This window comes from Zingiber officinale, chromosome 4B, assembly GCF_018446385.1.
Source record: "Zingiber officinale cultivar Zhangliang chromosome 4B, Zo_v1.1, whole genome shotgun sequence".
Lineage (NCBI taxonomy): Eukaryota > Viridiplantae > Streptophyta > Magnoliopsida > Zingiberales > Zingiberaceae > Zingiber > Zingiber officinale.
This window is the reverse complement of record NC_055993.1, coordinates 130,143,569-130,286,465: the sequence shown is the minus strand read 5'-3', so window position 1 is coordinate 130,286,465 and position 142,897 is coordinate 130,143,569. Positions and strand designations below refer to the sequence as shown.

The 142,897-nt window shown below is 38.3% G+C and overlaps 9 protein-coding genes, 7 non-coding genes and 3 pseudogenes across 24 annotated transcripts; 8 read left to right on the top strand and 11 right to left on the bottom strand.

Annotated features, from left to right (window-relative positions):
* Positions 1-13,941: 13,941 nt before the first annotated feature.
* On the top strand, positions 13,942-15,027 carry LOC121976740 (NDR1/HIN1-like protein 13). Its single transcript, XM_042529046.1, has one exon. It carries the CDS (start codon positions 14,119-14,121, stop codon positions 14,824-14,826), a length of 708 nt encoding a protein of 235 aa, XP_042384980.1. The 5' UTR covers positions 13,942-14,118; the 3' UTR covers positions 14,827-15,027.
* Positions 15,028-15,113: 86 nt separating this feature from the next.
* Positions 15,114-16,509, top strand: LOC121976738 (protein RETICULATA-RELATED 3, chloroplastic-like). Its single transcript, XM_042529044.1, has one exon. The coding sequence runs from the start codon at positions 15,164-15,166 to the stop codon at positions 16,247-16,249; it is 1,086 nt and encodes a 361-aa protein (XP_042384978.1). The 5' UTR covers positions 15,114-15,163; the 3' UTR covers positions 16,250-16,509.
* Positions 16,510-16,705: 196 nt separating this feature from the next.
* On the top strand, positions 16,706-23,101 carry LOC121976739 (ethylene-responsive transcription factor WRI1-like). The gene is made up of 8 exons (XM_042529045.1): positions 16,706-20,821; positions 20,913-21,418; positions 21,493-21,575; positions 21,731-21,739; positions 21,806-21,894; positions 21,975-22,099; positions 22,443-22,519; positions 22,608-23,101. The coding sequence occupies exons 2-8, from the start codon at positions 21,234-21,236 to the stop codon at positions 22,991-22,993; spliced, it is 954 nt and encodes a 317-aa protein (XP_042384979.1). The 5' UTR covers positions 16,706-20,821; positions 20,913-21,233; the 3' UTR covers positions 22,994-23,101.
* Positions 23,102-28,416: 5,315 nt separating this feature from the next.
* On the bottom strand, positions 28,417-43,818 carry LOC121976741 (short-chain dehydrogenase TIC 32 A, chloroplastic-like). Of its 5 annotated transcripts, XM_042529052.1 has the most exons (7): positions 43,616-43,813; positions 43,394-43,538; positions 30,739-30,978; positions 30,576-30,655; positions 30,342-30,495; positions 28,896-28,926; positions 28,419-28,571 (listed from the first exon to the last, which is right to left on the bottom strand). In XM_042529052.1, exons 3-6 carry the CDS (start codon positions 30,762-30,764, stop codon positions 28,899-28,901), a joined length of 288 nt encoding a protein of 95 aa, XP_042384986.1. In that variant the 5' UTR covers positions 30,765-30,978; positions 43,394-43,538; positions 43,616-43,813; the 3' UTR covers positions 28,419-28,571; positions 28,896-28,898. The 5 variants fall into 5 exon arrangements, with proteins under 5 accessions (XP_042384985.1, XP_042384986.1, XP_042384982.1 ...); XM_042529051.1 differs by lacking the exon at positions 28,896-28,926 and having other exon boundaries at positions 28,417-28,571; positions 43,616-43,815; XM_042529048.1 differs by lacking the exons at positions 28,419-28,571; positions 28,896-28,926 and adding an exon at positions 29,569-30,253 and having other exon boundaries at positions 43,616-43,818.
* A 1,011-nt stretch (positions 43,819-44,829) lies between these two features.
* LOC121977969 (ethylene-responsive transcription factor WRI1-like) lies at positions 44,830-46,597 on the top strand. Its single transcript, XM_042530366.1, has 7 exons — positions 44,830-45,022; positions 45,097-45,161; positions 45,336-45,344; positions 45,462-45,550; positions 45,652-45,776; positions 46,137-46,210; positions 46,298-46,597. Exons 1-7 carry the CDS (start codon positions 44,841-44,843, stop codon positions 46,540-46,542), a joined length of 789 nt encoding a protein of 262 aa, XP_042386300.1. The 5' UTR covers positions 44,830-44,840; the 3' UTR covers positions 46,543-46,597.
* Positions 46,598-46,803: 206 nt separating this feature from the next.
* On the bottom strand, positions 46,804-48,205 carry LOC121978687 (annotated as a pseudogene).
* A 9-nt stretch (positions 48,206-48,214) lies between these two features.
* LOC121978686 lies at positions 48,215-48,631 on the top strand. The gene has a single exon (XM_042530994.1). The coding sequence runs from the start codon at positions 48,215-48,217 to the stop codon at positions 48,629-48,631; it is 417 nt and encodes a 138-aa protein (XP_042386928.1).
* Positions 48,517-52,851, top strand: LOC121976736 (E3 ubiquitin-protein ligase RING1-like). 3 transcript variants are annotated; one of them, XM_042529041.1, is made up of 3 exons: positions 48,517-48,656; positions 48,729-48,940; positions 51,354-52,851. In XM_042529041.1, the coding sequence occupies exon 3, from the start codon at positions 51,991-51,993 to the stop codon at positions 52,747-52,749; it is 759 nt and encodes a 252-aa protein (XP_042384975.1). In that variant the 5' UTR covers positions 48,517-48,656; positions 48,729-48,940; positions 51,354-51,990; the 3' UTR covers positions 52,750-52,851. The 3 variants fall into 3 exon arrangements, with proteins under 3 accessions (XP_042384975.1, XP_042384976.1, XP_042384977.1); XM_042529042.1 differs by lacking the exon at positions 48,729-48,940 and having other exon boundaries at positions 48,523-48,656; XM_042529043.1 differs by lacking the exons at positions 48,517-48,656; positions 48,729-48,940 and adding an exon at positions 48,946-50,203.
* A 1,539-nt stretch (positions 52,852-54,390) lies between these two features.
* On the bottom strand, positions 54,391-54,534 carry LOC121978912 (annotated as a pseudogene).
* A 434-nt stretch (positions 54,535-54,968) lies between these two features.
* LOC121979017 lies at positions 54,969-55,111 on the bottom strand (annotated as a pseudogene).
* A 5,578-nt stretch (positions 55,112-60,689) lies between these two features.
* TRNAF-GAA lies at positions 60,690-60,762 on the bottom strand. The gene has a single exon. It is a non-coding gene; the product is annotated as a tRNA-Phe (tRNA).
* Positions 60,763-61,638: 876 nt separating this feature from the next.
* Positions 61,639-61,711, bottom strand: TRNAF-GAA. Its single transcript has one exon. It is a non-coding gene; the product is annotated as a tRNA-Phe (tRNA).
* Positions 61,712-62,584: 873 nt separating this feature from the next.
* On the bottom strand, positions 62,585-62,657 carry TRNAF-GAA. The gene has a single exon. It is a non-coding gene; the product is annotated as a tRNA-Phe (tRNA).
* An 876-nt stretch (positions 62,658-63,533) lies between these two features.
* TRNAF-GAA lies at positions 63,534-63,606 on the bottom strand. The gene has a single exon. It is a non-coding gene; the product is annotated as a tRNA-Phe (tRNA).
* Positions 63,607-84,007: 20,401 nt separating this feature from the next.
* On the bottom strand, positions 84,008-84,080 carry TRNAF-GAA. Its single transcript has one exon. It is a non-coding gene; the product is annotated as a tRNA-Phe (tRNA).
* Positions 84,081-84,957: 877 nt separating this feature from the next.
* Positions 84,958-85,030, bottom strand: TRNAF-GAA. Its single transcript has one exon. It is a non-coding gene; the product is annotated as a tRNA-Phe (tRNA).
* Positions 85,031-101,835: 16,805 nt separating this feature from the next.
* Positions 101,836-101,908, bottom strand: TRNAF-GAA. The gene has a single exon. It is a non-coding gene; the product is annotated as a tRNA-Phe (tRNA).
* Positions 101,909-117,637: 15,729 nt separating this feature from the next.
* Positions 117,638-119,800, top strand: LOC121978685 (pentatricopeptide repeat-containing protein At3g12770-like). The gene has a single exon (XM_042530992.1). The coding sequence runs from the start codon at positions 117,638-117,640 to the stop codon at positions 119,798-119,800; it is 2,163 nt and encodes a 720-aa protein (XP_042386926.1).
* On the top strand, positions 118,819-125,734 carry LOC121976735 (WEB family protein At3g02930, chloroplastic-like). Of its 3 annotated transcripts, XM_042529039.1 has the most exons (5): positions 118,819-119,846; positions 119,933-120,051; positions 122,466-122,590; positions 122,894-123,242; positions 123,313-125,734. In XM_042529039.1, the coding sequence occupies exons 3-5, from the start codon at positions 122,571-122,573 to the stop codon at positions 125,461-125,463; spliced, it is 2,520 nt and encodes an 839-aa protein (XP_042384973.1). In that variant the 5' UTR covers positions 118,819-119,846; positions 119,933-120,051; positions 122,466-122,570; the 3' UTR covers positions 125,464-125,734. The 3 variants fall into 3 exon arrangements, with proteins under 3 accessions (XP_042384973.1, XP_042384974.1, XP_042384972.1); XM_042529040.1 differs by lacking the exons at positions 118,819-119,846; positions 122,466-122,590; XM_042529038.1 differs by lacking the exons at positions 118,819-119,846; positions 119,933-120,051 and having other exon boundaries at positions 122,343-122,590.
* The last annotated feature ends 17,163 nt before the right edge of the window (positions 125,735-142,897 follow it).

Here is a 142,897-nt window from a genome sequence, read left to right as displayed (position 1 = left end):
TAAGACAACTTAGCACTTTCCTATAAGTTCAGTCACACTTGTTAAATAACAAGACATCTTAACTTTTGAATCTTTTACCATAATCAAAACTTAGATTCGATCGTTTGGTGCTCCCTGCACCAACATAAATTATTTCACCTGATAAATTTAGAAAAAATAAGAACAATAAATAACCGAGTAGATTAATAAATTTAAAAAAATATATAATAGTCATTCATTATATAATTTAATATAAATAAATTAATAATTGAATGATAAAATTATATAATAGCCCACATTAATTTTTATTATATAAATAAATAAATTTATATGGAACTACACTAATGTGTCTTGCAATCCCTGTTCGAACGTATATACTCAAACGGCTCCACAAGTATCGGCCGAAGACATGACTAGGTAGGCAAAAAAAAAAACTTGACAAGTTTTTGTTGGTGCAGTTAACATCAATGGTCAAACTCAAGTTTTGATGTAGAACCTAACCCTATGATACAGAAAATCAAAGGCTAAAAAAAGGGGCTCTAGGCGGTCAGAGCTTGTCCAGGTGCTCGGATGTCCAAGCACCCGAAGGTTCTCCAAGCACTCAGACAGATGGATAGGCACTCGAACGATGGGCTACAGTGGCACACTTCAACTAGACCCGACCCCGGGCCGGGTCTGGCCCGGACCCGGCCCGGGCCCGGGTCGGGCCCTTAACCGGGTCAACGGGCCGGTTGCCCGTTGACCCGGTTCGCCGGGTCGAACCGCCGGTTAACCGGCGGTTCAGCCGGCGAACCGCCGGTTAACCGGCGGTTCAGCCGCAAACAAATTTTTTTTTTTTTTTAAACGGCTTGAACCGCCGGTTAACCGGCGGTTCGTAGCCGTTGGGACGCCGGTTCGTAGCCGTTGGGAGGATTTTTTGGGTATTTTTTTTCAACGGTTTGGATCATTTGACCGTTTTTTGATCAATGGCTATGATTTAGTGTCCGTTACTATCAAAACTCTATAAATAGAGAGCTCATTTCATCATTTTTTACACACATCTTCTCTACTCTTAATCTCATTTTCGTATTCTCTAATCTCTACACGCTTTCGTTTTCAATTTTCAATTACAATGGAAGGAGGTCGCGGAGGTGCATCATCTCGAGCTCGGAAGGGAAAACAAATAATGAATCCGCGGGAGGAGGACCCCAACATTCAATCCACCGATGATGAGATCGAGCATCTTCCGAATTCGACACCCGAAACACAAGGAAGTACCGATGCAATTACTTCTAAGGTTCGGGAACTTCCTCCTCTAAAGTCTTCTATTTTTACTAAACATTTTGAGAAGGTCACTCTTCCGTCGGGAGGAATGCGTGCAAAATGTAAGCACTGCAATGCTTCCTACAAATTCCAAGCCGGCGGCGGCTATGGGTCGTTGAAACGACATGTAGAAACGAAGCACCCGACGGAATATGGACTCGACCGTTCTCAAGCACAATTATCAAGATTTTCTTCAACTAGCGGTAGTAGCGATTCCGGTTTATTTTTATATTCGGATAATAAATTAAGAGAATCATTAGCTAAATTTGTTTCCGTAGAACATCTTTCTTTTAGTTTTGGATCTAAATGCACATTTGAAGATTTTTGTAAAGAATCTCTTAATCCATGTGCTAAACATGTTCCTAGGACTACACTTACTCGTACAATTAAAAAATTAGTAAAACAAGGAAAAAAGAATTTAATTGATGAATTTAGTAAATTAGATAATAAAGTTTCTTTATGTTCCGATATTTGGAGTGATCATTGGCAAACACATTCGTATATGGGTGTGACTTGCCATTGGATCGATAACTCTTGAAACCTCCAAAAAAGATTATTAGCTTATAGAGTTTTTGATGAATCACATAATGCTCATAATATCGCACAATTATTATGTTTAATTTTAGAAGAATATGGTTTAACTCATAAAATATTTTCAATATCATTAGATAATGCTAGTTCTAATACCGCTTGTATAGATGATCTAAAATTTGTTTGTCAACCTATTATTGGAGGTTTATTTTTTCATATTCGTTGTGTATGCCATGTTTTAAATTTATGTGTTCAAGATGGTTTAAAAATTTTAGAAAGTTATATTAAACCAATTAGAATTGCAATTTCTTATTTATGGTCTCATCCATCTATAATGAAACAATGGGGTAGGTTTTGTAAAATTAATGGAATGAGACCTAAAAAATTTCCACGTGATGTACCAACACGTTAGAATTCAACATACCAATTATTACAAGATTCATTTCAATATAAAGAATTATTATGTTCATTTTTTGCACAAAATACTAATACTAATACTAATATATATTTATTTTCACAATAATGGAATATTTGTAGTAGTATTTGTGAAATTTTAAAAGTATTTAATGATGCAACCGAACAACTTTCCGGTGTTTATTATCCCACTGCTCAATTAGTTTTAGAAAAATTTTCTAATATAGTATTAGTTTTAAATGAACATATTAATAATGAATCTTTATCTCCTTGCATCTTAGCTATGAAAACTAAATGGGAAAAATATTTTTATTTAATTCCTGAAATTTATTTAATTGCATTTGCTTTAGATCCTAGATTTAAATTAGAAGTTTTACAAGAAATGTTAACTCTATATTATGACGCTTTAATTCCAATTAAAGATTCTTCTTCCCCTGATCGAGTTAATATTATATATAATGTTAGAATTTATTTATATGATATTTATAATCAATATTATGCAAAATATGGAACACAAATTAATATTTCTGAAATTCAACAAACTACTAGTAGTAATTTAAAACTTACAAAAGCACAACTCTTATTAAAAGAACGGACAAAACGTCCACGAGGATCCTCAAGTTCCACACAGGAACTTGAGAATTATTTTACGACTTCTTTTGATTTTAATGAAGCAGATAGCGAAAACTTTGATATCTTAAAGTGGTGGTCACAGAAGGCTCAAAGCTTTCCCGTTCTCTCCGTGATCGCAAAAGAAATTTTAGCTTGTCCAGTGTCAACTGTTGCTGTGGAGCAGACGTTCAGTGCCGGCGGCAACATAATAGATGAACGACGATCAACTTTGTCTCCCGACTCATTGGAAGCCCAAGCATTACTGGACGATTGGACCAGAGCGGAGAAAAGAATCCAAGGAATGCAACTTTCAGATGACGAAGTTGAAGATTTTGATACTGAAGGAACAAATACGACAGGAACAGGAAATGGAAGTGAATGAAAATGTAAAAGGATAAAAATGTAAAAGAACTACGTGGGCTTTGATTCCCCTAAAGGGATACGTAGGCAACTTAAATAAGTGCAAGTCCTTTTTTCAATAAATTTTAATTTCTAATTTTTAATGTTTTGTTTAATTTTTAATTTTTTTTAACATATTAATCTTGAACCGTGGCGAACCGTGACGAACCGTGAACCGAACCGTGAACCGGCTGTTTTGAACCGTGAACCATAACCGTCTTGGGCGGTTAAGGTTAAGGGTCGACCTGCCTGGAACCGTCGAACCGGCGGTTCCGAACCGTCGAACCGTCGGTTCCGAACCGTGGTCAGGTCTAACTTCAACTGGTCAACCCACGTCAACAGTCCAGGCACCTGGAGGTGGATAAAGTTTGTGGGATAAAATTTCAATGAGTTGCAGCCACCCAGCACACTCCAGGCTCCCGAGGGTGATTCCAAGTGCCTAGAGAGGTCCTATATATGACCTTCGAGCAGTAGCTTCAATACTTCAATTACTCCGACTTTTATTCTCATGCGTTGCTCTAAGAAGCTCTCTATGATGTCGAAAAGTTGTTCGAACAACCGATACTAAAGCTTAGATTGTACTTGTTGTCGGGACATTTTAGTTTATTACATTATACTTAAATTCTTGTAATATTTTCGAGCTTATAGTGATTGCTCAACGAAATCACTCAACGAGTGTATGCATCGGAGTAGGAATAGTCGAAGGCTCTGAACCAAGTAAAATTACTTGTGTTAGCGCTTCTTCTTTCATTCATTTATTTTCTACTGCGTATTCTCATGATTTTTGAAAAAGTGATGAACCCCCCCCCCCCCCCCCCCTAGCATCTTTTTGATCCTAAAGTTTCATGTGCCATGGTGGGAAGTTCCTAGCTTGGGAAGTATTGTGGTTTGAGAACATCTCGGTAAGATATGCAGACAATCTTTATAGGTGAGAAAGTTGCTGCTAACTCGCACGGGTAGTCACCCTTTCAGGTCGAGAAGCTTGGTCTGCCCTCATGAGTCAACCAGCACTTGTAAATGATAGATCGAGTAGTGCGATAGGGGGGGGGGGTGAATATCGCGTCTTTTAAAACTTTTCTTATCATTTTTTGACACTCAAAGTTAAGCAGCGGAAATTAGAAAAAGACACAATTCGGTTACTTCGTTCGGAGTCTAGCTTGACTCCTACTCGAAGGCCCGCGGTCCTTGACCGCACCGATGGGCAAAATACTATAATATTTCTTTCCTAAATCCTCGGAAAGAAGTGAATCGTACAATGGAGCAAGATAGTAACACCCTACTATCTTGCTTAAATAAAATTACAATGCAAGCTTAAATTAAAATATACCGACAAATGAATTGCAGATGAAGCTTAGGTCGGCACTCCGGATGATGTTGCTTGATGAGCTGACGAAGATGAGTAGAGTGAGCAGCTTGCAGAGTAGCACAAGAATTGATCAGAAAGTTCTCTATCGCCTATGACTTCGAGCCTCAATTTATAGGCCTTGGGCGTTCGGTCGACCGAACCCGCTCCCTCCTTCCTTCTTGGCCGAAGTCTGAAGCTGGCTCGGAAATCTGCATTAACGGTTCGGTCGACCGAATCATCTTTTCGGTCGACTGAACAAGCCTTTTCCTTGTTCGTCGAAATCTGCCAGAGATCTTCTTTTAATGTTGTTTAATGCTGATTGGATCAGTCGACCGATCCCTGATTCGGTCGACCGATCATGCTTCGATCGGACTGTGCTTTGCTTTGGTCTGAACTGATCTCTGGTCTGAGTCAAGCTGGTTCGGTCGACCGATCCTCCTGTTCGATCGACCGATCAAGCCAAATCTACAAAACAGAGTTAAATAATATTCCTACAAAACAAAGGTTAGCACAGTAATATAATGCATGAGTAATATAGACAGTAGAACTGTCTTGATCTCAACTTGGAAACCTTCCTGATTTCTTCAGTTGGATCAGCGACCTAAGGTTGTTCCCTTTAGGAACACGGCCTCACTATCGCTCCTCCAGTTGCATACCTCAACTTACCTGCCAAACATTGGTCCTCCAGACCTGTTTGAACTTTTGCCTGCTCAGTGTCTGATCGCCCGATCCACTAAGACTTTTCCTGCAATACTACATTAGCCAACAGCAATAATAGTAATACAGAATACAATGATAAACCCAAACCTAGATTTACCGAGATCTGCTGGTCCGGTGGACCGCGCGCGGAGTTCACTCCTCCAAGACTTCTCGTTACCTAAGGTTACCACCCCCTAGGATTTTCTCCACTTGGCTTCACTCACCAAGACTCAGTATTCGACTACCCAGGGATCAAGTCCTCCAGACCTATTCACCTGGCTTCCACGATATACTGATATTTTCCTTACCTAGCCTACAACTAGGACTCAGTATTCGGCTACCCAGGGATCAAGTCCTCCAGACCTATCCACCTGGCTTCCACGATATACCGAGATTTCTCTCATTGCCTAACCTCCAACTAAGACTTCCCTAGATTAAGCTCCATATTTAAACATACTTAAACATATTTGTCTGACATTAAAACCTTGGAGGTCGATTGCACCAACAGTAAATACTCACACGAGTTCCTTCTAATAAAACCTATCAAGTCTCTCTTTTCATAACTAACTAACTATGCAAGGGCTTCCCTTCTCGGGACTGTCTAAGCCATGAGAACACCCTCACTCGAGGATATCTCTTTAGATTTCTGACCCCTCCACTTAATTATCTTATGTTTTCTTGCAAATTATTCTCTAATCCTAAGTTTAATATGAGGCAATGTCTTGAGCGTGGACTCAACGGGAACTGACATAAGCTGGTGTTGTCTTCAGCAAGGGAAGGAAAGTCAATGTTAGGCTTGTACTTGTGCATGTCCTTTGAATGGGACAATACCTCTTACAGAACAGTAGCAGTCTTATATCCCCACACTTTGATTATTCCCTTTGTTTTTTTTTTAAAGAGGTGTGAGTATGGTCTTAGCAAGTTAGCAAAATTATTGCCCAAAATTCCTTATTCACTATGCCTCATGGAGATTTGCATATCTTATAGCCAAACTATTTCTAGTATCATTCCTATGATCGCTTACCTAGATTTATTATGATCAAGAACCAACACTCGCTCTCCCTTTCTATGTTAAGGGGTTAGCTCATTTATTCTAGCTCCGATTCCACGGACATTTAGGAGTTATGAGATCGAGCTTTCTATTGTCTCTCCAACTCCACGGGTACTAGGGAGTTGTGAGATCAAACTTATTATTCCCTCCTAGTCAAACATAGTCGCAAATTGAGCTATTATCTCATGACTCATACATAGTTACAGATCAAGTTATTCTCTCCTGATACGAATATAGTTCCCTTGGTCTCTGATGAAGACGTCCATCAGCAATTACCTTCTACAAGGTTCAAATTCACTCGATCTCAGATCGAGGAGTCTAACAACAATTGCCCTCTTCAAGGTTCAAATTCACTCGGTCTCAGATTAAGGCGTACATCGGTAATTTTTCTTTTCAAGGCCTAAATTTACTCGGTCTCGAACTAAGGTAGGACATCAGCAATTATTCTTTCCATGGTCTAAATTCACTCAATCTCGGATTGTGGTGCTCATTAGCAATTGTCATTTTTAGGCCTAAATTCACTCGGTATTGAATCGAAGCGTTCATCAATAATTGCTCTTCTCATGGTTTAAATTCACTCCATCGTGAACCACAATGCCCATCAAGAATTGTCCTTTTGAGCACCCAAATTCACTCATTCTTGGACCAATGCATTCATTAGCAATGCCCTTCTCTGGGTCCAAATTTATTAGGTCTCAGACCGAGGAGTCCATAAGCAATTTTATTTTTCAGGGCCCAAATTCATTCGATCTCGGACCGAAGCATCCATCAACAATTTCCCTTTTCAAGGTTCAAATTTACTTGGCCTTGGACCAATGCATCCATCTGCATATCTCACGTGCTATTCTGACTCCTTAGGTTCTTAGGAGTCATAAGATTGAGCCTAATATTTTCTCCCGACTAGGATATAATCGTGGATCAAAATATTCTCTCTATGACTCTATGGGTAATCGGGAGTCGTAAGATCGATCTTATTATCCTTTCTCAACTCGAACATAGTTGAAAATCAAGCTCTACTTCTAGATGAGGTTTTGAAGTCATTTGTATTAGTTTGCATCAGAAAACCTATTATTTTCAAGTCATAATTTGCACTACAATGACCCAACTAATATGAATTTATATCTGCTACTGTAGCTCCTTTATATTTTTAAATATTTTTTAATTAAATTTCTATTTTCTTTTCCTTTTACACCATATTAAAGTTTATTTATAGCTACTGAGTAAATCATGCGGCAGGTATATGTGATCGACAAAGAAAATATAAAATTTTGAAGCAAAAAATGTTCATCCTGTCCGAAAGTCGATGAGATGGAATACTAGGGATGTGGCGCTTCTACTGACCGCCTTTAGACTGTGCTCAAACCTGTAACACAAATTACGTCGAGCCAGGGAATGGGTCCCCGGTGTTGGTCTTCCGACGCTCAAGTCAGTCACTAGTGATGAAGTATAAGGCGGAGCAACAAAAAGACTGTAGGCCGAGTAGGTGACCGTTCGACACCAACTCCCAAAAGGATGTCGATGGATATCAGATGGAGTGTACTACTAGGCCGAGCGAGTGGCCGTTCGACCAGAATTTCACCATTTTGGTGCCCCGTCCGGTCGGCCAGAACCTCACTACTCCTGCACGTGTGTCCGCATGACCAAAGTTCCACTTTGCCACTGCCGAGTCCTGCTGCCAAGCTGAGCGAGGTAGCCACTCGGTCGAAGTTAAACTCTGCCCATATCAAACTCTACTGTCTGGCCGAGTGGGGTAACCGTCCGAGCGACATCTCCTGGGTCGGTCGGTGCGGAAAGTTGTGATACTTCTGGTAAGACAAGCAGGTGGCCACCGTCCAAGCGACATCTTCTTGGAGGGTCGACCAAAAATATCCGGTCAGGAGTATCTTTTGAGCTAACATACAACCGCCCAGATGGCTTCCATAGGAGCCTTGATGCACCTCCCGTAGAATGTACTAGACATCTTTTAATCCGACGCACTTGAGTACAGACCTGGAGAAGTCTCTCTTATAAAGCTGGTCCACAGTCAAGGTGAACCATCTGACCCTCTTCTTTAGCAAGCGAGCTTCTTCCATATCGGCAAGTGCGGCTCCCGACCGCAAGAACTCTATCAGGGTCACTCTCTAGTCATTAGGGAAGGTTATTCCTTCCATTTGGTCGATATGCTCCACGAGCGAGACTTGTTCGATCGGCTGCCCTATGACGATCGACGATAACGAACTGACTAATTTTTCCAACTCGTCCGTCGCCTGGTTCTCCGATCGGGGGAATTTTTATATGATGACCTCTTGAAAGTTGGTCTTCAGCTTCTCGAAGGCCTCCGCATAGAGCCTGAATCGGGCATTACTTATCTCAAACGCCCCGAATAGCTATTGGGCGGGCAACTGAGAGTCCGAGTGGATGAGGACTTTAGCGGCTCCAACATGCCAAGCTGCCTGAAGGCCATCTATCAATGCTTCATATTCGGCTTCATTATTGGTGTCTCTGTAGTCCAGACGAACAAAAAGCTGCATCTAGTCTTCCCGTGGTGAGATGAGCAATATGTCGATTCCGCTGCCTTACTGAGTGGACGACCCGTCAGCATATATCTTTCATGTTGCCTCCAGCTCGACATTCTAGACCTCTATGACGAAATTCACCAAGGTCTGAGCCTTGATTATCGTCCGGGGTTGATATTGAATGTCAAATTCACTTAGCTCGGTCGTTCATTTAATTAGCCTTCTTGATGCTTCGAGGTTGAGAGAGACTCGTCCCAGGGCGCTGTTAGTTAGCACAATGATTGTGTGCACTAGGAAGTATGGACAAAGCCTCCGAGCAGCGAGAATCAAAGCATAAGCTAATTTTTCAAGACCAGTGTAGCGAGATTTTACATCCTTCAATATATGGCTCAAAAAGTACACATGCTGCTGCTCTTGACAGTTCTGCCTGACTAGAGCCGATCCAACGACATGTTTGTTGGATGATAGATAAATCCAAAGTGGCTCACCAACAATTGGCTTGGCCAATACAGGCAAGGAGTTCAGATATTCCTTGAGCTCCACCAATGCTCGATTGCACTCGGCATCCCACTGAAATTTTGTAGCTCGGCGAAGTACCTTGAAGAACGACAGGCTCCGATCGGATGACTTGGATATGAATCTGGATAGCGCCGTGATCCGACCGGTCAGCCATTGAGGTTCCTTCAAGTTCCGAGGTGGTGACATATCTTGCAAAACTTTGACCTTGCTTAGATTAGCTTCAATGCCCCACTCGATGACAATGTAACCCAGGAAGTGGCCACTCTTCGCGTCGAACAGACACTTACTTGGGTTCAACGTTATTCCATAGGTCCTTAGCGTTCAGTAGGTCTCGTTGATATCTGTGTATAGGTCAGCAGCTCGGAGAAATTTAATTAATATGTCATCAACGTATACCTCCATATTATGGTTGATCTGCTGTCGGAACACTATGTTCATCAGCTTCTAGTAAGTGGCACTGGCGTTCTTGAGTCCGAACGGCATAACGTTGTAGCAGTATGTTCCGTCGGCTATAATGAAGCTAACATTCTCCTGGTCTTCGCGGGCGAGCGACACTTGGTGATACCCTTGGTATGCGTCAGCATGCAGACCAGCTCGCAGCCCGCTGTTGAGTCCACCATCTGGTCTATCTTGGGCAATGGATAGAAGTCCTTCGGGCACGCCTTGCTCAAATCACATAAATCGATACAGACCCACCATTTATTGCCCGACTTGGAGACTAACACGGCATTGGCTAGCTAGCTCGGGAATTGAACCTCCCTAATATAGCCGGGCTCTAACAACTTCTCTATCTCCACCCGGATGATTAAATTCTACTCTGCGTTAAAGTCCCTCTTTCTTTACTTCACTAGCCGAGCGTCCAGTAGGACATGAAGCTCATGCTGAGCCACGCTCGGGGAGATACCGGGAAGCTCGTGTGTCGACCAGGAGAACACATCGTGATTTTGTCTAAGGCAGGTGATTAGCTCTGCCTTCTTCTCCACCTCCAGTAAGGTTGTTCCTTCCGCTCGACTGGGGTGGATTTGAACCTCCTTCTTTTCTTCGTACACCAGTGTAGGAGGCTTTTCAGTGACTGTGTTCACCTCCAAGAGTGGATTCTTCCGAGCACTTCTCGCTTTGGACTTGACCATCTCGACGTAGTATCGCAAAGCGGCTAGCTGATCGCCTTTAACCTCGCCCACCCGGTCGTCCACCGGGAACTTAATCTTTTGGCAGTAGGTAGATACAACCACCCGGAACTCGTTGAGGGTCGGTCGGACCAAAATGACGTTGTAGGCTGAATGGTGCGGCCACCACGATGAAATTCACGGTTCTTGTTCTCCTCAGCGGCTCTTCCCGAAGTGAGATGGCTAGTCGGGCATGTCCAAGCGACAACACTTCATTGCCCGTGAAGTCGTACAACGAGGTCATCATGGGCAACAACTCATTTCAATCAATTTGTAATTGATCGAACAATTTCTTGAAGACGATGTTCATCGAACTCCCTGTATCAACAAAAGTTCTATGAATAGTATAATTAATGATTACCACCCAGATGATCAAAGCGTCGTCGTGAGAGATCTCCACTCCCTCCAAGTCGTTGGGGCCAAAGCTAATCTCGGGCCCTTCGACCTTCTCCCTGTTGCATCCCATTGCATGGATCTCCAATTGTTGAGCGTACGACTTCGTGGCTCTGTTGGAGTCGTCACCGGTCGGCCCCCCGACGATCATGCCTATTTCTCCTCAGGATGCGTTGCTTCTATTTTCTTCTTCCCGAGCGGAGGGTCTATTTCACTCGGCCGAGACTCGAGAGGGATCATTGTTATCCCTTCATTGGTGTTGATGGTGCCGCTTGGGTGCCATTCTTTCGTCCTCTCGCCGTCCAGTACATTGATGCCTTTGTCGCCGAACGAGAGAAGGAGATCGGCGGCGATATCTTCTTGGAGCCGGTCGACTGACGATTGTTGTTAGACCGCGACAATTACGCATGTTGTGGGTCGCCGACTGGTGGAAGAAACAAAACATCGGAGTCCACACCTTTCTTTTTGCCACCTTCTACCTACTGGAAGCCACATGTTGCATGGCATGTGTCTTAGTCTCCTGGTGCGACCACGCTCCTTCGACCCTCGGCCCTTTGGGCAGCTTATTGATGCTTGATGGTTGGCGCTCGGCCAGCGCCGGGGGTTCGGTCGACGCCTCTTTCTTCTGACCGTTTGGGCTCCTTCTACATTTATATACTCGTTGGCCTTCTTGAGTATGTGGTCGAAGTCCTTGGGCGGCTTTCTGATGAACGATCGGAAGAAATCTCCCTCGACAAGCTCCTGAGTGAAGGCGTTCATCATCGTCTCGGATGAGACCGAGGGGATGTCCATGGTTACTTGATTGAAACGTTGTATATACGTTCGGAGCGCTTCCTTGGGCCCTTGCTTTAGGGAAAAGAGGCTGACGCTCGTCTTTTGATAGCGTTGGCTGCTGGCGAAATGATGCTGGAACGCGGCTTGGAAGTCTTTGAAGTTTCGTATTGAGCTATCCGACAATCTTCGGAGCTAGCATTGCGCCGATCCGGATAGGGTAGTGAGGAAGACTCGACACTTTACCCTATCTGTATATTGGTGCAGCGTGGCTTCGTTATCAAACCTATCCAGATGATCATCTGGATCGGTCGATCCGTTGTATTTCCCGATCGCCAGCGGGGTGTAGTGTCTGGGTAGAGGGTCTTGTAAGATATCCTCGGAGAACTATTGATTGATCTATTTGGGCGACGTGTTGCTTCAGGGTGCCTTGCCTTTTCGTGCATCCCGAACGGGAGCATCATCCGAAGATGATCCCCGCTCTTGACTCACCTGGGCTATTTCCGAGGGGGTTTGGAACAAGGCGCGATGAAAGGGGATCGACGCTGGCGGCGCTTCCCCCTGTGTGCTAGTCGGCCTTCTATTTTGCCCCCATATGGAGATTTTATCTGCTCGGTCTTCCTGCTCTGCTCTTATACCGGCCGCCGATGTTGCAGGCTGCGCCGCTTGCCGATCGGCTAACGCCTGTTGTTGCTGCATCATCTTTTCCGCTCAAGCTTGAACGAGCATGTTGAGCTCTTCCTGGGTGAGCGTTACGGTGGTGAGTCATCCAGCGTCCTCTATCTTCTCGGCTCAGATGCAGGCTATGTTCTCACAGACGTTGCTAAATATGATCCTGTCTGAAAGTTGATGAGATGGAATGCTAGGGATATGTCACTTCTGCTGACCGCCTGTAGACTCCGCTGGAACCTACAACACAAACTACATCAGTGCCGAGTCAGGAAATGGGTCCCCGGTGTTGGCCCTCCGACGCTCAAGTTAGTCACCGGTGATGAAGTATAAGGCGGAGCAACAAGAAGACTGTAGCGCAAACAGTGAATATTGCATACCTCCGTCGATGCTTTGACTCCCCTTATATAGAGCTCCTGTAGCGCGCGTGCATGCTCTCCGATACGAGCACGCTTCCCAAAGTTTTCCCTGAAAAGACTTGTCAGTAAAGTGTCCTTGACACAGTACCTTAATAAGCCGAGCATATCTCTGAAGTGATAGTGGAAGCTTCTGTCGTACGATCTTCTGGCTGTCCATGCCCGGTGTCGGTAGCACCAACTCCCAAAAGGATGTCGATGGATATCAGAGGGAGTGTACTGCTAGGCCGAGTTGGTGGGCAGTCAGCCGAAATTTTGCCGTTCTAGTGCCCTGTTTGGTCGGCCATAACCTCGCTACTCCTGTGCGTGTGTCCGCTCGGCCGAAGTTCCAATTTACCACTGCCGAGTCCTACTGCCAGGCCGAGCGGGGTAGCCGCTCGACCGAAGTTGAACTCTGCCCATATCAAACTCTGCTGTCTGGCCGAGCGGGGTAGTCGCTTGGACCGACTTCTACATCTCATCTCCTCCTCCATTCGGCGCACAATAATCTATTGAGTGTCGTTCGTTTGACTCCTCCTCGTATCGAAGGCGTCAGATCGAGCTTTCTCCTCCGGTCGGAGCATGCTTCGTCCGATCGGTCGATGCTATCTGCATATTGACCGCCTTGACTTTAACCTTCATTATGATAACTATCTTTTACAGGGTGAGACTCCTCATCACCACATCAGTCACCATCATTTAGGTTAATTAAGCTTAAATTTAAATATCTGGATTAAAAAATTGAGAAAAATTGATTCCCACCCTCTTCCATCTTTCTTTGAAAAAATGATAAATTAATTAACATCGAATCTTGACGATTGATTTAGTCTTACAAAAATTTCTCATAAATCAAAAACGATCGTAATAGACGGTAAGTCTAACATCAATCATGTCCCATTAAAAAAAAAAAAATCTTACACGAAAGGCAGACGCTGAGAGCTGATAATGTCCTAAAAAACCAATTAGCAAGGTGCGCAGAAAATCGTCTATCTGAAATTGTACCGACCAACTGACAGGAATTAAAAAAATTAAGCTTCTCCTGCAAACTAGAATGAATAGGAAAATAACAGCAACTGCAAACCATCAAGATATTAGTTGAGAATCGAGGTTGTTGATTTCGTTGAAAACCATCAACTTTGAGTTGAATATTTAATTTGTATTTTTCTTATATATTATTTCAAGAAAGAACAAGTAGGGAAAAAAAAGTTGTAAAAATGTCAATCGGATCAAACGTCTGCAATGGCGGCCAAGTTTAAGCAGATTGCGCTAACGGGAACCTGCTTCGGATTAAGGGCCGCAATCAGATATATCTTTACGCCGTCGCAGTGAGATCGAGAGCTTTCCGTTGTGCCTCTGTTTTACTCTGGAGCGGCGATCGATGGCCGAGCGAGTGCACCCGGCTCGGATGCCGGAGAAGGGCATACGTCTGGAGAGTCCTCGCCTCTCAGCTTCCTCCGCAGAAGCCGTCCTCCCCGTCCGCAACCCCTCGCCTCCGGTGCCAGCAACCCAGCTTTGTAGCTCCCGCCGCCGCTGTTTGCTCTGCCTCGGCGCGTTCATCCTCTTCCTCGCAGCCACGGCAGGCATCCTGTTCCTCGCCGTACGCCCCCGCGTCCCACGCTACTCCATCGATGGCGTATCGATATCCTCCTTCGTCCTCACTGGTTTCACACTCTCCCCTGTTTTCTCCGTCACCGTCGTCGCCGACAACCGGCGCAACAAGAGGGTCGGCATCTACTACCGCGACGCCAGCGATATAACGGCGGTCTACGACGGCGTGTTGCTGTGCGAGGGGAGGTGGCCAGAGTTCTACCACCCGCCGCGGAACGAGACGAGGTTCACGACGGAGCTGACGGGGTCAGCGATCCGACTGACGGCGGCGATGCAGGAGGCCCTGACGGCGGCGCAGACGCGGAGGAAGGTACCAATGGAGGTGAACGTGGGGGTGCCGGTGAGGATCAAGTTGGGCGCCGTCACGAGCTGGACGTTCAAGGTGAGAGTGAGGTGCGAGGTGACGGTGGACGGCCTGACGGAGAACACCGTCGTCGTCGACCGGCGTTGCCATGCCAAGGTCAAAATTTTTGGTTGACCTATGCTTCTGTTGCCGCTACCGCTCTATTCTTCCTAATTTTCTTCTTTAATAAAAAAATATTATTTTAGGTATTAAAAAAACAAATGCAAGGTGTGTCCTTTGACAGATATGCCCTTGTAATAATAATAATAATAATAATAATAATAATAATAATCAAATTCCATTTTCTTTCTTTGCTTCACACTTTATAAGCTGTGTACTTTGACAGATTTGCCCTTAAAACAATAATATGTTTATTAATATTTTTTTTTTCGTTCTTTCTCTTTCTTTCAGGCTTTATAAACGCACCTCTCTCTTTGTTTCGCACACATCTACAGCAAGAATCCGATCTGCCATGGCGGCCCAGCTTCGGTGGTCCGCTCTCAATCAACGCGTCGACGACCACTCCGGCGTTCACCGTCTTCCTTCCCTCCCCTCCCTTCCTCGTCGCATCTGTGCCACCACCTACCTTTCTCCTTCCTTATGCTCCCTCCGCTTCACTTCCTCAAGCCCTAACCTTCCCCGTGCTCTCTCCTCTTCCGATCTCCCCTTCTCTGGAGGAGGTTCTGGAGGAACCACCGGCGGAGGCGGTGGTGGCGGATCGGGCCCGGAAGGAACTCCCGGCGACCATTACGATGAGCAGCGCTCTGGCTCTTCTAGCTTGCTCGGCCTCTTCCTCGAAGGTTGGCGGGCTAGGGTTTCGGTGGATCCCCAGTTTCCCTTCAAGGTCCTTATGGAGGAGCTGGTCGGTGTGAGCGCATGCGTCCTCGGCGACATGTCTTCACGCCCCAACTTCGGCCTCAACGAGCTCGACTTCGTCTTCTCCACCCTTGTTGTGGGGTCCATCCTCAACTTCGTTCTGATGTACCTCCTCGCCCCTGCCTCCGCCTCTCCTGCTGCTTCATCTTCCCTCCCCGGAGTGTTTGCTTCCTGCCCCACTGGCCATATGTTCGAGCCGGGGTCTTACTCGCTGTTATCACGTCTCGGCACTTTGGTTTACAAAGGCGCGACCTTTGCGGCTGTAGGTTTTGCCGCTGGGCTTGTAGGAACAGCGATCTCAAACGGATTGATCGCTTTGCGCAAGAGGATGGATCCAAATTTTGAGGTTCCCAACAAACCCCCGCCTACGCTACTGAACGCTGGCACCTGGGCTTTACACATGGGTTTGAGCAGTAATTTCCGTTACCAAACTCTGAACGGTTTAGAATCTGTAGTGGAAAAAGTATTGCCACCAGTAGGATTTAAGACATCGGTGCTGGTTTTGAGGTGCTTGAATAATGTGTTTGGGGGGATGTCGTTTGTATTGCTTGCGAGGCTGACAGGGTCACAGAAGGTAGAAGCAGAGAAGCAAGAAGACAAGCAAAGGCTGATTGATAACGGTGTCCCTGCAGTTTCTGAGGTTGAAGATGCTGATTTGCAGAGGAGTGAGTCAAGTAAGTGATGGGTATAGTGGTTTTCTGTCAAAGAATGGGGAAATGCGCAATATCTTAAGAAGAAATAGAACAGAACTTCGGATGTATTAGTAGTGAGCTTAGTAGTTTCACTTTGTTAATCCTCAGAGTAGGTGCTACTTCTTTTCTATATTGAATGAATAACTAGGATTATGGGTTTCTCACGTTCTTTCCCTCATAAACTCTTTTAGCTGTTGTTTGCTAATCTTTCAAAAAGAAGCATCTCATGGTCTCATGATATGTACAGAGATGCAAAAAGGCTTCAAAAGTGTAAGATGTTATTGTGTTTTTTTTTCATTCGTTTTCTTCATTCTATTGTGTCATGTTAACCGTGTCATATTTAGGAAGTTGTGTTAATTGTGTTGATTAAGATCATGTAAATAAATATGAACATACTATAAACCTACTTATATTTCAATAGATAATTGCAAATAATGTAAAATTGGTTAAATTTTTAGAAAGATAATTTCTATATGATAAAAATTTGATTCAATGTGATAAAAGATTAATTAATTTATCTATTTGATAAATGGTTGAAGTTATGTTGTGCTTTCATCATATCCATGTTTTGTTATGAAGCTTTCTTCTTTTGACTCTGAATTCCGGTTTCACTCCAAGTTATGTTCATAACATGTCCAACATGGAATAGTTGAATGGATTTGAAATTAGCATGGCATATTATCTAACAGAAGTTTTAGCCCCTAAAATGCAGCTAATATTGGGTACAGTTAGATAGTTAGCAGTTATGCTATTGTTTGTAGTATCAATTATTAAGTTTGATATCTTATATTTAAGTTTCTGATTTTTCTTAAGCCTTTTGGGCTTGTTAAAATTTAGAACATTTTCTTGTGAAACTTCTTGTCTCATTCTCGCTCTCAATCATTGCGTTTAATAAATTTAATTGGTTTTTTGTTCCACCTTATCCTGTAATTAATCAGTTTCATGGAGAATCGAGTATGGAGTTTCTCATTTGTCTCAGTTTAGCTAGTGTGTTATCTAAAATGCATCTATCATTAAGTGTTGTTATTTAGTAGGTAGAGAAGGAAAACTCCATCTAAAATTTTCTTCTAAATATTTGCTCATAAGTCATAACTTAGTATATTTGGTTAATTTTTTTCTTTGCTGAATCAAATCGCTTGTACTTTTAATGGCATGCCACATTTATTCTATAATGATCATTAAATCAAGAGCAAACTGGGTTTTGGTATAATATACAATTATTCATTACCTTGTTTACAGATTTGCAAACATCACTTATGAACAGGTCTATAAATTCATCTTGGTTTCACCTCCTACTCAAGTTCAGCTTTTATTTACAACGATCATAAGAATCTCAAACCACTAAGGCTTATAAATTACTGAGTATAGTGGCATATTGCATCTTAAGATTGGAAAATAGCAGAATAAGAGGAAAGATTAAGCGGGGAGGAAAGCTTTTCCTGGAAAACAATAGATCTGTCCATTGGTTACTTGGGCAGATGGACTTCCAGGAAGATATGATGCCTTCTTGGTAACTTGCAGGAACTGAACATGGTTGTAGTCTCAAACCTAGAAAAACATGCATGAACCTTGCAGCAGGACCATTTGCGACATTTTTCTTTGGGTTACGGGTGAGTACATGACAATGGTTTAACAACGTTGGCATGAAAAACACAAGGAGGATTATCAATCTTGGAGAAGGATTTGGGATCAATAATGAAATCATTTTCCAATGAGACATGTGTATCTCATTTGGGATCTGACGTTCAGAATTATCCATCGGATATCTTCTCTCTCTTGACAATATCTCCCATTTAAAGCCTGATGTTTTTGCCAAGACCCATAATCTTGTTCGAGCTCCATGGTCCAGATGCACCTCCACTCACATTTGAGGTTCAACCAAGGCTCTGCTGCACATGCAGTTCTTTACCTTTCCAAACACCTCAGAATTAGTAGGGCTGTATGCTGATGCTAAAATGTTCAACTTCCCAAACGAGCAAACTTATCTTTAAGATTTTTGTTTTGTGTTACCTCTGATATAGAACTTGTGATTTATGATATTTATTGTCTGGATGAGGGTTTTGATCCCATATGATGACTCACGCTGTCAAACAAACAATATCTTTTGGCCAATAAAGTCTGAGTGAAAGTGAATCTCTTCTGTTGTGAAACCAAGTATCAGGTTGGAATTTGACAAAATCTCGCTACAAGTTGTTACTAACGTGGCATTTTTTTTAACCTTTTCTCTCTATTGAAAAGCTTCGTATCATACATTGTTGGTTTGGTTTCTCTAAGCATGTTCCTGAGTAATTCTGTAGGACTTGCATCTTTTGCGGGGGTGCTATTCTGATTGACTATACATTTTTAATATGCTAGCAACAGTATTCCAAGTAACATCGAATTTTATATTCTTCAAACTTGCACCGAACGGACAGAGGGATGTTTGAGCATCATTCCTGAATTCTCATGTAGGGTAATTATTTCTGTTTATTTTATTAACTTCTACCAGTCACGTTTGAAAATAGAAGATCAATTACTTAAAGCTTGAATTTGATATTAGTTGAGATTATATCTTATTTGGTAGTGTTTTTCTTAGAATTTATGTTTATTAAACAACATTTTAAAGCTCATAGACTGTAGTTTAGGCAGTTAGTGTCAGAAGATCATGCAAATTTGGCAAGTTGTGTTGAATAATTCATATATGTTTCCAAAATGTAGCTTTATGTATCACAAGAATGTATTTATTTATCATTTTGGATACAGAGGACTTTTGTGGTTAAGGTGCAGACTGCAGGATTTCTGTTTCTTCTACAAAAACTAAGCCTAGGGACTCCAACATTATCTCGTTTGGGCAGTAGCGGTCTGAAGGTCGTACCAATTGTGCAAATATTGAATAAGTTTGTATCTGTTTCCAAATTGTGGCTTCATGTGTCATATTTTTGTTTGTACGAAAGCTACTACTTTTGTAACAAAATAAATGTTTATGGCATCTTGGATGTCTTGCAGCCGAGCAAAAATGCAAGCGAATGTAGAATGGTGGCAGGAATATATCTGCGATGACATGCATTTTATGGTATCACTGAGTTTCATCACAATGATTATCTGTTGCCTATCGTTGTTCTCATCGGTTGATTTATTCTTGCACTGGAACCAGTATATATTGAATTCAGTCACCATCACTTGGGCTTTCCAGATTAGCAGTGCCAGATTTTACATATTGGTCATCGTTAAATTTGTTGCTGACCTATCTGAGGAATTTAATGGCTTAAATTCATAGATTGATTGATATTTTTATGGCTATATTTTGTTGATTGCAGATATTAGTTGCTACATTCATGGATTGCCGAAGTCACAGATTTAGGTGAATCTTTCATCTGACTGAATACGTCATGGGCAATTGCATTTTCTGCCAATTTGTGACAACTCTCCTAGAATTGTTCTGACTACAGGAAAATATGAGAGCCCTTCATTTTGGTTAGAAGTTGAGCCATTCAGATTTGACTCTTGCATTACTGCACATTTGTTTTTTTTTTTTTTTTTTGTCATATGATATCTTGCAAGGAAAAGAAAAGGAAAATATGAGTGAGGTTAGATAGGAGGATATTGAAAGGCATGGTACACTCCTAGTCCCACAATTTGGCAACCTACTGTCCAAGCAAACCAAGAAACAAGTTTGGGATGAGAGGAAAAAAAAGGTAGATAGGAAAGGTAAGATGATACCGACTCGTTCAGTGAGTTCAAGCTGCGGTTTTCGGGTTGTTGAATTGGTTGGTTGGTCCGGTTCACAACAACTTTGGTATGCACAATTTTGGGAACAAAAGAATCAGTCTTTAAGCTTGTGACTTGCTAAACATGTTTTTGCGTTCTCTTTATTTATTTATTTTCCTTGAGTTATTGCGATGCGGCTTTGAAACAGTTCAAATTTGCCTTCCTGGAGAATGTCTTTAATGACTTGCTCTTTGGATCTCCAAGCTGATTAACTTGTTTGCATCCACTGATCAACCTCGGTTTTTTTTAACTTTCAAAATGATCTCAATTATAAAAACAGGATTTTTCTTTAATTTGTCTTTTCCTCAGATGGAGTTAAATGAGTACAATGGCATGAGAAAGGTTCCGCCTCTTCAGAGCATCTAAACTGACACAAAGTATGCGCGGTGGAGTCCAAGTTGTATTGGGAGGCATGCCCGCCCTTTGAGCCAAGTGTTTTCTCACCACCTCCATGAGCTCTAACTCAAGCCACTTGGCTCCATCTGACAGCAGCACTCTTTAACCATGGTTAAGAGTTGAACAAATCCATCCATTTATGAGTTGTCACTGTAAATCCATGGTCAAGCTGAAACCACCTCCCCTTCCTCTCCTATATATGCACTCACAAACATCCTCCGTCAATTGTTCCAATCTCCGAATCCAGGAAAGGCTCTCCTCCCACCTCCTCCTCAAACGTGTTTCTAGTGACCAAAGCCGAGAAGCCAAGTCTCTCCAAGAAAGCTTCCAACTCAGAGAAGAAGAAGAAGAATTTGGACCTGTACTGTGTCTCCAAGCTGGTTGGCACACCAGAACTGGGTCTCCAAGCTGATTAACTTGTATGCATCCACTGATCAACCTCGTTTTTACTTCCAAAATGATCTCATTTATAAAAACAGGATTCTATTCATTTATTTGTCTTCTCATCAGATGGAGTTAAATGAGAACAATGGCATGAGAAAGGTTCCACCTCTTCTTCAGAGCAGCTAAATTGACACCTAAATGTGCGCTGTGCAGACGAAGTTCTATTGGGAGGCATGCCAGCTCTCGTCTCTCACCACCTCCATGAACTCTAACTCAAGCCACTTGGTTTACCATGGTTAAGAGTTAAGCAAATCCATCCATTGAGTTGTCACTGTAAACCCATGGTCAAGCTTAAAACAACCCCTTCCTCTCCCTATATTTGCACTCCACACTTGCCTCGTTGATCACTGTAAGCAACCTCCTTCAGTTGTTCCAATCTCCAAACCCATGAAAAGCTCTCCTTCCACCTCCACCTCCACCTCCACCTCCTCCTCCTCCTCCTCCAATGTGTTTCAAGTGACCAAAGTCAGGAAGCCAAGGCTCTCCAAGAAAGCTTCCCACTCAGAGAAGAAGAAGAAGAATTTGGACAACGGCAATGGCAAGAGAAGCTCTTCTTTCAGAGGCGTCACTAGGTAACAATTAAACTTAAAACAAAGAAAAATTTAGTTGTGCATGGTGTTTCGATTTGTGGCTTGTCGATCTATAGGCATAGATGGACTGGGAGGTATGAAGCTCACTTGTGGGACAAGCTTTTCTGGAACCCCCTTCAGAAGAAGAAAGGAAGACAAGGTTAGTAGAAAGGCTTGATTAATGAACATGATCGCTGTCAATTATTTATTTATTCTGCCCTTTGATTTTAATGGCATTTGTTTTCCTTTTTTCTCACTTGGATCTTGTCTCGTGAACTGCACGTGGGTTGGGGGTCTCATGCGGCATCGGTATAGTTTATTTAGGTGAGTCACTGCTTACAAGTGTAATAAAAAAGATCCCTCTTTGAATTGGTGGTGTTCACTGTGAAGGGGCTTATGATGATGAAGAAGCTGCAGCTAGGACGTATGATCTTGCTGCACTCAAATATTGGGGTCCTGAAACAGCTCTGAATTTTCCTGTATGTGCTGATATTTAAATCTGTTTTGTGATAAAATAATAGATAGATAGATAAATAAACAATACATATATTGGATCCAGTTTGATACCTACAGAAAGGACTACGAAGAGATGCAAAGCATGTCGAAGGAGGAGTACTTGGCTTCTCTCAGGCGCAGGAGCAATGGGTTCTCAAGAGGCGTCTCCAAGTACCGTGGGGTGGCCAGGTTAATTAATAAATATGCTCTTTAGGATCATTTTTTTAGCATTATCTTTTGTTAGTGCCTGGACCATTTGGTTTCAAACCTGAATCATTCATTCATTCTTCCCATTTTATATTCATTTTCTGTATCTGGAAGCACGTGTTAATGAGGAGTAATTGATCTTTAGACAAAAAGGCTTTTCTTTTCAAAGTCCAAAATGTTGGAGAGTTGTAACTGCCGTTTAGCTAATTAATGGCTGAAATTTAATGTTTTGGCCGAGTCTGAATACGTTTTGTAGCATGCACACGTTTCCCATTTGAGGCCGGTGCTCTGAAAACAAACTGATGACATAGCTGGAATTTGGCAGGCACCACCACAATGGGAGGTGGGAGGCAAGGATTGGAAGAGTTTTTGGCAACAAGTATCTCTATCTGGGAACCTTCAGTGAGTCCTCATATTCCTTTCTTCTTCTTCTTCTTCTTCTTCTTCTTCTTCTTCTTCTTCTTGTCAGTTTCCTAAAATCTCATTTCAGGCACACAGGAGGAGGCAGCCCAAGCTTACGACCTCGCGGCGATTGAGTACAGAGGCCCCAATGCAGTCACCAACTTCGACATCAGCAACTACATGAACTGCCAGAAGGTACCTGCCACATCCACAAGCACTCCGGAAGCTCCTCCTCCGGAGGTGAACCAAGATTACTACAACTCTGAGGAACTTCAAGCCGAGGGCCAGAGTGTTGTCGAAGAAGAAAACTTGATGCCTTGGAGTCCTTTCATGGATCAATTCTTCGACGGCAGCTTCTTCTCCGGCAGTGGGTTTGAAGACAATCTGGAGGTCCTCTTCGAGAAAGAAGGAAATGCCGCTGCAAAAGATTGCATCTTTGATGAGTCTGCAATGGTGGTCGGAGAAGTTGGGTGAGGGTAAAGAGTGCTTTTGCTATGGCCATTGTGGTGGCGGCAGAGGTGGATTTTTTTTTTTTTTTGTGTGTTTGGTACTGCAAGAAACACTTCTGACCTTTTTTGCTAAGTCTTTTGGATTTGAAACTTTCCACAAAGCATAGTTTGGTTGAGCAAGCAAATAGAATTTCTCTACTTAAAGTTGAACGACTAGATTTATAAAACTAAATTTAATTTGTCCATTTCACATCAATTAAAAAAAAAAAGAAAAAAGGTTGATGAGTTGAATAGGATTCAACAAAAATTGAAATTATGGTATATGTATTCGGATTTTTGAATGCCAACTATAGGGCTGGTTCGTTGGACCAGCTCTCTCTGAGTCCTAGTTCGAATGGATTTGATCCGGTTTATCTGCCATCTACAAATCGGTCTTCCTGGCTCTTCTAATTTCTCCGATTCTCTTCGCAATCTCTTCAATGACACATAATTTATCTATTTCAGTTTTATGAGTTCCTTAAAAGATAAGCACTTTAGTATTGTAATATCATCTTTCATAAAGAGAAAAAGTCCAGTCCAATTCTTTTTTCGACTTTACTATTTATTGGAGATAGTGAGTTGATATACTTGAGTCACTCGAACTCGACATCGCTATATCTTATTGTAACGATTCGGCCCTCGGTTCCTTGAGCGGCTCAACTAGTAGTCTCTTGGTGGTCCCTTGGGCGGCCCCACTAGTGGCACAACTGACGACCCCTTGTGTCGTCGCTCACTTAGTTACCAGGATTCATAAACTCTAGTATTTAATCTGGAGATCTAGAGTTCGAATATTGGGGAAGGCAAAAATCCACTTGCCAGGGGTGGGAAGTCCTAGTGAATAACGACACGGCCGAGGGTCGTCGGTTGACGACATAAGGGATCGTCAAGGGACCGTCAAATGGGCCACCAGTTGGGCCGCCCAAGGGGCCGAGAGCCGGGTCGTTACAATAAAAAGACGTATTTTTATTATAACGACTCGGCCCCTCGGCCCCTTGGGCGGTCACACTAACGGACCAATCTGGCAGCCCCTTGGGCGGCTCAACTGGCGGCCCCTTGACTACCCCTTATGTTGTCGACCGACGACCCTCGGCCGTGTCGTTACTCACTAAGTCATTCCACCCCTAGCCAGTGTATTTTTGTCTTTCCCAGAATTCAAACTCTAGACCTTCAAACTAAGTACTAGAATTTATAAATCCTGATATCCTCGTTATACTTATTGGACTAAACCACCGATTATACATACACATGCTTATTGTCGGACGAAAATTAGTTGGGCTGACATTGATAAATTCTAACATGTGTTCACCTAAAATGATGAGTTTAACCAGATGAACCAGTCATTGATAAACTGGAGGTGATGGTGCTAAGGTTAACTGACAATGTAGATACGGAGGAGGTGGAAGTGTAGTCCACAGCACTTGCACATACCAAAAATAAATAAATAAATTAATTAATATTCTAGTTAATTTTATTGACTATCTCTAGTGATCGATCTGGTCCCATAAAAGTTTTCCATTGGTCATCAGGATAAATCGGGAAGCGCACGCGACGGTCAACCCAGAAACCCAGCATCCTTTGGTTACGCCCCCCATTTGGAAAAAAAATTCCTATAAATACGTCATAGTTAAGGTTCGAGCCGTGAATACTTAGATGATAATCTGAATATCCTACCGCGACATTATACCTCTGAGGACGTCACTTGCACATACAAGAGCAAATGTCAGATGACATTAGAAGTGATTTCTTAGGTCACCAGGTGCAGTGGACAAGAGGAAGTAAAACAAAATAGAGATACATTTGCCCCTCAATGGAACACATGTTTTCAAGTGGAGGAATAGTTGTGGAGATTGTGCTCATTTTCTCTAGGAAATTAGGAATTGTGCTTCCATTCCCTCCGCTAATTTAGTTTAATAGCTATTTAATTACGGTGATCAACATTTTGGTCATTAATGGCCCAAAATGATGATATTGGATGAACAATTACAAAGAGTATTGGCTAGGTCGTGGCGAAATAATTGCAAAGTTGCTGCCAATTGTTAGGATATTTTTGAAGTTAGAGAGGGAGTGAATAGCTTCTTTCACTTCGTCTTGATGATTTGCAGCGGATACTTAAAGCAAAGACTCTACAATGCTAATACCTCTGATATACTTGGTCTCCACCTGTTTAAGGTGACTAATTCAATGATTCACATGGTGCACATTGCTCCACTATGAACACACTCTTTCTCGAAAATAATCCGGAGACAGAAAAATCTCGTACAAGCTCATAACAAGAAAATACAATAAGAAATACAAACTAGGTTACACAAGAAATCGAAAAAGATTTCAACTATGAACCTTGCTTTGCTTGCTCTTTGGTTGCTTTGATTTAACCTCTTGTAGACTCGGAAATACAGCAGCACTTCACTCTGAATCGTCCAAGAACTAGTAACAAAGAAATGTGTGAGCATGTCTTTGAAATATCCACGAAATAGGGTTCTTCGACGCCTCCCAATCAATTCAACTTTTCCCTAATCGATTGTTACGTCATCCGATCGTTGGAACACCTGCAAAATGACCCTTTTTCTGAACCCTAATTGATTGGTGATCCATCTCAATCGATTCAGAAGGCTTTAATAAATTACCCAATCAATTCTACGACCCTCTGTTCTGTTGTGGAAAGACTTTAATTGATTAGCCCAATCGATTAAGACTTCTTAATCAATTCTTTCTTCTTGCGACAAAACACTGCCTAATCGATTGACCCAATCGATTAGCAATGGCTGAATTGATTGGGTCAATCGATTCAACCTTGTTTTCACGAATTTCTTTTAGTGAAACTCCTGGCCCTAATCGATTAGTCCAATCGATTAGGCTCGGCCCAATTGATTGACCAATCGATTTGAGCCATTTTTGTGTTCTCGCAAAAACCTTTTAATCGATTAGCTTAGGGTCAATCGATTGCCCCAATCGATTGTCCAACCCTAACTTTCTCAATCCAAGTCTAGGATTCCCTTGCCCAACATCCGATTAACTATGACTTGTAAGAACTTTCTCACCAAGTGTCCGGTCAACCTTTAACCCACTTGGACTTTCCATCTCATGTCAACTTCCTGTTGGACTTCTGATCACCAAGTGTGGTCCTCTTTGATCCACTTGAATTTTTCTCTTACCTAACTACAACTAGGACTTTTCTCTTATCAACGTGCGGTCCTCCCAGACCCACTTAAACTTTCCTTTACCAATATGCAGTCCTCCTTAACCCACTTGGATTTTCCTTTATCTAATCGTAGTTAGAACTTTACCCTTGCATAACCCTTAAGTTAGGATTTTGTCTTGTCTAACCTCCAATTAGGACTTTACCTTTGTCTAACTCTCGAGTTAAGACTTTGTCTAACCTCCAGTCAGGGCTGCCTAGTTAAGTATTCAGTTTTCTATGACCTACTTGACTTCTCTCTCACATATCGTCAAATATCTGGTCAACCTTGACCTATTTGACTTCTACTCACATATTATCCAAACATAGAAACTCAAGCTCAAATCCACTCGAGTTTAGTCAAACTGGTCAACTTTGACTTAAGAACGATTGTATCAATAATCTCCTAATACCATTAACCACGTGGGTGGTAGTGGTGGTCTTTAAAAGACCTATATGAAAGAATATGTATTCTCCTAACCACATGAATTCTAGGGGAAAAAAAAGAATTCTCAATCGAGAATACAAATAGAGCGTGATCTTATTTCAATAAGAACACAACATATAACATCAAAACATAAACCAAAAGCGACAAGTAACCTGATTGAAGAGTCATTGTCCTTGTGCTAGCATCATTGGCTTGATCCCTGTGGAAGAAAATGTATCGGAACGAAAAGGAAGGTCTTTCAAGGGGTTTAGGGTTAACGACATCCTAATACCTTCGTCAATGGGGAATGAATGGACATGTCAAGATGATGTCCTAAACCCTTGAGGATCAACCCTATATATAGAGAAATTCAATTTATTATTAGCTCATAGATGATAACAGATCAACCTAAGAGTTCTACGAATTAAACGCACATTCAATAACGCAAAACATAATAACCTTAAGTTAGATCACTTTAATGAGTTTAGTTTGTATTTATCTACATAACTTACAATTAAGTCCACCAATTAGGAATAATAACCAATAATCTCCTGCTTGTGTTACATGTGAGTTGTATGTGAAATACAAGTAAAATTTTGGTTGATATCAAGTTTTATAGGTATAGAATACTCTCGTAAACAATCTGATTCATTAACTTAATTGGTATAGCACTAAAGAGATCATAGTTACTATATATGTATTTAACAAGCACAAGCCCCAACAATAATAAAAATATCAATGTCATTAATGACATAACTTATAATGTGGATATGTAGTATGAAAATTACTTGAAATGTGATCAGTACATGTTAATTTCCAATTGGTCCTAAGTAACCTAAAAGAATCTAATCATATTTGACCTAAAAATGTCAAGAACGAATCATGTTTTAAGGACATTTATATTATTATCATAATAGTGACAAATTTAAATGTCACATAAACTAATTGTGATGTAGATTTTAAATTAAGATTATATATTCTAAATAAATATTAGTGATAATTTTTAATATCTTTATAAATTATTATAAATGATATTTAATAGTGTCATTATAGATTAGTTAAGGTATATAAACTCCCAATACAAATATATCTTCAAAAATATCTTGTATGTGACCTCTCTCATGCAATGGGTCGCTATACTAAGGTAAATGTCTTTCATAATTTACCCCCTTCCAAAATATGTAGGGGCACCCTAGAAAGGCCGCTAAGGTGACGATTCACCTTTTGATGCAATGATGCAACATCATCAAAATTCATCCATCATAGAAATAATTTTGAAGATACAATTTAAATCACTAATAGATAATTTTTATTCATCTGGCAACACTACAAGAAAAAAGCTAATAGACAACCCTTTAAAAGCATTGTCTATGTGGCTGAAAAAGCGTTGTTAAAAGCACTGTTGTTAAAAGTCTGCTCAAAGACAATGCTTTAAAAGCGTTGTCGTTTGTAGCAAAGACAACGCTTTTGCAACGCTTTAAAAGCATTGTGTATTTTTTGCAAAAACATCATTATTGCAACGCTTTAAAAGCGTTGCTGTTTTTGGCAAAGACAACACTTGTGCAACGTTTTAAAAGCGTTGTCTTTTTAAAATTAAAAAAAGAAAATCTATTTACAAAGTTATTTTTTATATTTACAAAACTATTAATTTTCTTTTACCATATCTAGATTCAAATTTGACATATAAAATAACATTCATTAGCTCAGCTAATGATTTCAAACTCGTACCAAAACAATAGAATTCAATTACAAAGTATTAGTATTTACAGGAGAATTCAACTATACACAAAGACTAAATAGTTCTGTTTCAAAGTAGATAGTGACATTCGAATTTAAAACAAAAAAACACAAAATAGCTAGCTGGCCTCGAAGACAACGATCTGCATGCTTACTTCTACTAGATATACTGATCAAAAAGGTTTATCGGCTTGAGACTGGGACAAAACACCTACCACTGTGTATCTGTCACAGAAAATAATACCATCAGTATTATGCAAAAGAAATTTTCACTCTTAAAGTTGAAAACAAAAGTCACAGTTCACACTATACAGTAATGAGAAAATTTGGATTGAGAAAGAAGAAAGAAATGGATCTTTGGCAGGTAAATTAGTGCACCTAGTGCCCACAAAGGTACTTCGCTAGTTTTTTGTCGTACTTAACAAATGGAATAACTTATCATAATGAACAAATCTGCAAAAGATAACTAGACAATAGGGTTCATTGTTCGCATGCATGGGATCTTTATGCTTTTCAAGAATAAGAAAGTATTTGGCTAAACAAATATACCTGTTAAATGACCATTCTCAGTGATGATATCCTGATGAATATGCAAAAAAAAGAATTAAAATCATTTTTAATCATTTCCAGCGCATATAAATACAAATACTTCCTATATTAAGTTTTTGATCTAACAAGAAAAAAGGCAACCAAAGCCACACATGATTCTATACAAGAACCTAGAATGATATCTTGGATTGGTTTTATATTTTATTGGCTACATTTCTTTAACAGCCATATTAATGCTATAAATCACATAGATATATTCTTCTCCCATTACTGAAATTCCCTCTCATTGTCAAATGTTTGACAAGATAATAAGTAGTTCTCGTCTATTGAAAAAGCAACAGTAAGATACATCTACAGATTGTATTATTTGTCATTCATTGCATATCATTCTTTGTTTGACAAATCATATAGCATAAAACACATTCCAGTACATTCACCAGCTATGCTCACCAGCCATCCATCAATGCAAATTGTTCTAAACATATGGTAAGGTCTCAAGACTTGACTTTTGAGGTTGGCTTTGCTCATTAGTCAATATATGCATCTTCTCGCACTTTGTTTAAAGCTTTTGAATTCGGTAAAATTTTTTCAATCGTTTCTGTCACATTTTCATAATACTAAGAGTACAATACCAATTTTCCGTCAAATAATGGTTGTTTTTCTTTTTCAAGAGGGCACTACAAACTACTTCAAAGGCTTAATGTTGATACTCTGCTACTTTATTGTTGCTGCAAGCTTCTTTTTTCACACAGACCCCGTCGATAGTGAGTGAAAGGAAACTCTTGGCATACACTTCATGATTCCAATCTTTCTAGTTATATAACATGATTCAATTTTTTGTACGAGTTGAAAATAGTATAACAAAATATTTCAATACCAAAGGAGAATGTTCCAACTAAACCAAGAATAAGACTCTACCCTAGGTGCGAGTATAGAAGTCGATTGATGTATAGGAAAGGAAAAGAAAGTCTCATTGAGTCTAAAATTAAGATCACAGATATTGACATTGAACTTGTATTCTAAGGGTATCAGACTAAAAGTGGCACATAAATGAACAAAGATCGTTTTCATTCTATCTTCCATCCAAATATTCAGATCCTTAAAGAACATATCTAAAAGATAATAAAGAGGTGAAAAAAAATAAGGAAAAAGTATGGATAGAATTATGATATTTCTCCTATAGCTTCCCTTCTTCTTGTTAACAATCAATATTTTTCATGAGGTATGCTCCATTTTTTTCTTTTTTTTGTTGCATCTGGAGTAGACAATGTCGACATACCTTCAAGCGTCGTGCGAGCTCGTTGGAGTGCAAGATATTAGCCAACTTGGATTGCCCATACGCCATCATATCGTTATATCTGAAGAACAGCACCATCAATTATCGTTATCAAGAATATCTTCTTTTTTTTTTTTTTTTGTTGCCAAATTGATGATAGAATAACTTACGCTTTCTTGTCATTGAGTTTGTCGAACTTGATTCCTTCACTATAAGGCCCAACGTGAGCGACTGAGGATAGATTCACGATGCGGCTCTCAATTCCTGTCTTTTCCGCAGTGGTTTTCAGTTTCTCAAGTAGAAGATTTGTCAGCAGGAAGTGACCTGAGATTAGAAGGAACATGTTAAACTCATAATCCTGATGAAGATCTGAATGATAATGCTAAGTAAAAAAATAAAAATACCGAGATGATTCGTCGCAAACTGCATCTCTACTCCATCCTTTGAGAGCTTGAATGGGCAGTACATCACACCAGCGTTGTTTCTGAAAACGAATCGAAGATATAAACTTCAAGCTGAACCATGAGAGCACTCGACCATGAGAAGCTATGATGTTATTTTACTTACATCAAGATGTTGAGAGGGAGATTCATGGCGAGGAATTTCTCGGCGAAGGCTCGGACAGATTTGAGTGAGCAAGCAGCCTGAGCTCAATCTAGATGATGTCAATTCTAGCAGATGGAATGCTGTTCAGGATGTTCTACTTCACGACATTAGCAGCTTCCAAGTTCCTTGCACCGATGATGACATGGGCTCCTCTAAGGGCCAACACCCTTGCCGTCTCTGCTCCGATCCCACTGCTTCCACCTGGTCAGCAAGAACAGATCAAACAATGGTTTAATTTGCGAACAAAGATTATTTTTGTATGACATCAGTACTGAAGAATCAAATTTTTCGGGCTAATGATTAACTATCTTGCTTTAGTTAGAAGACAAATTGTAGCTTGAGCATAAGAGAAAAAATAGGCGAGAATACACATTTCACTCTGGAACTATCAAGTTAATCTAGAAACGATTTAGGGAAGAGGTACTTTGTGGATAAAGATCCGATTTTTAGGGCCAATCTGTTGGTGCAACCTTAGGTCAAGGTTGACCTGGTTGACCTGACTCGAGTTGACCTGACTCGAGTTGTGTTTTGATGTTTGACGATGTTTGACGAGAAGAGAGTTGTATTCTTGATGTTTGACAAGAATAGGTGTTTGGGAGATTGTAGGTGCAACCTTAGGTCAAGGTTGACCTGGTTGACCTGATTCGGGAAAAGTCCAAGCAGGGAGCTTGGCACGCGAAAAGTCCAAGTATGGAGACTTGGCACTGGAAAAGTCCAAGTACGGAGACTTGGCACGGGGAAAAGTCCAAGCAGGTAGCTTGGCACGCGGAAAGTCCAAGTATGGAAACTTGGCACGGGGAAAGTCCTGGTGAGTGAAGCCAGGCAGTTTGGAAGTCCTGGTGAGTGAAGCCAGGCAGATTGGAAATCCTGGTGAGTGAAGCCAGGTGAAAACCCTAGTGAGTGAAGCTAGGTGAAAGTCCTGGTGAGTGAAGCCGGGCAAGGGAAAATCCAGATGGATCAAGGGTGATCGGACATCTGGTGTTGAGAAGGTCAAGTAGGTCAAGGGAGTGACCGGATACTTGACACGAAGAGAAAAGTCCAAGTGGGTCAAAGGGATTCACCGGACACTTGGTGGAGAGTCTTAGCAGGTCAAGGGAGTGACCGGATGCTAAGCATGGTACCAACAGGTCAAGGTTGACCAGATGTTGGTTTGGGAGACTTGGGACTTGGGACTTGGTTTGGGCAAAAACCAAGCTCTGGATCGGTCTGCAGACCGATCCAGTGATACGTTTGTGTATCTGATCGGTCTGGTGACCGATCAGATAACAAACAAAAGGCAAAGCGCATCGGTTCTGTGAGCTTACTGATCGGTCTGGGGACCGATCAGCATGAAGCCTGATCGGTCTCCACGACCGATCCAGCTGTGGCCTGATCGGTCCACAGATCGATCAGGAAACGAACAGAAAGTTGGGCAACTTTCTGTGAATCATTCTGATCGGTCTAGGGACCGATCAGCCCAGGGCCTGATCGGTCTCCAGACCGATTAGAAGGGTCCTGGACCGATCAGGGTGGAGCCTGATCGGTCCACGTTCGACCGTTGAGTCACAACGGGTCGCTCCGTCTTCTCCGCTGGTTTCTGTCTTCGCTGTGCATGTTCGCAGGTTATAAAAGGAGATCAAGGCTTTGGTGCTAACTCTCCCTTTTCCTTCTTCCTGTCCCTAAGTGCTGCTGTGTTTGAGCTTTGTTGAGCTTCTCCAAAGCTTCGCGTGAGCTTCCGGCTGGATCACCTGCTATTGTAGGCGCTTGGAGCTGTTGCTTCTTCCAGTCGACGAGAAGGCAAGATTGTTTTTACACTTGTATTGTCTTCTGCTTTCTTGTATTTCTTGTACATTCATCTTGCTGTTGCAAGAGTATTGTGGCGAGGTTTCTCCACCCATAAGGAGTTATTTTTAGCCGGTTTTCCGGGGACTCATCCACCGACGGATTGACTGGACTCGTCCACCTTACGGACACGCCGAGGAGTAGGAGCCCTAATCTCCGAACCTCGTTACATCGGTTTGTTTGAGGTTTGTCTTCTTTTCCTTCGTTTCTACGTGTTATTTTCCGCTGCGCTAACCTAGTTTGTAGAAACGCGACGATTTGGTGTCGGCTATTCACACCCCCCTCTCTAGCCTCCGTACGAAGGATCCTAACAAGTGGTATCAGAGCAAGGTTGCTCTTCGTCGGATTAACACCCGGAGGAGCACAAGCTAGAGAATGGATCGACTCGGAGAAGACATCACGTTTCCACCCTTCTACGAGTGCTGCGACTTCGCGTATTGGAAGGTAAGAATGAGGTATTTTCTTATGACTAACCTTGAAAATTGAAGTTGTGTTCAATTAGGTTTCAAGCCTCCGATGGACAAGAAAGGAGAAACCCTAGAGAAGAAGGAGTGGACTAAGGAGCAAATCCACCAATCAACCATCAATGATGAGGTAACGAAAATCATTGAATTTTCTTTACCTAATGATATTTTGTGTAAGATAGGAGGATACAATAATTCCAAGGAGTTGTGGAATAACTTGGCCAAACTCCATGAGGAGAGCCCCACTTCAAGCCATGAAGAGGAGTCTAGTGAGCCAAGTAGCTCACATCGTGGAGGTGAGGAATTAGAAGTTGAGGGCTACTCAACATCTAAAGAAGAAGAAGAGGTGAGTTCTTCTTCAAGATCGGAGCACGAAGAAGAAGCTTCTACCTCCGGGAGGGATGAAGAAGAGAGCATACATCCATCCTCAACCCTAGGCAACTCAAACGCTTTAAGTTCAAGTAAATTGCATATAATGTGTTTTGAGTGTAGGGAATATGGACATTACAAGAGTAAATGTCCAAAGAAGACTAAGAAGACTCCACCGGCGCCAAAAATCAAGGAAGTCGGAGTCCCAAAACGCAAGGGCAAGGAGCACGTGGTGTGCTTCCAATGCAAGCAACGGGGACACTATAGGAGTCAATGTCCAAGGGGGAGGCAATCTCACAAGGACAAAAGACCAAGCACGTGTAAAGGGGGAGCGAAGGCAAACCCTAAGGTATCCTCTAAGGTTCATTCTTGCACTTCTAATAAGATACATGCTAGTAATCTTATTGCAATTGTCAAGAATGATAAGCATGATAATCATAGAAATCAACATGTGTGCTTAGGTGCTAAACATCTTAGCTTAGATAAGAACAATACTAGGAAGGTCAACCCTAGGATTAACTCATCTAAGGCTAAGGAGAACCTAGGTAGAAATCCCAAGACAACTAGACATATGCCTAGGAATACCTCAAAGAAGAATGATAAATTAAAGTTTGAGGTATTAGAGAAAGAAAATCAAGTCTTGAGGTCAAGACTTGACTCTCTAGAAAAGGCTCTTAAGGATTTGACTCTAGGGTTTAAGGGTCAAAAACCAATGTCCAAGGACAAGAAAGGTTTGGGTCACAAACCTAAGTCCCAAGTGGTCAAGCCCACTTATCATAATGTTCCATTCGATTATGGAACAAAATCTAGGGCTAGGAAGACCATCACCAAGGTCACAAGGGGAGTCACCCCTAGAGTTGATCTTGATGAGTCCCAAATGACCAAGGCTCCAAAGCCTAGGAGGTTCATTAGGAAGGTTGCTAGGGAAGTCATCCCTAGTGAATACTTAGTGAACCCAATGAGCTCCAATAGGTATTGGGTTCCTAGGAGCGTGATTTCATCACGCTAGATGAGTTAGGGTGTGCCAACCTTACTTGAATAGGGAGTTAACCTAATCATGGCAAAAGGTGGCACTTTAGGAATTTTCAAGGTGCAATCAAGCCTTGAAAATGAAAGTGAATATTATTCCTAAGGTGATTAGAATGTGCCAACCACATTTGAGAAATTTTCTAGAATCAATCTAGTTGGCACATAGTGATTTAAAAGTCTTGAGGATATGATTTTAGGTCTATTACACTTAGGAATATAGAAATTATGGCAAAATGGTCAAAATTATCAAAAATGGCAACTAAGGCTAGAATTAGGTATTTTCTATACCTTTATGTGCTATTTGCCATATATTGTTTGCCATATGCCATGTCATGACATCATATTTATTTTATGATCATTTAAAATGTCATGATAATGCTTAGGTTATTTATATGTCATGTTTTATTTAAGTCTCATACTTTATGCCATGACATCATGACATTGGCACATGTTATTATGTATGATATCATTTTATGTCATGTCATCATCTCTTGCATTAATGATCAATTTAAATTGATTTAAGGATAGAAACACAATTTGATATTGAGATCAAATTGATGTTTAGAAAATGCATGAGAATCTAGCCTAAGATAACCTAAACCCATATCTCACATCAAAATTGACTTGGATGTGTTTGATACACCTTAGATGTGTGTGAGATATTAGGATCATGAGTTAGGATCAAGGTGCATAGTTCTTGTACCTAGATGAGACTAATTCAAGAAGGAGGATCATAGGGAAAGCTTATGTACAAGTCATGTACATTTAGCCCTAAGATTGTGGTCCTAAATTAAAGGGTTAAAAATCATTTCAAAATTGATTTGAAAAACCTTGATGAAGTCATTCTAGTGATAGCATTCATCATTGAACATTGTGATACAAAGTTTACTTAAATTTGAACTATTTCAAAGTCTTTTGAACTTTGTATCAAGATTGAAAAATGAAAGTTATTTTCATAGAAAACTATTTTTCCTTGACAGTATATGGTATGAGGAATGTATCCTCAAAATTTCAAAATTTTTCGAATTTTCTAGAATTTGTTGTGAGTTTCTGAATTTCGGGAGAGAAGAAATCAGAAACCGCCTGATCTGAACTTGGATCGGTCACTGGACCGATCCAGGGAAGGCTGGATCGGTCTGAGGACCGATCCAGAGGGGTCCTGATCGGTCCGGTGACCGATCAGACGTGCTGAATTTGCTGAATTTCGATTGTGGTCTGAAATTTCAACTGTGGGAGTTGAGTTTCGGGTTTCTAAAGGTTTGAAACTCTCCAAGACATTGTTAGTGCAATGGTCAAGGGGGAGTTGACCTTTAGGGGGAGTCTTAACTAATTGTCAAGGGGGAGTTGACTTTTAGGGGGAGTTTTTACTCTTTAAGACTTTTGAAGATTAGTGATATGGGATTCTCACTAAGTTGAGTGTTGAGTTTAGTATCAAGGGGGAAATTAAGGGTTTCAATGAAAGGTATGGGACTTTCATTAGGAAGAAACTCTTGACCTTGATTCCCTCTTTTTGATGTGTGTCAAAAAGGGGGAGAGATGTCCCAAGGGGGAGAGTGTAGGTTTTGGAAGAATGTTCAAGGAAGAACATTAGAAAACCTAAGTTAGGTTATCGGGTTAACCTAACTTGATTTTGGATTTTGTCAAACATCAAAAAGGGGGAGATTGTTGGTGCAACCTTAGGTCAAGGTTGACCTGGTTGACCTGACTCTAGTTGACCTGACTCGAGTTGTGTTTTGATGTTTGACGATGTTTGACGAGAAGAGAGTTGTATTCTTGATGTTTGACAAGAATAGGTGTTTGGGAGATTGTAGGTGCAACCTTAGGTCAAGGTTGACCTGGTTGACCTGATTCGGGAAAAGTCCAAGCAGGGAGCTTGGCACGCGAAAAGTCCAAGTATGGAGACTTGGCACTGGAAAAGTCCAAGTACGGAGACTTGGCACGGGGAAAAGTCCAAGCAGGTAGCTTGGCACGCGGAAAGTCCAAGTATGGAAACTTGGCACGGGGAAAGTCCTGGTGAGTGAAGCCAGGCAGTTTGGAAGTCCTGGTGAGTGAAACCAGGCAGATTGGAAATCCTGGTGAGTGAAGCCAGGTGAAAACCCTAGTGAGTGAAGCTAGGTGAAAGTCCTGGTGAGTGAAGCCGGGCAAGGAAAAATCCAGATGGATCTAGGGGTGAGCAGTCAACCCGCCAAACCGACCAACCCGCTTATACCGACCCGAACCGAACCGAAAAAACAAAATCCGCCGAATATAGGGTCGGATGTAGGGTCATGATATTACATTATCCGATCTAGTAGGGCCGGATAGTATTTTATCCCAATAACCGAACCAACCCGATCCGCGATCACCCCTACTTGTAGCAACTAGTGTCGATAAGTTGTTACACGTTATAGTAGCTACTGCGGATAAGCTGCTACACGTTGTAGTAGCTACTGCCGATAAGTTGTTATACGTTGTAACAACTATTGACGATTAGCTACTACAACGTGTAATGAGTAATGTCTATTATCATTTTAAAATATTTTATTTTTTATTATTTTATATTTATATTTTATATTTCATTGGATATAGGGTCGGATATCCAAATAATTGACAACCCGTCGGATATTTAATACATAATAACCGCCGGATATAGGGTCCGATGTAGGGTCATATATTACATTATCCGATCTAGTAGGGCCGGATAGTTTTTTATCCCAATAACCGAACCAACCCAATCCGCGATCACCCTTAGATGGATCAAGGGTAATCGGACATCTGGTGTTGAGAAGGTCAAGTAGGTCAAGGAAGTGACCGGATACTTGACACGAAGAGAAAAGTCCAAGTGGGTCAAAGGGATTGACCGGACACTTGGTGGAGAGTCTTAGCGGGTCAAGGGAGTGACCGGATGCTAAGCATGATGTACCAACAGGTCAAGGTTGACCGGATGTTGGTTTGGGAGACTTGGGACTTGGTTTGGGCAAAAACCAAGCTCTGGATCGGTCTGCAGACCGATCCAGTGATACGTTTGTGTATCTGATCGGTCTGGTGACCGGTCGAGACCGATCAGAAGGTCGATCAGAAGGAGGCAACAGGCTCGGGAAGGAACAGCTGATCGGTCTGGGGACCGATCAGATAGGCTCTGGACCGATCAAGGTGGGCAACTTTCTGTGAAGCATTCTGATCGGTCTAGGGACCGATCAGAAGGGTCCTGGACCGATCAGGGTGGAGCCTGATCGGTCCACGTTCGACCGTTGAGTCACAACGGGTCGCTCCGTCTTCTCCGCTGGCTTCTGTCTTCGCTGTGCAGGTTCGCAGGTTATAAAAGGAGATCAAGGCTTTGGTGCTAACTCTGCTTTTTCCTTCTTCCTGTCCCTAAGTGCTGTTGTGCTTGAGCTTTGTTGAGCTTCTCCAAAGCTTCGCGTGAGCTTCCGGCTGGATCACCTGCTGTTGTAGGCGCTTGGAGCTGTTGCTTCTTCCAGTCGACGAGAAGGCAAGATTGTTTTTACACTTGTATTGTCTTCTGCTTTCTTGTATTTCTTGTACATTCATCTTGCTGTTGCAAGAGTATTGTGGCGAGGTTTCTCCACCCATAAGGAGTTATTTTTAGCCGGTTTTCCGGGGACTCATCCACCGACGGATTGACTGGACTCGTCCACCTTACGGACACGCCGAGGAGTAGGAGCCCTAATCTCCGAACCTCGTTACATCGATTTGTTTGAGGTTTGTCTTCTTTTCCTTCGTTTCTACGTGTTATTTTCCGCTGCGCTAACCTAGTTTGTAGAAACGCGACGATTTGGTGTCGGCTATTCACACCCCCCTCTCTAGCCTCCGTACGAAGGATCCTAACACAATCAACTTTCTTTTTATTACTTCGAAGATAAATTTTACAATTAGGATGAGGAAAATGGGGGGAAATAAGTCAGAGAAGAAAAGAAACAGCTCTTTGAAGCGAATAGCACACGTCTCAGACTATTAAGTACCAATTTTAAGCTAGAAACGACGGACTATACCGATTTAGAGCAGACTTAACTGTGAAAGTAGACAAAGTGGGAGGAAATGAACAGAAAGGTACCGGTGATGATGACGGTGAGGCGAGAGGCATCGATGCCCTCTGTGACCTGCTCGGCGGTGTTGCCGGATCCAAATCCGCTAGGTCCTTTGATGTCGGTGGCTTCCCTCCAGTACCCCATAGCTTCTCTCTCAACAAAGCAGCAGAAGAGAGAGATGAGAGAGAGGATAAGCGAAATCCGATGAAGGAGGAGGAGGAACGAGGCGATGCTATTTGTAGTGGCCTTTGCCTGGCTTGCTCGGTAATGGAGTTCGTGAAGGGTCGATATCTGGTCCGTGCGATGCTTTCGTGCCAAGCATTCACGATAGTGCCAAAGTTGACCTGACGGGGTAAAGGAAGAACAACGCCTGGGTCAACACGACGACATTGTCTGGGTTTAAGAATGAAAATGGGACGATTAGGGCATTTGCTATTTGACGAAGAGGTGAAGGAATAAGGTGAGGAAATTTTTCCCACGGTCTTGACGGAGAGGAGTTCGGAGGGGAGGTTCTTAGAGAGGGGTTTGTCGGAGAGAAGTTGGACGGAGAGGGCGTGAGAGAAGTTGGATGGAGAAGGCGAGAGATGAGAAGTTGTGAGAGGGGTTCGGGAGGTTTTCGGAAGATAGGTGTGGGTGCGAGTGAAACATAAGGGTTTTTCTACTCCTTGATCCAACGGTTTGTATCATTCTAGATTTAATTTAGACGAGAACTTGACAATAGACAACACTAAAAAAAATGGTAATAGACAACGCTTTTCAATAAGCGTTGTCGTTGACCCACAAAAATCATTAATAGACAACGGTTTTTAAAAATGCGTTGTCTATTAGTAAGAAAATAAAGAAATAGACAACGCTTTTCACTAAAAGCGTTGTAAAAGAAAAACGACAACGCTTTTTAAAAAAAGCGTTGTCTTTTAAGTGTTGTAAAAGCCCAATTTTCTTGTAGTGCAAGTATTTGAGTTAAATTTACAAATGCAATACTAATGATAAAATTTTTACATCCAAAACTAGCTATACACTAATAAAATATACTCAAAACATTAAATTTTAGAACTAACAAAGCCTTATAAAATAAAAACTCAACTAACTTACTATTAATCATATTCAACCATCGTATTGTAAGCAAAATCTAGATACTTGTCACTTACAAATAAAAATATACATTTGTATAAGTAAAATAAGACCATGAAAATATAAAGTTAATGCCAATAATTTAAAACATTGAATATCATACTAAACAGAAACCGATAAAATATTATTTCATATGCATCTAATTGTAGTCTCGTGCAACTACAAATATATTTTATATTTGTTAAAAAATGACAAAAGAATGGGAGTTTCCTAAGCAAAGCCTCATCGGTCATTTTTTTTCCAACTCTCGCTAAGGGCCCTTCCAACATCTATAAATGACATCCCTAGATTATGTTGGATCGAGACGCACAGGGACAGGGGGGTGAATCACGTGTTTTTAAAAAAAAAAAATTTTTGTTTTATAAAATAAGTACGCAACGGAAAAACATGAAAATAAGAGCAAGTAAAAAAGACAGGTTTGGTTTTACTTGATTCGGAGCCTTCGACGACTCCTACTCCAAGACCCAGATCCTACTGACTTATCGACGGGTAATTCACTAATAACCTCTTCTGGAACTGCCGAAAGATGGGATCAAGTACAAAAAGAATAGGAGAAAGTGTAACACACTAGACTTTTCCTTTTGCAATAATTAAGTAAAATATTGAAACTCGTTACCCAATACTTTCGAAAATGATCAGATCGCGTTCGGTGTTAGACGACTTCTCAGTGGCAGTCGGGCGTAGCAGACCCGTAGCAAGAGAGCAGTAGGAAGCCGAAGCAGTCGGAATGCCAAAAGGATGCATAGAAGATCATAATTGAAGTCTGTGTAGTGTGCTGCTTGAACAGGACATATATAGCCTGTGGAAGGTGCCTTCAACCACCATGGAGGCACCTCTAGCAGCAACTTCTATCCCCTTCGCTTCGGAGATAATACCATCTGTATCTTGCTATTTTTATTTTCTGGAAGGCGTCTTCCAAACCTTGGAAGGCACCTTCCGTCGTCTTGAAGGCGCCTCGGGTACTGTTTATCTGAGGCCTTTTGTGCACCCTTTGTCCTACATCAAGTGTTAGTCCAATACAAAAATATTTAACTTGCAAAACAAGGTTAGCACAATAATAATATGATTAATTTATGAGTTAGACCCTGCCCTCTAAATCAGGATCTAGTCATGTCTCAATTTATTGGACCGATGTCTACTGTCCCCTCAACCGTGACGCGTCCTCACTGAGTTACTCTCCTGCAGTGACTTACCTCCACTTACCTGCCAAACATCTGATTCATCAGACCTGTTTAGACTTTCTCTGGCCTTGCTTAGTATCTGACCAAGCTGATCTACTAAGATTTGCCTGCAACATTGAGTTGACACAATAGATATAAAATGGTAAAGAAAAATAGTATTAGCATTATTAATAATTCACTGGTTCGGTTGATCGAAAACTAGTCGATCACATATTACTTAAGATTACCTCCCCATAGGATTGCCCAGCTTCACTCACTAGGACTTCCATTGTCTTGCTTCACTCACCAGGACTTCCATCACCTAGCTTCACTCACTAGGGTCCGATTTTACTCACCAGGACTTTCACTACCTAATTTCGCTCACTAGGGTCTGATGTCACTCATCAGGACTTCCCCTTACCTAACCTCCAATTAAGAATAATCACTTAGTAGACTTCTTACCTGTCTATCCTTCGGTTAGGACTTACCTTACTAGCCATCTAGTTCTGACTAGACTTCTCTCTTCCAAATGATCAACCTTGGGTCAAATTGTGCATCAATAAATTATTCTTTTATAGATTCTGTAAAAAGAGTATAGTTAGAGCAACTACAATGCCATTAACACGTGACGCGTTAATGGCAATATTTTATTATATATATATATATACTTTTTGCAATATGTAGCATTAACGCGTTCAAAGAATTGAACGCATTAATGCTACAGTACTTTGAACGCGTTAATGCTACAGTACATCCACAGTGCTTCTGCAGTAGCTCCACGTAGGCATTAATGCTGAGGCATTAACAGCGTTACGGATGCTCTTAGACATCTAAAGCTTAAGCAAAAACCCTTTCATGATCATTGGAAAATTAACAATATGCAAATGAGTGAGTTATGTGAAAATTACATCATACTTGGTTAAAGAACAAAAATCATATCTTGAAACAAGAACAAAAAAGAATCCACTTCCAGTTTCACGCCAACTTCATGGTCTTTTGTCAAACATTAATGAAAAACAATAGCATCACTACTTTCATAGGGAAAATTACCAGAAAGATCAAATGAAGAAAGAAGAATACAACTTCACCTTTGTTCTATTCATTAGAGCCCTCTCTAAACTTAATGTCCCAATGCCTAAAATTTTATGTGAATACTTGCATTATTTATCAAATCATTGCTTGGCATGTGAAGGAGGGCTAGGAAAAGTTTTTTCCAACAGAAAAATTTAAGTTTGCATGTGAAATCTAAATTTATCAGGAGAAATAAAAGTAAATTGCTTCCAGATATATAAAGAAAATTGATAGCACTCCATGGTTGAACTGATTATCAAACTAAAGGAGCAACCATATAAATAAGTTGGCTGGACAACAATCTGATTTTTTTTTTCAACAAACACCACTAATTCTTGTCTTTCTGATTATAAATTTTGGATATACAAGTGTGATAAAGCATATAGTATATAAGGTCAAAAGATCTCCAAATCAACATATTGATAACGAACGAGCAAGTTGCACAATGCAAGTGCAGATGTCCAAATAATGCCATTAAACAAGAGCAATAAATTAAATTCATTTCTATGGCAAACCAAAATAGAAAACCCCCATACGAGACCTTCATCGTCTTATTTTCTCCATCTCTCAATTAAGTCAATGCAAAACAAAATTGGCATAATTGATTCAATTCTAATTTAGACCAATAAGGATCACAAATGGACAATTATGTTATGCATAAGAAACCAGGATATCTTACTCAATGCTTGTGTCTTCCCACAGCACAAATGGTGATTTAGAAAATATTGGAATATTTCTAGATATTGTACATTCGCTAAAAATAAACTAATGATACACATGTAGGGAACATTACTATTCATAAAAAGGAATTAAAACAATGGTTGAAGTATTATTTAATTATATTCCAGATCAAGTTATCAAAGGGTTTAAGATGTCCATGCACCATTGAGCTTGATGGAATGGTATTAGTTTTACATCATCGTTAGACCTTCCATTAACACCAGAAACACTCTCCAACTCGCCTTAGGCACCATATACTCTATAGAGAACATATTTTTTACGAGAATAAACAATATACTTAATGCTTATTAAAGAAAATCACTAAGATGTGATTGTATAGCTGATGTGAGACACAGAGAAATAGGTGTGATGTGCAAATGTAAAAAAGAAGGATTTTTCATCTGCATTGGTATTTCTTATGCGTGGTATCAAGATAAGATCTCCCCGACATGCCAAGTCAATTTTTAAGCAAAATTCATAGCTGCAATTAAAGATTAGCAATATCCTATCAAAAACAAAAGAAACCAACTACACTAGAAAGAAACTATCAAAATCAGAAACTTAATCAAATCAACAAAAGAAAGAATTATTAAGGGAAAAAAAAAATGAGGCCGACCTTGAAATCATCATCAGTTGGCTTCAGAATTTGATAAAACAAAAGTCTTAATCATGCTCTTAGAGGGTAACGATGGTGGATCAGTGTCCACAGTCCATAATTAGTTCATGGCAAATACATGTTGTTCAAGATTTCCATGGCTTGAAAAGTGCATTTACAAAAGAACTGAAGGTAGTGCAGATCATAAATTGTGAGATGAAGCACAGTTACCTTTGAACAGAGATTTTCTTTTTGCTGCAGAGAGGGAAGGAGAGGAGACGGTGCTGCTCGACGACCTTTGCGAGCACCGCCATCTTCGTTAGCAAGGTCCCCTATTCTTGGATGGAGAGAAGAGCCATTAGTGGTGGCACCGCCCCTGCTTCCAAAATCTTAACTTGATTAGTGAGAGACCGAAAGATTGTAACGACGGCGTTCTTCTTTAAGATCCTTAACTCATCAACTCCGCAAATTCCCGATTTCGGCGCGGTAATTCCCGATTTCGGCGCGGTATTCCTCTATCGACAAGAGGTGGAATACGATGGCTCGCGGCGTTCTGTTGCGCCTCCTCCTTGAAAACTAGTCCGATGACGTGCACAACGAGGCCGAGTCCACCGACCTCGATGATTGTCCTTCGCCGCTTGGGTGCTCCGAGAGATTCGCCGCCACCGTGTTAACGGTTGGGTGAGTAGTAGGTTAAAATCGATTTGAATCGTATCAATTAATCTAAACGAAATGATTTTTTTTAAAACCAATTAAATCGACTAAATAAAAAAAAAATTAATTTGATTTAAAATTAAATTAATTATTTTTTTTAAAAAAAAATATTTTTTAAAATAACATTCAAGTCTTAAGAATAGGAGGTAAAATTTTAATTTGATCCAAACATTTGATTAATTTAATATATTCAATTTAATTGAATAAGAAATTTAAAAATTAAAATCAAACCTATTTAATCAAATTAATCATTCTTTTAAGGAAAGAAAATTGAATTTTCAAATAAATTGAACCAATTTATTTGATTTAATCAAATTTTTACTCACCTTTAGCCGACCTCCATCAAATAAATCCGATTGATCACGTTGAATTTCGAGAGCCTCCTGATATTAAATGAGGCATTGCTTTGTCCCAGCTCGCGGATGAGGAAAGTCACAACCATCTTCAATTCTTCATCGCCACTGCAGAGCTCAACGGCAACGGCGTCACTGTTTTGCTACGAGGAAGTTGAGGCTATGTTTGGTTTAGTTATTTTCTATTTTTATTTTATGAGAAAAGGAAAAAATTATTTGATTGATAATTTTTATATTTATTTTTTAGAAAAAACAAAATATCATCATTTTATGAGAAAATAGAGAAGGACATAAATAGAAAAGACATATTTTTATTTATTTTTTTTACCCAATAGCTGTCTTGCGAGTTTAGGTTAAACAAATTAAATAATTTTGATTAATATGTTTAAAACCATGACGCGTGTCTTGCTGCAGTGACCATCGAGGTCACGAAGCGAAGCCACTTGATTCCTCTCTGCAATTTCTTGATTCCTCTCTTCAATTTGATTGGTCACTGTAAACCCACCGTCAGACTGTAAACCCACGGTCAGACTGATTCCTTTGGCTACTATATAAGCATTTCCGAACTTGGCTCGTCGATCACGAACCAATTTTTCCAAATCTCCAAATCCATGGCAAGCTGTCCTTCCACCACCTCCTCCTCCTCCTCCTCTTCCTCCCCCTCCAATGTGTTTCAAGTGACCAAATCCAGGAGGCCAAGGCTCACCAAGAAAGCTTCCGACTCGGAGGAGGAGAAGAAGAATTTGGACAACGGAAAACGCAAGAGAAGCTCTTCTTTCAGAGGCGTCACCAGGTAACAATTAAACTTAAAACAAAGAAAAATCTAGTTGTTTGTAGTGTTTTGATTTGTAGCTGGTCGATATATAGGCATAGAAGGACTGGGAGGTTTGAAGCTCGCCTATGGGACAAGAACCCCCTTCAGAACAAGAAAGGTAAGACACGGTTACTACAAGGGCAACTCAAGGGATTTACTTAATGAACATGATCGCCGCCGATTAGTTATTTATTCTGCCCTTTAATTTTAATGGCATTTGTTTTCCTCTTTCTCACTTGGATTTTGTCTCGCGAACTGCACGTGTGTTGGGGCTCCTGCGGCATTGGCATAGTTTATTTAGGTAAATCGCTGCTTACAAGAGTCATAACTGCTTTTATTTCCATCCTTGATCATTTATGACCAAAAAAGAAGAAGAATTAAAAAATGCATTTTTGAATTGGTGGTGTTCACTGTGAAGGGGCTTTTGGTGATGAAGAAGCTGCTGCTAGGACGTATGATCTTGCTGCACTCAAATATCGGGGTCCTGAAACAGCTCTGAATTTTCCTGTATGCACTGATATTTAACTCTGTTTTGTGATAAATAATAGCTAGATATCTATAGATAGATAGATAGATAGATAGATAGATAATACATATATTGGATCCAGTTTGATACGTACAGAAAGGACTACGAAGAGATGCAAAGCATGTCGAAGGAGGAATACGTGGCTTCTCTCAGGCGCAGGAGCAATGGGTTTTCAAGAGGCGTTTCAAAGTACCGTGGGGTGGCCAGGTTAATTATCAAATATGTTCCTTAAAAGGATCATATCTTTAGTATTATCTTTTGGTTTCAAATCTGAATCATTCATTCATTCATTCATTCATTCTTCCCATTTTATATTCTTTTTCTGTTTGTATCTGGAAGAACGTGTCAATGAGGAGTAATTGATCTTTAGAACAAAAAGGCTTCTTTTTTTTTTTCCTTTTCAGAATTAAGTCCAAAATGTTGGAGAGTTGTAGCTGCCATTTAGCTAATTAATGGCTGAAATCTAATGTTTTGGCCGAGTCTGAATAAGTTTTGTAGCATGCACACATTTCCCATTTGAGGCCGGTGCTCTGAAAACAAACTGACGACATGGCTGGAATTTGGCAGGCATCACCACAAAGGGAGGTGGGAGGCGAGAATTGGAGTTTTTGGCAACAAGTATCGCTATCTGGGAACCTTCAGTGAGTCCTCATATGTCTTTCTTCTTCTTCCTCTTGTCAGTCAATCGTTCTGAAACACCATCTCAAGCTCCTAAAATTTCATTTCAGGCACACAGGAGGAGGCAGCCCGAGCTTACGACCTCGCGGCGATCCAGTTCAGAGGCCCCAACGCAGTCACCAACTTCGACATCAGCAACTACATGAACTGCCAGAAGGTACCTGCCACAGCCACGAACACTCAGGAAGCTCCTCCTCCGGAGGTGAACCAAGATTACTACGACTCTGAGGAAGCAAACGCCGCTGCAATTTTGATGAGTCTGCGAACTGCGATGGCGGTCGGGAAAATTGGGTGAGGGGAAGAGTGGCGACTTCAAACACCCACTTCCTGATACTTGTGCTTTTTGTGTTTGGTACTGCAAGAACACTTGTCACCTTATTGCTTTGTCTTTTGGATTTGAAACTTTCATAAAGCCTAATTTGGTTGGGCAAGCAAATACTCTTATTGAGCCCCTTTCATTCAAACAGAATTTCTCTATTTATGTTGAACAACTAGATTAATAAAAATATATATAGGTTGATGAGTTGAATAGGATTCAATAGAAATGGGAATTATGGTATATGTATTCGGGTTTTTGAATGCCAACCATACAGGTTGTTCGTTGATCTGGTTCGACCCGCTCTCTCTGGGTCCTAGTACGACCGGGTTCGATCCGGTTTATCTGCCATCTACAAATCGGTCTTCCTCACAACGCAATCTCTCTATCGCATTCCTTTCTTCCAATTTCTCCGATTCTCTTCGGATTCTTCGATTTCTACCTACAGAATGAGCAAAGTTCAAATTTAGTTGAAGATTTATAGATGTTAAATTTAGATTCTCTGATTAATAACAAAGTCGTTGTAGTATAGTGGTGAGTATTCCCGCCTGATATTCGTTCTATGATTATTTTCTTGCGGCACAGTTAGTTCTCTTGGCGTCTGATAAGGAACTCTATACTCTCTTTTAAAGAATATTTTTAGGGTATAATCAATTGAATCACACATTAAATTAATACAAAAATAGCATTGTTAGATTACCATCTTCCAATTCTGCTTTAGGGAAATGCAGAGGAGAATTGGTCAAAAGTTAGTATCATTCCTAGAATTCATTGGAGCACTCGAAGATCGCCGGAGGAAGTTCCGGCGACGGAGCCTCAAAGTTGTGAGCACTGATAGCTTGTTCCATGGACGGCAGTGCTTTTGGATCAGGATGAGAGTACCATAACCCCACAACCATCGAGCATTCCATTTCTCTCCGATCACCCCACAACCATCAGGCATTCCATTTGTCTCCGATCAAATTCACCCTTAGCCTCGCATCCGCCGCCTCAAGACTCATCTCCCTCCTGTAAAGCTAAAGCTTGTATCATTTCTAGAATTCATTTGAGAATCCAAACACAACCTCGACCACCGGGCACCCTGTAGCCGAAGCTAAATACGTCCGATTTTTTACTTGCCTCGCCGGTGAAAATGTACTCCGGCGCCATGTACCCTCTCGTGCCGGCCAACACCGTCGTCGTCTGCGCCACGACATCGTGGTCGAGGAGTCTCGCGAGCCCGAAGTCACCGAGTTTGGTATTGAACGCCGAGTCCAGCATGACGTTGCTCGGCTTGACGTCCCGGTGCACCACGCACTGCTCCCACTCCTCGTGGAGATAAAGCAGAGCCGAGGCCAAGCCCAGCGTCACCCCAACTCGTAGACGAGGAGGAGTTCCTGGCGGTCATGGCACATGGGCACCAACCTACGAGCTGCACCAAGTTGCGGTGGCGCAACCGGCTGATGATCATATACTCCTTCCTCCCCTGTTTTGAGCCCTTGGAGACCCTTTTGATGGCGACTTCAAGCTTGGGCTCTTTCAACACGCCTTTGTAGACCGACCGGAACCCTCCTTCGCCGAGCTTGCCCTCCTCGGAGAAATCCCCGGTGGCACCGGCAAGTTCCGGGTAAGGGAACCTCTTCGGTCCTCTCCCATTTCGAACTCATTATCCATGGCTTCTTCATCCACGACCAAATCGTCTATTCCGTTCGTCCTGCACCTTCGTGTAAGGAACCATAACGATCCCAAAGCAGCCGCCAAGATTAAGACAACTGCCCCGGCGATGGAAACGGCAAGAACAAAAATCTTGAACTTCTTTCTTGGCTGCAGAGTCGAGTGGAACGACCGTGAGAGTATGGTATGTGCTTCGATGTTGCCGCCGGTGGCTGCCGAGAAGCCAATTTCTTCTTTTTCCGGCAGCATCGTCCTCCAGCGATTGGGGATTGATCTGCTAAGTCGATTCGCTTCTGATGGTGATCCGTGGGAGCACGCTTTGGGGATGGCCATCGGCGTCGTATTCGCCAACCAGATGGTGAAGTGGGAGAAGAAGCTGAAGGAGGACCTCGACAAGATCGTCGAGAAGGCCTAGACAGCCAACGAACGCAGATACTTCGGTTTGTTCCTTCTTTCTCTCCCCCTGTCCTCGTTTCAGTGTGTTGACTTTCTTATTTACCGATCTTCACCAGTGTTGACTTGATAGCTGCCATCTACAAATCGGTCTTCCTCGCAACGCAATCCCTCCATCTCATCCCTCTCTTCCAATTTCTCCGATTCTCTTCGGACTCTTCGATTTCTACCTGCAATTTTTCTTCGGTCGATTCCTTTATTCCCCGCAGCGGCCAGCTCGAGATTTCTCGACGGTGGCGTCGCGATCTCATGGTAGAAGAACAACGGTGAGGTAAGAAATTGCGTGTCGCCATAGTTTTCTGCTTATTCTGTGATCTCTCGTCCTATCGATCGTGCATGTTTATCTGTTCGATGTCTAAATTGTTCGTCGAGATTCAACTTCCACTCTTTCCTTACTGTTTGATTTTGGGCTTACCATCAGGAATCTATTGCGCATATGTAACGAATTGAAGCAATAATCTGAAATAAGGCAAATCTTACGTTTTGTTGGACATATTGATTGCTAGGTTTCGCAGTTCTCAAAGTGAGTCCTTATTTTGGCCAACCTATTGTTTCTCAACATATGTGGAGTTTAGGGTTTTTGGTTAGCCATGGATAAGTGCATAGATTAGATTTTAGTGTAAGATTCAAAACTATTATTCATAAATGTGTTAAAGTCATATCTACCTAGTAACTTTCTAAAATAACTGATCCAATGAATTATTTAATAGTCATGCACATAAAAAAACTGAAGCAATCATTCTTACACATTGACATGAAGTAGTTAGTTGATACTTGAAGGTGTTTCATCCTTGCATAAAACAACATTCATTACAATTAACTTTTTTTTTTTTTTTTTGCATATTAACTAGAGCTCTCGAGTTTGTTAATTTATTGTTCTCTTTTGGAATGGAATGGGAATACCCTTTCTCAAAGTACATCAAAATATTAGGATTTGAAGAGTATAATAAGACCTGCATGGACTTTCCCTTTTTATATTGTTCTCATTTTAGCTAAGTTCGATGTTAAAATGTATATCTGTTTCCAAACGATAGGAATTATCTAGCTAAAGTAGATGGGCTAGTAGGCTTCTTATGTTTTCTTTTTCCCTCGTAGCTTCTTACCTGAGATATTTGAATAATCTATTGCTTGGCATGGAAATTGGCTTGGCATGGAAATGAATCTAACACATTCAACCAAACATTATATTAGCTTGCTTATAGTAGAGCTAGTGGAAGCAAACATAACTGTTCAAAAAAAGCTACCTTTGTTTGGCATTCAATTGTCCGTTGAGGATGGGGTTGAAAACATGAAAAAAAAATAGTTAAAGCAACAACCTTCGATGAAGTAGTTCGCCATAAAGATGTCTGTTGGTCAACCTCAATTGCTGAAGGATGAGGAATGGAGACCTCCTATGATTGAAGTCTTTCAACGAAGAAGCAGTAGTCTTTAGCGGTCGGTGTCCTCTGTAGAAGACGCCAATGAAGAAGATGCCAAAGGAGGGATGCCAACAATGAAGTCGTCTACTGTGACGAAGGAAGCAAGGGAAAGGGAGGTGCGAAACACAGAGTTCTTTAACCCTAAATATATTGTATATATCGTAATGTTTTAATCGTGGTAAGTTGAATTAAGCCAATTCTTAGAATTGGGAATCACATAGTTTGAACCGAATTGATCATATTCAAATCTATCGATTATTAATTGATTCTGATTCAACCATGCAGTTCTAATCAAACTGAGTATGAACTATATCAAATATAGTCAAATCATAATTATTTAAAGCGTGAGACGTCCAAAAATGCATAGGTGCTATGGGGTCTAAGATGCACAATGCAAGGTGACACACACGTCTTACCGAAGTAAGGCGCTCTAGTATAAATTTTACAATTCAACAATAATCCATAAAATTCAATAGCAAATAAATACATTATACGCATAATTCAATTTTTTTAAAAAAAAATCAAATATCTAAATCTTCATCATCCTCCTCAATCATATCATTATCATCATCAGCTTTTAGATTTGTATAGCTGAATCTTCATCAATTTCCTCAAGACTGACTTCTTTCTACTCTCACAAGGCACACGCTTAAAGTGCATAGGCAGAAGATGCTCACCTGGCTGCGTCTTGCGCCTGGGCGCAGCTAGGTGAGCGCCTTTAATAACTATGAGTCAAACTATTTGAACTCCTTTGCGATTATGATATCCTACTTGTAACTCTACATTGATAATGACATATTTCATCTTTCTCAACTTTAGCGTATATACTATATATTTGATCAATTATACTTCTTCTTACAAGTAACATCTGTATAGATCTGCCAGAAGTTGAAGAATAATGCTTGTGGAATAGTTGCATCATTCTCTTTAGATATTCCAGATTTCAAAGATTAGTGCTTCTGTAATAGTTGTCTACTATCAATTTCCCAAATACACAACTAAGCCATTTTTACATAGTTGACCTTCATAGCAAGCGCCTTTTTTTTTTTTTCTGAAATGCTTTTACATGTAAATAGTAATAACTGATGTAAGAACATTATTGTAGTGAATTTTAAAAGCAGAAATGCCCCATTTTCTTTACTGCTTATCTGCTTCATCTAGCTTTAAACAATTGATAATGGATTTTTGGAGTTGTTTGAATCGATTGCATTGCAATTTGTATGTTTATTTTTATTTGGAAATGAGAATTTTTTTTTATCAATTCAGGTTCTCAGATGGATGGCGAATCCCAGGACTTCTCCCTTGAATCACCATTGTCTCAAGAACATTCACCACGAAACCAAAGTTTATTTCCTTATCAAGCCCAGCAGGAGTTCGATGCTTGATATGCAGAAGAACTTTTTCTTTGGAGGCAGATGTAAATGATGGTTTTGAAGCAATACATATTTGTAGAGAGTGTAAAATTATGATCCTTGATGATACTCAGACAAATTTGAACATAAGAGATATTCACCGACTAAGGCGGCAAAGCAGAGATAGGTTTAGAAGTCTAGAATCAATGGAGGATTCATTCTCTCGCAGATTTTCACAACTGATTAATTTGGCAACCCATAATGATGATGAAACACAAGTTGGAGGCAGTGGTACTCCTCTTACTTCTCATCGACATGTGAGCTATTATGCAGCTCGAAGCAGGTCCAAGAGACAAATTACATTATTTGATAATGGCAGTGATGTTCTTGAGCAATCAAACTCCATGTTTGGACAATCTGACTCAAACTTTAAGTTTTGGTAGTTATGGTGGAGACTCAGACCTCTATGGATCATCATAGTTTATTTGACAGACTTATTTTTGCAACTTGAGAATGGAAGCTCTGCTTCTGGTGACATAGACATCGACCCAATGCATGCAGGACTGGATCAGTGGAACTCTGATAACCAAGTCGAAGAAGATAGAGATTGGGAAGAGGCTATTTGGGAAGGGAACAGATCGGTTGACATCACAGGAGTTGCTCAAGCACAATATGCTGATGATTTTGCTGACTTCAAAGAGTCAAAGTTTCGAATAACTTACATTGGGAATCCAGAAGACTATGTCGATGCAAGGGGGTTTGATGAACTACTCGAGCAGCTTGCAGAGGCCGATAGCTCAAGAAGAGGTGCAGCTCCTGCAGCTGCATCGATTGTGAGATATCTCCCATCTGTAGTCATTGCAAATGAACATGAGATTTGTGCAGTCTGCAAGGATCCATTGGTTGTTCATACAAAAGCAAAGGAGCTTCCCTGCAACCACCTATACCATCCTTTCTGCATCTTGCCATGGTTAAAGGTGAGGAACTCATGCCCGGTTTGCAGGCATGAGCTTCCAACCGATGATCCAGAGTACGAAGAGGGGACTGAGGAAGCTCATGACTTCAACGATGCAAGGACTGAGCCAGGTAGTGTGGAGGAGCACCGTCAGGTGCCAACTCAATCGAGGGGTGGAGGTAATGGAGTCTGCTGGTTGTTTTTAGCTGCGGTTCCAATTATTTGTATCATCAGAATCACTCTTGCTTCCTTGTTGAAAAAACCTACCGGCGATGTACAAATCCCGAGCAATGTTAGGGAACAGCACCCAATCACTGTGGGCATAAATAGGAGGTGGTGGTGGTCTTTCTTTTAATTCCATTCCTCTCTTTCTCTTGTTCAAGTTTGTGGTCAAGTTTGTGGTCTTTCTTCCCCTTTTATTGTGACATCGATTTAATGATATAAGTTTCAGACTTTATCTTATTAAATCTTGTATATATGAATCCAAGATGAGATCACAGAGCTCGATAACACTTGATGATTTGTTTGTATTTGGCTTATTTTTGTGTGAGATTTGTAACAGATCCCTCAGTCGATCCATCTAATCTAATGGGATAAGGCTAGTTGATGTTGCTGTATTTGTAATAGACCACTCATGGTTCGGGTGTTTGATAGGAAATTCCATTCAGAGTTCTTATATGATTTTTATATTGCCATGATTATTCCTTAACATGGGAGTGAAAATGAAACTTTTTCAGTTCTTTTCTTAATTTTATGAAAATGAAGAAGGGTACTACTGAACTCGAAGAGTGGGAGGTCGAGGAGCTGAAAGTAGAGAACTTGGGAACCCATAATCGAGAATTTGAGGAACCAAATTCAACATAGTTGATGGTGTTAAGTACTGATTTAGGGATAGCAATGAGTCAGGTCTCGACTGAATTTCATATCCTCCATCTCTATATCTATCGGAGATCGGAGATCGGAGATCGGATATACATTTTCATTCATACTCATTAAAATATTATATATCTCTTTCCATCTAATTATCATTACTAGTGATCATACGCATGCGTTGTGTTAATATAATACATGAATACATATAAATTTTATAAAATAAATATTTTCTATCAAGTAATTAAACAACATTATTCAATGATAATATGATTTATTCTAAATTCTCTTAATATTAGATATTGAATTGATAAGAACAAATACTATACTTAATCTTAGCAAAAAGATAAGAGTGTCACTCGAGAACAACTACTATACTTAATTTTAGCAAAAAGACAAAAGTGAAACTCGAGAATCCCAGCAGCAAGCTATTATAACAAACTCCCTCTTATAAAAAATCAATTTAATATCATACTTGATCATAGCCAAAAAGTCAAGAAAAGTATGTTTTCTAATGTCGTCGACCCAAGGTATTTATAGAAGTTTCTTCATTCGTAATATTATCAATTCTAAGATGTGAGACTGAAGACAACCCAAGTTAAGTTAATTAGTTAAAATGAAAAGTTAATTAAAAGAAAAAAAACCAAAATAAAGAAAAAAGGGGAGAAATAAATATATATATAATGTAATTATTTACTTTTATCTAGAATTTATTATCTATAATTTGTCATTTCCCGTTATAGGAATTCAGCAACAAATAAGGAATTAATCCAACAAAAATCTTTATTTGATTTATTTTAGTTTTTATTCATTTTATCACCATTCTAATCATATTTATATTAGCTGAGTTTCGAACTCTAGATTCCTAATTGATTAATGTGAAATTTTTTAATAATACATCGCAGCTGAGTCCCGAACTCTAGATCCAAAAAATTCTCAATAATACACCGCAGCTGAGTCTCAAACTCTAGATCCCTGATTGATGGGTCTATGAAAATTACTAATAAACCTTGAAAATATTTTCGGTGTGAAAAGAAAAAAAGATATTAACGTAATTTAATTTTGAGCTTCACTAAATTAATTGAAAGTTAATTAATAAAGAGTCCGAATTCTTAATAAAGTTGGATAAGGGTGCGTCATACCCATGTAATAGTGCAATGCAAAGGTGACGCTCGAGAATTCCAACAGCAAGTTACTGTAACGAACTCCCTCTTATAAAAAATTAATTTAATATCATACTTGATCTTAGCAAAAAAGCTGAGAAAAGTATATTTTCTAACGTCTCTGGCCCAAGGTATTTATAGAAGGTTCTCCGCTCACAGTGTTGCCAATGATAAGATATGATACTAAAGAGAACCAGAGAAAATTATTGATGAGAAAAATTCTCAATAATATATCGTAATTGAGTTTTGAACTCTAGATTCTAAATTGATTAATGAAAAAAATTCTTAATAATACGTCACAGCTGAGTCTTGAACTCTAGATCACCAATTGATTAATGAGAAAAATTTTCAATAATTCACCCAACTAAGTCTCAGACTTTAGATCCTTGATTGATGCATGCATCTGTGGAAATTTCTAATAAACCTTAAAATTATTTTCGATGTGAAAAGAAAAAAGAACATTAACGTAATTTAATTTTGGGCTTCACCAAATTAATTGAGAGTCAGTTAGTAAAGGATTCAGATTCTTAATAAAATTAGGCAAGAGTGCATCATACACATGCAATAGTGCAATACAAGGTGACGTTAGAGAATTCCAACAGCAATCTACTATAACAAACACCCCCTTATAAAAAATTAATTTAATATCATACTTGTTCTTAGCCAAAAAGTCGAGAAAAGTATACTTTCTAACGTCGTCGACATAAAGTATTTATAGAAGTTTCTCAGCTTGTAGTGTTGACAATCCTAAGTTGTGAGATTAAAAAGAACTATAAAAAATTACTGATGAGAAAAATTCTTAATAATACGTCACAGTTGAGTTTTAAACTCTAGATTCATAATTGATTAATAAAAAAAATTCTCAATAATATGTCACAGCTGAGTCTCGAATTCTAAATCCCTGATTGTGTGTCTATGAAAATTACTAATAAACCTTGAAAGTATTTTCGGTGTGAAAATAAAAAAGAACATTAACGTAATTTAATTTTAGGCTAAAGCAGAGTCATTAGTATAAAGTAGGGGGCTCACTAGAGCAGCGAAAAAGGAAAAAAAAGCACCGCCAAAGGCTTCTCGTTCTTCAGCTCTATCGTCGTCAAATCGTCACCCAAAAATGAAAAAAAAAAAAAAAGAGAGAGAGAAATGGATTAAACACACAACCTTCAGATTTTCAGTCTGACGCTCTCCCAACTGAGCTATCCCAGCTGTTGACTTTATAGTAGGAATTCTATTTTAAATACTTTTATAACAGCTTCCAGTAAATGACTTTTCTTTTAGAAGATTGTATGTATAATTACGAAACATATTCACATATAAATGGGATTGGAATGCTTTGTGGACAAATCTGGACTAACAGTTCTGCTTAAAGGATTTGATATTTAGTTATGTTGAGTGCTATGTAGTGTGGATAGTCTAAAATTTTATATTTTTGAAGTATCGGATACGGATACTATATGGATAGGGATATAATACGTAAATACGCATATCAGATATGGCCAATCATGGACATTTTTGAGGTATGTCTTGGACACAGCAAGGATACGACTAGGATACATTTTTCCAAATGTGTTTGGGGAAATTGCAAGTATTTAAAATTTATAGGGGTTAATTGAAACAACATAAAAATTTCTAGGACTAATTAAAAAATATTAATAAAAATAAATTGGGTTGTGGACTTTTAAACCTTAATATTTTTCTACCCGCATCTCATCCTACTCGTCTCTCATCGCTTCTTTGGCATCGTGGTTGGTGGAATTCTCCCTAGTTCAAAGTTGGTCAGTTTGACTCAAACTTGAGTTTTGATATTTGACAATATATGGAGATTGTAGGTATTGTCCATTTGGGAGATTGTTGGAACAATTCTCCACTGGTCAAAAGTTAACCAGTTTGACACGGAAAAGTAGTTAATAGGTCAAGGCTAATTAGATACTTGACTGGAAAAGTTTTAACTAAAGACTAAGCAAGGTAAAAACCAAAACCAACTAGATGGTTGGCAGAAGAAGAAAAATCATGTGAATCATAAAGAAACGGACACTTAGTATGGAAAGTCCTAGTGAGTGAAGTCAGGCGGATGGAAAGTCCCAGTGAGTGAAGTCAGACAAATGGAAAGTTCTGGTGAGTAAAGTCAGATAATTGGAAAGTCCTAGTGAGTGAAGCTAGGTAGAAGAAAATCTTAGTTAGTGAAGTCAAGCAGTTAGAAACTCCTCGTAAGTGAAGCTAGGCAGAAGGAAACCTTGGTGAGTGAAGCTAGGTGGAAAAAGTTCAAGTGGGTCATGAAGGACTAGACATTTGACATGAGGAGGAAAATCAATGTGGGTCAAAAGTTGATCGGACACCTAGTGTCTTGAACTCTAAATCCCTGATTGTGCATCTGTGGAAATTACTAATAAACTTTGATAGTATTTTCGGTGTGAAAGTAAAAATATATTAATGTAATTTAATTTTAGGCTAAAGCAAAGTCCTTAAAATAAAATAGGGGGCTCATTAGATCAGCGAAAAAGGGGGAAAAAAACACCGTCAAGGGCTTCTCGTTCTTCAGCTTTATCATCGTCAGATCGTCGCACGAAAATCAAAAAAAAAAAAGAAGAGATATGTGATGAGTGTCGATCAAACACACGACCTTCAAATATTCAGTCTGACGCTCTCCCAACTGAGTTATCCCCGCTAATGATTTTATAGTAGGAATTCTATTTTAAATACTTTTATTACAGTTTCTTGTAAATAACTTTTTTTTAGAAGATTGTATGTATAATTACGAAACATATTCACATATAAATGAGATTGGAATGCTTTGTGGACAAATCTGGACTACTAGTTCTGCTTAAAGGATTTGATATTAAGTTATGTTGAGTGATATGTAGCGTGGATAGTCTGAAATTTATTATTTTTGATGTATCGGATAGGGATACTATACGGATATGGATATAATACGCAAATACGTATATCAGATACGGACAAAAATGTATCATGGACTTTTTTTTTTAGATTTGACCATATGGATATGTTTTGGACACAACAAGGGTACGATTAGGATATGTTTTTCTGAATGCGTTTGGGGAAAATTGCAAGTATTTAAAATTCATAGGGGTTAATTAAGAAAACTTAAAAAATTTTAGGACTAATTAAAAAATATTAATAAAAATGAATTGGGTTGTGGGCTTTTAAACCTTAAACTTAAATCTTTTTCTACTTGCATCTCATCCTACTCGTCTCTCATCGCTTCTTTGGCATCGTGGTTGGTGCAATTCTCCCTGGTTCAAAGTTGGCCAGTTTGACTCAAACTTGAGTTTTAATGTTTGACAATATATGGAGATTGTAGGTATAATTATCCATTTGGGAGATTGTTCGAACAATTCTCCACTGGTCAAAGGCTAACCAGTTTGATACGGGAGAGTAGTTAAATATGTCAAGGTAAACTAGATACTTGATTGGAAAAGTTTTAACTAAAGGTTAAGAAAGGGAAAGACCAAAACCAACTGGATGGTTGGTAGAAGAAAAAAAAACCAAGTGGGTCATACAGAAACGATCACTTGGTGTGTAAAGTCCTAGTCAGTGAAGCCAGGCGAATGGAAAGTCCTAGTGAGTGAAGTCAAGTAAATGAAAAGTTTTGTTGAGTGAATCTAGCTAGTTGGAAAGTCCAAGTGAGTGAAGCTAGGTAAAAGGAAATAATGGTGAGTGAAGTCAGGCAGTTAGAAAGTCCTAATGAGTGAAGCTAGGAAGAAGGAAACCCTGGTGAGTGAAGTTAGAAGGAAAAAAGTTCAAGTGGATAATGGAGGACCGGACATTTGGCATGAGGAGGAAAATCTAGGTGTGTCAAAGTTGATCGGACAACTGGTGTCTCGAACTCTAAATTCCTGATTGTGTGTCTGTGAAAATTACTAATAAACTTTGAAAGTATTTTCGATGTGAAAATAAAAAAATATTAACATAATTTAATTTTAGGCTAAAGCAAAGTCATTAGTATAAAGTAGGGGGCTCACCAGAGCAGCGAAAAAGGAAAAAAAAAAAAAAAGCTCCGTCAAGGACTTCTCGTTCTTCAGCTCTATCGTCGTCAAATCGTCGTTCGAAAATGAAAAAAAAAAAGAGATTGTAGGTATAATTGTCCATTTAAGAGATTGTTGGAACAATTCTCCACTAGTCAAAGGCTAGCCAGTTTGATACGGGAGAGTAGTTAAATATGTCAAGGCTAACTAGATACTTGATTAGGAAAGTTTTAACTAAATGTTAAGAAAGAGAAAGACCAAAACCAACTGGATGATTGGTAGAATAAGAAAAATCAAGTGGGTCATAGAGAAATGGTCACTTGGTGTGAAAAGTCCTAGTGAGTGAAGTCAAACAAATGGAAAGTTCTAATGAGTGATGTCGGGCAGTTGGAAAGTTCTAGTGAGTGAAGCTAGGTAGAAGGAAATCCTAGTGTGTAAAATCAGGTAGTTAAAAAATCATCGTGAGTGAAGCTAGGCAGAAGAAAACCCTGATGAGTGAAGCTAGGTGAAAAAAATTTCAAGTGGGTCATGAAGGAGTGGACATTTGGCATGAAGAGGAAAATCTAAGTGGGTCAAAAGATGATCGAACACCTGGTGTATTTTCGGACTCTAAATACCTAATTGTGCATATGTGGAAATTACTAATAAACTTTGAAAGTATTTTCGGTGTAAAAATTAAAAAAATATTAATGTAATTTAATTTATGCTAAAGCAGAGTCATTAGTATAATGTAGAGGGCTCACCAGAGCAGCAAAAAAGGAAAGAAAAAAACACCGTCAAGGACTTCTCGTTCTTCAGCTCTATCGTCGTCAGACCATCACCAAAATATGGAAAAACAATAGATATGCCAAATGGAAAGTTCTAGTGAGTCATGTCGGACAGTTAGAAAGTCCTAGTGAGTAAAGCTAGGTAGAAGGAAATCCTGGTGTGTGAAATTAGGTAGTTAGAAAGTCCTCGTGAATGAAGTTAGGCAGAAGAAAACTCTGATAAGTGAAGCAAGGTGGAAAAAATTTCAAGTGAGTCATGAAGGACCGGGCATTTGGCATGAGGAAAAAAATCTAAGTGGGTCAAAGGATGATCGAACACCTGGTGTATCGAACTCTAAATGCCTGATTGTGCGTCTGTGGAAATTACTAATAAACTTTGAAAGTATTTTCGGTGTAAAAATAAAAATAATATAAATGTAATTTAATTTATGCTAAAGCAAAGTCATTAGTATAAAGTAGAGGGCTCACCAGAGCAGAGAAAAAGGAAAAAAAAACACCATCAAGGGCTTCTCATTCTTCAGCTCTATCGTCGTCAGATCATCCACAAAAAATGGAAAAAAATATATATATATATATGCGGTGAGTGTAGATCAAACACACGACCTTCAGATCTTCAATCTAACGCTCTCCCATCTGAGCTATCCCGTCTAATGACTTTATAGTAGGAATTTTATTTTAAATACTCTTATAACAGTTTCCAGTGAATGACTTTTATTTTAGAAAATTGAATGTATAATTACAAAAATTATTCACATATAAATGGGGTTGGAATGCTTTTTGGACAAAGCTAGACTACCTGATTGTGCGTCCGTGGAAAATACTAATAAACTTTGAAAGTATTTTCAGTGAAAAAATTAAAAAAATATTAATGTAATTTAATTTACACTAAAGCAGAGTCATTAGTATAATGTAGATGGCTCACCAGAGCAGCAAAAAAGGAAAAAAAAAGCACCATCAAGGACTTCTCGTTCTTCAGCTCTATCGTCGTCAGATCATCGCCAAAATATGGAAAAAAACTAGATATGCCAAATGGAAAGTTCTAGTGAGTCATGTCGGATAGTTAGAAAGTCCTAGTGAGTAAAGTTAGGTAGAAGAAAATCCTGGTGTGTGAAATTAGGTAGTTAGAAAGTCCTCGTGAGTGAAGTTAGCCAGAAGAAAACCCTGATAAGTGAAGCTAGGTGGAAAAAATTTCAAGTGAGTCATGAAGGACCGGGCATTTGGCATGAGGAGAAAAATCTAAGTGGGTCAAAAGATGATTGAACACCTGGTGTATCGAACTCTAAATGCCTGATTGTGCGTCTGTGGAAATTACTAATAAACTTTGAAAGTATTTTCGGTGTAAAAATAAAAATAATATAAATGTAATTTAATTTATGCTAAAGCAGAGTCGTTAATATAAAGTAGAGGGCTCACAGAGCAGAGAAAAAGGAAAAAAAACACGATCAAGGGCTTCTCATTCTTCAGCTCTATCGTCGTCAGATCATCCCCAAAAAATGGAAAAAAAAAAAAAAAATATGCGATGAGTGTGGATCGAACACACGACCTTCAGATCTTCAGTCTGACGCTCTCCCAACTGAGCTATCCCCGCTAATGACTTTATAGTAGGAATTTTATTTTAAATACTCTTATAACAGTTTCCAGTAAATGACTTTTATTTTAGAAGATTGTATGTATAATTACGAAACATATTCACATATAAATGGGGTTGGAATGTTTTTTGGACAAAGCTAGACTACCTGATTGTGCGTCTGTGGAAATTACTAATAAATTTTGAAAGTATTTTCGGTGTAAAAATTAGAAAAAAATATTAATGTAATTTAATTTACGCTAAAGCAGAGTCATTAGTATAATGTAGAGGGCTCACCAGAGCAGCAAAAAAGGAAAAAAAAAATAAAGCACCTTCAAGGACTTCTCGTTCTTCAGCTCTATCGTCGTCAGATCATTGCCAAAATATGGAGAAAAAAAAATAGATATGCCAAATGGAAAGTTCAAGTGAGTCATGTCGGACAGTTAGAAAGTCCTAGTGAGTAAAGCTAGGTAGAAGGAAATCCTGGTGTGTGAAATTAGGTAGTTAGAAAGTCCTCGTGAGTGAAGTTAGGCAGAAGAAAACCCTAATAAGTGAAGCTAGGTGGAAAAAATTTCAAGTGAGTCATGAAGGACTGGGCATTTGGCATGAGGAGAAAAATCTAAGTGGGTCAAAGGATGATCGAACACCTGGTGTATCGAACTCTAAATGCCTGATTGTGCGTCTGTGGAAATTACTAATAAACTTTGAAAATATTTTCGGTGTAAAAATAAAAATAATATTAATGTAATTTAATTTATGCTAAAGCAGAGTCATTAGTATAAAGTAGAGGGCTCACCAGAGCAGAGAAAAAGGAAAAAAAACACCATCAAGGGTTCCTCATTCTTCAGCTCTATCGTCGTCATATCACCCCCAAAAAATGGGGGGAAAAAAAAGATATGCGGTGAGTGTGGATCGATCACACGACCTTCAGATCTTCAGTCTGACGCTCTCCCAACTGAGCTATCCCCGCTAATGACTTTATAGTAGGAATTTTATTTTAAATACTCTTATAACAGTTTCCAGTGAATGACTTTTATTTTAGAAGATTGTATGTATAATTATGAAACATATTCACATATAAATGGGGTTGGAATGCTTTTTGGATAAAGCTAGACTACCTGATTGTGCGTCTGTGGAAAATACTAATAAACTTTGAAAGTATTTTCGGTGAAAAAATTAAAAAAATATTAATGTAATTTAATTTACACTAAAGCAGAGTCATTAGTATAATGTAGAGGGCTCACCAGAGCAGCAAAAAAGGAAAAAAAAAAAAAGCACCATCAAGGACTTCTCGTTCTTCAGCTCTATCGTCGTCAGATCATCGCCAAAATATGAAAAAAAACTAGATATGCCAAATGGAAAGTTCTAGTGAGTCATGTCGGACAGTTAGAAAGTCCTAGTGAGTAAAGTTAGGTAGAAGAAAATCCTGGTGTGTGAAATTAGGTAGTTAGAAAGTCCTCGTGAGTGAAGTTAGGCAGAAGAAAACCCTGATAAGTGAAGCTAGGTGGAAAAAATTTCAAGTGAGTCATGAAGGACCGGGCATTTGGCATGAGGAGAAAAATCTATGTGGGTCAAAGGATGATCAAACACCTGGTGTATCGAACTCTAAATGCCTGATTGTGCGTCTGTGGAAATTACTAATAAACTTTGAAAGTATTTTCGGTGTAAAAATAAAAATAATATAAATGTAATTTAATTTATGCTAAAGCAGAGTCATTAGTATAAAGTAAAGGGCTCACCAGAGCAGAGAAAAAGGAAAAAAAAACACCATCAAGGGCTTCTCATTCTTCATCTCTATCGTCGTCAGATCATCCCCAAAAAATGGGGGAAAAAAAAAAAGATATGCGGTGAGTGTGGATCGAACACACGACCTTCAGATCTTCAGTCTGACGCTCTCCCAACTGAGCTATCCCCGCTAATAACTTTATAGTAGGAATTTTATTTTAAATACTCTTATAACAGTTTCCAGTAAATGACTTTTATTTTAGAAGATTGTATGTATAATTACGAAACATATTCACATATAAATGGCGTTGGAATGCTTTTTGGACAAAGCTAGACTACCTGATTGTGCGTCTGTGGAAATTACTAATAAATTTTGAAAGTATTTTCGGTGTAAAAATTAAAAAAAAAATATTAATGTAATTTAATTTATGCTAAAGCAGAGTCATTAGTATAATGTAGAGGGCTCACCAGAGCAGCAAAAAAGGAAAAAAATAAAGCACCTTCAAGGACTTCTCGTTCTTCAACTCTATCGTCGTCAGATCATTGCCAAAATATGGAAGAAAAAAAATAGATATGCCAAATGGAAAGTTCTAGTGAGTCATGTCGGACAGTTAGAAAGTCCTAGTGAGTAAAGCTAGGTAGAAGGAAATCCTGGTGTGTGAAATTAGGTAGTTAGAAAGTCCTCGTGAGTGAAGTTAGGTAGAAGAAAACTCTAATAAGTGAAGCTAGGTGGAAAAAATTTCAAGTGAGTCATGAAGGACCGGGCATTTGGCATGGGGAGAAAAATCTATGTGGGTCAAAGGATAATCGAACACCTGGTGTATCGAACTCTAAATGCCTGATTGTGCGTTTGTGGAAATTACTAATAAACTTTGAAAATATTTTCGGTGTAAAAATAAAAATAATATAAATGTGATTTAATTTATGCTAAAGCAGAGTCATTAGTATAAAGTAGAGGGCTCACCAGAGCAGAGAAAAAGGAAAAAAAAAAACACCTTCAAGGGTTCCTCATTCTTCAGCTCTATCGTCGTCATATCACCCCCAAAAAATGGGAAAAAAAAAAGATATGCGATGAGTGTGGATCGAACACACGACCTTCAGATCTTCAGTCTGACGCTCTCCCAACTGAGCTATCCCCGCTAATGACTTTATAGTTGGAATTTTATTTTAAATACTCTTATAACAGTTTCCAGTGAATGGCTTTTATTTTAGAAGATTGTATGTATAATTACGAAACATATTCACATATAAATGGGGTTGGAATGCTTTTTGGACAAAGCTAGACTACCTGATTGTGCGTCTGTTAAAATTACTAATAAACTTTGAAAGTATTTTTTGTTGGTGCGGTTAGCACTAACGATTTAACCCAGGTTTTGATGAATGACAAATAGGTTAAGTTAGTTTTGTTGTTGTCTGACACTTTGATCGAGTGTGCAGGAGAAGTCCAGACAGGTCGACGGGCTGACCGGATGTCTGGCACGAAGTCCAGCTAGGTCGACGGGCTGACCGGATAGCTGGCGAGAAGTCCAAGCGGGTGGACGGGTTGACCGGACGCTTGGCGAGAAGTCCAGCTAGGTCGACGGGCTGACCGGATAGCTGGCGAGAAGTCCAAGCGGGTCGACGGGCTGACCGGACGCTTGGCGAGAAGTCCAAACGGGTCGACGGGCTAACCGGACGTCTGGCAGGTAAGTGAGGTAAGTCACTGGAGGGGAGTGACTGTGAGGACGCATTCCCGGGAAGGGAACATTAAGCGTCGATCTGGCTTAGATCCATTTCGGATGTCTAAGTCGAGATCGTGACTAGATTCCGGTCTCGGAAAGACGGAATCTAAGTCATACTCTTTTTTCCATCTGTTGAACTTTAACTGTGCTAACAATCTGTTTTACAGGATGTATATTTACCTCGAACTAACTTTGTTTTCCAGGAAAAAGGAGTTTTTCTGGAACAAGGTGGTCCGGGCGCCCGGAGGGGATCCGGGCGCCCGGAAGGCGAATTCTATCCAGCCAAGTCGTCGCCACCTGGAGCATCTTGGTTTGAGCAGTTACGTCACATTCCAGGCGCCCGGAACAGCATATAAAAGAAGCACCAGGCAGGAGCTTCAGAATCAATCAAGCTGAGAACTCTTTTACTACTGGTCTTGCTGCTCGACTTTCAGTGCGACGCCAACAAAGCTCCGACACTACGCTCCGTTCTTTTCCCTTTTTGTCGGTATTTGTTTTCAGTTTTCATTAGCATTCCCTGTACGGTTCTTTTGTAATCATCATTCTGAATTGCTAGTGATTGCCCAACGAAAGTGGTCAAGGACCACGGGCCTTTGAGTAGGAGTCGTCACAGGCTCCGAACGAAGTAAAACCATTGTGTCTATTTTACTTTTCCGCTGCGTTTAAACTCTTGTTTTTCGAATCGATATTCACCCCCCCCTCTATCGAATCTAATGGTCCTACAAGTGGTATCAGAGCAGGTACCGCTCTGATTTGGTGCAACCACCAATCAGACAGGGGGTGAATTTTTTTTTTTTTTTGTTCGATAATTAATTTTAAAACTGGTGTTTCGTTAACTTAATATCTCTCTAATCAATTTAAATTAGTGCAACACGAATCTATTTTTTTTCTATTTTTCTCTTCCCACACTACTAATCCAAGACCAAGTCTTTGGATATTTTTTGGTTATTTACCTGTGCACAGAATGTCCCAACAAGAAGGATTCAGCACAGTACGACCTCCACTCTTCAACGGGGATGACTTTCCATACTGGAAGAAGCGCATGGAGGTCTACCTCAAAACAGAGTTCGACCAGTGGATGAGCATTACGAGACCCTACAAAATTCCAGTGGACAACTCCGGGAATCTAGTGGATCCTGAAGACTGGACAGCAGATCTGAAGAAAAAAGCATCAACAGAAAATAAAGCGATCAACACTCTACAGTGCGGATTGACAAGAGAAGAACTGAACAGAGTCGGTCCACACAAAAACGCTAAAGAGCTATGGGACAAGTTGATCGAACTGCACGAGGGAACGTGCGACGCTAAGGTAACAAAACGAGACCTGCTTTTAAATAAAATTTTTAATATAAAAATGCAGGAAGGAGAAACAGTGAATCAACTCCACGCGAGGATCAAGGACATCCTCAACGGGCTTCATGCGATAGGCCACCAGATGGAGAACAGAGACTTAATAAGGTACGCATTAAACGCCTTTCCACGTAATAGTTTGTGGGCATCAATAGTGGATGCCTACAAAATTTCTAAGAATCTTTCTGAATTAAAATTAGACGAGCTTTTCTGTGAATTAGAATTACACGAACAAACTAATGCTGGAGCCGAGAAAGGTATAGCTCTATTTGCAGGTTCCTCCAAAGAAAAGAAAAGCAAGCCTGAATTTGAAGAAGAATCTGACCAAGACTCTGAAGAAGAAGAACACCTGGTGAACTTGGTAAGAAAAATGTTCACCAGAAGAAAGAGGAGCTTCAGCAAAAAGGACCTTCAAAAGATCAGCTCTCCCTCAGAACAAAAGAACGTGACCTGCTACGGCTGCAATAAAAAGGGACACTACAAGAACGAATGCCCAAGACTGAAGTTCGACAAATCAAAGCCAACCAAAAAGAAGGCACTCAAAGCAAAGTGGGACGACTCCTCAGACGAATCAGAGGAAGAAGAGCAGAAACATCAGAGCCACCTCGCACTGATGGCCCGCGAAGCTGAAACAGAAAATGAATCGGAAGATGAAGACGGGTCTGAACCCGAAACAAGCCACGAGTCCGTACTCGTTTCCGAAGGCCCGAATGAGGTATACTTTAATTTAAACAAAATTTTTTTTTAGAATTATTTCCTGTTTAAATAGTAAATTAACTAACTTAGAAAATGAAAACAAATCACTTCTTGAGGAAAATCAAAACCTCAAGGAACAATTAAAAAATTCGAATCCAACTCAAGATCTAACACTTGAGGAGGAGAATTTATCATTAAAAAATGAAATAAACAATTTAAAGGAGATGTTAGAAAAATTCACAACAAGATCAAAAAATTTAGACTTAATCTTAAATAATCAAAAAGCATGTTATAATAAAACCGGACTAGGATATAAGTCGAATTCAAATAAAACCTTCAAATCATTAATAACCCAATACAAGTCAACCAATCTAGCTTGGGTTCCGAAAGCGTGTCTAACCACGCAAGTAGGACTTAATCAATATTATATACCTAAAGAAAAAATACATTATATAAAAGTGAATAAACCAAACCAAAATCCAAAATACAAACCTAAATCAAATTCAAAATCTAAACAGTTTAAAAATCAACAAAATTATCACCAAGTTAACTATAACTATAAAAAGAATCGACACAAGCCTAAAACCAAAAACTAAATTAATGGCCAATAATTCAGGGGGAGACTCCAGAATAGCTGACACCTCCAAAACTAACCTACCCAACAGGGTAACCCAAAACAAACTAACCCGGCAGGGTAATTAGGATTAGTTAAAAAGAGACCAAGTTTAACTTGACTCATGGTACTGGTGAAGTTTTTGGATGATAGTACGTTAGGGAAGCTTGGGCATCGCATGTCTAGAAAGATATGGCTTCGATCTGGTGCATTTGGCCAAGTGGAACTGACCGAAGCTACCCTTAAACGAATCCTAACCAGTTAGACCAAGATTTAGTACTAAGTTCCGTGGATAGGACTATTCGGAAAACCTCGAAAGGTTGGTTACTTCTAATGATGTCCATGTGACTCACCAAGCTTAGAAGTTTATCCGAAAAATGTCTATTTGTGGAAACCAAAGCTAAGTCTGAATCTAACACAAGTCAAACCAAAATTCTTTAATCAAACCAATTTCATCTCACAAAATCATAGGATTCCCTGATTGATAATATAGATCGGGTGAGATGAACAAGGCTTAAATTTTAAAGTTAAAAATTAATTTCAAATTTTAATTTTAAACTTAAAAAAAAAATCAATTTCAAATTTTAATTTTAAACTTAAAAATTAATTTCAAATTTTAATTTTAAACTTAAAAATTAATTTCAAATTTTTAACTTAAAAATTAATTTCAAAATTTTAATTTTAAACTTAAAAATTAATTTCAAATTTTAATTTTAAAATTAATTTCAAAATTTTAATTTTAAACTTAAAAATTAATTTCAAAATTTTAATTTTAAACTTAAAAATTAATTTCAAATTTTAATTTTAACTTAAAAATTAATTTCAAATTTTAATTTTAACTTAAAAATTAATTTCAAAATGTTAATTTTAAACTTAAAAATTAATTTCAAATTTTAATTTTAAACTTAAAAATTAATTTCAAATTTTAATTTTAAACTTAAAAATTAATTTCAAAATTTTAATTTTAACTTAAAAATTAATTTCAATTTTTAATTTTAAACTTAATTAATTTCAAAATTTTAATTTTAAACTTAAAAATTAATTTCAAATTTTAATTTTAAACTTAAAAATTAATTTCAAAATTTTAACTTTAATTTAATTTCAAAATTTTAATTTTAAACTTAAAAGAAAAAAAAATTAATTTCAAAATTTTAATTTTAAACTTAATTTCAAAAATTTTAATTTTAAACTCAATTAATTTCAAAATCTTAATTTTAAACTTAAATTAATGCATGCTCAAAAGACTAACTTTAAATCCTACTTACTGTAGGAAACCAAGTGAATCTTGGACAGTGGTTGCTCCAAACATATGACTGGAGATCACACCAAGTTCACTCAACTCACTTACAAAAGCCTAGGAACAGTTGCCTTTGGAAACAACGGCAAACTCTAGGTAATTGGTATAGGTAATATTGAATTAAAATTAGACTTTATAATTACAAATGTCTTACTTGTTGAAAACTTTAAATATAATTTTTTAAGTATAAGTCAATTGTGTGATACTAGGTATAAGGTCAAATTTCTATCTACAGAATGCTCAATCAAACATCTAGATAATCCTACCATAAGCCTAAAAGGTTTTAGAAAAGACAACATCTATGTCATCAACTTAACCATTTCTTCCATTAGGTGTTATTTAACACAAAAAGAAGAAACTTGGTTATGGCATAGGAGAATGTCTCACACCAACTTTAGAAATATAAGTAAACTAAATGGACTTGTAAAAGGCTTACCGAAGTTACCTAACTTAGATTCAACCATATGTAATGCTTGTCAACAAGGCAAACAAACTAAATCAACCCACAAACAAACAAATCAACCACAAACTAACTCAATCTTAGAACTTCTACATTTAGACATTTTTGACTCCCATGGAGTCAAATCCATAAATGGAAACTTATATTGTTTAGTAATTATAGACGATTATTCTAGGTTTACTTGGGTAAAATTCTTAAAACATAAAGATGAAACTTTTGAAATTTTTACAAATTTTTGCAAACAGATTGAAAACGAAAAAGATATTAAAATTAAAAGAATTAGGAGTGACAATGGGGGAGAATTTAAAAATCACAACTTTAACAGTTTTTGTCTAGAAAACGATTACCATCATGAGTTCTCATGCCCTAAAACCCCCCAACAAAATGGAATTGTAGAAAGAAAAAATAGAACCTTACTTGAAGCTTCTAGAACAATGTTAAATGAGTATAACCTACCTAAATACTTTTGGGCAGAAACCGTTAGTACAGCCTGCTATGTACAGAACAGAACAACAATAAATAAAACTCATAACAAAACTTTCTTCGAAATATTTTATAATAAACAACCAAACATAAAATATTTTAAGGTATTTGGGTGCCCAGTTTTTATCTTAAATACAAGAGAACACTTAGGAAAATTCACCTCTAAAATTGAAAATGGAATTTTTGTAGGATATTCCCTAAATAGTAGAGGCTACAGAATTTATAATAAGGTTACCTTAAAAATTGAAGAAACTACTAATGTAAAATTTAAAGAAACTAAACAAGACATAGAACCTACACAACCACCTGAGTTTGTTCCAGATACCAACCAAACTCTAAGTCATGAAGAAGAGGAACAACATCAAGAGAATCAACCTCCTAAAACAATAAGGGTAAACCCTGTTAGAGTGTATACTAAAAGCCTAGCTTTTGGTATAAATATTTATCTAGAAATAAGAATCACATTGGTCAAATGTCTACATTTATGATAAATGTAGTTGTTCAATTAATTTATATTGTAGATAACATGGTGTGTGGTGTCACACACAGAGGATCATGTTATCAGTACCTTATAAATTATAAACAGTAGCTCACGACCATAATGGAAAGGAACAAACCATTGGAAGGTCGTAGTGTAATTAGGTATTAGTTTATCTTAACTATATAATTACACTAGTACACTTAGAGTGTATTGAGTATGACCATTAGAGGTCGTTTCTTTTATACTGACTTTATAAAGAAACAAAGACCTCAGTTATTATGGAAGTGTGTGCTCTTAATCCTAATATAATAACAAGCACATATATTTGATATTTATTTCTTTAATTTATCAATGGGTAAGATTTAGTTCGATGAATCAATAAGCCCGATAAGTTGGGAAATGATATCACTTATAGTGTGTGTTGTTGATTATAGAAGGAAACTGTGTCCTAGTAATCTAGGTTGAGAATGTCCCAAGAGGAGCTCATAAGGATTGTCATGTTAAACCCTGCAGGTGGACTTAGTCCGACATGACGATGAAGTTGAGTGGTACTACTCTTGGAGCTAGATATTAATTAAGTGAGTTGTCAGTAACTTACTTAATTAGTGGACATTTGTTATCTTAAACACAGGGAGACTAACATACTCATAATAAGAAGGAGCCCAAAATGTAATTTGGGATTGGTGCGGTAGTTCAATAATAGTTCTCTAGTGGAATGAATTATTATTGATAAAATTAAGTTGTGTGTTCGGGGCGAACACGGGATGCTTAATTTTATCGGGAGACCAAAACCAATTCCTCCTCTCGGTCCCTATCGTAGCCTCTAGTATATAGAGATTTATACCCACCGCATACCCACCTTCTTACCCATCCAATGGGGCCGGACAAGCTAGCTTGGAACCCAAGCTAGGGCCGGCCAAGACCAAGTGGATGAGCCATGAAGGTGGCCGGCCAAAAGCTTGGGTCCCAAGCTTAGGTGGCCGGCCACTAGAATATTAAAAAGGATTTTTAATAATAAAATTATTTCTTATGTGGATATCATGATTTTAAAAGAGAGTTAAAAAATTAAAATTTCCTTTTATAACTTTCTACAAAAGATTAAGAGAAGAGATTAATCTCTTTCCTTATTTGTAGTTTAAAAGGATGGTTTTAATTTTTGGTAAAAACTTTCCTTATTTGTAAATCATCTACATGATTAAAAGAGAGTTTAAAATTTGAAAATCTTTCCTTATTTGTTGATTAAAGGAGGATTTTAAATTTTAAGAAAACTTTCCTTTTTAAACATGTTCATGATTTAAAAGAGAGTTTAAAATTAAATATTCTCTTTTATAAGTTTCTACAAAAGATTAAGAAAAGATTTGATATCTTTCCTTATTTGTAGATTGAAAGAGATTTTAATTTTATTTTTATCCACATGTTTAAAAGAAAGATTTTAATTTATTAAATTTCCTTTTTATAAACCAATCATGAAGGGATAAAATTATTGGAGAAATTTTTATAAATTTCCGGAAACAAATTAGGAAGTTTTAATTCTTGTTTAATTAAAACTCTCCTTGATTTGAGGAAGTAAGTGGCCGGCCATGTTTTAGTGAGAAGAAAAATTATTTTAATTAAAATAAATTTTTCCTTTTCATGGCAAAAGAATTAAGGAAGTTTTTATTAAAATTTCCTTATTTGCCAAGACCAAGGATTATAAAAGAGGAGGTAGAGGAGCCTTCATGTGTGAACAACCTCTATTATTTTCTCCCTCTTTTCTTCCTTGGTGTGGCCGGCCTCCTTCTTTTCTCTTCTCTCCATCTTGTGGCCGGACCTCTCTTCCTCCTTGAAGATCAAGTGGTGGCCGGATTTTAGCTTGGAGAAGAAGGAGAGAAAGCTTACATCTCTTGGAGCTTGATTGGTGGAAAAAGATCTTCATCTCTTGGAAGCATAGTGCTTGGCCGAAACTTGAAGAAAGGAGAAGAAGGTGCTTTGGTGGTTTCTCATCTCGGAAGATCGTTGCCCACACAACGTCCGAGGTTAGAAGAGGAATACGGTAGAAGATCAAGAGGTCTTTCTAAAAGGTATAACTAGTAATTTTACTTTCCGCATCATACTAGTTATTTTTGGAAATAATACCAAATACAAGAGGCATGCGATTCTAGTATTTCGAATATGTTTTTCGATGTTGTGTTCTTTTGTTTTTTTTTCCTTGTGATTTGATTGTTCTTTTCGGTTAACCTAAAGTTATTTTAGGAAATTAAATATTAGCTTTCCATAAAAGGTTTTGTCTAGTCGGTGGTGGTTGCTCCCATATCCAAGAAGGCCATGTGCCTCGCCACGTCAGTACTGGGAACCAATTATGGAAATTAATATTTAATGGAATTAATAACTTAAGGTGATTTGGGTCGAACGTGTTAAGTTCCGCAGGAGACCCAAGTCAAAACCTAAAAGAACGAATAGATTAAGTTTTGGATCAAACGTGTTAAGTTCCGCAGGCGATCCAAAATTTAATTTAAAAGAACACATGGTAGCTAGGAAAAGGTTCAGACCTTTGTACAAAATTTTTGTACAGTAGAACCTCTAGGCTTTCCGAGTAGCAACCAACAATTGGTATCAGAGCTAGGGTTTTGCCTCTGTGTATTTGGTATTAGTTTAATTATGCACATGTCATACATAATTTAGGCAGGTTAATAGTAGGATGTGCTAACTTTGTGGATTCAGGATCCAACTATTATGGCTTATAGTTATTATGTGTGTGATTGGACCCTTGGACATGTCAAGGGCATTTTATTGTGTGTGCATGATTGTATTATAAAATACAGCAGGAGCTGTATTTAGTTTTATTAGGATTTTATTTTTGATCTAGATACATGTACATTCCTTTTATGGAATATAGGATCAAAATGTAAAATTCTATTTATGTCGCGGATCGAATCTTGCAAAGCGTGGAACCTTCTAAGGACCAGAGGCGCAGCGGAACTAGGAGCAAGATGGATGCGACAGCTAGACCCGGTGGCGGTGGCCAAATATGGCAGCAGCTTGGGATGACAACACACGGAGGACAACTAGAGATAAAAGCCATAATAGTTGAAAATTAGATTTTCTATTTATTGCTTTTATATTGTGCTGTGTGTGCATGTTAGTATACATGACTAGTAGGCTAGCATAGTTAAAATTCCTCGTTTATAAATAACTAAGTGGGAGAGGGATTTTAAATAAATCCCATGGTCTCCATTACTGGTTTGTAAGTGATGCAAACAAGCTTGCGTTGGCTCGAGTGCCTTCCTCCATAACGGATGAGCTTGTTTGTGGATCACTAGAAGACTTCCATTTTGGATGACTATAGGAAGTTAATTAAGAGCGTGTGATCTTCCCCAACGGAAGGGCATAATCTTATTAATGGACTTAGTGTCAAGTAATGGTATACACTTAGACACATCTAATAGTATCCTCCCATCGGAGTCATCGCTATTATTTGTGTGACCAAATGAAACCAACTATTAATTTGTCATAAAACTAGGTTGACAAGATAATAAAATTAAAGGGTTAAAACCCTCTTACAAATGATTGATTTTGTATACGTCCACACTAACGTGGCATACAAAATTAACGGTGTTTGAGATAATTTTATTTGTCATAAAGATACGTTGACAAGATAGTTAATGGGTAAAACCCTCCTTTTACAAATGTTGAATTTGTATACGTCCACACTAACGTGGCATGCAAAATTCACGGTGTTTGAGGTGTTGGTGAATTTAAATAATATTGTTTGAGGAATCAATATTTTATTTTAAATTCAAAAAGTTTTGACCAAATATTTGATCAAAGACAGATCAACTATTAATTTTATTCGTCATAAAGTAAAGTTGACAAGATAATAAAATTAATGGATAAAATCTCCTCTTTGATTTTGTATACGTCCACACTATCGTGGCATACAAAATTCATGGGGATTTTAAAGAATTGATCTTGACCAAATATTTTTGTGATTCTTAGGATTTAAAATGTTTGTCAATCCCCTAGTTGTTATACTATAGAGAAGACTTAGTAGTCCCAATTGTAATGATTGGAAATAGGACTTGGACATTAAGGTAGACTGTCTTCTTAGAACTAAGAACAATATAGGTGTATTTAATTCATTAGTTGAAACATGTTTAGTGGTGTTATCTACCAGAACCTGGAGTGTAGATACAGATGCCATCAATCATGTCCGTAATTCATTGCAGGGTTCCAGGAAATTCGGCAACTAAATGAAAATTAAAACACCGTCCACATGGGCACTACTGTAAAAATGGTAGCTGTTGCAGTGGGAGATGTTTATCCTTTGATAAGAATAAAATATGGATTTTAAGTAATTGTCTTTACGTACCAAGTTTAGAAAGAACCTGATTTCAGTTTCTAAACTATTATAGATATTGTGTCTATTTTGATAACAAAGTTGTTATTAAGAAAAATAGGGAAGTTATCTATTCTGGTATGATGGTTGACAATTTATAATCCAATAACTCCCACGATGCAACAAATGGAAATTAGTAACACATCTTCTAATTTTAAGAGAAATCAACCTTCATAAATGAACCAATTATATCTTTGGCTTCTAAAAGCTAGGTTATACTTGAGTAGGATTCATTGGTAGCTGATGAACTTTTGGGTTCATTAGTAGTGGAAATCTTTCCAACCTGCGAGTCTTACTTGGAAGGAAAATAACCAAAAAGCTTTTAAGTCCAAGGGGTATGGAGTCAAAGATATGTTGAAATCGGTTCATTCTGATTTGTGTGATCCTATGACTATCCAAACAAGAGGTAGTATTGAATATTTCGTCTATTTTATAGACAACTATTCAAGATACAAATAAATTTACTTAATGTACCGCAAGACTAAGTACTTTGATTAGTTCAAAGAGTACAAGGCTGATGCGGAGAAATGTTAAAGTAAATGTCACTATGGTAAGATCGTAGTGGCAAGTACCTCTTGGGAGAATTTAGGAGTCACTTATCAAAAGTAGGGATTCAATCCCAACTAACTGCACCTGGTACACCCCAATAGAATGGTGTAGTAGAAAGAAGGTAAAGGACTCTTATGAAATAATTAGATAGATGATGAGTTATTCAGAAAATTACCAAATTTGTTTTAAGGATAAACTCTGAAAACGAAAGTGAACATAGTACCTTCCAAGTTAGAACTCTCTGCTCATATAGAATTGCTGAATAGGTGAAAACCTATTTCGAAGCATATTCGGATTCGGGTAGTCCAGCACATATGCAGAAGAGAGACAATGATAAGTTGGACAGGAATTCACTCGTTTGTGGGTTATCCTAGTGAAATGAAAGTAGGTTTATAGTCTTAAAAATCAGAAGGTCATTGTTAGCATCAATGACCGATTTTTAGAAAAGGACTATGTAATAAACCATGTGCCCATAAGAAAATTTGTTCTTAAGGAAATAATAAAAGACATGTCTAATCTAGTACCAACTGTACAAGATGAGATACCACAAGGAAACTGCAACACGTATCACAAATGATAGACAATTATAGAAAGTGCCTTGTTGTAGTGGGAGGGTTGTTAGGCAACCTAAATAGGTTCATGTTTTGGGAGAGTTTTTGGACTCGATCCCTGGAGGACATGAACTTAATCTCCGGTCATATAATGAAGCACTCCAAGATAAAGATGCAGCATCTTGGCAAAGAGTAATGAATAACAGAATTAGAATATATGTATTCTAATAAAATCTGGAAGCTTGTAGAATCACCAAATGGTGTAAAAGCCGTTGGGTGTAAAAAGGTCTATAATAGGGAAAGAGGGATAGACAGGAATGTAGTAACTTTCAAAGCAAGGCTTGATGAAAAAGGAAACTTTTTCACTGGTGGCCATACTTAAGTCTATCCGGATTCTTTTATCTATTTGGCAAGTGGATGTCAAGACAGCATTCCTTAATGGAAGTCTTGAAGAAAGCATCCATATAAATCAACCAGAAGGGTTCATTGCAAAGGGCTAAGAGCATCTTGTGTCCAAGCTCAATCAGTCTATGGACTGAGGCAAAGCTTCAAGGTCTTAGAACATCCGGTTTATCAAATTCTATGGATTTAGTAACCGGATAAGTCTTGTGTACACAAAAGGTGTGATAGAAGCGTGGTGGTATTTCTTGTACTATACGTAGATAACATTTTTGGTAGTTGGAAACAATATCAAAATGTTGTCAGAAGTAAGGGTATGGTTGTCCAAATAATTCGATATAAAGGACTTGGGAGAATGTATATATTCTTGAGATCAAAGTAATAAGTGATCGCAAGAAAAGAATATCTTACTTATCCCAAACTTAATATATCAGAAAAATCCTTGCTCGTTTTAAGCATGCAAAACTCCAAGGAAGGTTTCTTAAACTTTTCAGGATGGAGTAACTTTATCTAAAGATATGTCTCTGTAGACATCAAAGGAGATAAAAGAAATAAAGACAGTTCTTTATGCTTCGGCTATCGGATTGCCAAGGGCATAGTTAGCAGATATCAAAATAACCCTGGACAAGGACAGTGGATTGCAGTAAAGCATATATTGAAGTACCTTAGAGGTACTAGAGAATATATGCTAGTTTACAAGGCAGTTAATTTGGTTCTTGTGGGTTGCATGGATTTTGACTTCCAATCGGATAGGGACAATAATAAGTCAACCTCGGGGTTTTTGTGTTTACTTTAGGAGGGAAAGTCATAACTATGGAAGAGTGATAAACATAGGTGTTTTTCTGGACTCCACCATAGAAGCTTAGTATATGGCAAGCCTCTGAGGTAGCCATTAAAAGCTGTATGACTCAATAACCTCAAGATAGACTTAGATATGATTTATGGTTTGTCCAAAGATTATTACAATTTATTGTAATAATGTTGGTGCAGTAGCAAACTCGAAGAAACCATAAGTCTATAAGGCAAGTAAACACAATAGAGCGCAAGTACCACCCAATACGAGAAATCGTATAAACGAGGAAAAGTTGTTGCCGCCTAGATTGCATCAGGTGATGACCTATTGATCCTTCCACTGAGGTCCTTAAGGCAAGAGCTTTTGATGGGCATGTTGAAGGATTAGGAATCAGATGTATGGCAGCAGATATAGCAGCTTAGTCTTTTAGTATAGGTGGGAGATTGTTAGAGTGTATACTAAAAGCCTAGCTTTTGGTATAAATATTTATCTAGAAATAAGAATCACATTGGTCAAATGTCTACATTTATGATAAATGTAGTTGTTCAATTAATTTATATTGTAGATAACATGGTGTGTGGTGTCACACACAGAGGATCATGTTATCAGTACCTTATAAATTATAAACAGTAGCTCACGACCATAATGGAAAGGAACAAACCATTGGAAGGTCGTAGTGTAATTAGGTATTAGTTTATCTTAACTATATAATTACACTAGTACACTTAGAGTGTATTGAGTAGGACCATTAGAGGTCGTTTCTTTTATACTGACTTTATAAAGAAACAAAGACCTCAGTTATTATGGAAGTGTGTGCTCTTAATCCTAATATAATAACAAGCACATATATTTGATATTTATTTCTTTAATTTATCAATGGGTGAGATTTAGTTCGATGAATCAATAAGCCCGATAAGTTGGGAAATGATATCACTTATAGTGTGTGTTGTTGATTATAGAAGGAAACTGTGTCCTAGTGATCTAGGTTGAGAATGTCCCCAAGAGGAGCTCATAAGGATTGTCATGTTAAACCCTGCAGGTGGACTTAGTCCGACATGACGATGAAGTTGAGTGGTACTACTCTTGGAGCTAGATATTAATTAAGTGAGTTGTCAGTAACTTACTTAATTAGTGGACATTTGTTATCTTAAACACAGGGAGACTAACATACTCATAATAAGAAGGAGCTCAAAATGTAATTTGGGATTGGTGCGGTAGTTCAATAATAGTTCTCTAGTGGAATGAATTATTATTGATAAAATTAAGTTGTGTGTTCGGGGCGAACACGGGATGCTTAATTTTATCGGGAGACCAAAACCAATTCCTCCTCTCGGTCCCTATCGTAGCCTCTAGTATATAGAGATTTATACCCACCGTGATACCCACCTTCTTACCCATCCAATGGGGCCAAGCTAGCTTGGAACCCAAGCTAGGGCCAAGACCAAGTGGATGAGCCATGAAGGTGGCGGCCAAAAGCTTGGGTCCCAAGCTTGGGTGGCGACCACTAGAATATTAAAAGGATTTTAATAATAAAATTATTTCTTATGTGGATATCATGATTTTAAAGAGAGTTAAAAATTAAAATTTCCTTTTATAACTTTCTACAAAAGATTAAGAGAAGAGATTAATCTCTTTCCTTATTTGTAGTTTAAAAGGATGGTTTTAATTTTGGTAAAAACTTTCCTTATTTGTAAATCATCTACATGATTAAAAGAGAGTTTAAAATTTGAAAATCTTTCCTTATTTGTTGATTAAAGGAGGATTTTAAATTTTAAGAAAACTTTCCTTTTTAAACATGTTCATGATTTAAAAGAGAGTTTAAAAATTAAATATTCTCTTTTATAAGTTTCTACAAAAGATTAAGAAAAGATTTGATATCTTTCCTTATTTGTAGATTGAAAGAGATTTTAATTTTTAGAGATAACTTTCTTTTTATCCACATGTTTAAAAGAAAGATTTTAATTTATTAAATTTCCTTTTTATAAACCAATCATGAAGGGATAAAATTATTGGAGAAATTTTTATAAATTTCTGGAAACAAATTAGGAAGTTTTAATTCTTTTTTAATTAAAACTCTCCTTGATTTGAGGAAATAAGTGGCCGGCCATGTTTTAGTGAGAAGAAAAATTATTTTAATTAAAATAAATTTTTCCTTTTCATGGCAAAAGAATTAAGGAAGTTTTTATTAAAATTTCCTTATTTGCCAAGACCAAGGATTATAAAAGAGGAGGTAGAGGAGCCTTCATGTGTGAACAACCTCTATTATTTTCTCCCTCTTTTCTTCCTTGGTGTGGCCGGCCTCCTTCTTTTCTCTTCTCTCCATCTTGTGGCCGAACCTCTCTTCCTCCTTGGAGATCAAGTGGTGGCCGGATTTTAGCTTGGAGAAGAAGGAGAGAAAGCTTACATCCCTTGGAGCTTGGTTGGTGGAAAAAGATCTTCATCTTTTGGAAGCATAGTGCTTGGCCGAAACTTGAAGAAAGGAGAAGAAGGTGCTTTGGTGGTTTCTCATCTCGGAAGATCGTTGCCCACACAACGTCCGAGGTTAGAAGAGGAATACGGTAGAAGATCAAGAGGTCTTTCTAAAAGGTATAACTAGTATTTTACTTTTCCGCATCATACTAGTTATTTTTGGAAATAATACCAAATACAAGAGGCATGCGATTCTAGTATTTCAAATATGTTTTCGAGGTTGTGTTCTTTTGTTTTCTTTTTCCTTGTGATTTGATTGTTCTTTTCGGTTAACCTAAAGTTATTTTAGGAAATTAAATATTAGCTTTCCATAAAAGGTTTTGTCTAGTCGGTGGTGGTTGCTCCCATATCCAAGAAGGCCATGTGCCTCGCCACGTCAGTACTGGGAACCAATTATGGAAATTAATATTTAATGGAATTAATAACTTAAGGTGATTTGGGTCGAACGTGTTAAGTTCCGCAGGAAACCCAAGTCAAAACCTAAAAGAATGAATAGATTAAGTTTTGGATCAAACGTGTTAAGTTCCGCAGGCGATCCAAAATTTAATTTAAAAGAACACATGGTAGCTAGGAAAAGGTTCAGACCTTTGTACAAAATTTTTGTACAGTGGAACCTCTAGGCTTTCCGAGTAGCAACCAACAAACCCAAATCATCCAACTGATCAAATAATTGGTGACCCAGACTTAAGAGTTCAAACCAGATCATCTTTTAGAAACCTAAGTCAAATTTCATTAATTTCAAAAATTGAACCCAAAACTGTGGATGAATCCCTACTAGACCCAGATTGGATTATAGCTATGCAAGAAGAACTAGCCCAATTTGAGCGTAATGAGGTCTGGGACCTAGTCCCACCACCTAAGAATAAGAAAATAATAGAAACAAAATGGGTATTCAGAAACAAACTAAGTGAAACTGGGGAAATTACTAGAAATAAAGCTGGGCTGGTTGCCAAAGGATTTAGTCAAGTTGAAGGACTTGACTATGATGAAACATATGCCCCAGTAGCCAGATTAGAATCCATTAGAATGTTACTAAGTTATGCAGCCCATAAGGGATTCAAACTATACCAAATGGATGTTAAGTCTGCCTTTCTTAATGGACTAATCAAAGAAGAAGTTTATGTAGGTCAGCCTCCTGGTTTTGAAAGTCTAGAACACCCTGATTATGTTTTTAAATTAAAGAAAGCACTATATGGACTTAAACAAGCACCCAGGGCATGGTAAGAGAGGCTAACATCTTACCTAACATCTAAAGGATTCAAACAAGGTCAAATTGACCCAACCTTGTTTGTTAAATCATTAAATACAGACATATTTATTGCACAAATATACGTAGATGATATAATATTTGGCTCATCAAATTCAGAATTTTAGAAGAATTTATTAATCTAATGGAAAAAGAATTTGAAATGAGCTTAGTGGGAAAATTAACCTATTTCTTAGGATTACAAATCAAACAGACAAATGAAGGAAATTATATTTATCAACATAAATACACTAAAGAATTACTTAAAAAATTTGGAATGGAAAATACAAAAGAAATAAAAACACCGATGGCAGTAAACACAATCTTAGACAGTGACCCAAATGGAAAACCAGTTGATTTAAAACATTATAGAAGTGCAATAGGTAGCCTACTGTACTTAACTGCAAGCCGACCTGATATTTTATTTGTAGTTAGTATGTGTGCTAGATACCAAACTTGTGCTAAGGAATCCCATTTGACACAAGTTAAAAGAATTTTTAGATATCTTAAGGGAACAACAAATGTAGGAATCTGGTATCCTAGGACAAATAATTTTGAACTAATAGGGTATTCTGATTCAGATTATGCTGGATGCAAATTAGACCGCAAAAGCACAAGTGGTGGATGCCAATTATTAGGTTCATCACTTGTTAGCTGGTTTAGTAGAAAGCAACATTGTGTTGCTCTGTCTACAACTGAGTCAGAATACATAGCTATAGGCGAATGTGTTGCACAATTATTATGGATGATGCATACTCTAAAAGATTTCAACTTAAATATCACAAATGTAAAAGTATTAATTGACAATATAAGTTCAATTAACTTAACCAAGAATCCTGTGCATCATTCAAGAACCAAACATATTGAAATTAGGCACCACTTCATCAGGGATCATGTTACTAAAGGTGATATTGAACTCAAGTACATTGAGTCCAAATCAAATTTAGCTGACATTTTTACAAAACCACTCCCTGAAAGTGAATTTAGCAACTTACGACGAAAATTAGGGATGTGCTCAATAGACTAGGATCTTTCAAAAATACTTTCAAAAATGGTTTTATCAAATTATAAGTCAAATTTATTTGTTTTCAAAACTTTCCATTTTTAGATTTTCAAACACAGTTTTGGCCTTAGACTAGTTTTGAATCCTTAGAAAGCATGTACCCATAGGACTAGTTTTTGAGCATCTCACCAACACCTTAGGTTTACCTTGCTTGTGTTTGACAAACATAGAAAGGGGTGAGATGCATAGGCCAACTGTCTGGACTTAAGATGCTTATTTCAGTGCATCAGCATAAGTCTGGATGTTAAATACAATTCAGATATTAATCAGATTAAAGTTCATCAGTCAAGTCAAACACTTACTGGTTATAATTAACTTAATCTGACTAACCAAGTGAAAGTTACTATCTTCTGATAGTTAGTTAGTACCTAATTGGTTAGACAGCTGGTTAAAGATAAGTGTCAAGTTCAGGGGGAGAAATTAATGTGTGTTTGAAAAATATTTTTTTTATATCTATGTTAAAACTAACTTATTTTTAAAACACCAGTTTTCAAAAAGTTAAATTTAACTAAGTTTAATCCCACCTAATTTTTAAACCTGATTTTAAAAGTTGAATATTGCAAATTTAAACTTATTCAGTTTTGTAACATATGCTTGAAAATTCAACTTTCCAAACTTAGCTTTTATCAAATTAGCCTTAAAAATTTATTTTGGCAAAAAATTTACTTCTTGAAAAATTATTCTTACTTGCTTAATTTTTGCTTTGTTTTGAAAAATCGAAGTTGAAAATTTACCTTTTTGAAAAGTAAATGTTACTTAAACATGAAAAGTAAATTTGAAAAACCTGTTTTGAAAATTTTTACACGCTTGAAAAGTTACACTTGATTAACTTTAAATTTATACTTTTCAAAATTCAACTCGTATTTTTTTCAAAATTCAACTTGTCTCCCCCAAGTCAACTTGACTATTTTTTTTTAACTTGGTGTTAAAAATTGTACTTTTATCTTTCAATTTTTGAACCAAACTTAGATATGTTTCAAAATTTGACTACCTTTTACAGTAACTCTTCACTATGATTGTTTACCCTTGCGTATTTTTGATGAATGCCAAAGGGGGAGGGTTAGGTGGTTAAGTTAGCTAAACCAATTTGAAAATACAAACTAAACCACATAAATACATGTTGTTTCTTGCATATGTTTTCACTAACTTAATCAGGTTGTCATTCCATCAAAAAGGGGGAGATTGTTGGTGCGGTTAGCACTAACGATTTAACCCAGGTTTTGATGAATGACAAATAGGTTAAGTTAGTTTTGTTGTTGTCTGACACTTTGATCGAGTGTGCAGGAGAAGTCCAGTTAGGTCGACGTCTGGCACGAAGTCCAGCTAGGTCGACGGGCTGACCGGATAGCTGGCGAGAAGTCCAAGCGGGTCGACGGGCTGACCGGACGCTTGGCGAGAAGTCCAGCTTGGTCGACGGGCTGACCGGATAGTTGGCGAGAAGTCCAAGCGGGTCGACGGGCTGACCGGACGCTTGGCGAGAAGTCCAGACGGGTCGACGGGCTAACCGGACGTCTGGCAGGTAAGTGAGGTAAGTCACTAGAGGGGAGTGACTGTGAGGACGCGTTCCCGGGAAGGGGGCATTAGGCGTCGATCCGGCTTAGATCCATTTCGGATGTCTAAGTCGAGATCGTGACTAGATTCCGGTCTCGGAAAGACGGAATCTAAGTCATACTCTTTTTTCCATCTGTTGAACTTTAACTGTGCTAACAATCTGTTTTACAGGATGTATATTTGCCTCGGACTAACTTTGTTTTGCAGGAAAAAGGAGTTTTTCTGGAACAAGGTGGTCCGGGCGCCCGGAGGGGATCCGGGCGCCCGGAAGGGATCCGGGCGCCCGGAAGGCGAATTCTATCCAGCCAAGTCGTCGCCACGTGGAGCATCTTGGTTTGAGCAGTTTCGTCACATTCCAGGCGCCCGGAAGGAATCCAGGCGCCCGGAACAGCATATAAAAGAAGCACCAGGCAGGAGCTTCAGAATCAATCAAGCTGAGAACTCTTCTACTGCTGGTCTTGCTGCTCGACGTTCAGTGCGACGCCAACAAAGCTCCGACACTACGCTCCGTTCTTTTCCCTTTTTGTCGGTATTTGTTTTCAGTTTTCATTAGCATTCCCTGTACAGTTCTTTTGTAATCATCATTCCGAATTGCTAGTGATTGCCCAACGAAAGTGGTCAAGGACCACGGGCCTTCGAGTAGGAGTCGTCACAGGCTCCGAACGAAGTAAAACCATTGTGTCGATTTTACTTTTCCGCTGCGTTTAAACTCTTGTTTTTCGAATCGATATTCACCCCCCCTCTATCGAATCTAACGGTCCTACATTTTTGGTGTAAAAATTAAAAAATATTAATGTAATTTAATTTACGCTAAAGCAGAGTCATTAGTATAATGTAGAGGGCTCACCAGAGCAGAAGAAAAGGTTAAAAAAAAAAGCACCGTCAAGGACTTCTCATTCTTCAGCTCTATCGTCGTCAAATCATCGCCAAAATATGGAAAAAAAAATAGATATGCCAAATGGGAAGTTCTAGTGAGTCATGTCAGACAGTTAGAAAGTCCTAGTGAGTAAAGCTAGGTAGAAGGAAATCCTGGTGTGTGAAATTAGGTAGTTAGAAAGTCCTCGTGAGTGAAGTTAGGCAGAAGAAGACCCTGATAAGTGAAGTTAGGTGGAAAAAATTTCAAGTGAGTCATGAAGGACCGGGCATTTGGCATGAGGAGAAAAATCTATGTGGGTCAAAGGATGATCGAACACCTGGTGTATCGAACTCTAAATGCCTGATTGTGCATCTGTGGAAATTACTAATAAATTTTGAAAGTATTTTCGGTGTAAAAATAAAAATAATATAAATGTAATTTAATTTATGCTAAAGCAGAGTCATTAGTATAAAGTAAAGGGCTCACCAGAGTAGAGAAAAAGGAAAAAAAACACGATCAAGGGCTTCTCATTCTTCAGCTCTATCGTCGTCAGATCATCCCCAAAAAATGGGGTAAAAAAAAAAGATATGCGGTGAGTGTGGATCGAACACACGACCTTCAGATCTTCAGTCTGACGCTCTCCCAACTGAGCTATCCCCGCTAATGACTTTATAGTAGGAATTTTATTTTAAATACTCTTATAACAGTTTCCAGTAAATGACTTTTATTTTAGAAGATTGTATGTATAATTACGAAACGGATTCACATATAAATGGGGTTGGAATGCTTTTTGGACAAAGCTAGACTACCTGATTGTGCGTCTGTGGAAATTACTAATAAATTTTGAAAGTATTTTCGGTGTAAAAATTTAAAAAAATATTAATGTAATTTAATTTACGCTAAAGCAGAGTCATTAGTATAATGTAGAGGGCTCACTAGAGCTGCAAAAAAGGAAAAAAAGAAAAAAAGCACTTTCAAGGACTTCTCGTTCTTCAGCTCTATAGTCGTCAGATCATCACCAAAATATGGAAAAAAAATAGATATGCCAAATGGAAAGTTCTAGTGAGTTATGTCGGACAGTTAGAAAGTCCTAGTGAGTAAAGCTAGGTAGAAGAAAATCCTGGTGTGTGAAATTAGATAGTTAGAAAGTCCTCGTGAGTGAAGTTAGGCAGAAGAAAACCCTGATAAGTGAAGCTAGGTGGAAAAAATTTCAAGTGAGTCATGTAGGACCGGGCATTTGGCATGAGGAGAAAAATCTAAGTGGGTCAAAGGATGATCGAACACCTGGTGTATCGAACTCTAAATGCCTGATTGTGCATTTGTGGAAATTACAAATAAACTTTGAAAGTATTTTCGGTGTAAAAATAAAAATAATATAAATGTAATTTAATTTATGCTAAAGCAGAGCCATTAGTATAAAGTAGAGGGCTTACAGAGCAGAGAAAAAGGAAAAAAAAACACGATCAAGGGCTTCTCATTCTTCAGCTCTATCGTCGTCAGATTATCCCCAAAAAATGGAAAAAAGAAAAAAAAAGATATGCGGTGAGTGTGGATCGAACACACGACCTTCAGATCTTCAGTCTGACGCTCTCCCAACTGAGCTATCCCCGCTAACGACTTTATAGTAGGAATTTTATTTTAAATACTCGTATAACAATTTCTAGTGAATGGCTCTTATTTTAGAAGATTGTATATATAATTACGAAACATATTCACATATAAATGGGGTTGGAATGCTTTTTGGACAAAGCTAGACTACCAGTTCTACTTAAAGGATTTGATATTAAGTTATGTTAAGTGCTATGTAGCTTGGATAGTCTAAAAAAATTTTATTTTGGAAGTATCAGATACGGATACTATACGGATATGGATATAATACGCAAATATGCATATCTAATATGGCCAAAAAAGTGTCATGGACTTTTTTGAGGTTTGACCATGTGGATATGTTTAGCATGAGAAGGAAAATCTAGGTCGGTCAGAGGTTGATCGGACACCTGGTGTCTCGAACTCCAAATCCCTGATCGTGCATCTATGGAAATTACTAATAAACCTTGAAAGTATTTTCGGTGTGAAAATAAAAAAAATATTAATGTAATTTAATTTTAGGCTAAAGCAGAGTCATTAGTATAAAGTAGGGGGCTTACCATAGCTACAAAAAAGAAAAAAAAAAAACACCATCAAGGGCTTCTCATTCTTCAACTCTATCGTTGTCAGATCATCGCCCGAAAATTTTAAAAAAAAAAAGAGATGCAATGAGCGTGGATCGAACACATGACCTTCAGATCTTCAGTCTAACACTCTCCCGACTAAGCTATCCCCACTAATGACTTTATAGTATAAATTCATTTTAAATACTTTTATAATAGTTTCGAGTAAATGACTTTTCGTTTAGAAGATTATATGTATAATTACGAAACATATTCTCATATAAATGGGTTTGGAATGCTTTGTGGACAAAGCTGGACTACCAGTTCTGCTTAAAGGATTTGATGTTTAGTTATGTTGAGTGCTAGTAGCGTGGATAGTCTAAAATTTTTATTTTTGAAGTATCGATACGGATACTATATGGATATCGATATAATACGTAAATACACGTGTCAGATACGGCCAAAAATGTATCATGGACTTTTTTGAGGTTTGACCATGTGGATATGTTTTGGACACGGCAAGGATACGACCAAGATACATTTTTCCAAATGCGTTTGGTGAAAATTGCAAGTATTTAAAATTTATAGGGGTTAATTGAAAAAACTTGAAATTTTCTATGACTTATTAAAAAATATTAATAAAAATGAATTAGGATGTGGGCTTTTAAACCTTAATCTTTTTCTACTCGCATCTCATCCTACTCGTCTCTCATCGCTTCTTTAGCATCATGGTTGGTGCAATTGTCCATGGTTCAAAGTTGGCCAGTTTGGCTCAAACTTGAATTTTGATATTTGGCAATATATGGAGATTGTATGTATAATTGTCCATTTGGAAGATTATTGGAACAATTCTCCACTGGTCAACGATTAACCAGTTGGATACGGGAGAGTAGTTAAATAGGTCAAGGATGATTAAATACTTGACTGGCAAAGTTTTAACTAAAGGTTATGTAAGGGCATGACTAAAACTAACGGGATAGTTCGCAAAGAAGAAAAACCAAGTGGGTCATAGGGGAACGGGCACTTGGTGTGAAAAGTCCTAGTGAATGAAGTCGGGCGGATGAAAAGTTCTAGTGAGTGAACTCAAGCAAATGGAAAGTTCTGGTGAGTGAAGCCAGACAATTAGAAAGTCCTAGTAAGTGAAGCTAGGTATAAGGAAATCCTGGTAAGTGAAGTCAGACAGTTAAAAAGTCCTCGTGAGTAAAGCTAGGCAGAAGGAAACCCTGGTGAGTGAACTAGTGGAAAAAATTCAAGTGGGTCATGAAGGACCAGATATTTGGCATGAGAAGGAAAATTTAGGTGGGTCAAAGGTTGATCAGACACCTGGTGTCTCAAACTCTAAATCCCTGATTGTGCGTCTGTGAAAATTACTAATAAACTTTGAAAGTATTTTTGATGTGAAAAAAAAAAACATTAACGTAATTTAATTTTAAGCTAAAGCAGAGTCATTAGTATAAAGTAGGGGGCTCACCAGAGCAGCGAAAAAGGAAAAAAAAAAAAAAAAAACACCGTCAAGGGATTCTCGTTCTTCAGCTCTATCATCATTAAATCGTCACCTGAAAATGAAAAAAAAAAAAGATATGCGGTGAGTGGGGATCAAACACACTACCTTCAGATCTTCAGTCTGACACTCTCCCAACTGAGCTATCCCCGCTAATGACTTTATAGTAGGAATTCATTTTAAATACTTTTAAAACAGTTTCCAGTAAATGACTTTTCATTTAGAAGATTGTATGTGTAATTACGAAACATATTCTCATATAAATGGGTTTGGAATGCTTCGTGGACAAAGCTGGACTACCAGTTCTTCTTAAAGGATTTGATATTTAGTTATGTTGAGTGCTATGTAGCGTGGATAGTCTAAAATTTTTTATTTTTGAAGTATTGATATGAATTCTATATGGATATGGATATAATACGCAAATACACATGTCAAATACAACCAAAAATGTATCATGGACTTTTTTTATGTTTGACCATGTGGATATGTTTTGGACACGGCAAGGATATGACCAGGATATGTTTTTCCAAATGCGTTTGGTGAAAATTGCAAGTATTTAAAATTTATAGGGGTTAATTGAAAAAAGATAAAAATTTCTAGGACTAATTAAAAAATATTAATAAAAATAAATTGGGTTGTGGGCATTTAAACCTTAAACCTTATTCTTTTTCTACTCGCATCTCATCATACTCGTCTCTCATCGTTTCTTTGGCATCGTTGTTGGTGCAATTGTCTCTTGTTCAAAGTTGGCCAGTTTAACTCAAACTTAAATTTTGATATTTGACAATATATGGAGATTGTAGGTATAATTGTTCATTTGGGAGATTATTGGAACAATTCTCCACCGGTCAAAGGTTAACCAGTTTGATACGGGAGAGTAATTAAATAGGTCAAGGCTTACTAGATACTTGACTGACAAAGTTTTAACTAAAGGTTAGGCAAGGGCAAGACTAAAACCAACGAGATGGTTGGCAGAAGAAGAAAAACCAAGTGAGTTATAGAGGAACAGCCACTTGGTGTGGAAAGTCTAAGTCAATGAAGCCAGCCAGATGAAAAGTCCTAGTGAGTGAAGTCAAGCAAATAGAAAGTTCTGGTAAGTGTGCCAGACAATTGAAATGTCCTAGTGAGTGATGTTAGATATAATGAAATTCTGATAAGTGGAGTCAGGCAATTAGAAATTCCTCATGAGGGAAGCTAGGCAAAACGAAACCCTGGTGAGTGAAGCTAGGTGGAAAAAGTTGAAGTGGTCATTAAGGACCGGGCATTTGGCATGAGGAGGAAAATCTAGGTGGGTCAAAAGTTGATCGAACACTTGGTATCTCGAACTCTAGATGCCTGATTATGCGTCTGTGGAAATTACTAATAATATTTGAAAGTATTTTCGGTGTGTAAATGAAATAAAATTAACATATTTTAATTTTCGGCTAAAGCAGAGTGATTAGTATAAAGTAGGAGGCTCACCAAAGCAACAAAAAAGGAAAAAAAGCACCGCGAAGGGCTTCTAATTCTTCAGCTCTATCGTCGTCAGATCATCGCCCGAAAATGAAAAAAAAAAGAGATATATGCGGTGAGTGTGGATCAAACACACAACCTTCAAATCTTTAGTCTAACGCTCTCCCAACTGAGATATCCCCGCTAATGACTTTATAAAAGGAAATACTTTTTATAACAGTTTCCAATAAATGACTTTTCTTTTAGAAGATTGTATGTATAATTATGAGACATATTCAAATATAAATGGGTTTGGAATGCTTTGTGGGCATGCTAGACTACCAGTTCTGCTTAAAGGATTTGATATTAAGTTATGTTGAGTGTTATATAGCGTGGATAGTCTAAAATTTTTTATTTTTGAAGTATCGATACGGATACTATACGGATATGGATATAATACACAAATACGTATGTCAGATACGGTCAAAAATGTATCATGAACTTTTTTGAGGTTTGACCATGTGGATATGTTTTGGACACGGCAAGGATACGACTAGGATACATTTTTTCAAATGCGTTTGGTGAAAATTGCAAGTTTTTAAAATTTATAGGGGTTAATCGAAAAAATTTGAAAATTTCTATGACTAATAAAAAAATATTAATAAAAATGAATTAGGTTGTGGGCTTTTAAACCTTAATCTTTTTGTACTCGCATCTCATCCTACTTGTCTCTCATCGCTTCTTTGGCATCGTGGTTGGTGCAATTTTCCATGGTTCAAAGTTGGTCAGTTTGACTCAAACTTGAATTTTGATATTTGGCAATATATGGAGATTGTAAGTATAATTGTCCATTTGGGAGATTGTTGGAACAATTCTCCACTGGTCAAAGGTTAACCAGTTTGATACGGGAGAGTAGTTAAATAGGTCAAGACTGACTAGATACTTGATTGACAAAGTTTTAACTAAAGGTTAGGTAAGGGCAAGACTAAAACTAACGGGATAGTTGGCATAGAAGAAAAACCAAGTGGGTCAGAGAGGAATGAACACTTGGTGTGAAAAGTCCTAGTGAATGAAAACAGGCGGATGGAAAGTTCTAGTGAGTGAACTCAAGCAAATGAAAAGTTCTGGTGAGTGAAGCCAGACAATTAGAAAGTCCTAGTAAGTGAAGCTAGGAATAAGAAAATCCTGGTGAGTGAAGTCAGGCAGTTAGAAAGTCCTCGTGAGTAAAGTTAGGCAGAAGAAATCCTGGTGAGTGAAGCTAGATGGAAAATGTTCAAGTGGGTCATGAAGGACCGGATATTTAGCATGAGGAGGAAAATCTAGGTGGGTCAAAGGTTTTTCAGACAACTGGTGTCTCGAACTCTAAATCCCTTATTGTGCATTTGTGAAAATTACTAATAAACCTTAAAAGTATTTTCGGTATGAAAATGAAAAAAACATTAACGTAATTTAATTGTAGGCTAAAGCAGAGTCATTAGTATAAAGTAGGGGGCTTACCAGAGCGGCGAAAAAGGGAAGAAAAAAAAAAGCACTGTCAAGGGCTTCTCGTTCTTCAGCTCTATCGTCGTCAGATCGTCACCCGAAAATGAAAAAAAGATATGCGATGAGTGTGGATCATACACACGACCTTCAGATCTTCAGTCCGACGCTCTCCCAACTGAGCTATCGCTGCTAATGACTTTATAGTAGGAATTCTATTTTAAATACTTTTATAACTGATCCGGTGGTAAGGATCGAGGGCCCACATAAGAAGGGGTCAACGACACGGGAGAGTCAAAGTCCCGGATGAACGGGGTGGGGAAGTGTTGGTTGCTACTCGGAAAACCTAACGGTTCCACTGTACAAAAATTTTGTACAAAGGTCTAAACCTTTTCCTAGCTACCATGTGTTCTTTTAAATTAAACTTGGATCGCCTGCGGAACTTTACACGTTTGATCCTAAGTTTAATTTATTTGTTCTTTTAGGTTTAGACTTGGATCTCCTGCGGAACTTAACACGTTCGATCCAAATCACTTAGGTTATTAATTCCATTAAATATTAATTTCCAAAATTGGCTTCCAAGACTGCATGGCGAGGCACATGGCCTTCTTGGATATGGGAACAACCACCACCGCCTAGACAAAGCCTTTTAAGGAAAGCTAATATTTAATTTCCTTAAATAACTTTAGGTCAACCAAAAAGAACAATCAAATCACAAGGAAAAAAAAAATAAAAGAACACAACATCGAAAACTAATTCGAAATACTAGAATCGCATGCCTCTTGTATTTGGTATTTTTTACAAAGAAATAAAACAAGTATGATGCGGAAATTAAATACTAGTATACCTTTTCTTTTGCAAACAAAAACCTCTAGGTCTTCTACCGTATTCCTCTTCTATTCCCGGACGTTGTGTGGGCAACGATCTTCAGAGACGAGAACACCAAGGCACCTTTTTCTTCCTTCCTTCAAGTTTCGGCCAAGCATATCTTCTAAAGGATGAAGAACTTTTTTTCACCAACCAAGCTCCAAGGGATGCAAGCTTTCTCTCCTTCTTCCTCAAGCTAGATCCGGCCACCTCCTCCAAGCTCCAAGAGATAAAGGATTTCGGCCACACAAGAGGAAGAGAGAAAAGGAGAAGGGTCGGCCACACCAAGGAAGAAAAGAGGGAGAAAATAGAATAGAGTCGTTAGCCATGAAACCTCCTCTACCCCCTCTTTTATAATCCTTGGTCTTGCCAAATAAGGAAATTTTAATAAAAACTTCCTTAATTCTTTTGCCATTGAAAAGGAAAATTTATTTAATTAAAAACAATTTTCTTCTCATCAATTATAATGGTCTGCCATATTAAAGCTACAATCAAGGAGAGTTTTAACTAATTAAAACTTCCTAATTTGTCTCCAGAAATTTAAAAAAATTCTTCAATAATTTTCATCCCTTCATGATTGGTTAATAAAAAGGAAATTTTATCAATTAAAATCTTTCTTTTAAACATGTGGATAAAAAGAAAGTTATCTCTAAAAATTAAAATCTCTTTTAATCTACAAATAAGGAAAGATATCAAATCTTTTCTTAATCTCTTGTAGAAACTTATAAAAGAGAATATTTAATTTTTAAACTCTCTTTTAAATCATGAACATGGTTAAAAAGGAAAATTTTCTTAAAATTTAAAATCCACCTTTTAATCAACAAATAAGGAAAGATTTCAAATTTTAAACTCTCTTTTAAACATGTAGATGATTTACAAATAAGGAAAATTTTTACCAAAAATTAAAACCATCCTTTTAATCTACAAATAAGGAAAGAGATTAATCTCTTCTCTTAATATTTTATAGAAAGCTATAAAAAGAAATTTTTAATTTTTTAAACTCTCTTTTAAAAACATGATATCCACATAAGAAATAATTTCAATAAAAATCCTTTTTAATATTCTAGTGGCCGGCCACCTAAGCTTGGGACCCAAGCTTTGGTCGGCCACCAACTTGGCTCATCCACTTGGTCTTGGCTGGCCCTAGCTTGGGTTCCAAGCTAGCTTGGCCGACCCTATTGGATGGGTAAGAAGGTGGGTATGTGGTGGGTATAAATCTCTATATACAAGAGGCTACGATAGGGACCGAGAGGAGGAATTGGTTTTGGTCTCCCGATGAAATTAAGATTCCCGTGTTCGCCCCGAACACACAACTTAATTTCATCAATAATAATTCATTCCACTAAAGAACTATTATTGAACTACCGCACCAATCCCAAATTACATTTTGAGCTCCTTCTTATTATGAGTGTGTTAGTCTCCCTGTATTTAAGATGTCGAATGTCCACTAATTAAATGAGTCACTGACAACTCACCTAATTAGTATCTTAGTCCAAGAGTAGTACCACTCAACCTTATCGTCATGTCGGACTAAGTTCACCTGCAGGGTTTAACATGGCAATCCTTATGAGCTCCTCTTGGGGACATTATCAATCTAGATCACTAGGACACAGTTTCCTTCTATAATCAACAACACACACTAAAAGTGATATCATTTCCCAACTTATCGGTCTTATTGATTTATCGAACTAAATCTCACCCATTGATAAATTAAAGAAATAAATATCAAATTTATGTACTTGTTATTATATTAGGATTAAGAGCACACACTTCCATAATAACTGAGGTCTTTGTTCCTTTATAAAGTCAGTATAAAAAAAATGACCTCTAATGGTCCTACTCAATACACTCTAAGTGTACTAGTGTAATTATATAGTTAAGATAAACTAATACCTAATTACACTACGACCTTCCAATGGTTTGTTCCTTTCCATCTTGGTCGTGAGCTACTGTTTATAATTTATAAGGTACTGATAACATGATCCTCTGTGTGTGACACCACACACCAATTATCTACAATATAAATTAATTGAACAACTACATTTATCATAAATGTATACATTTGACCAATGTGATTCTTATTTCTAGATAAATGTTTATACCAAAAGCTAGGCTTTTAGTATACATACTAATAGGAAGTCGCCTGGCCGACCAGCCAGAGTAAATCCCGGGCCGGCGCGTGACAGCTTGACCTAGAGTCGAGCTTCCGACACTCACAAGCTCCCTTATTGAGGAATCGTCGTGCCAAGCGGATGATTCGCTCGGCTGAACCGCGGATCAACCAGATCGTATTCCCGTCCGAGTATTTGACCGAGTGGCCTTCTCGCCCGGTCCGATGCGCGTACGCACCCATGCACCCTAAAGGCCGCACGTGCATCCCGTCTGACCTGGTAAGAGATAAAAGACTTAGAAGAGGACAAAAGGGTAGCTAGTGATATCCTTCTCGAGACACATGTCGCCGACAAACAACATGGTCGGCGGCCGGGCCGTACTGAGGATCGTACGGTGGAAGTTTCCACTGTCGTGGCAGAGATATGCTCAGATAGTTGTCGTATGGCGTCAGGCATGTTTTTCTGACACAACCATTCTGAGGTATGTTTTGAGGAACATGCATGCCTCGGGAAGCATGCACGCGCCTCTCCGGGGTCCTATATAAAGATCTCCGGACTTCGACGGAGGTATGGTTTTTCTCCTCTGCTGTAGCCACAATCTCTTTATTTTGCCTTTGCTTCATCTTGCCGCTGCCTAACTTGAGCGTCGGAAGGTCGTCGTCGGGAACCCCTTCCCGGCCCGACTTTGTTACATGTTCCCCGGAGGTCCACGTCACTGAGGAGATCACTCGGAGGCAGCAGAGAGTGCCACGTCCCCAGTCTTCATCGACTCAGCGTTCGGACAGGATCAAATTGGCGTCGTCTGTGGGAGATGACCCTTAGCCTTCAGATAAGCAGTTGTAGCCTGGATGGCTTCCTCAAAGGCTAGGGCTAGTCGATCACTGAACTTCTCGCCGAACCCGTCCGAGCGGAAATAGTTCTGCCTCATCATCGTGAAACGGCCTGATTCGCCGTCTTGATACTCCTTGAAGGCAGCTCGGGCAACTTTGAGGGCGTCCTGGAGATCCTTCTTGTCTCCTTGAAATTTAGCTTCATCAGCCAAGCGGCTTTCTCGCTCGGTGGACAGCAAGTCGGTCAGTTCTTGGACGCGTTGCTCCAGCGCTCGGGCCTATACATTCTTTGCTTCTAAATCAGAAACGACCCTATTCTTCCTGTTAGTCGCCAGCTTGATCTCCTGGTCATGAGACTTAACTTGGGCTTCAAGCCCAGCTACTATGGTTTCCAGGCCAGAAGACTTGTGCCGCTTGGCCACCAACAGTTTCTCTGTTTTGTTCAGCTCGGTTCGAAGCATGGCGTACGAGGACCCCTGAGCCAGCGCCCCTCCAGAAATCTGAAGTTTCTTCAACTCTTCCTCCGGCGCCGTCAGGCGGTTGCTGACCGCGATGTTCTCCACCCAATTCTGCGCTCAGACGAAATAATATCAAGAACCAAGTAAAATAGTCATATAGTAGTTTGAGGGACGTACCCCGGTAGCCTGCTGCAAGTGGTTGTCGCCGAGCTAACCGGGAGTCATCAAGGCAACGCGGGCCCTCGCATCCTCCCATATTTTGGCAAGTGGCCCGCGGATGGTGATCTGATGTACGGGGCAGTCGGCCGATCAGCTGCCAGAAGGAATTCTTCTGTTGGGAGATGTAGAACAGCTTTAATCACTCGACGGTCTCTCGGATCAGACTGGGCTGAAGTTGAACGACCGGACGACTCGCCAAGCGGAGCGGAGATTATGCCCGAGCGCCTAAGCCGACGAGGGGCTCGGGGAAGAGAACTAACGGGTTGTGCTTCGAGGGAGGCCACTGGTAGATCGAGTTGTGAGGGAGTTCGATCCGAGGAAATTGCCTCGACCGAAACAAGGGTTGGGTCAACTGCTGCAGAAGGATCGCCGACTTGCTCTGACACCAGTTCCACAGATGTGGTCGAACGGGCAAGGGGATCCGTCCAGCGCCGCTTGCGTGTCACCAGCGGAGCGTCGTCGATCGAGGGCCCAGAGTCCTCCGGCGTAGGATGTCCAGCAGACGAAGTAGCATCGCCGACCGCCTCGGCTGCAAGTTCCTGAACGGCAGACTCTCCGACGGCAGGTGGATCTTCTTCGCTTTCACCCTCGTGTGAGCCGACCGACTCAATAACCCGGTCGGCCATTTCCTTAACTGTTGTCGCCTCTATCTCGGCGGCCCTCAACTTCATCCGATCAGCGGCCTTGGCGCGCCACATGATGTCAGCTGCATAAAAGAAGAATAAATCAGTTAGATCAAAAGGAAAGGGAGCGATGAAAACGCTTACCCATGCTGCTCAGAAGCTTTGTTCGCATCGGACTTAATTCGAATATGTACAGCACACCCTCACAAAGCAGCTTATGGATGTTGAACTTCTACCCGGCCAGTTGGTTGGATGCATGGAGGTAGGCCGGCTGGCTCTTGTATTTACCTAGGTCCGGCGGGGTCGGCACGGCGATCTGCCATTTGGTTCAGAAAGCTGGCAGCTCGGGAAGACGAAGGTAAAAGTAATACTCCTTCCAATGTTTATTCGAGGTCGGCATTTTCTCGAAGAAAACAAGGCCGATCCGCGACTGGAAGAGGAAGGTATCCCACTCAGACTGTTTGGGATCGTAGAAATAATGGAAAATCTTGGGGGACTAAGGGGATGTCGTGCAACCTAAAGAGGACGACCACTCCACACAACAACCTGAATGAGTTTGGGATGAGTTGGCCGAGCGGAAGGCGGAAGTAATTACACACTTCAAGGATAAACAGATGTAGAGGAAAGCACAGACCGGCCATAAACTGGTCTCGGAAGAAACAAGTAGTGTCGGGCGGCGGGTCATGTGGCCAATCGGATGAGGTAGCTAATATTAATCTATAGGCGAATGGGAGTTTGAAGTCACGGATGAAGTTTATCGCGTCACCCTCATCGAACCGGCTCTCCATGGTCGTATACCAAAGGTCGGGAGAGGGATTAGATGGTTGCGAGGTGCTCACCATCGTCGGAATAGTAGAAAAAGCGAGAACCAGAGAACAGAAGGATGGGTGAAAGAGAAGGTCGGAACAGTATCGAACAAACAGAGGTTGCTAAAATACTAAAGAAAGTACAAAGAAGAAGATAAAGGGCAGGGATTCCTTATAGGAAAGGATGGCGGAGGCAAAGGATTGTCGGAGCGCTGAAAAGCGAGTTCGCCGGAGCACTGAGCAAGATGGAACAGAAGCCTTCGGATGCGCGCACGTGATAACGCGAAGCGGCTGGGGGGAGAAGAGATGTCCTTATAAACGTTGAGCTCGATCGACTGGAGCCGTCCGATCCAGGTCACGGGATCCGAGGTGCAGATCTGACAGTTGAATTCAAAAGGCCAAAGGTCACATCAGCCCTGACAGCTCGAGCGAGCGGTGACGGCTGCGTGACCACGTGGCGCCCACTCACGGGTCGCATTTAATGAGCACCATTACGCAGGCGTGGTCGCGTGCTCGGCCTTAATGGCGAGGATTTGTACGAATTTCGAGGAGATTCTAGGGACATCGGCGTTGACCAATGTCGGAGCGGTAGGACAACCGTTGGCAAACAAAACTTTCCAAGTGCCGGCAGGGGTCATGCCGAGCGGCATCGCCCACTTCCGTAGTTCCTGATTGGATAGACACCAACATTGGTAGCCGAGCGGCAGACGTATCACCAAGCCAATAGTCCAGTCAGTCAGACTTGCGGCCTCCTTCGACTAGACTTGAAGGAAAGGCACGTGATCCGGTGGTAAGGATCGGGGGCCCACATAGGAAGGGGTCAACGACACGAGAGAGTCAAAGTCCCAGCTGAGCAGGGTGGGGAAGTCGCCTGGCCAACTAGCCAGAGTAAATCCCGGGTCGGCGCGTGACATCTCGACCTAGGGTCGAGCTTCCGACGCTCGCAAGTTCCCTTATTGAGGAACCGTCATGCCGAGCGGATGATCCGCTCGGCCGAACCGCGGATCAACCAGATTGTACTCCCGTCCGAGTATTTGACCGAGCGGCCTTCTCGCCCGGTCCGATGCGCGTACGCACCCAAGCGCCCTGGAGGCCGCGCGTGCATCCCGTCCGACCCGGTAAGAGACAAAAGACTTAGAAGAGGACAAAAAGGGTAGCTAATGATATCCTTCTCGAGACACCTGCCGCCGACAAACAACATGGTCGGTGGTCAGGCCGTACTGAGGATCGTACGGTGGAAGTTTCCACTGTCGTGCCAGAGATATGCTCGGATAGTTGCGGTATGGCGTCAGATATGCTTTTCTGATACAACCATTCTGAGGTCTGCTTTGAGGAACGTGCATACCTCGGGAAGCGTGCACGCGCCTCTCCAGGGTTCTATATAAAGACCTCCGGACTTCGACGGAGGTATGGTTTTTCTCCTCTACTGTAGCCACAGTCTCTTTACTTTGCCTTTGCTTCATCTTGTCGCTGCCTGACTTGAGCGTCGGAGGGCCATCGCCGGGAACCCCTTCCCGACCCGGCTTTGTTACAGGTTCCCTGGAGGTCCACGTCACTGAGGAGATCACCCGGAGGCAGCAGAGAGCGCCACGTCCCCAGTCTTCATCGACTCAGTGTTCGGGCAGGATCAATAACAGTTTCCAGTAAATGACTTTTCTTTTAGAAGATTGTATGTATAATTACGAAACATATTCACATATAAATGGGTTTGGAATACTTTGTGGACAAAGCTAGACTACCAGTTCTTCTTAAAGGATTTGATATTAAGTTATGTTGAGTGTTATGTAGCGTGGATAGTCTAATTTTTTGTTATTTATGAAGTATCGGATACAGTTACTATACAGATATGGATATAATATGCAAATACGCATATCAGATATGGCCAAAAATGTGTCATGGAATTTTTTGAGATTTGACCATATGGATATGTTTTAGACACGACAAGGATACGATTAGGATACGTTTTTCCAAATGCATTTGGGGAAAATTACAAGTATTTAAAATATATAGGGGTTAATTGAAAAAAGATAAAAATTCTAGGACTAATTAAAAAATAATAATAAAAATAAATTGGGTTGTGGGCTTTTAAACCTTAAACCTTAATCTTTTTCTACTCGTATCTCATCCTACTCGTCTCTCATCGCTTCTCTGGCATCGTAGTTGGTGCAATTATCCCTAGTTCAAAGTTGGCTAGTTTGACTCGAACATGAATTTTAATATTTGAAAATATATCAAGATTTTAGATATAATTTTTCATTTGGGAGATTGTTGGAACAATTCTCCACTGTTCAAAGGTTAACCAGTTTGATACGGGAGAGTAGTTAAATAGGTCAAGGCTTACTAGATTCTTGACTGGCAAAGTTTTAACTAAAGGTTAGGAAAGGGCAAGACTAAAACCAATGGGATGGTTGGCAGAAGAAGAAAAATCAAGTAGGTCATAGAGGAACAGACACTTGGTGTGGAAAGTCCTAGTCAGTGAAGTTAGACAGATGGAAAGTCCTAGTGAGTGAAGTTAGGCAAATGGAAAGTTCTTGTAAGTGAAGCCAGACAGTTGAAATGCCCTAGTGAGTGATGTTAGATATAATGATATCCTGGTGAGTGGAGTCAGCAGTTAGAACGTCCTCATGAGAGAAGCTAGGCAGAAGGAAACCTTGGTGAGTGAAGCTAGGTGGAAAATGTTGAAGTGGTCATTAAGGACCGGACATTTGGCATGAGGAAAATCTAGGTGGGTCAAATGTTGATCGAACACCTGGTATCTCGAACTCTGAATGCCTGATTGTGCATCTGTGGAAATTACTAATAACATTTGAAAGTATTTTTTGTGTGAAAATAAAAATACCATTAACATATTTTAATTTTTGGCTAAAGCAGAGTCATTAATATAAAGTAGGAGGCTCACTAGAGCAGCGAAAATGGAAAAAAGCATCGTCAAGGGCTTCTCGTTCTTCAGCTCTATCATCGACAGATCATCGCCCGAAAATTAAAAAAAAAAGAGATATGAAGTGATTGTGGATCGACCACACGACCTTCAGATCTTCAGTCCGACACTCTCCCAACTGAGCTATCCCCGCTAATGACTTTATAATAGGAAATACTTTTTATAACAGTTTCCAATAAATGAACTTTTTTTTATAAGATTGTATGTATAATTACGAAACATATTCACATATAAATGGGTTTGGAATTCTTTGTGGAAACGCTAGACTACCAGTTCTGTTTAAAGGATTTGATATTTAGTAATGTTGAGTGCTATGTAGCGTGGATAGTCTAAAATTTTTTATTTTTGAAGTATCAGATATGGATACTATACAAATATGGGTATAATACACAAATACACATATCAAATATGGCTAAAAATGTGTCATGGACTTTTTTGAGATTTGACCATGTGGATATGTTTTGGGCACGGCAAGGATACGACTAGGATACATTTTTCCGAATGCATTTGGGGGAAATTTTAAGTATTTAAAATTTATAAGGGTTAATTGAAAAAAGTTGAAAATTTATAGGACTAATTAAAAAATATTAATAAAATAAATTGGGTTGTAGGCTTTTAAACCTTAAACCTTAATCTTTTTCTACTCGTATCTCATCCTACTCGTCTCTCATCGCTTCTCTGGCATCGTAGTTGGTGCAATTATCCCTAGTTCAAAGTTGGCTAGTTTGACTCGAACATGAATTTTAATATTTGAAAATATATCGAGATTTTAGATATAATTTTTCATTTGGGAGATTGTTGGAACAAATCTCCACTGGTCAAAGGTTAACCAGTTTGATACGGGAGAGTAGTTAAATAGGTCAAGGCTGACTAGATACTTGACTGGCAAAGTTTTAACTAGAGATTAGGTAAGGGCAAGATTAAAACCAATGGGATAGTTGGCAAAGAAGGAAAACCAAGTGGGTCATAGTTGAACAGACACTTGGTGTGAAAACTCCTAGTGAGTGAAGCCAGATGGATGGAAAGTCCATATGAGTGAAGTTAGACAAATGGAAAGTTCTGGTGAGTGAAACCAGACGATTGGAAAGTCCTAGTGAGTGAAGCTAGGTAGAAGGAAATCCTAGTGAGTGAAGTCAGACAGTTAGAAAGTTCTAGTGAGTGAAGCTAGGTAGAAAGAAGCCCTGGTGAGTGAAGCTAGGTGGAAAAAAATCAAGTGGGTCATGTAGGACCGAACAATTGGCATGAGGAGGAAAATCTAGGTGGGTCAAAGTTTGATCGGACACTTGGTGTCTCGAACTCTAAATCCCTGATTGTGCGTCTGTGGAAATTACTAATAAATCTTGAAAGTATTTTCGATGTGAAAATAAAAAAACATTAGCGTAATTTAATTTTAGGCTAAAGCAGAGTCATTAGTATAAAGTAGGGGGCTCACCAGAGCAGCGAAAAAAAAGGAAAAAAAAAGCACCGTCAAGGGCTTCTCATTCTTTTGCTCTATCGTCGTCAGATCGTCACCCGAAAATGAAAAAAAAATGCGGTGAGTGTGAATCGAACACATGACCTTCAGATCTTCAGTTTGACGCTCTCCCAACTAAGCTATCCTTGCTAATGACTTTTAGTAGGAAATATGTTTTAAATACTTTTATCACATTTTCCAATAAATGACTTTTCTTTTAGAATATTGTTTGTATAATTATAAAACGTATTCACACATAAATGGGTTTGGAATGCTTTGTGACAAGACTGGACTATTAGTTCTGTTTAGGAAATATGTTGAGTCCTATGTAGCGTGGATAGTCTAAAAAATTTTATTTTTGAAGTATCGGATACGGATACTATACGGATATGGATATAATACGTAAATACACATATCATATACGACCAAAAATATGTTATGGACCTTGTTAAGGTTTGACCATGTGGATATGTTTTGGACACGACAAGGATACGACTAGGATACGTTTTTCCAAATACGTTTGGGGGAAATTACAAGTATTTAAAATATATAGGGGTTAACTGAAAAAACTTGAAAATTTCTAGGACTAATTAAAAAATATTAATAAAAATAAATTGGGTTGTGGGCTTTTAAAATTTAAACCTTAATCTTTTTCTACTCGCATCTCATCCTACTCGTCTCTCATCGCTTCTTTGGCATCGTGGTTGGTGCAATTCTCCCTAGTTCAAAATTGGTCAGTTTGACTCAAACTTGAGTTTTGATGTTTAACAATATATGGAGATTGTAGATATAATTGTCCATTTCAGAAATTTTTGGAACAATTCTCCACTGGTCAAAGGTTAACAAGTTTGATACAGGAGAGTAGTTTAATAGGTCAAGGCTAACTAGATACTTAATTGGGAAACTTTTAACTAAAGGTTAAGCAAGGGAACGACCAAAACCAACTAGGTGGTTGGCAGAAGAAGAAAAACCAAGTGGGTCATAGAGAAACGGTCACTTGGTGTGGAAAGTTCTAGTGAATGAAGTCGGGAGGATGGAAAGTCCTATTAATTGAAGTCGGGGCAAATTGAAAGTTCTGGTGAGTGAAGCCAGATAATTGGAAAGTCCTAGTAAGTGAAGCTAGGTAGAAGAAAATCCTAGTGAGTGAAGCTAAGCAGTTAGAAAGTCCTCGTGAGTGAAGCTAGAGTGAAGGAAATCCTGGTGAGTGAAGCTAGATGGAAAAAGTTCACGTGGATAATGGAGTACCAGACATTTGGCATGAGGAGGAAAATCTAGGTGGGTCAAAGGTTGATCGGACACCTGGTGTCTCGAACTCCAAATCCCTGATTGTGCATATAGGAAAATTACTAATAAACCTTGAAAGTATTTTCGATGTGAAAATAAAAAAAATATTAACGTAATTTAATTTTAGGCTAAAGCAGAGTCATTAGTATAAAGTAGAGGGCTCACCAGAGTAGTGAAAAAGGAAAAAAAACACCGTCAAGGGATTCTCGTTCTTCAACTCTGTCATCGTCAGATCATTGCCCGAAAATTAAAAAAAAATAAAGGGATGCGATGAGTGTGGATCGAACACACGACCTTCAGATCTTCAGTCTGACACTCTCCCAACTGAGCTATCCCCGCTGATGACTTTATAATAGGAATTCTATTTTAAATACTTTTATAACAATTTTAGTAAATGACTTTTCTTTTAGAAGATTGTATGTATAATTACGAAACATATTCACATATAAATGAGTTTGGAATGCTTTGTGGACAAAGGTAGACTACCAGTTCTGCTTAAAGGATTTGATATTAAGTTATGTTGAGTGCTGTGTAGCGTGGATAGTCTAAAATTTCTTTGTTTTGGAAGTATCGGATACGGATACTATACGGATATGGATATAATACACAAATACACATATCATATACAGCCAAAAATATGTCATGGATTTTTTTGAGGTTTGACCATGTGGATATGTTTTGGACACGACAAGGATACGACTAGGATACGTTTTTCCAAATGTGTTTAGGGAAAATTTTAAGTATTTAAAATTTGTAGGGGTTAATGTAAAAAACTTAAAAATTTCTAGGACTAATTAAAAAAATATTAATAAAAATGAATTGGGTTGTGAGCTTTTAAACCTTAAACCTAAATCTTTTTCTACTCGCATCTCATCCTACTCGTCTCTCATCGCTTCTTTGGCATCGTGGTTAGTGCAATTGTCCCTGGTTCATAGTTTTCCAGTTTGACTTAAGTTTGAATTTTGATGTTTGACAATATATGGAGATTGTATATATAATTGTCCATTTAAAAGATTGTTGGAACAATTCTCCACTGGTCAATGGTTAACTAGCTTGATATGGGAGAGTAGTTAAATAGGTGAAGGTTGACTAGATACTTGACTGGAAAAGTTTTAACTAAAGGTTAGGCAAGGGATAGACCAAAACCAACGGGATGGTTGGTAGAAGAAGAAAAACCAAGTGGGTCATAGAGGAGCGGACACTTGGTATGGAAAGTCATAGTGAGTGAAGTCATGCAAATGGAAAGTCCTGGTTAGTGAAGTTAGGCAAATGGAAAGTTTTAGTGAGTGAAGTCAGACAGTTGGGAAGTCCTAGTGAGTTAAGCTAGGTAGAAAGAAATCTTGGTGAGTGAAGTCAGACAGTTAGATAGTCCTAGTGAGTGAAGCTAGACAGAAGAAAACTCTGGTGAGTGAAGTTAGGTGGAAAAAGTTCAAGTGGGTCATAGAGGACCGGACATTTGGCATGAGGATCAAAATCTGGGTGGGTTAAAGGTTGATCGAATACATGGTATTTAGAAGTCCAAGTGGATCATAGAAGACCGAACACTTGACACGAGGAGAAACGTCTAAGTGGGTCAAAGAATTAACCAAAGACTTAGTTGAGAAGTCCCAGCGGATCAAGGTGTCGGATCGGAAAGACACTAGAGGGGGTGAATAGTGATCGTCAAAAAATCGCGACTAAAAATAGGTACGCAGTGAAAGAATAAAGGACAATGCTTACAAGGCCAAGTTTTACTTAGTTCGGAGCCTTTGCCGACTCCTACTCCAAGATCTGCACTCGTAGAGTGCTTTCATTGGGCAATCACTATCAGTTCACAAAAAGTGTTACAAACGTTGAGTACAAGAACTATTATAAAAAAGTTACTAACAAATAGAAAGGAAACAAAATGCGGTCTCTCGTTCCGCGAACTTCGAAGTAGTCTTTCAATGTTATCGGAGACTTTTCGGAGCAGCACTTGAATATGAAAGTTGTAATCATTGATGTTTTTAAGCTCCTGGTCAAAGGCTTTTATATAGGCTCATTCCGGGTGCTTGGAACCCCTCCGGGCGCCTGGACCAAGTGGCTCGGCCATTTGACGCGCTCCACATCAGCTTTTACATTTTTTTTGGGTCCGAGCATCTAGACCGATTCCAGGTGCCTGGACCGCCCGGGTGCCAACGACACTCTCCTGGGAGAGCCTGGTCAAGACGCTCGGACTCTCCTTTTCTTCAGCAGCTTCTTCCCTGTAAAAAGGTTAGTCCATGCAATAGTAAATATATTTACCCTGTAAAACAGAGTTAACACAACATAATAAAATAGTAGTGATAATTAGATCTTATCTCCTTGTGACCAGCATCTAATTAAGGTCTCAACTTAGGTTTCCTAAATGGACTTAAGCTGGATTGACGCCTATAGTTCCCTTATCGGGAAACACATCCTCACTGAATCTCTCCTCTAGTTGCTTACCTCCACTTACCAACTATAGTCGCTTGACTTACCTTTGACCCACCAGGTTTTCCCGCAGTTGTCAGGTCTGTAGACCCAATTAGACTTCGACTGATTGTCAGGTCCCACGGACCTAACCAAATTTCCCGCCAGATATTGGGTCCCGCAGACCAATCTAAACTTCGTACTAGCTATCGGGTCCTGCGGACCTAGCTGGATTTCAACTTGATGTCAAGTCTTTTAGACCAGTTAACTCCTACACACTTGGTAGAAAGGTTAAACAAACACCACATTTAACTTTAACCTATTTGTCATCCATTAAAATTGTAAGTACCCCATGGAGATTTTGATATCAACCGAGTCAAGTTAAATCCTGTTGTTATTTGATGCCTTATGTCTAAGTGTGCAGAAACTTAGGAGCACAAGAAGTCGAGTGAAAGACGCAGCTAGCGAGAAAGATGACACGGGAGAGAGCCGACGGGCTCGGTGCGTCCGAGGGATGAGATGCTGCGAAAGAGTACGCTGGCGGACGAGAAGGAAGCGTGCGGCATTTCCGAGGGACAAGAAGCCGGAGCGAAAGACTGTTCGAGAAGGCCGGAAGTTGGGTTCAGGTGAGCCCTATTCCGGATGGCCGAAATCATCCAAGCGAGCAGAGTAAGAGCTAAAGAAGCGGACCGAGACAAGCAGAACCGGAGTAGAGGACCCGGACCAAAAAAGTCAACCATGTTGACTTGGTGGGTCCGGGCGCCCGGACACATTCCAGGCGCTCGGAGTCCATGCACATGGAACCTAAATTTTATCACCATCAACGTGGACTTGACCGACGTGTCGGGGATAGAATTCTATCCCACTCCAGACGTCTGAAACCCTTCCAAGTGCCCTGACTAAGTTTATAAATACAATCTTGGTCCCAGAAGCTAAAAAACGAGAATTTGGATAAACAACACTTGTGCGTTTCTCTTTATTAGTTTAGCTTCATTTTCTGTGCGTTAATTTCTGTAAAGAGGCTTCTCTGCCCGAAGTAGATCTTTATAAATGCGCTTCATTTTCCTTGGATTAGCAATCTTCTGATTACAAACCAAGTAATTCTCTTTGTGTCTCTATCTTTTTAATTAGTCTCTTAATTCTTAATACAAGTGTTTATAATTAAGCTATAAGTCGAGAAAGGGTTGAGTTTGTTTTGCAGGACAATTCACCCCCCCCCCCTCTTGGCGGCCATCAAGGGATCTACAATTGGTATCAAAGTGAGGATGCTTCAGAAGGACTAACCGTCGACCGAAGCAAAGAAACCAATGGACAGACCAAACATCGTTCCACCAAAATTTGAGGGAGAATTCGCACACTGGAAACGCTAAATGGAGGTATTTCTAAAAAATGACTTTGAGATTCGTTTAATAATCAAGTATGGTTTTGTAGTTCCTACAAATCAAAACGGAGAGGAGAAGGAGGAGAGTCTTCAGACAAAGAAATAACAAAATGATTCTGTAGCAAATAACAGAGCGGAGTATCACTTGCTGAGTGTGATGCCGCCTCAAGAAGTCAACCGTATCGGAAGCTAGTCGTTGGCCAAAGAACTTTGAAAAAAATTCCTGGATCTCCATGAAGGCACATCCGAAGACAAGCTAACAAGACGAAACATACTTTGGAACAAACTGATGAATATCCGTCTGGAAAGAGGTGAGAAGGTAGCCGATCTACACACAAATGTCAAAGAACTAATCACCGGACTCGAAAACCTCGGTGAAATGGTAACCAACCAGGACTCGGTACACTACGCACTCAATGTCTTTCCCAGGACTCCAGAATGGACCTCGATAATCGACGCCTACTACATCTCAAAGGACCTGGAAGTAAGTACCCTAGAGGAACTATTTTCTACTTTAGAATTACATGAAATCAAATGTGCAGGTACAATAAAATAGTCAAGCCAGATTCTGGCACTAAATGCAACCAAGAAGGATGAACCCGAGTCAGACTCAGAAGGAGATCAGAAGCTTACATGGTAAGAAAATTTAGAAAATTCTTTACATCTAACAAATTAAAGAAATACAGAACAAGAAAAATCCAAGAAATAGAAGAAAGGTTCGATGCTACCAGTGTTAAAAGAAAGTATACATAAAAGAGGACTGCCCAGAACTCAAAAAGGAAAAAGACAAGATGCTCAAGCAAAACAAGCGCAAGAATCTAAAGGCTACTTGGGACGAAAGCTCATCATCTGAGTCAGAAATAAAAAAATATGTCGGACTAGCACTGATGGCGAGCCATAAAGAGCAAAGCACCTCAGAAGTTAGTATCGATGAAGGGGGAGTGACTTTAGATGAATACAGCGAAGCAGGGGGAGACTCAGGCTTCAAGTCTGATATGGTAAGTAAGGTATACGTCTTACCTCCCAATCAACTCTATTTTGGTATTAAATTTATGGAAAATCAATGTGCAAGTTAAAAAGTAAAAATGATAAATTTAAAAATAAAAATTTAGAAATAAAATTTTTTTTAGCAAAATCATGTCTAATAGAAGATTTTGAAAAAGTAAAACTTGAAAATGCTAAATTAAAGGAACAAATAAAAAACTTAAAAAATTCTACATGTTCAAATGTTTCTGTTTTAAATGTTAGAAACTATAATGGATTAAACTGGTACTATAGATTTCACAAAGGTCAAATCAGAAAAGTAACAAAAACTTATATCCCTAGAAAATACTTAATTAACCCAGTAGGTAGAAACCTATATTGGGTTCCGAAATCATGCCTAAATTAAATTATTCGCATGCTCTACTTTTTTTTAATAGTGTCAAATAAATTTCTTAGCATGTGTTCTGTTAGATTTTAATTTTCTGAGAAATAAGATTTCATTACACAACATCGACAAAAGTTAAAGTTATTTTTGTTTACTTTTCCTATGAATTTCTAAACAAAAATCATATTTTTTTTAATTTAAAAATATTTTTATGTACATTTTTTTTTTTTTTGCAAAATTCATTGTTTTTGTTCCAAGAAAAATAATTTCAAAATTTTGTGAATTATTTATACTCATTTTTTAATATTTAAAATTCTTGATCACTAAGCTTCTGAAAGTTTAATTTTTCTGCACGACTACTTAAAATTTATTTTAACTTAAAAATTAATTTAACTTAATTTTGTTTTTTTACCCTAAAAATTTATTTAAACCTCCAATTTTTTCCCACTTAAATTTATTTTATGTTCTCGTGAAAATTTTATCTTTATAATTAATTAAAATTTTCACCAACTAGACTTTCTTGTAAATTTTCTTAATTATTTTAAGCTCACCCCTATTTTGAATGTGATCAAAGGGAGAGAATTAGAAGTTAAGTTTAAGGGGGAGGTATATTTTTCAAACTATTACATATCTAAAAGTCTTAAAATTTGAATATTTATTTCATGTCTTTAATTTATGTCTTATTTTACCCTAACTTAACTACGGTTTATTCACATCAAAAAGGAAGAGATTGTAAGTATCCCGTGGAGGTTTTGATATGATCAACCGAGTTAAGTTAGGTCCTGTTGTTATTTAGTGTCTTGTGTCAGCTGTGCAGGAACTTAGGAGCACAAGAAGTCAAGGGAAAGAAGCAACTAGCGAGAAGGACGATATAGGACAGAGCCGACGGGCTCGGTGCGTCCGAGGGACGAGAAGGAAGCGTGCGGCATTTTCGAGGGACTAGAAGTCGAAGCGGAAGACTGCTCGAGAAGGCCGAAAGTTGGGTTCGGGTGAGCCTTATTCCGGATGGCCGAAATCACCCAAGCGAGCGGAGCCAAAGCGGAAGACCCGAACCGAGGTGAGCAGAATCGAAGCAGAGGGCTCGGACTGGAAAAGTCAACCATGTTGACTTTGTGGGTCCAGGCGCTCGGAACCTAAATTTTATCACCATCGACGTGGACTTTGACCGACGCATCGGGGATAGAATTCTATCCCACTCTAGGCGCCTCGACCAAGGCTATAAATACAGCCTTGGTCCCAGAAGCTATAACAACGAGAATTTTGATAAACAACACTTGTACGCTTCTCTTTGTTAGTTTAGCTTCATTTTTCTGTGCGTTAATTTCTGTAAAGAGGCTTCTCCGTCCAAAGAAGATCTTCATAAGTGCGCTTCATTTTCCTTGGATTAGCAATCTTCTGATTGCAAACCAAGTAATTCTCTTTGTATCTCTGTCTTTTTAATTAGTCTCTTAATTCTTAATACAAGTGTTCATAATTAAGCTATAAGTCGAGAAAGGATTGAGTTTATTTTTACAGGACAATTCACCCCCCCCCCCCTCTTGTCGGCCATCAAGGGACCTATAAAAACTAGATTATTAGTGCAACCTGCACCAATACAAGGGTTACTGGATGTTAGGCAATGAGGAGTCCCAACAGGTCACGGTTGACTGTATGTTGGGCAAGAGAACCTAGACTTGTATTAAGCAGGTTAGAGTTGGTCAGTCGATTAGAGCAATTGATTGACTCTAAGCTAATCAATTAGGAGGTTCTTGAGAGAATACAGAAAGGGTCTGAATCAATTGGTCAATCTATTGGGTCGAACCTAATCGATTGGGTCGAGCCTAATCGATTGAACGAATTGATTAGGGCCAGGAGATTCGCGAAGAAGAAATCGTGAAGATAATGGCTAAATCGATTGGCAAATATATTCAGCCACTGCTAATCAATTGGGTCAATCAATTAAGTAGTGTTTTGTCATGAGGAGAGGAACTTGATTGAGGCAATCGATTAAGAATGCTTAATTGATTGGGCTAATCGATTATGACCTTTTCGCGAGTAAACAGAGAGTTGCGAAATTGATTAGATAATTGATTAAGGCTCTCTGAATTGATTGGGATGACTCAGAAATCGATTAAGGTTTGAAAAAAGAGCTATTCTGCATGTGTTGGACGGTCAGATGATGTGGCAGTCGATTAAGAAAAAGCTAAATCGATTGGGAGACATCGAAGAACTCTAGAAAAGGGATTTTGTGAATTCTTTCACAATATCTCTCACACAACACTCAACGTTGGTTCTTGGGAGACTTAGTGTGAAGTGCATGTGCATTTCCAAGTTGATCAAGAGGTGGTTTCAAGCAAGAAGAGAGTAAGCTAGGGTTTCATTGTTATAATCTTGTAAGATTTTATTTGTATCAGCTTCTCATCCTCTTCTTCTTGTATTTTGTGATGTGAGCTTGTACGAGGCTTCTCCGCCTCCAGATTATTTTTGAGGAGTGTTTCCATAGTATAGATGTGTGCACTGTGTGGATCATTGGATTAGTCATCTCAAGGAGGTGGATACCAAGTAAATCATTTATGTTAGCATTGGAGAGTTCTTCGCTTCAAGTTATTTCACTGCAAGATCATTTTTATCACCCCCTCTCTAGCTCCCCTTGATTTTAACAGTCTTCCACCTCCCTTTCTACCGTCGCCACTCACCATGTAAATCCTAAATTATTGTTTCTTATTTTGCTCTCCTCATTTAGAAATTTGAATATAAATCTTAATCTTTCATATATTTTTTCCTTTCCATTTTTTTTATAAACAGCATATAAAAATCTCAATTTTGATTATCTTTTATATATATATATTATCTTACTATTTTTTTATTAAGAATGTGTACTCTTTACTAACTAACTAACTAACTCTCAATTAATTTGGTGAATTCCAAAATTAAATTACGTTAATATCCTTTTTTCTTTTCACACTGAAAATAATTTTAAGGTTTATTAATATTTTCCATGGGCGCATGAATCAGGGATCTAGAGTTCAAGACTCAACTGTGGTATATTATTGAGAATTTTTTTCATTAATCAATCAGGGATCTAGAGTTCGAGACTTAACTGCGGCGTATTATTAGAAATTTTTCTCATTAATCAATCAGGGTTCTAGAGTTCAAAACTAAGCTATGACATATTATTGAGAATTTTTCTCATAGGTAATTTTCTCTGATCTCTTTAGTCACGCATCTTAGGATTGACATCATTATGAGCGAATAAGCTTCTATAAATACGAGCGGAGAAAGCATACTTTTTTTGACTTTTTTGTTAAGATTAAGTATGATATTAAATTAATTTTTTATAAAGAGGAATTCGTTATAGTAACTTGTTAATTCTTTAGCATCACCCTTGCTTATCAGTTCAATATCTTATATAAATAATTAAATTATTTTTTTATAACTTTTTACCAAACCATGTAGGTAAGTTTCTAAAATTATCAAATTGCGTAGAGTAATTTCAAAATTACCAAATCACATACCCATTTTTTGTTTTACCCCTATTAGTCGACTGATTTTTTTGATCAGTCGAATCAATTTTACTCTATACCAAAATGTCAAAATTTTAAGCAAATTAGTCGACTGATTTATTAAATTAATCGAATCGATTTTACTCTATGTTGAAATATCTATATTTTAAGCAAATCAATCGACTAATTTTTTTTAATCAGTCGATTGAATTGCTTTTTTTATCAAAGTCAATTTTAGGTGAAATCGGTTGGTGAGTCAAACGACCTCGAATTGATATGAAACTAGTTCCTATGTGTTTGTCTACCTCTCCTAATTATATTAATGTCCTCAAATATTAATTTGACCTAATATATTGAGAGCAATAATTTTTTAAACACAAATATATTTTTAAAAAAATAATTCATGTTTAAAAAATTATTGCTCCCAACATATTAGGTCAAATTGAAGTTTGAGAGAATAGATATAATCAGGAGAGGTAGACGAGCATATAGGAACTAGTTTCGTATCAATCCAGGTTATTTGGTTCATCAGCCAGTTTTGAGCAAAATCGGCAAATGGACGAAACCACCTCGAATTGAAATGAAACTATGTCCTATGTGTTTGGTTAGTTCTCCTGATTATATTCATGCCCTCGAATTGATTTTTCTCTATGCTGAAACGTCAAAATTTTAAGTAAATCAGTCGACTAATTTATATATATATATATATATATCAAAGTTAAAATATAAAATCAATTGATGAACCAAATGACTTCAGATTAACATGAAACTAGTTTCTATTATTTATCTATCTCTCCTAATTATATTCATGCCCTCAAATATTAATTTGACTCAATATATTAAGAGCAATAACTTTTTAAACTCAAATATGTTTGAAAATTTTAATTTATTTTCAAAAAAGTATTGCTCTCAATATATTGAGTAAAATTAATATTTGAGAGCATGAATATAATTAGAAAAAATAGATAAACATATAGAAACTAGTTTCATCTTAATCTGAGGTCATTTGGTCCTTCAATCGATTTTGGACAAAATCGACTGATGGACCAAATGACCTCGGATTGACATAAAACTAATTCCTATATGTTCGTTTCTCTCTCCTGATTATATTAATGTCCTCAAACATTAATTTGACTCAATATATTTAGAGCAATAATTTTTTAAAAATGAATTAAAATTTTCAAACATATTTGGGTTTAAAAAATTATTTCTCTTAATATATTGAGTCAAATTAATATTTGAGGGTATGAATATAATTAGGAGAGATAGATAAATATATAGGAAATTTTGACGTTTCAACACAGAGAAAAACCAATTCGACTGATTAAAAAAATCAGTCAATTGATAATAGTAGAATAGGAAATTGGTACGTAATTTGATAATTTTAAAACTACCTTACATGATTTGGTAATTTCAAAAACTTACCTATGTGGTTCGGTAAAAAACCGAATTTTTTATGAAGAAGAGTGCCTTACAAATGTAAGGACGACACTCTAGAATAAATCATATTATTATTGAATAATGTTATTTAATTAATTGACAGAAAATATTCATTTTATAAAATTTATATTTATTTATGTATTATATTACCACGTGTGTGTATATATATATAATCATTGAATAATATTGTTTAATTATTTTTAATAATACACCATAATTGAGGAAAATTTTCTAATAATATTTCGCAAAGTTTTGAACTCTAGATCCTTGATTCATGCACCTATGGAAATTACTAATAAAACTTAAAATTATTTTCGGTGTGAAAAAGAAAAAAATATATATTAACGTAATTTAATTTTAAGATTTACCAAATTAATTGAGAGTTAGTTAATAAAGAGTATATATATATATATATATAATCAGATATTCGGATTCGATATCGAATATTGGTTAGTCCTTTCAAATCCTTCTCTATTTGGATTGGATATCGAATTTTCTATAAGATTGAAAGGAAATTATCATCGCTACTTAGAGCATTGGAGAGCTCTATATGATTTTTTTTAGTCTTCAATATATCATTTTAATGTCGCATCAAAACATAAAAATCTATTACCAAACTTCCTAGTTTTTTTTTTTTTTTTATGAATCCTATATTTTCAATTTTTTGCTACATCATTAATTATCAGTTCCACTCTTATTATTAATTTTGAGATGTAAAAAAAACACGTAGACTTAAAATTCCACTTCAACTCTTCAACTCCAAATCTCAAACCTTATATAATTTTTTTCCTTTAACTTTTTTATCTTACAAACCTATATAAAAACCTTCCAAAGAGATGCCTTTAGTCCGAGAGGTTGCCCTTTTAGCCCAGGGTCTTGGAACTTTTAAGTCCATGGTTTAGTAAATTGCACAAAGTTTAGAATTGAAGTTCGATACCCCACTTCGAATTGATACCCCTCCAGTACGAAGCAAACCAAAGAAGAAAAAAAAAATCTCCATTCGAAGCGCCGTTAGGGACTGCTCGACGGCTTAGCCATGATTTGGTGGCTAGCTCTCCGCAGACGCCTGACCATGAAATCGCAATCGCACGGTTGAATGTCCAGCTCGACCGCGAATTTGCAGCCATCTCGATTGGTAAAAGCATATTTTAGAAAATTAATACATAATTTAAAATTTTAAAAACAAAAATGTATAATTTAGGTATTTAGAAAATATAGGTCCTTCCTGTAAAATCAAGTAACACATTTTCAAGCAGAAGAGAAGAAAAGAAAAGAAAAAGTTAAAGGAGTTGGCCAACTACCCCGTACGCGTGGGGTCGTCTCCTCTCCAAAGTCAAAGTTTGACTAAATCCCATTTCCGTCCCAAATTTTCCTCATAGATTACGTGACGATATCTAATAAAAATAATAATAAACTACTGCAAAAATAGAAAAAGAAAAAAAGAAATTTTCGATAGCAATCATTCAAATACTTACAATAAAAAGATCAAAAAAGAAAAAAAAAAAATGTATTAGACTTATTTTTCCACTCCCTGCGTGAGAAAGGGGAAAAAAACAAATAAATAACAATTATACGTATTCTTCGTCTTCTTCTAGTTCCGGTGGCCGTCGATTCCCGGGCCCGGCCCGGCCGGCGGCTTTCTCCCTCTGGGAAGAAAGTTGAGCAGCAGCGGCTTGTACTTCTCGGCCAGTCGCTCCGCCCCCGGCGGAACCGTCAGTCCTCCGTCGACCGGCAAAGCCATGATCAGGGGCCGAGAAGCGGTCGACCGCGGAGCGAGAAGGAGGAGGAGGAGCAGGAGGATTCCGAAGAGGGAGACTCGCGCCATGAGAGCGGGGAGAGAGAGAGAGAGCGCTAACTGTGAAGAGGAGAGAAGAGAGGAGGCGGAGGTGGTTATAAAGGGCAGAGAGCAGAGGAAAACAGAGGGGACTGAAGGAGACGTTTGTAAATTTGTGTGAGTAATTTGGAAGGAGTGAAACCAAAATTAAAAAGAATACATATTTATTCACACTGTGTTTAGCGCCGGGTAAAGGTGAAGGGGTAGGATGTCTTTTTTATTTTTTTTTAAGTATTTAAAAATTAAATTAATTTTTATTAATGAACAGTTGGCGTATAAATACTTGATTGCACAATTAAAAATTCTATGATACTTACTCATGCTGCATTGCACACCTAAAAACTTAAGGCGAAGAAAGCCGGTGGATAAGAGTAGAAATAATCTTTTTTCTCAGCTGAATAATTGTTTGGAAAATGAAGAATAGTCCCACAGTGAATTAAATTGGATTTTTTTAAAGTCAAATTTAAGCATAAAATTGGATTCGATTTGAATGATACAATAATTTTATTAGAGTTTCATGCTGACATATTGAATCATAATTTATAAAATTTGTGAATGATGAAAGATCCTCTCTTTCTCTACATATTTAATTTGCCATGGATGATCAATGCGTTACTAATGTATAAAACCATTGAATCGCTCATTCAAGCATTTAAGCGTTGCTGAAGAAAACACGAATCTCTCCGAATCATTTGGAATTTGGACCACTTAACTCAGCCTCCCAGCGCATCCTAGCTAACCTAACTTGTCCAACAATTCATCAGATCTTAAAAGAGGATTGTCCTTGGCTCTCTCTCTCTCTCTCTCTCTCTCTCTCTCTCTCTCTCTCTCTCTCTCTCTATATATATATATATATATATATATATATATATATATATATCAAAATTCAGTCCATTGAATTTTTGATTCATCCTTATCTTTGTGAATATGTATTTTTAAGATTGGGTATTGGATCAAAATCAGATTGAATAGATCAAAAATCGAATAAATTAATTTTTTTTTTTTGTTAAATTAATCGAATCGATTGAATTTTTCTATAAAAATCAAATCGACAAAACTGATAAAATATCGATTAATTTAATTTTCGACCGAATTTATTAAAAATTTAAAATCTTATTCAGTTTTAACTTAAAAACTCACGATTTTATTTAATTAATTATATTTTTAAATAAAAAATAATTAAATTAATATTTTTATTCGATTTATTGGATTTAACTGAATTACAAAATTTAAAACTAAGATAAAACCAAATTAATCGAAAATAAACTATTTTTTAAAAAAAAATTGAAAATCAAATTAACCAAATTTTTAAATTCAGTTCGTTTAATATAATTAATTTAATTTTATCAAATTTTTATTCATCCCTATGCTCGGTACCCATCCAAGGATCCCAGCATTATTTTAATTTTATTTTTTATATGCAATTAATCACTCCACTATCGGTTATCTAAATAAAATGACAGAAAGAGTTTGAATAACAGTCAAGAGTTTCTGACGTAGTTATTTCGACGTTCAAGTTAATTTCTGATAGAGGAAGGAGAATAAAAAAGAACAACTTGAGATTTTTGATATGTAGATGCGTATACCTGTGCCTATAGGATCAATCTACCGTTCATAGAGTAATAGTTACATTCCGATATTCTCTATGTGTTGCGAGATTCTCAATAATATTACCCACACCTCCTAAATAAATAAAGACATTACCCATAATTTTCAGACTAAACAATTACACTATCCACATCTTCCGTGAGTGATGACTAATATTCAATGGGTTCTCTTTAAAGTCCGAGAATCTTTCAAGGATTCTGGGAGTCAGGGATCCGTTTGGAGTCAGAATCCTTTCAAAGTTATCTTTCAGGGAGTTCCGGACACATCCGGAATCACAGATCCCTTCAAAATCAGAGAATCTACCAGGGAGTCTGGACACTGTAGAATTAGAAAATAACTCCCCATTAATCTAACTGTTACCTCAATAGGACTATTAACCTTTGGTGCCGTGGCCCCGCTAATTATCTCCTGCATCGTATATTTCTCTGGTAATTCAATAAATGACATATCTCACTACTAACCTTATCACCATCATCGTGGCGTGCTTCAGGCACCACGAAGTCAAAAGGAAGGCAGAGAGCGGTGCAGGGTTGGTGGGGCATTAAATACGCTCGATCGAGTCGAGTCACGGCGACGTGAACAAATGGAGACTTTCCATGAAATGCTATGCTATGCTGTGCCATGCTAGGCTATGGAAACATTGGGCTTAAGTAATCAATTAACGAGTTTGTTTGTCAAAGATTAAGACAGGTGCTATGTCTGCGTAATTAATAGTTTAGAACTACAATTCCAAATGGCAGCATCTTTTCTTCAACAATTCAATAAAATACAACAATTAATTTTTCACACAGCATGGATACCACATGCAACACAAAATGGTATAACTTACAATACGAGAATCACACATGAATGAATGCATGAATAAATGAAAATGAATGAATGAATGAATGTATATGAAAGGAATGTGGCCGGTGGCGACCGTGCTTACGGAGAGATCTTCTGCTCGAGACGTACATGTCTGCATTGTTCCTACTTGTCTACTTTGGTTAGTTGAGATCATTAATGCATGTCTTAGGTCTCCATCTTGTTTTGCCTCCCACGTTGCTCTTGATGAAGGGTAGGATGTCGGTTGAATTTTCAGAACAAAATTAAGAAATGAAAACCATATTGAAATTTATATGTTTGCAAAACTATGAAAAAATAATAATAAAATAAAATAAAATTATCATTAAAGTCCTGAAGTTTAATTGAATCTCCGGGCAGTTTACTACTTTTTAATATTATGTCTCGAAAGAAAGGTTTACTATAATATATATATTAGAATAAGAGATTTTAGACTATGTCTCGGCTCTAAATTCGTTTTTTTTATTAATCATGAATTAATTTACTAAACACATCCAAACTATACTATCATGATGCATGTTTTTTTGTAAATAATATTATTTTGATAATCAGAGAGCAAAATGATAAATTTAAATTTTAATCGACAATATGGAAAATAAAAGATTTTAGATTTAGTAAGTAAAAATAAAATATACAAAATTTAACTTTAATAATATTAATTATGGTAATATATATTGTTAAGATAAAAGATAACAAATTACTTATAATTGAGAGTTTTAAGTATATAAAATTATTTTTACAAACAAACTAAAAATTGATAGAAATATTTTACATAGGATACAAAATAAATAGTTGAAATGAAGGATAATGTTTTTCTTATGATTGTCCAATATATCTAAAGTTTAAAAGAAAATTTTATAAAACGATGATTAACTCTTCATAGTATATGAAGTTAAAGGACGTTAAGTTATCATCCAAATATTTATGGTTCGATACTCAGTTACAATAGAAATTGTTCCTCCAAATAGGGTCGCAACCATAGACGAATGCTGGGTTTTTAGGTTGCTTACCATAAGCCCTTCCTGATTTATCCTAGGTTAGTGAGAAATTTTCGTGAAATCTAGCCGATCTCTTCAAATTCGATGCTACCTAGTTTATCATTTTTACGAAACTAAAGGGCACCTTCTCTACTATTTTACCTCTGGACAATGATACAACGATAGAGCACTTTTTCAATTTTTTAGGTATATAAGAATAAGTCTCAATTTTTATAAATTAAAGGATAAATTTTCTTTAATGAATAGTTAATCTAAATACTTACTTTAAATGTCCTGTAAGAATTCTTATAGGATCTGATTGGGATTAATTTGTATAAATTGAATAAGTGCCCATTAAAAATATATATAAAGTTAATTGGATTATTAAGTAAACACATGAAAAAATGGAAATTATAAAGATAAATCGTTAAAGTCAAGGTGGGAAGATAAGATAAAAAATAAAAATATTTAATAATATGGAATACTGTAAAATTGAGAAGTCTCTCCCCTCGTCTCTGGGAAAAAATGTAAAATTATTTCTTTTCACTCTTCTCTTTAAGTTTTTAGGTCAAAAATAAATAAATTAAATTATAGTTTTCATCCTTCTTCTCATTCTCTCTAATTTACTTATTCCGTAATTACAATTAAAATTACAGAAATGTCCCTGACGCAGTCAAAGTCCGTAAACACGAAAACTTGACCATAGCCGCCATGCCAGCGCCGGCATGGCGGCGATTCTCTCTGCCTTCCGGCGACCGCCTAACTCTTACCGCTTCCCATGCCCGCTAAACTCCTCCAAGTTCACCGCTTCCTCCTTCCCAGATGTCTCCATGCCCGACAGTGGCGGAGCCGGCGGCGATACCATCGACCGCGTCATCTCCCTCCTCCCAGCCGCCGCCCACTCTTCCCACCTCCACCAAATCCATGCACTCATTATATCCGCAGGACTTCACCACTCGCCCTTCGTCGCGGCCAAATTCCTCCTCGCCGCTCCCGCTGCGCACCAACTCCCGCACGCCCGCCGGGTGTTCGACGAGATGCCCCACCGAAAGGACGTCCTCCTCTTCAACGCTATCATCCGCCTCTGCTCCTACCACAACGCTTTCCGAGACGCTCTGCATTTATTTGCCGAGATGATTCGCTCCGGCGTCATCCCCGATGCCTTCACCATGCCTCCGGTGCTTAAGGCCTGCGCTGCACTCCCGTCCCTCGCCGCCGGCCGCGCCGCCCACGCTCAGGTGCTATCTCTCGGCTTCGATTCCGACGTATTCGTCCAGAACGGCCTCATCTCCATGTACGCCAAGTGCGGCGACATCGCCTCCGCCCGTGCCACATTTGATCTGCTAAGTGTTCGAAATGTGATCTCTTGGACTTCGATACTCTCAGGTTGCACTCAGAATGGATTCCCACTTGAGGCCCTTAAGGTGTTCGACAGAATGCGAAGAGAATCGAATGCTCCTCCGGACTTCATAGTTATCGTTAGTGTCCTAAAGGCTTACATGGATGTGGGTGACCTGGAGCTCGGAAGGTCTGTCCATGGTTTGGTGATCAAAAGTGGGTTTGAAGATGAACACGACCTGATCATTTCTCTCGCCGCAATGTATGCGAAATGTGGGGAAGTTCTCGTTGCGAGGTTGTTGTTTGACAGTGTTCGATCGACTGATATCATCATGTGGAACGTGATGATCTCTGGTTATGCCAAAAATGGCCATGCTGCTGAAGCCTTCCAGCTCTTCCGTGAGATGGTCTCAAGAGAAATCAAGCCTGATTCGATATCGCTTGGATCGGCGATCTTGGCTTGTGCTCAGGTGGGATCTTTAGAGCTGGCAAAGTGGATGGAGGACTACACCAACAGCACTGAGTTCAAAGATGACATTTTTGTGAACACTGCCATGATCGACATGTATGCTAAATGTGGAAGCATAGCTCACGCCCTCAGGATATTCGAGCATGTAGTCGACAAGGATGTAGTTGTTTGGAGTACCATTATAAAGGGTTACGGATTGCACGGCTGTGGGCATGTAGCTATCAGGTTCTTCAATGAGATGAAGCATTCCGGAGTGAAGCCAAATGATGTTACATTTATAGGATTGCTATCGGCTTGCAATCATGCTGGGCTTGTGGAGGAGGGTTGGGGTTATTTCCACTCCATGAGAAGCCATGGGATTGAACCTCGACATCAACATTATGCGTGTGTTGTCGATCTCATTTCTCGTGCTGGGAAGCTCGAGCAAGCATTTGAATTCATCAAGGGAATGCCGATGGAACCCGAACTGACGGTGTGGGGTGCATTGTTGAATGCATGTAAGATCCACGGGAATGTGAGGTTGGGGGAGTATGCAGCCAAACATGTTTTTGCTCTAGAGCCTCTCAATGCTGGGCACTATGTGAAGCTCTCCAACATCTATGCCTCTGCGGGCATGTGGAGCGATGTTGCCAAGGTCCGGGTGCTGATGAAACAGAGGGGTGTGGTTAAGGCGATTGGGTGCAGCACCATTGATCTAAAAGGCAAGCTCCATTCGTTCCGTGCTGGGGACAGGTCTCACCCGAGAATGAATGATATACTTGCGATGCTCGGTGAAATGGAGAGGAAGTTGAAGGAGTCTGGATTTGTTCCTCACTTGACTTCTGACTTGCATGACTTGAACATGGAAGAGAAGGAAGTTTCTTTGTACCATCACAGCGAGATGATTGCGATCGCATTTGGTCTCATAACAACCGATCCTGGATCAACGATCATGATCATGAAGAACCTTCGCTCTTGCATGAATTGTCATTCTGCTACGAAGCTCATATCTAAACTGACAGCGAGAGAGATAGTTGTTAGGGATATCAACAGGTTTCATCATTTCAAGAATGGCCTTTGTTCTTGCAGGGACTACTGGTGAAGCCTGAAACAATGACAATGAAGAACTCATTCAAACTGTTAAGCAAGTATAGTCATATACACCGAATTTGCAGCTTCATAATTGTGATTTTATAGTTATTTCGATACTAACCAAAATGTCTTTGTTCCACAGATAGCTGCAGCAGCGGACTCTGCCCAGGATTCAAACAATTCAAAACTAAATTTTTTCTCGAAGGATAAGTGCTTCTCTCTAATGATCTGAGTGCAAATTTCAATCCAAGATATAACAAGGTAAAGCATGTAATAGGAAAAAAAAAACTCCAATAGTATTTTGAACATCTCTCCTACAATGAACTTAGATCTTGAATACAAGAACACATAAACAAGAACATGGTTTGCATGATCTAAATTATGTAAGAGAAGCATGTTGTTTATTAGTAAGAGCAATGTCTTAACTTTGAAATATTGTTTACCTTTCAAGGCGATCTAAACATAATCAACATAAATTTATCTAAAGTTGACTTGCCTTAATTTGTTTATTTAATTATCTTAAGTTGACTTGCCTTAATATGTTTCCTCTAATTGACAACTATTGCTCAATTGATTATCAGGTTTTAAAATTGAGATATTGGTTGAAACAATTGCAGTTTATGCTTTTTAGCCTTTTGCTATTGTCAATTTTTAATTGTTATACCATCATTCATATAAGTTTTTTTTTAATTTAATTTATCCTTTTTATAATGCATTTACAAGATTAAACATGTATTGTTGGCTATTGGTGAAGCACATAGTCGACATCAACCATGTGTTGTTGGCTTGACTTGTGGAGAAATATACACTATTGCTTGCTCATTATTGTAGCCCTCTATTAAATGCTAAATCCATCGCCTCAATTATTGAACTGTGAGATAGTGAGATTATACTCTTAGTTGTTCTTCTGAATACTTTACCACTACACCACACTTGTAGGGGCAAAGACCAAACTACTTCCAAGGATGAAAAAAATTGTTATATTCCAATATTCTTGTGCATCTTATGCATTTAATTACCTGTATGACTCTAGTAGAACAACTCTTACATGTTATTGATAAGTTTTTTTCGATTATAACACTCTTTTAAATTGAAAATGTCTCAACCATACTCGGTTTGGATACAAGTCCACAAAGGTAATTCTCAATATGTGCTTTGTCAAGAGGTAGGCCACCTATTCTTTGAATGATATATAAAATAGAGTTATCATCATCCTGTGCTTTGTTCATTTACAAAATATATTGATAGTAAAGGATTGTTCCTCTTAGTTGTTGGCTAATATAGTTTATTTTCGTGGTAGTTAGTTTATGAGGAACTAACTCAACTACTATTAGTGAGATTTAGTAGTTGCTTTTGGCTTCTTTTGCCCATAGATGAGAATCCAAATGCATGGATGGTTGTGATCACATGGGTTCGAGGGGTAAATTGGCTCTGTTCGATTTGATTTATTGACTCATCACGATCATCACTTATTAAATTCATTTGAAAATAATTGTTAATGGTCATTTGTTCCATGAGTTGTTAAAAGAAACTAAGAAAAAGATGGTGCATTTAGTAGGAACATGACTATTTGGTATCTTCATCCATGTGCATTCCATATCTTGTACCAAGTCTCTTCCACCATGTGATGCCAAAGAAGAATCCATTCTATTTCTACTCTCCCTCAATCACAAGTATTTCTTCTTCTTCTTCGTCCTTTTTTTAAATAATTGATTTCACCAAGCCATTCCTTTTCAAAATACTAGTTTTTTAAAATTATCAAAAACTAAATGGCCATCTTAGAACAGTTATGCTCAAAGTTTGTCTATCTTATAGTAATATCAGAGTTGGAATCTTAGTATGAACGAATATTTTGAAGGTCTGACTCTAAATGTACCAGTTGTATTTGAAGACCATCTACTTTCAAAATTAATCCGACTAAACCTAAGCATTTGAATTATAAAAAAATAATACTGTTTTAATAAACTTTTTTAAAAAAAAGTTAATACACATTTTTTAAACCCTCAGTAATAATTGAGAAGTCATGTGCCCCTGTCAACACGAACAGAAGTTTCCTTGCAGAAATCCTCACTGGATCTCACACACAAAATCCAAGACCCCAACTTGAACTAAAATAATATGATAGAAAAGAAAAAAAATAAAAAGAAAAAAACAAAACATGAAGAGTTTGGTCTCCAACTTTCTCTATGTTGTAATAGCAAATAAATTAAAACCAATATAGTAGTTCTATATGATTTCCTTCCCCTGTTTTCTAACTTGGCATTTATTTAGAAATAACATTTACAGATTCATTTATCTGATTCAAAAATTAAAATTAAAATACATGAAACAGCATTGATGATCCTAGACAAATGTGCATGAGAATTGCACAATGCCCCTAGACCTAGAGTTATAGTGCAATGATAAAAGATTGGACATCTCATTCCGAACACATTATACAGTTTGAAAAACTTATCATACTGAATCATCCTCCGAGATCATTTGTACTTTCTGATTTATGGTCCATGAAAAATTTTCATAAAATCTAAAAAAAAATTGTGAATTGCACAAAATATATCACATTATTGTTTTTCAAAGACTACTATAAATGTTCGCTGCGCCTGTTTTTTAGTTGTTAGGGGGGTGATTCTTGCGGATTTCCTTTTTCTGCATTAATTAGTTGGTTCCTGGTTCAGTGTGCTGATTGCCCTGGCTTTACTTTCTCCATCTCCGATCCCCATTTTCCGTCGCTCTCCGACTGATCGGCATCTTTTTCCCCGCCTTCATCTCCGTCGGCGGCGATGTTGAGCTCCAAGGCTCGGTAAGTTTCCGCTTCTTACCGGATCTGATGGATCGTTCTGCACAAGCTGCCATCTTTCTCTGATTCTAGGCTTTTTTTTTTTTATCTCTTTTGTTGGTTTCTATTGTACCTCTGATTCGTTCTCCTTTTTCATTGTTCAATGCTGAGTTTAACCTATCCCCATTTAGCCTTCAATTGTGATATCTATCGATCTTGATATGATGAGCTTGTTAGATGATGCACCGGTGCATGAAATGAATTGCATTCTATTTCTTGTTTGTCATTTGGGTGCGAGAAGAACTCATTGAATCTACCATCGAACAGATCTAGCATACCTGATGCCTTAAATGGCAAGCCTCCATCATCGACGACCACCAGGGTTGGCAAGGTAGCTGGAAATGGATCGACCACCAAGTCCGACTCCACATCGCCTTCTTCTGTGGCAAAGCTATCTTCTCCTCTTCCAAAGTCACATACTTTTGACCGATTTTCTACTTCACCAAAGCTTCACGCTTTGCTTGAGCGATCATCAAAGGCAGTTGACTCAAAAACGACAATCAAGAGCAGCATGTCTTCTCATTCTTCTCCTGCAGTGAAGCCTCGCCCTTCAGTTGACAGATCGCCAATTTCTGTCGATTCCAAACCAACAATTAAGACCACTTTCTCTCTTGATGTGAGAATTCTGATTCCATTCTTTAGCAGTGTTTTTCATAGCTTTAATGGAGATCACAATTTTGTTTCAGAAGCCACAGCGATCATCATCGAGAGGCACTGAGCTGCAGGCAAAGTTGGATGCTCTTGAGGAAGAATTGCTGAAAGCAAAGAAGGAGCTGTCTCATGCTGAGCAAGAGAAGATCCGCATCACTGGGGACTTGCTTGAAGCTACGAGATTGGCTAGTAAGGCCAATGAGAAACTCCAAGAGGCAATTATTTCTAAGGATAGTGCTGAGAAGAGCTTGGAGATTCAGAAATTCCGCACCGATGAGTTGGAGCAAATGAGCATTGAAGCTGCACAAAAAATGGAGGCAGCGCATCAGGAAGAACTTGCAAGTATCCAAGATCAACGTGCTATGGATATTTCAGCACTGCTGTCTATGACCAATGAACTGCAGAAAGTGAAGCTTGATTTAGCTAATGTTACAGACGAAAAAGATGCCGCCCTGCGTGAAGCTGATGGTGCAAATAAGACTGCTAGATCGAACTCGGAGAAGGTCAAGACCTTGTCAAAAGAAATGAGCCGCTTAAAATCCTTGCTTGACTCCAAGCTGGATAATATGAATAAAGAAGCAGGAGAGCGTATTAAGAAGTTGAATGCTGATACCAATGCTTTGCAAGTTGAGCTTGAAAGAGCTAAGACAGCTGAAGAGAAGTTACCTGAGATGGAAGCACTAGTTGGACAGCTCCGAATGGAGATAACTGATGCAAAGAAAGCTACAGCAGATGCATCCAAGGAAGTTGGAGAACTGAAAGAGGCAGTGACTTTGTTGGAAACTAAGTTGAAGGAAGCTGATCAATCTAAGAAATCTGCAACTGAATCTCTTGAGACTGCAAGAGAAAAGATTCAAGAATGCACCACTTTATTGCAAGATGCTGAAACTGAGATTGCTGATCTCAAAAGGAAAGTCAAACACATGGAGATTGAAGTGGCCAATTGCAAAATTGGACTCAAGGATTCAGAGAGAAAGCTTTATTTGTCAGAAGAAGAGGTAATGAGCCTGAGTGAGACGGTTACAGTGCTAAAAGATGAGGTTAAGAAACTGGAGGAGGAGAAATTGCAGGCGCTCGACAAGGACAAGGCTGCTGCTTTTGGCATTGAGAAACTGTTGAAGGAGAAGGACAAACTCAATGATGAACTTAAGACCAGTAAAGATGAAGTGGAAACTCTTAAAAAGGCAATGGAAGATCTAGTTTCAGCATTGCATGACAAGTCTAGTGAAGCCAGAGAAAATCAAGAAAGGCTTCTAGCAGTGCAAACTGATATGGATGATTCTCGGGTGCAGATAGAGCAATTGAATTCAGCTTTCAAGAACACTGAAGAGAGATACGAGGTCATGCTCGATGAAGCAAGATACGAGATAGTTTGCCTCAAGAAAAATATAGAGAAATTTGAAACTGGAATGGATAATTATAATGCTGAATTGGGTGCAAAGGAGCTAAAATTTATCAATGACATCAAAAAGTTCGAAAATGAAGTTGCTTCCCTCAAGATTGAAATGGAAAAGGTTCTCACTTCACTCAATGCAGCAGAGAGAGAAGCACAAGCTGCAAAGGCAGATGGAGCCGAGATGACAAGCAAGTTGAAACAAGCTGAATCTGCAGCTGCTGCTGCATATCAAGCAACAGAAGATGCAAAGACGGAGACTTTGGGATTGAAGGAAAGGCTGTTGGACAAGGAGAATGAGTTACAGAGCATCGCTCAAGAAAATGCCGATCTTCAGATCAAGGAAACTGCTGCCCTGCAGAAAATCAAAGAGCTTTCTTTGTTGCTCGAGGAAACCATGGCCAAGAAAACTGATGTGAAGATTGAGCTACTGGAGAATGAAAATGAGCATGATACGTTACCAATCATCATTTCTCAGGATGGACCAAAAATGAATGAGGAGAATGATAAAGGAAACTACAACGACGATGAGGAAGATCACACAGATGCCATGCCCAAGGACTTCAAATCAGAAAAGGATCATGAGACAGAAACTGACGACGACGATGATGAATCAAGGATTCATAACTATTATGGTAGCCTTGAACAGACAAATAGTATGGCAGAAAGCATTGGCCCAGGGATTCACTCATTCTCCAACATCCAGCAGCATCCCAAGAAAAAGAATGGAATGCTACATAAGTTTGGGCATCTGCTGAAGAGAGGAAGCCAGAAAGACAAAAGCCATAAATAGTACGCATATCTCATTCAATCAAATACTCTACCTCTCATGCTTTCAGGTTTAAGGATGGATTGGGTTTTCTGGTGCTTGCATTGAGTTACTTAAGTGCTTGTCTGAAAGCCTGTTACAATCAAAAAAGAAAAGAAAAAATTAAGTTCAGAAAGAGAGAACATCGCTACTCTGCTTCCATAACATATGCAATGAATGGAATGTAATAAGTGTTTGTTGTATGAACAGTAGTGTTTTATTTATATATTACAGTCTGAAGTTATTCGTTTCCACACCCAAATATTCCAAGGGATTGATCTATTTTCATTTGCATGATTCAAAACTACAGATTACTTATTTTGGGAAAAAAAATATAGAAAAGATTAAGAAACGCACAATTCAGTCTCGGGATAAGAATGAAGTCTATTGCTTGATTCTTGGAGAAGACCTTCCTGGCATTTTCGTATTCAATTCCTTCCTCTTCTTTTTCTTATAGATCCCCTTTTCCTTCCTCTTCTTTCGGAACTCGTAGCCTCTTGACGGAGCCCTCGATGCGTCCCTGGAGGCGATGGCGATGGAAGGTGAGGCCACCCATGGGCGTAGAAGCGAGGGCGCGGGAGGCTGCTCCCGTAGAACTTCCCTGAACCCAAAACCACCACCATCGCGACGCAGAAATTGCGCCAGCGACGGAGAGAATGGAGAGAAATGTAGCACTCGAAGGAACTGGATCGGTGGCTTAAACAGGGGAGTTGTTGAAATGGACGGGAATAATTGGCGCCCATAACGATGGCGGGAGAAACTCGGAAGGCGCGGGAAATATATAGGTTTCACCGTTTCAGTTAGGGCAAAAGTCAAATTGTATTATTATTATACACTTTAATTTTTATTGAGCATTTCCTCAGTGTATATAATTATCCGGTTATTCTCTAATAATGTTCAGACTGTTTATCTTTCACCTCAATCTTTCGTTTAAATCTGGAATCTATCGAATGCGTTATAGTATTTATGATTTTGTAACTATGCCATATGTTGTAGTAAAATTATAACTGTTTATAATATATAGTCGAATGCGGTATAGTATTTATGATTTTATAACTATGGCATATGTTGAAGTAAATTATAACTGTTTATAATATATATACTTAATCTATTCAATGTTGGTAAAAATTTACTCTTAGTATAATCCACATCTAGTATTTTAATATTTGTTTAACAATATATTTAATGAAGTCTAGTTAAATCAAGATTAACGGATGAATAAAAAAGTGAGAAGTCTTGGAAGAGTGAACTCTAAGCAATGGAAAAATCTTAGGGGAGTGAACCCTTGAGAGTGAAAAGTCTTGAAGAAATGAACTTCAAACAAAGAGGAAACCCTAAGGGAGTAAATCCTAAGTAGTGAGAACTCTTGTAGGAGTGAACTCCAAGCAAAGAAAAATCCTAGGAGAGTAAACCCTATGTAGTGCGAAGTTTGGGAGGAGTGAACTCTAAACAAAGGAAAAAATTTAAGGTAGTGAACTCTAAGTAAGTGAGAAGACTTAGAAAAGTGAACTCTAAGTAAGTATAACGGACCGCTCTTGAATGTTGCTAACACTGATTTACTTTACTATTTTATTCAGTGCTACAAGAAAGTTTTAGTGGATTGGATCAATTACACTAAGCGGCCAGATGAAATCCAAATAGGTCTAGAGGACCAGATATTTGGCTGATAAATTGAGGTAAGCACCTAGAGTGAGTGTAATAAGGTTGTGTCCCAATAAGGGCAAGCTTTAGGCACTGATCCAACTGAAGAAATCAACAAAGTTTTCTAAATTAAGATCAAGATAGTACTAACTGTCTTTATCATGCATATATCTATTCTAACATTGTTTTGTTGGTAAATATTTTATTTATTCTAACCTTGTTTTGTAGGATAAAATGTTCTAATTATGTTTTATAGGTGTTCCGTCAATTGAAAAATATTTTCAGTCGACGGATCCTCAATTTGTTCAGTCCATATAACAGAGTGGTCAGTTGATGGATAAAACTATTTGACAGGTCAAAATAGAGAAATAAGGAAAGTGAGGTTTGGTGGACAGATAAGTTGGATCCGTCGATGGAACAACTTGATTTATAGGATCAGGCAAATCGAATCACAGCATACAAGGAAGGAGTCGATGTTATCTCGATGGATCGAGTTGATCAGTTAACGGAACAATGAGATTTTCAAGATCGGACGGATCAAATCGCATTAAACAAGGAAGTAACAAGGATAAATAGACGGATAAACTTATTAGCCGATGGAACAATTTATCCGTTGACTAAACAAAGCCTATAAAAGGAAGCCTTGGGATCCGAGCGAAATATAACTTCTTTGTTTGAATCAATTCAACCTATGCTTTATTCCGTCGTTGCTACATGTGCAAGCTCTGTTCCTACAACGTTGGAAATCTCACTAACAACCAACGCTTTATCTTATTTAATTGTTGTCAATATACTGTACTTACATTTTATAATATTGCTTGTACTATCATTCATTTAGTGAATTGTCCAACAAAAATGATCAAGGAACTCAAGCCTTAAAGTAAGAGTGAGTTGTGCTCAGAACCAAGTAAAAAAAGGAGATTTCTTTTATCTTTATTTCTTTATTTATTTATTTTATTCCACTACATACTCGAGTTTTCCAAAAGATTTTGTTAAAGAAAATAAAAGTTTTTAAGCAATGAAATTCACCCATCTCTCGTTTTTAATGGTCCTACATTACATTGTAGTAGGTAAGATTTTATACTTGCTATAATGTGAATTCGACACCCATAGAACTATGGTGCAGCGAAAGAATGTCCAGTTATCACCCAAACATTCGTGATTTGATTTCCAGCTATGATGCATTTACAGATATTTTTCCTCCAACTAAGACGCACAACTATGAGATGTTGAGATTTTGGATCATCCGCCGTGAGTACTTCTTAATTTACCCTGACAACGATTAAAAAATTTCGATGAGTCAAATTAATCATCCTAAATTCGATGTTACTTAATTCAATATTTGCCCTAAGGGTATGATTTAGTAGTAAATGATTGGTATAAGATTATAATAGTTAGGGAGTCAGTTAGAGGATCTGACAACCTAAGTACTTGCCATTTGAACTTTTTTACTTTACCACTCTCCTAATGATAGTGGAGGCTTGGGCGGTTAGGTTGAAAGTCAAAAGATCTCCTTTGGTTTTTTTTTCATATCATTAAAGTGACATTTCATTTTAATATTTTTATAAAAACTGTCCTATCTTATTATTTAATCATATATAATTATCCAACTACTCTATGACATTATTTAATATTGTTTTATCTTCCACCCAAATCTTTACTTAATACACTTAATCGTGCTATAATGCTACACATGTTGCAATAAAAATGCAATAGAAGATGTATTGTGTTGGAACCGATCAATATTTAGAATATCAATATATATTTTTTAAATTGTTTTTCTACAATTTAATGTAAGTATTGCATTATAGAAAAGCTATTGTACAGCACAACCTTACCTAACTATAATATTCACTACATTACATTTGAATAATACTTGTAATTGATTGATTTCGACCTCACAATTGATCTACTAGAGGTTAAAATCAAGCATGATCTTTCTCAAATTGAAGTCGCGATATAAATATCATGGTAAACAAAGCAACCCCTAGTTAATCAATGAGTTAAACTTTCATGGTCTTTCCTTTTTTTTTTTTAAAGAAAAAAAAAGAAAGGCATTGAATTAATTCTTGAATCCCCACTTTAATTTGTCTTGTTAAAAGAACGTCCATATTTTTTTGGAATCTATCACATTAATATTTCTCTTTCATTTTTTTTAATCAAAGAGCATTCCATTCTACTAGCACTTGTAAAATGATATCATTATTCTTAAATTACACCATTTGATATTATTATCTTTTTTATCTTTTGTCATATATATTAAATTCTGAATTGATCGGTTAATTGTATAAATATGATAGACCTGTATTATAATAACTACGAAATTATAGCGGTTACAAAAGTTATAATAGTTACTGTAATTATAGTAGCTATAGTTTCATAATTGTTATAGCATGAATGTTATTGAACATGACAAATTTAAGTTGTAACAAATGTAATTTTTAGTTGCTATAATATGAATATTATTGAACAAGATAAATTTGAGTTGTATCAGTTATGATTTTATAACTACTATAATATGAATGTTAAATGAACAAGCCAAATTTACGTATGTAGCAGTTATGAAATTGTAATTATTAATATATGAATATTTTTTAATAGGTTGAGTATCGTTGTGACAACTATAAAATTATAACTATTACAACCAAAGACGGATCCAGGTAAGAGATGTCTTAAGCTATAGCCTAGCCCTACTCTAATACCTATTGTCCATCGTTGCTTCCGTCGAGCAACCACCGCCTCCCCAATCTTTAACGGCCAATATACCTAAGGGTGGCTATGTGATCTTTCCTTTCTATGAGTTTTTGAAGTTTTCCTTGGTTTTGTCGCGAGGGAGAAGACAAAGGGAAAAAAGAAAAGCAATGCGAAGCTAAAAGATGAAAAGAAATATATATAAATTAATTAATTAATTCCTTTAAATCAAAACGTAACAGTTTGATTTGATTGATTAAAAATAATTTTAATTCATTAAATAAGAATTAGCAAGATAATTAAAATATGAATTTAAGTTGTCAAATAATTAAGAGGTAATTGTAAATTATTTAATCATATTAAAATTAAATGATTTAAATTGACTATACCATTTGATTAATTTAAATAATGTTGATTAATTTATAACTTAAATTAAATGTACCCTTACTACTTTAGTTGCTTGAGACTATAGACACATTCCCAGCTCAATTTTAATTTAAGATTTTTTTTTTGGTCTATAATGTGAATATTGTTAAATAGATCAAAGTCCGCTTGAACAGTTTGGGATTTGAATTTAAAATTGAACTATAAAAAAAAATTAAAATTATTTGTCAAAAAGTTAAAATTGGTCAAACAATATATTCGAAGGTAGCCGTGTTATTTTACAAGGAGAACTGATGAGGTGCCCAGTCCTATTGATAAAAAAAAAAATAAAAAAACAAAGGACGCCATTTTATTATTACTGCCCTTGTTTCGATAAGTGCAAAAGCCCTTTTTTTTTTTTTTTTCTATAGGTAAGGATAGAATTAATTCTTTGATTCCTACATAGTGCCACTCTGACACTGTAAAGATGCAAAGCAGAGGTGCACCATACATGGCCAAAACAAAACAAAAGAAAGTAAATGAATGTATATTAATATATTATTATTTCCCTTTTATTGATCTTTTTTCTTCACAAATTAGGTGGAACAAATCTAAGTGGATGGCTATTTACCAAAAAAAAAAAAACTAAAAAAAATGTAATCCCTTACTTGAACGACAACAATAGTGGCCATCACTTTCTTGCTACATCATGAAAATTTTATTTTCTTTCTTTCTTTTCAATCCAATCAAATTAAATTAAATTAAATCACTTGTCATGGCAAAGTGACACAAATATTATAAGGGAATTGATCCTATTTAAAAACAATGAAAATGACGTATTGAATAGATGATTTTATTATTGTCGGGGAGAAAACCTTGAACTAAAAAAAAATGATTCTTTTTTCTCTACACATGTCATAGAAAGGGCAAAAGGAATATTAGAACAAGAACTAATGAGGGAGTCTTTGACACAGATCCTTCGATGCTCAAATCAGTATGATGGTCGAGCAAAAAGTGGAGAAGAGACTGAATAAAATTTTCAACAATAAACAAAATTATATTTAGCAGTAATAAATTATTTTATACAAAGAGATATATTTGTTGGGTCCTTTATTGCTGATGCAAACTGAGTGCAGGCAGAATGATGATATACCACTGTTTTCGGCTAAGTCGAGGTTAGAGTTAGACTCTATCTCTTTAAGACGAATTTACCCCGCACACGGTGCCCACGAAATACGGCAATCGTCTCCTAAGATACAATGACTTTTATCTTGCGATAGCAGCACTGCAAATCGCAAGACCTCCGAATCGAGGAAGCTTCTTGAACTCTTCAATGTAAGAATGCAATGTTTGCTTTGCTTGGAAGGAAGTGAGCGAATGAATGAGTATGTGAGGGACTTTATTTATACATATGAAAGGGTATAAGAACCTCTTGGTTCAATTAGATCTCATCCATCCATTTCAAAATGGGTGATGTAGATCGCATCCTTTCCTAAAAGGCATACAACCTCTTCATTAGATGCACACTTTAATCATCCAAAAGGCATTTAAACTTTTTTGATTATTTTTTCATTTATAATTTCTAACAATCCCCCACATAAATGAAAAATAATACATGCATGTTATCACCTAAGGAGAGTTCAATCGATAAGTCAATGCATCGGGAAAGATAGCTTGTGGCTTTGAACCTTCCGTAGTGGAATGCTATCGAGCATACTAGGTTGTGCAGTGAACGTGATGTCTTGAACTGCTCAGCTGTTTGTGTATACTAAGACAATAACACCCACACAAAGATTTATCTCACTTACTTTTGGGTTCTCATGGTTGGTTCCGTTTTAACCATGGATACCATCTTGGATTCATGTGTGTTTCATTGAAACGACCAGTTTTCACACTCACATAGGTGACACTTCTATCAAGAGTATCCTACCATACTCCACCTTATAAAGGTATAGAAGTCATTAAAAGCATAAGCTTATCCTCACTACATGTGGTAGGACAACACAAGTTCATCCTAGAATTGGGATAGAGATAATGATAATATATCTCGTGTGTTATAACATAACTTCTGTAACTTCGTTGTCTCATTGAACCAATATCTTGGGATCTCCAGTCAACAAGGTTGGGTTACCGCTATAGTCATTTTTAGTTGTAGATTTTTAATCTCATTCCTCTCGATGAGCAGTATACTTGATCTCGACTTAGCCCCTTCGTAAGAGGATCTGTCAAATTATCTTTGGACTTGACATAGTTGATTACAATCACTCTGTTCGAGATCAACTGCCTAATGGTATTGTGTCTACGACATATATGTCGAGACTTACCATTATACATACTACTCTGTGCCATTCTAATCGCCGATTGACTATCACAGTGTATAAGTACAACGGGCACAGGTTTCGTCCAGCTCGGAATATCTTCCAAGAAATTCCGCAACCATTCAGCTTCTTTAGCTGTTTTGTCTAATGCTATAAACTCGGATTCCATAGTTGACCAAGCTATGAATGTCTGCTTTGTGGATTTCCAAGATACCGCTCCTCCACCGATTGTGAATACATACTCACTAGTGGATTTGGAATCTCTTATATCTGATATCCAATTAGCATCACAATATCCCTCTAAGACAGTGGGATACTTTCCGTAATGTAATCCATAGTTCATAGTATATTTCAAATATCTAAGAACTCGCATCAATGCTTCCCAATAGGTGTCGTTTGGATTACTCATAAAATGATTCAGCTTGTTGACCGTACAGGCAATATCCGGACGTGTGCAGTTTGTGAGATACATCAAGCTGGCTATTATCCGAGAATATTCCAATTGCGATATGGGCTCACCATGGTTTTTCGTTAAGTGTTGACTTAGATCCATAGGTGTTTTCACTGTAGAGAGATTGTTTGCATTGAACCTTTTCAATACTAACTCTACATAATGAGATTGTGTCAAAACTATCCCATCGGATATCCTGAGAATTTTAATTCCCAATATAACATCTGCTAGACCCATGTCTTTCATATAGAAATTCTTGGGCAACATTTTCTTTGTACTCATAATTATTGCCCATTATAAGCATGTCGTCTACGTATAGACAGATCATTACATGACCTTCAGGTGTGTTTTTGACATAAATGCATTTGTCACATTCATTTATTTTGAATTCGTTTGACAGCATTATTTTGTTAAATTTTGTGTGCTATTGTTTATGTGCTTGTTTAAGTCTGTACAACGACTTAATAAGTCGACACACCTTTCCCTCTTTTCCTGGAGCTACGAACCCCTTGGGTTGATCCATATAAATTTCTTCTTCCAACTCACCATTTAAGAACACAGTATTAACATCCATTTGGTGTATTTCAAGGTCATATAGTGCTGCGATGGTTATCAGCACTCGTATGGATGTAATCCTTGTCACCGGTGAGTAGGTATCAAAGTAGTCAAGGTCTTCCTTTTGCTTGTACCCTTTGACTACAAGTCTGGCCTTATACTTGTTAATTGATTTATCAGATTTATACTTACGTTTTAGTATCCACTTACAACCTAATGGTTTGGTACTAGAAGGAAGGTCTACTAGTTTCCAAGTATGGTTATTCATGATGGACTCGATTTCACTATTGACGGCTTCTTTCCACATTGGGGCGTCGGGACTAGAGAGAGCTTCGCTTAATGTTCTTGGGTCCATTTCTAACATAAAAGTCATGAAGTCTGGCCTGAACGATTTCTCAACTCTAGCTTGTTTGCTCTAACGTGGCTCTTCGCTTTGATTGTCAATAGTCCTTTTACGACAACTAAGTTCAGAAACGTCATTTCGTTAGAACTTCTGTTGTTATCACTTTGAATGTTTCCCTTCTTATTTGGGAATATGTTTTCAAAGAATATCGCATTCCGAGATTCTATGGTTGTTCCCACATGAATATCAGGAATATCTGACTTGTGAACTATGAATCGATATGCACTACTGTTATGGGCAAATCCGATAAATATCGCATCGAACGTTTTAGGCCCGATCTTTACTTGCTTTAGCTTAGGTACTTCGACCTTTGCTAAGCACCCCCATAACTTTAGGTATTTGTACGATGGCTCGTGGTGTTTCTATAGTTCATATGGTGTTTTATCGTTTTTCTTGTGAGAGATTTTGTTGAGAATGTGGTTTGCTGATAGTATAGCTTCCCCCCACAAGTTCTGGGGTAAGCCTGAATTTATCAACAGGGCATTCATCATTTCTTTTAGTGTCTGATTTTTACGTTTGACAATACCATTTGATTGAGGCGTGTAAGGCGTCGTTGTTTGATGGATAATGCCAGATTCTGAACAAAATTCATCAAACGGTGCACCATATTCTCCTCTATCGGTACGAATTATTTTAATTCGTTTATCAATTTGATTTCCAACTTCTATTTTATAGGTTCTGAAAGCTTCTAAGGCTTCATCTTTACTTCTTAAAAGAAAGACATAACAGAACCTCGTGTAGTTATCGATAAAAGTAATAAAATACTTTTTACCTCCTCTAGTATGTACGAATTTTAAGTCACATAGATCACTATGTATTAACTCTAGAGGAGTCGTTGACCTTTCCACCGAATGAAAAAGTAGTCTCGTCATTTTTGCTTCCACGCACACTTCACATTTGTGTGTTTCGTCAACATTGACGTTTGGTAATAAATTTAACTTGACGAGACGTTTCAGAGTAGTATTATTGACATGCCTAAGTCGATCATGCCACAAATTAAAACACTTAACAACATAGCTGGAAGCTTTTATTTTATTACCATCAAAGTCACGGTGTACAGTCATTACAACCATTTTGAACATACTCTATTCTAAGTACCCTTTACCTTCGAATACATCATTTTTCGTAAGTACAAAGTTGTTTGACGGGAACACTAGTCTGAAACTGGCCTTAACAAGTGTTGATCCAGAAACTAGGTTTTTCCTGATGTCAGGAACATGGAGCACATCAATGAGTGTTAACTCTTTCGCAGACGTCATTTTCAGAACAACTTTCCCAAGTCCGACAATCGGGGATGTCATAAGATTGCCCATATAAAACTTTCTTCCACTTATCGGAGTATACTTGGAGAACATCGCCTTATCAGAACAGATATGACGGGTTGCTCCAGTATCGATCCACCATTGCTTCGGGTTATCTACCACCGTGTTGGCTTCAAACACGACCGCAGTGAGATCCAATTCCATGTCGTCAGAAGTTACGACTTGGTTCGCAGCATCCTTCTGGCTCTTGGTTGGTTTCTTCGGGCATCTGCAATCCTTGGACATGTGTCCCGACTTTTCGCAGTTGTAGCATGTGCCCTTGAATTTCTTGCCTTGAGCATTCTTTTTGGATTGCTTCGACTTTTTGGCTTTTAGCTCAGCCAGATTGGACATCTCGTCGACTGCCCACTTCGTTCCTCTGGAGTCGGATATCTTTCGATTATCTTCCTCTATTCGTAGCCTCAGGATTAGGTCTTCAAGTCTCATCTCCTTTTACTTGTGCTTTAGGTAATTTTTGAAATCCTTCCACGACCGAGGGAATTTCTCGATTACCGCGGCTACTTTGAACGACTCGTTCAGCTTCATGGCTTCGGCATCCAGTCATGCATTATCAGTTGCATGTCTTGGACTTGAGATGTTACGCTCTTGGAATCCAACATTTTTAAATCTAGAAACCGGCCGATGATGAATTTCTTCAACCAGGTGCTTTCGGTTTTGTATTTCTTTCCAAGTGACTCCCATAGAGATTTTTCCGTCTCTATTGAACAATACACGTTATACGAGTTGAGAACATAGTTACGGCACATGAAATCTCCGTGCGACCACGCATCGCATGCAGCCTTACTATCGGAATTACCTTCCGTAGCAGTTGGCGGGTCTTCATGCAAAAACCGTACGAGGTTTAATGTTGTCAGGTAGAACAGCATCTTCTACTGCCATCTTTTGAAGTCGGCTCCGTTGAATTTTTCCAGCTTCTCTCCAGTTGGAACGACGGTTGGAACGTCGTTGATTCCAGCCATCAGTTTGCACGAAGAAAATTCATCTAAAAAATATTGGGTCCTTTATTGCTGATGCAAACTGAGTGCAGACATAATGATGGTATACCACCATTTTCGGCTAAGTCGAGGCTAACGAATTTGCCCCGCACACGGTGCTCACGGAATACGACAATCGTCTCCCAAGATACAACGACTTTTATCTTGCGATAGCAGCACTGCAAATCGCAAGACCTCCGAACCGAGGAAGCTTCTTGAACTCTCCAATGCAAGAATGCAATGCTTGCTTTGCTTGGAAGGAAGTGAGTGAGTGAGTGAATGAATGAGTATATGAGGGACTTTATTTATACATATGAAAGGATATAAGAACCTCTTGGTTCAATTAGATCTCATCCATCCATTTCAAAATGGGTGATGTAGATCACATCTTTTCCTAAGAGGCATACTACCTCTTTATTAGATGCACCCTTTAATCATCCAAAAGGCATTTAAACCTTTTTGATTATTTTTCTATTTATAATTTCTAACATTATTTAGTTAACAAAATGTTGAAAAATAGTTTCTAAGGAAAAATCTTAAAAGATTTTCTGAGAATGTAATATAGCAAATATTTCTATAAAAAATAAATTTTTAAAAATTGAATGAAATAATTTTTTTATAGTGAAAATTAGTATTTTGATAAAAAAAATTATAGAAAATTAAATAACGGTCGAAAATTTCCAACAAAATTTATTTTGACAAAGAACGTATTGTTTTATCACAGAAAAATAAAATTAAAAATAACTCTAAAAATAATTTTAATTTTATAAATATGATTTTTTTGTAAAAAAATTCATAAAAAATAATAAAGCGGTCAAAAAAATTTAAATTTTTTCCTACAGATAAGTAATAAAATCTTTTTTCTCAGAAAAATCACAATCTAATTAATTTAAAATAGAAAGGCTATGAAAAAATTTATTAAAAAAATAATTTTAAGTATGCAATGAAAATATTAATGTAAATAAAAATTAGAACATGCATGAAATATAATTTTAACCTAAGCATGATTTTGGAACCCAATATAGGTTCCTGCCTACCGGATTAATCATATACTTTCTAGAAATAAATTTTCATGATAATATTTTCATTTGACCCTTATGATATCTAAAATATCAATTTAATCCTTGATAATTTCTAAAATTTGAAGTAGCAAATTTGAAGATGTAGAATTCTTTAAATTTTCTATTTTTTCTTTCAAATTTTCATTTTTAATTTTCATCTTGTCGAAATTTCAAAAAACTAAAGTTCCTTTTAATTAGTTCTATGTTATCTTTTAATAATTTTTTATTTTCATTTTCTAATTTATAGGAATTTTTAGATAATATTTTAATAAACTTGTATAACTTGTCAGAAGGTAGAGATCATACCTAATTTACCTTATTGATCTCGTTATTTGATACTCCTCCTGTAGTGTTGCTTCCCTTTGACATTGCTCCCCCTTCATTGATGCTCTCAATGCTCATTTCGGATAAGCTTGCTTCATCATCTTGGTGACTTGCCATCAGTGCAAGTCCGACGTAGCCTTCAATCTTCGACTCTGATGATGACGTTTCATCCCACATCACCTTTAGATTTTTGTGCTTTTTCTGGGTCGGTCTTTTGTCCTTGTCCTTGTCCTTGTTCTTCAGTTTTGGACAGTTGTCTTTGAGGTGTCCTTCTTCATTGCAGTGATAGCATCGCACTTTTCTTTTTCTTCTATCTTGGCATGCACTTTATTGAATTTATTAGATCTAAAAAATTTCTTAAATTTTCTTACCATAAATATCATTTCGTCATCGTCAAGAGATGTTTTGGAATCTTGTTCATCCATTTTTACCTTTAAGGTAATGTTTCGATTCAACTCCTTTAGTTCTACACATATAGATTCATGAATTTCAAAGGTAGAAAATAATTCTTCTAGATTACTTACATCTAGGCCCCTAGAGATGTAGTATGTATCTACTAAGGTTGACAATTCTAGTATTCTTGGAAAAGTGTTAAGCGCATACCTTAACGAATCTCAGTTGGTTACCTTTTCTCTGAGATTCGTGAGTTTGATGATTAGCTCCTTTAGCTTGGTGTGCAGTTGAGGGACTATTTCACCTTCCTTTAGTCGAAGTTTTGTCAGTTGATTCTGAAGTAAATCTCTTCTTATGAGCTTGGCTTCGAAGGATCCTTCGTGAAGCTCCAAGAATTTTTCCCAGAGATCTTTTATAGACTTATAGACTCTGATCCTGTTGACCTCTTGTGGTGGCAGTGCACTCAGTAGATGGAATTATGCTTTTTCGTTGGTTTTCGTTGGCCACAAATTCGGCATGTTCCTTCTTTGTTCAGTTGTCCTCTTTCTTTACATCACCATTGTTGTCGGTAGGTATTGCAAAATCATTTTTAAAAATTAAAAAAATATCAAAATCTATTTTGAAGTATACCTTCATTTTCTTCTTCAAGTGGGCGAAGTCTCCCTCGAACTTAGGCGGGTGGATATTTGTTCCAGCTATTGTCTTTTGTGCTTTAGTCGACGGTTAGTCCTCCTAAAACGGTTGGGTTCTAATGCCAATTATAGGTCCTGTGCGACCGATAAGAGAAGGGAGAATTGCCCTAAAAAAATAACAATACCCTTCTCAAAATTTACAACTTTGATTATGGCAAACACTTTAATAAAATAAACTAAAATGCATAAAAGAAGTACAAGATAAAAAGATTTACTTGGTTTGCAACTGGAAGGTTGCTAATCCAAGGCAAATGAAGCTCAACTAATTAGACTCCTTCTTTGACACAAGTCAGAGGCGGAGAAGCCTCATACAGAACATTGAACGCATCGATAAATGAAGAACAGAGTGAAAGAATTCGAATACAAAAAGTGTTGTCTGAAATGAAGAGCACCATTACTCCTTTTATAGGCTCACTTGTCAAAGTGACCATTTGCTGATGTGGCATGGTTCGGGCACCCCCAACATGGCAAAACTATTTCTCCACGCAACGGATATGTAATGGTCAAGAGATAAAGTTCTATCCACTTTCAGACACCCGGACCGTTACTGATATGGACCTAAAAGTTGATCGGCAACATCGAGGCACCCTTTGAGCACCTTGGTGGTTTGAGCGCCCGGACCAACTGGTTTGAGCGCCTGGATCGGTCAACCTTCTGCTGATTGTCTAGCGCCTTCTTTGGTCGCTTGGGTGATCTCGGCCATCCGGAATTAGGCTCATCCGAACCCATCTTCCGACCTTCTCCTTGAGCAATCTTCCTATTTGGCTTCTCGTCCCTCGGAAATGCCACGTGCTTCCTTCTCTTCTGCCAGCATACTCTTCCGAAGCACCTCTTCTCTTGGACGCACCGAGCCTGTCAACTCTTTTCTGTGACATCCTTCTTGCTAACTACGTCTTTTGCTCAACTTCTTGTGCTCCTAAGTTCTTGCACACTTATACACCAGGATCAAACACACAGGACCTAATTTGACTTAATTGATCACATCAAAACTAATATGAGGTACTTACAATTTGCTCGACATGTGACCCTGTCACCGATAGGGCTGAGTCGTTTGGCAAGGGATACTTTGTTGTCGCTTGTTGTTACTGTGCTAATTTATGGTCTCATGCAGCTATGAATAGCTCCAAATTTTCTTGCGATAGAGTGGTTGTTGTGAATCATCTAGCTTCTTCCATCTGCTTATTTCATATTCAAGTGAATTTTCGACATACAACGCTAAATTTGATCCTGTCTTAAAGTAGTGGAAATGGTGCATTGGGTAGGTAGTTCTGCTGTTAACTGGGAGAAAACCTTGAACTAGAGAAAAAAGGGCTTCTTCTTCTTCTCTACACACACCAAAGAGAGGGCAAAGGGAACATTAGAGCAAGAACTAAGGAGGGGGTTCCTAGCGTAGGCCCTTTGACGCTCAAGTCAGTATGTGTCCAAGCGAAAAGTAGAAAAGAGACTGAACAGTAGAAGCATGTGCGCAATGTAAAGTGTGAGGATGTTTTCTGCATACCTAACCAACGGAGAGAACCCCCTTCTTATATACCTCTTATAACCTCTGTAATAATGAGGTGATAAGGAATATTGGCTATTAGAAGATATTGAGTAATGGAAGGTGTACAGTTTAGAAGATGTACAGTCATCCTTTGAGGAATCTTCTGTTACATGTATATGAATAGTTTTTTGTAATTTCCGTAATAATGATAGAAAATGTATAGTCACCCTCATAAGAAGGTTTCATTGCAAGTATATGTTAGATATCAGAATATTCCTTGGAGAATAGCTGTTATTTTCTGATGGGTTGTTATGATTTTTTGACAATGTTGTTCTCTGGAGATAATCCGACCAAACTTGTATTTGATCGACTATATGTAATAGGGGACTAGTAATAAAAATAGGGAACTAAGTCCTCTAGTTTAACCGACTATTAGGTCAACTGGGCTATATAGTGAGAGTTGTATTATAGTAGTGAGAAATGTGCTATCCTCTAAGTTTGAACTACACTGAGTTTGACCGGCTGAGAGTGCTTTTGCTGGAAAGTGGGGAGCTCAATCCTAGGTCTGTTTGACACTTTAGACCGACCGACCATATGTAATAAGACTTATCCCTGAACTGTTATGCTAGGATATGAGAGTTTCCTTAGTGGTGCAAGATAGAGAACTATGCCCTGTAAACACAACCAACCTTTAGGTTGTTCGGGTATATATTGAGAGATAGGGAGCTATGTTTTGTAAGCCCGGCTGATACTTGGGTCGATCAGCCATATGCTGAGCGATGGAGAGTTATGCCCTATAAACCTGACCGACCATTTGGGTTGACCAGATTTATTTTGTGTGTCTTGGCACTGAGGTATAGAGTGCTGAGGCCCTTAAGTTTGACTGACTTTAAAGCTGATCGGCTCGGTACTGAATGCTTTTGCGTCGAGGAGTGAGGAGATAGGTCTTGGTGAGGTGACTCGTCCATTTGCTTGACTTTGACTGTCAACATATCTTGACTTTGACCATCATAACATCTTGACCATTGATCCTTCATTACTTCAGGATTCATTTGTAACATATCGTATCATAAACTTATCATGTGATAATGCAAATAATTATCACAAAAGATAAAACATGGTGGCCTTGAGAATATATTAGCAACAATTAAGGATTTAATTAAATGTTTACTTTTTATTTATTATAATAGGATTAATGATAGGGTAGTGCTAGTGAGACATCTAATTATTAATCATGAATTATTCATTATTAATGATAACTAAGTCAAAGACTCAAAGTCATCTCTATCACAATCTATATATATATATATATATATAGATCATGCCCGAAATTTGAGTCGGATGAAGGACGGATAAAGTGTCACGGGCGTTGACGGGGAGGAGACTGTGATGCTGCGATTGCACGGGCTTCAGAGAACGGACCCCCACTTGGCCCTGAATGACTGCTGGGCCTGAGCCGACGGTACTAGAACTCTGCGTACACTCAGACAAGCACACGGAACGTTAAAGGCCGAGAACCAGGGAAAAAGTCCCTGCAGCAAGCCCTTTGACGCTCAAGTCAAATACTTTTCCCCCAGAAGAATAGTGTACGAAGGAAGAAGAAAAGTAGGAGACAAGTGTGCGAGTGAGCATACCTGCGCAAGAGAGAGGACGCCCCTTTTTATCTGACAATGCGTACCTTCTGGAGACTGACCCCTGCTAGAGGGTGTCGGGTGTCAGGACTTGTCGGGTGGTGGAGGACACGTGGCCTTCTCCTATAGACTGGAGGAATGTTCTATTTGCAGATAACCCCAACCGTTGGAATATTCCCTGACATACAGTAGTTATTTTATGACAGGTGGTTACGATTCCCTGACCCGTTGTCGCGTAGCGCCTTCTATCCTGCTCGGGTGTGATCGAGGTTGCCCGGGTTGGTCTGCTAAGTGCTGAAGTATTGATGAACAGACTGGATGGATGGAAAGGTGCGACCAGAGTCCTTTTCTTCCTGCTTGCATGATTCAGACCCGACCGAGAATGACAAGTCTGTTTATGCGAGCTAGCTTGAGGAAAACCCGACCGATGAAGCCAGTTCAGGCTTTGCCCTGATCACGCATCTTACCGTAGACCTGGTTTCCTGACCGGTAGACCCCACCCTGCTTTACATGTCGGATGGCCCCGGGTGGTCCTACTCCGTATATTGACTGTCACGCCCCCTTGACTTCTGACTTCCACGTCTCCTTGACTTATGACTGTCACGCCCCCTTGACCTTTGACTGCCACATCTCCCTGCCTTCTGATTGTCACGTCCCCTTGACTTTTGGCAACCTGACCCTTCCATTAAGCACTGTATCACAAGCCTCCCCCCAAGTCTAGTCGAAGGAGGCTCAGGTCCGACTGACTAGACCCAGACTCTGATTTCACTTAACCTTGCGATTGTGACTTTAACTACTGTCCCTTTTCCCCAGGTCTTCGGAAATTTACCATGCTCTCAAATGCTACGCCATTTCCCAGATGTTTGTGTCGTTGCGTTAGTTCTTCGAACTTTGGATATGCAACATGTCCTTGAATGCGACACTATTTCCCATATGTCGTTGCATGCTTCGAGGATGACTCTTCACATCTTTCTCTTTAAAAAGGGCTGACTCCTTTAATGCCCTTATGCTTTCCTTGTTAACTTCTTCGCACCATGGAATTCATCGTGGAGCTTGATGAGGTGGCACCTTTGTGCCAGCAGCTTACTCATCTGGCTCAGTTACTTGCCCAAAAGGATGA

Bases quoted from the DNA above. Each gene is read 5' to 3' on its own strand.
- LOC121978685 (XM_042530992.1), top strand. From the start codon at position 117,638: ATGGCGGCGATTCTCTCTGCCTTCCGGCGACCGCCTAACTCTTACCGC.
- LOC121977969 (XM_042530366.1), top strand. From the start codon at position 44,841: ATGGCAAGCTGTCCTTCCACCACCTCCTCCTCCTCCTCCTCTTCCTCC. The intron at 45,023-45,096 runs GTAACAATTAAA...GTCGATATATAG, and splicing joins TCTTTCAGAGGCGTCACCAG to GCATAGAAGGACTGGGAGGT. The intron at 45,777-46,136 runs GTTAATTATCAA...GGAATTTGGCAG, and splicing joins AAGTACCGTGGGGTGGCCAG to GCATCACCACAAAGGGAGGT.
- LOC121976741 (XM_042529048.1), bottom strand. From the start codon at position 30,764: ATGAATCTCCCTCTCAACATCTTGAT. The intron at 30,656-30,738 runs GTAAGTAAAATA...ATTCGTTTTCAG, and splicing joins CTCCCTCTCAACATCTTGAT to AAACAACGCTGGTGTGATGT. The intron at 30,254-30,341 runs GTAAGTTATTCT...GCTGTTCTTCAG, and splicing joins AAACTCAATGACAAGAAAGC to ATATAACGATATGATGGCGT.
- LOC121976735 (XM_042529039.1), top strand. From the start codon at position 122,571: ATGTTGAGCTCCAAGGCTCG. The intron at 122,591-122,893 runs GTAAGTTTCCGC...ACCATCGAACAG, and splicing joins ATGTTGAGCTCCAAGGCTCG to ATCTAGCATACCTGATGCCT. The intron at 123,243-123,312 runs GTGAGAATTCTG...ATTTTGTTTCAG, and splicing joins AGACCACTTTCTCTCTTGAT to AAGCCACAGCGATCATCATC.
- LOC121976739 (XM_042529045.1), top strand. From the start codon at position 21,234: ATGAAAAGCTCTCCTTCCACCTCCACCTCCACCTCCACCTCCTCCTCC. The intron at 21,419-21,492 runs GTAACAATTAAA...GTCGATCTATAG, and splicing joins TCTTTCAGAGGCGTCACTAG to GCATAGATGGACTGGGAGGT. The intron at 22,520-22,607 runs GTGAGTCCTCAT...ATCTCATTTCAG, and splicing joins TCTCTATCTGGGAACCTTCA to GCACACAGGAGGAGGCAGCC.
- LOC121976740 (XM_042529046.1), top strand. From the start codon at position 14,119: ATGGCCGAGCGAGTGCACCCGGCTCGGATGCCGGAGAAGGGCATACGT.
- LOC121978686 (XM_042530994.1), top strand. From the start codon at position 48,215: ATGGCTTCTTCATCCACGACCAAATCGTCTATTCCGTTCGTCCTGCAC.
- LOC121976736 (XM_042529041.1), top strand. From the start codon at position 51,991: ATGCATGCAGGACTGGATCAGTGGAACTCTGATAACCAAGTCGAAGAA.
- LOC121976738 (XM_042529044.1), top strand. From the start codon at position 15,164: ATGGCGGCCCAGCTTCGGTGGTCCGCTCTCAATCAACGCGTCGACGAC.